The 130694-nt window shown below is 57.2% G+C and overlaps 2 protein-coding genes across 7 annotated transcripts; one reads left to right on the forward strand and one right to left on the reverse strand.

Annotated features, from left to right (window-relative positions):
- Positions 1 to 6851: 6851 nt before the first annotated feature.
- On the forward strand, positions 6852 to 13701 carry SLC22A12 (solute carrier family 22 member 12). The gene is given in 11 exon segments (XM_069565373.1): positions 6852 to 7215; positions 7768 to 7897; positions 8367 to 8521; positions 8599 to 8691; positions 8694 to 8757; positions 10918 to 11041; positions 11212 to 11342; positions 12312 to 12448; positions 12451 to 12504; positions 12991 to 13099; positions 13335 to 13701. Coding segments are annotated over 11 exon segments (1728 nt in total).
- Positions 13702 to 18984: 5283 nt separating this feature from the next.
- On the reverse strand, positions 18985 to 119169 carry NRXN2 (neurexin 2). Of its 6 annotated transcripts, none has more exons than XM_069566146.1 (21): positions 118446 to 119169; positions 106003 to 106020; positions 101070 to 101099; positions 98823 to 98894; positions 94199 to 94500; positions 78863 to 79024; positions 77751 to 78189; positions 72781 to 73167; positions 72420 to 72623; positions 66611 to 66637; positions 64805 to 64924; positions 64090 to 64471; positions 63276 to 63466; positions 61221 to 61394; positions 60757 to 60876; positions 47847 to 48028; positions 43155 to 43326; positions 38988 to 39077; positions 35294 to 35619; positions 32875 to 32953; positions 18985 to 20340 (listed from the first exon to the last, which is right to left on the reverse strand). In XM_069566146.1, exons 1-21 carry the CDS (start codon positions 119167 to 119169, stop codon positions 20036 to 20038), a joined length of 4506 nt encoding a protein of 1501 aa, XP_069422247.1. In that variant the 3' UTR covers positions 18985 to 20035. The 6 variants fall into 6 exon arrangements, with proteins under 6 accessions (XP_069422247.1, XP_069422246.1, XP_069422242.1 ...); XM_069566145.1 differs by having other exon boundaries at positions 18985 to 20922; XM_069566141.1 differs by lacking the exons at positions 60757 to 60876; positions 61221 to 61394; positions 63276 to 63466; ... (10 more) ...; positions 106003 to 106020; positions 118446 to 119169 and adding an exon at positions 55329 to 55679 and having other exon boundaries at positions 18985 to 20922.
- Positions 119170 to 130694: the final 11525 nt, after the last annotated feature.

The raw sequence follows: 130694 nt of genomic DNA on the forward strand, positions 1-130694 counted from the left end.
TTGGGGAGCCTAATCTCACATAGATGAGGAGATTAACAACAGGTTGGTGGATTTAGAAAATGCAGTGCTACTCTTAGAAGAAGTACAAAATCTTAAATTACAAATACATTAAAGTGTGACTGGAACATTACTACTTTCTGTGTAACCCCCCAGGAATAGAACCAATCTGAACACTCCTGGCACTGAGTCCTCTCGAATGGATCAAAGGTATCAGAGGTGGTCTCATTGGAACACTAGCTATGATTTGCTGTTTCACTATAATCTTCTCTTTAGTCCTCAGATGCATGCAAAGAACCCTCCGAGAACTATTGAAGAAAGATGTTGCAAGATCAACATATCTTCTGCTACAAAAAGGGAGCTATGCAGGGGTTAAGAGTCAGCCGCCCGTTGCTCTGGCTAAGCCGCGAGAAAATCACCGTGGGAAAAGAATAAAAGGAAAATATAGCAGTAGAGCATAACGCAGATAAAAGTACATCAGGTTGATCAGTTGGGGTTGTCATGCCCTGCTAAGGAAAAACGTAGTGTGGACCTTGGAACGCTGGGTCAGCGCAAGTTCAAAACGCTGCTGTGCACACACTAAGATGTTTTCCCAAGGCACATGCGGGTCTATGACCTCCAGCCAGGTGATAGCCCTTGTACAAGAAAATAACAGAGATAGTTTAAAGTAATCAATAAAACGGGAGACGTGACCGGGGACACAGGAGGCTGACTTCATCGTAGCCCAGCAGATACTTTCTGCTTGCCAAGAAACTAAATTAAAGTGATGCGGCTCCGAGGAACAGGGGCTCTTGATCCAAGAGGTCTTGAGTCCCCCAGTCCCATCTTTAAAAGTTTCATTCTGTCTCTAGCTTCTTTTTTCCCAAACTGTGCATCGACCGCTTTCCATCCCTACCTGCTGTGCTGGCCGCAGCACTTGGGAAATCCCATGGACAGAGGAGCCTAGTGGGCTACAGTCCATGGGGTCACAAAGAGTCAGACATGACGGAACACACACGGCACACAGTGCAGAGGCCTTGAAACGATATATAAGATACCCAGCTCTGTGAGATCAATGGTAGTGCGACTGAACATCGGAAGAAGCAACGAGGCAGGACCATTTCCTGAACCATAAGCAACTATAAGACAGAGGCTTTGGCTACTGTTAACAGGGCCTAGGGCTTCCCAGGTGGCTCAGTGGTACACAATCCACCTGGCAGTGCAGGAGATACAGGAGACGGGGCTTCGGTCTTGGGTCAGGAAGATCCTCTGGAGAAGAGAATGGCAACCCACTCTAGTGTTCTTGCCTGGAGAATTCCATGGACAGAGGAGCTTGGCGGGTCCACGGGGTTGTAAAGAGTTGGGCATGACTGGGCACGCATGCACCAGCAGGGCCTAATCCAGGAACAGCACACTGAGAGGCCGATCAGCAAAATCCTTGCCTGACCCTGAAATGAGCATTCCTAGCATGGCTGGACAAACTGGACACAGACGCCTCCTAAACCTTCGTTGGAATTAAGATCTAAAGGGAAGGGACTGTAAAATAAAGAATGTTGCCTACCATCCAGTTCTACAGGAATCAAGTCATTAGCCACTGTAGTCTCGGACCTACAATATCCTAAAAAAAAACTGAGATCAGCATGAGGTACTTTATGCCCTGGAAAACTTGCAGAAAAGGCATTCTGATAATTAGCTACTTTCAGGAGAAATTTTTTATGAACTCGAATCCACGTACCTTCTCACATTTAGAAAAGCACTAAAGGGGACCTCCCTCTGGCTAAGATGCCACACTCCCAATGTAAGGGGCCCAGGTTCCATCCCTGATCAAGGACCTGGAGCCCACGGCCGCAATGAAGACCAAAGATCCTGTGTGCCACAACCAGGACCCATTGCAGAAAAAGAAATATTTTCTAAAAGAGCTAAGTTGGGACTGTCCAGTAGTCAGGACTTTGGTTTCCAGTGCAGTGTGGGTTTGATCCCTGGTCAGGGAGCCAAGATTCCACAAGCCTTGGGGCCAAAAACCAAATAATAAAGCAGAAGCTTTTCTGGTGGCTCAGACAGTAAAGAACCCTCCTGCAATGCAGGAGAACTCTCAGCCTCCTAGGTTATAACCCTCAGTTTAATCCTCGAGTAAAAATTTCCATTTCTTGGAATGGCGGTGGCTTGGGACATGGAGGGAGCAGTGGAGGAGGTGAGCAGCGGGCACGGCCTGGGCATGGCTTGAAGGTCAAGACAACAGGCCATCTTGGCAAATGGCATATGCAGTGTGACACGGATGACTCCAAGGTTTTGCCCTGAGCTACAGGCAAAGTGGAGTCTCTGACAGCTGAGACAGGAAAGCCACAGAGAAGTATGTTGAAACGGAACTCAACTTTGGCCTCGGTAAGTGTGAGACGCTGATTAGGTCTGCTAAAAAATGATTAAAGAAAATAACCGAGGCAACACAAAATTTAACACTTTATGGATGGACCGAGAGATGATCACACTAAATGAAGCATTAGACAGAGAAAGACAAATAACGTAGGATATCACTCATACGTGGAATCTAATTTTTTTAAATTATATAAATGAACTTATGTACAATGGATAAGACATAGATTTCAAAAACAGACTTAAGGTGACCTAAGAAGAAATGTGGGAGGGGCCAAGGATAAATTAGAAGCTTGGGGTTAACACACACACTAATACATATAAAATAGAGAGCCAAAAAGGACCTACTACACAGCACAGAGAACTCTGCTCAATATTCTGTAAGGGAAAATAACCTGGCTGAACCACTATGCTGTACCCTGAAACTAACACAACATTGTAAATCAGCTATACTCCAATAATTTTTTTTAAATTGTGGATAAGATGAAAAAAAAAAAAAACCTTCTTAACACCGATCATCTCCATTCAGAGAACTGCAAAATAAGGGAGGGGGAAGGGAAGAAGCCTAATAAGATAAAGAACAAAAAATAGGATGAGAAAAGGAGAATATATTGGATTGGCTGAGAACATATAGTCAGCCTTGTTTGGAATGAGAGGCAGCAGGGCAACAGTACAGAGCCCAGGGTTGGCTTGCTTCTGGGGACCAACGGACTGCATACACGGCGTTTCTGGTCAAGCAGAGCATTTATGGGGACACAAATGTTATCTAAGCTTTCATTTGTCGGCATGGCACCCCAGGCAGGAGTGGCTCCAACTGGGGCCTAGGATATTTCAACAGGTCCCCATGTTTGAAAATGTGAAACTATGAGTCGCTCAGTCATGTCACTCCTTGCGACCCCATGGACTGTAGCCCACCAGGCTCCTCTCTCCATAGAATTCTCCAGGCCAGAATACTGGAGTGGGTTGCCGTTCTCTTTTCCAGGGGATCTCCCTGACCCAGGGATTGAACACAGGTCTCCTGCATTACTGGCAGATTCTTCACCATCTGAGCCACATGGGAAGCCCTACAGTCTAGCATTCCAAGAAGAGGTCTTTGAAGAGGTGAACTGTCCTGATGATAGAGGAGAGAGACAGAGGAGAGGAAAGGACTAGCCCTGTGGCCCCAGGGGGAAGAGTGTGGGGAGAAGAGAAGGAATCAGCCACAGAGACAGAGAAGCGGGGCAAGGGAAGAGGCGCCAGGGGGCAGGCGAACCCTGGGGCCCCGGGGAAAGGGTCGTAGGGAAGGAGGAGGCTCAGGAGCTGCGATGCTCAAAGTACGATGAAGGCCGAAAACGCCACTGAACTTGCTGCAGGGACATCGCTGGAGACCATGGGGTGTCCAGGAAACAAAGGGACCAGATCCATGAAAGAACGGGAAGAGAGAAACGGGAACTGCATGTGTACAAGCCTTTCGTGGAACTGTACCGTGGACAGACGCAGGAAAAGAGATGGGAGGTTGAAAGGGAGGGGGTCTTTCTGAGGTCTGGAGAAAAGGAACATATTCGTACGTTGATGGAAATTGTCCAGTTGGGAGGGAAAGACAGGTGCCAAGGAGGAAGGGCAACAGGTGGGGAGGTGGGCAAGAGGGCTCACAGGGAGGGGCTGGCTGTGGTGAAAGGGCGCTTGGGGCATTTATGGTGGCAGGAGGGAAGGCAGACTGTGGGGGCACTGAGGCAGGTGGGCTGGTGAGAGAATCAGCTTGTTGGCTCCTGATGGCTTCTACTTTCTTTGTGAAGTAAGAAGACATCTATTGAGAGGACAGAGAGAGGGTGGGAGGTTTGAAGAGAGGAGATGATTTATAGTAGCTCCTAGTTCATGTGCTCAAATAGAAAGCGAACGGAAGTAAAACGAGCTCCTGCCAAACCCAACCGAAGAAATACAGAACAAGAAAAGGCATGGATTCCATGGGGAGCAGGAGCAAGCAAACAGATTTAAAGGGAAAACACAGTAAAGAAGAAAAGGCCCTAAAAGGGCAAGCACGATCATAAGCACAGTAAGTGTGGCTAAGCTAGAATCACCAGGTAAAAGGCAGCGGCTCTTCGCTTGGATTTTACAAAAGACGTTAAGCTTCGTTTCCATCCCAAGCTTCTGAGGCAGAACGTGCTGTGCTCAGTTGCTCAGTCCGGGCTGACTCTTTGTAACCCCATGGACTGTAGCCCGTCAGGCTCCTCTGTCCATGGAATTTTCCAGGCAAGAATACTGGAGTGGATTGCCATTTCCTGCTCCAGGGGATCTTCCCGACTCAAGGATCAAACTCACATTGACTGAAATAGCATGTGCAAGTATTTACACCAAAGTGTTATCAGCGGTGATCGTGGCTGGTGACTTCAGGAGTGGCCTTCATTTTCTTATTACCTTTCAATATTTTCCGAATGTTTTGAAAGGTGCCTACATTAATTTTATTATGGGGGGTGGGGGAAGAAGTTATTTTTAAAACCAGTTGGAGCATGTCTTCATGGAACCTTTGCTGTCCAAACCTGGGTTCCAAGAATGCTCTAAAGAAGGGTTTCTGCCCAACGTGAACCAGATGGAAATGAGGCCAGCTGGACAATAACAGAAAGTGCAGGACGGTGTGAAGGTGGGGCTCCACTGCCCACTCTGAGCTCCAGGGGGAGGCAGGAGTAAGCAAGGAGAGCTCCCTGGAGAAGGAGGGTCTTATGGTACATGCAGGATGTGGCCCAGGGTGAGCTAGGAGACAGCATTTCAGGCCAGGGGCACTGTCTGAGCAATGGCAGGAGCCCATTGAGCCAACACAGGGTGCTCGTGGGAGTCGGTTGGTTGGGGCACAGAGGCCAGGGAGTGAAGAGGTTGTGCCTGTGAGCTACGTGAATGAGCAGAGGGGAGAGAGAACAAGACCAAAAGAAGTAGTGGGCGGGGGAGGGGCAGCCTCACACCCAAAGCACATGACAAGCTGGGTCACCACCGCTGCTCCACTGCCCACCACCTACCTGCCAGACGTCACACACGCACCTGAATACACTTGTACATAGATGTGCACACACATCCATGCGCTCGTGTACACACACAGGCACGTGCATCTGTGTACTCACATATACATGCAAGCATGCTAAGGCGCTTCAGTCGTGTCTGACTCTTTGTGACACTGTGGGCCCGCCAGGCTCCTCGGTCCCTGGGATTCTCCAGGCAGGAGTACTGGAGTGGGTTGCAGTGCCCTCCTCCAGGGGATCTTCCCGACCGAGGGATCGAACCCGCATCTCATATCTCCTGCATTGGCAGGCAGGTTCTTTATCACTAACACCACCTTGGAATGTGGCCTCTGGCTTAACCTGGACAACCAACCCCCTTTGCAACCAACGAGGTCTCTCCTGGCTCGGGTCCAGTCTTTCTTGAGTCCCCCACCCAGTGTGCACTGCTCCCCTGCCTCACCTCGGCTGTGGGAGTTTGGCCAGCTCCTGCTGCGCTGCTGAGGGGGAAGCCCCTGGCTTTTAAGCAGGATTCGACAGGAGGGCTTTGTAGTGTGGGGATGGGCAGAAGGGACAGGAACAGGGGCAGGGAGACCTGGGAGGGGACAGCTGCAGAGACACAGAGGTGGGGGAGGAGAAGTTAGCAGGGCTCAGCCACTGGAGGGCTTGACAGGTGGGGTGTGGGAGATGTGAAACCAGACTAGGGATCCAGGAGTGGATTTGGGGAGGGGCAGGCATCTCGAGGTGACACTGAACTTGAGGAACCCACGGGGTGTCTGGAGACACTGAAAGACTCAAGAGAGCAAAGCGGTGGGGAGGAGGGCATTAATGACGGCAGACACGTGGAAGGGAGGGGCTGCGGGCGGGGAGCTGGGCCACGCTGGCTGGGACACATGGGGTTTGGACACCTGCTGGTGACTCGGGCTACACACACACACACACACAGTCCTCACAGAGCACAGATGTTGCTCCAGCCTCACGCCAGCCCCGAGGTTGAGAGGACCCCGGGCAGCACCTCTCCTGGGTCAGCCCTCAGCGCCCCTGGCACAGGCAGGCACGAGGCGGCAGGGGTGCAGAGGGGCAGAGCTGAGGCCGCCCAGCCCACGCAGGGTGGGAGCTGCGGGACCTCTGAATCTGTCCCTCCCTCAGAGCTGTGACTGATTACCCAAGAAGTGACTACGAAGCCCTCTTCGTCACCTGGTCACAGTGCCCCAGCCTGGGTGATTTCAGCCTCCTTTCCCCACTTCCCAACTCAGCTTCTCCCAGAGGCCCAGGGGCAGCTGTGTCTCTGGGGAGGTGCTGGTGGCTTCAGGGTCACAGCTCGTAGACTCAGGTCCCAGCTGGAGCCACCCTGAGTGACGGCGCCCAGAGACCCCCGGGCTGAATATGCATGGCGGGCATCGCTGCCGTGCCCTGGGCAGCCCGGCAGGTGCAGCAGGAGGTGCTGCGGGGGGCGGGGGGCAGGCTGCCCGCATCAGCCCCTCTGCCCTGAGCCAGCCTCTGTGAGGTGGGCACCTCCACTGGCGCCTCCAGGCAGGCTCCATGGCTTTTTCTGAACTCTTGGACCGAGTGGACAGCTGGAGCCAGTTCCAGGTTCTCCAGATGGGGGCCCTGGTGGTCCCCATCACGTGGCTTGGCCCTCAGAACGTACTGGAGAACTTCTCAGCCGCCATGCCCAGCCACCGCTGCTGGGTGCCCCTCCTGGACAACAGCACGGCCCAGGCCAGTGTCCCTGGGGCCCCGGACCCCCAGGCTCTCCTGGCTATCTCCATCCCACTGGGCCCCAACCCTGGGCCCCTCCAGTGTCGCTGCTTCTGCCACCCACAGTGGCAGCTCCTGGACCCCAACACCACGGCCACCAACTGGAGTGAGGCCAACACAGAGCTATGCGTGGACGGCTGGGTCTGTGAGGTAGGGGCCTCCCCTCAGACCGTCCCCAAGTCCTAACACCCTAGAGGCCAAAGTCACAGATCACAGCCGGCTGGATTCAAAATGGCCCAGTCCCGAGGGGCAGCGAGGGGAGTCCCACCACCGTTGGCCTCCGCATTCACAGGCAGCTTCCAGGTCCTTCTTGGGTTGGTGGCAGGAATGAGCTTGCAGGAGTCTCAGGGGCACTCCGCAGAGTCACTGGGTTCCCAGAGGCAGCCTCCAGCAGATGAGGGAGACAGGAGAGGCGGCCCACCCAGCAAGCAGGAAGGGGACTCTATGGAACGGAGGGAAGCGGCCTCTGAAAGCCAGGAGAAGGCGCCAGCGTGGGTGGATGCTGTAGAGGGGCCTGGCGAGGAGGCGGATGAGCCCAGAGAGGGCCTGACCCCGGACCTGGGACAACAGGGAGCCAAGGAGGGGCTTAGGCAAGGGGTGACGACCCCCAAGGTCACCAGGCCGGACACCCAGCCCCAGCTCCCTGGGCTTTTCCATCTAGCCCTGCCGCTGCCCCCTCCCAGCCTCCTGAGTTCAGATCCCCGGCCCCTCCTCTCCCACCAGTGGGACCTGGTGTGTGACATTCAGGCCCTGAAGCCCATGGAGCCGTCCATCTACCTGGCCGGGAACCTGGTGGGAGCAGCTGTGTGTGGCCAAGTATCTGACAGGTGAGGTGCCCCGTCCCCTCGCTGCCCCTGAGCCCCGAGACCCTGGGCCCTGACTGGCCCCGAACTGGCGGGATCTGGGGAGAAAACTCCATCTGATGTGGGTACCTCTCATGAGACCCTCCAGCTGTGCTGCTGAGCAAGCTGAGTCCCTCTCTGGGCCTCAGCTTCACGGACTCCCCTCTGGGGCCATGAAGGGTCATTGTTCTCATCAAACATTCACTGCTAAAGCCTGCTCAGCCGCAGGTTGCTGCTTGGCTGACCAGCTACTGCTTGGCTGCCCCTGCTGACAGGGAGCTCACCCCCTGCCTCAGGGGGCGCGCCCTGTGCTCACAAGCCCTCCCTCCATGGATGCAGAATGTGGGTCTGGACCCAGGAGTCGCTCAGTGGGCAAGCAGAGGGGTCCAGACCCCCATGGCCAGCGCCATGGCACCCCATGGACCCGGCTGCCCTCCCCAGGTGTTTGCCGCAGGTTTGGGCACCGGCGGGTGCTGACCTGGAACCACCTTCAGGTGGCCGTGGCAGGCACGGTGGCTGCCTTTGCCCCCACCTTCTTCATGTACTGCCTCTTCTACTTCCTGCTGGCCTTCGCTGTGGTGGGCACCATGCTGAACACCATCATTCTCCGTAGGTCCCCGACCCTGGCAGGGCAGGGGAGGCTTGTGCGGGCTCCCAGGCCGACCCACTTGGTCTCCACTTGGCAGAGTGGATGTCAGCACAAGCCGGCGTCCTGGTGTTGACTCTGAACTCCCTGGGCTACACCTTCGGCCACGTCCTCCTGGCTGCGGTGGCCTACGGCACGACTGGACGCTGCTGCAGCCGGCTATCTCCATTCCCTACTTCCTCTGCTTTGTGTACTCCTGGTGGGTGCCGACCAGCTCCCTCCCTGCAGGAGACCCACTCTCCACCCTGGGTGCAGAGGCCTGGGATGCAGAAAGCCAGACGGGAGCCACAGGAGCCTGGCACGGGCCCAGCTCCCAACACCCCCACCCCCGACCCAGGGCCTCTCCTTCCCCTGCTCCTCCCAGGCGTCTCCTCCCCCTTCCTTCCCATCACTTCTCAGCCCGTCCCGTCTCCTGTCCTTGCCTGCCTTGGCATGTGCACCTCTGGGCACGTGTTCTGAGCCCCTCCTTTGTGCCAGGCCTGGCAGCACTAGGCCAGGTCGGGGCAGATGGGATGCAAAGCTACCACACACACACACACACACACACACACACACACACCACTCGGAGAAAACATTCACTCCTCGGAGCAGGAGGCAATCACATCTCACGCAGCAGCCCTGAGCAGAGGCACCTGCACCCAGCCGGTGGCCTTCGGGGTTGGCAGACTGGCCCCCATATCACGAGAGTAAAGGGCAGAGGTCAGTGAGGCAGACTCCAGGGCCTGGCGCTGATGCTGGCCCGCGCGGCCAAGCCCCGCTTGCCCTGGCAGACAGGCCCACGCGGGGGCTATGGGCACACGTGCGTTTGTGACTCCACTACTTCCTCACTCCAACAAATGGCCACTGAGCACCATCCCGGGCAGCGCCCTGGCTGTGCCCGGGGAGACAGTGATAAGCAGGAGAGAAATCCCACACATCAGAGCATCACAGACCACTCAGTTTAGGGGGCCCATCTGAGGAGGGGACCCCATGGCCCCTCAGCTACCACCAGCTTCTCTGCTTCTCTTCCAACCAAATTTCTCATCGTGAGATGCGTCTGCACGTGCCACCCCATGCCAATGACCCCGCCGACCTCGCCCGGCCACCTGTCGCTCTGGCCCTGCAGCCCACGAAAGGGCACTACTGTCCTCCCCCGGGACCTCCCCTGTGCCCACGGCTCTCCTTCTCCAAACGCTGCAGGCCCCCACCCCCTCCTCGGCCTGCCTCTCTGCAGCTTCCAGCCACCTGGGTGACGTCCCCATCACTACTGTCTCAGCATCACAAACGTAGCATCTACACCCGCTCCTCCCCGGGGCCTCCCCTACACCTCCTCCTCCCCTACACCTCCTCCTCCCCTGTGGGGCCACCCACAGGTACTGGAGTCAGAGTCGCCCTGACACCTCCCTCTCCTTCACGGCTCCCGCACACCTAGTCTGGCAGGTCACGGGGTCTCGTCAACTCTACACTTGAGTGCACTTGAGTCCCCCTCTCTGGCTCTGCAAACCCCCAAGGACCTCAGGGCCCCACCTGCTGCGGGGGGAGCGTGTCTGGCTGGGGCACCTGTGTCCAGCAGCAGGAGACAGTGTGGGGCAGTGGGCACAGAAAGGGGGCCGAGGTCTGGATGGTGCAGGGGGTCTGGGCTTGATGTTGAGGGGCTGGGAGACAGATTAGTGTTAGGGGTTGGGTCCTGCCACAGGGAGGGGGCGCTGGGAGGTGTGGGGCTGACTGGCACCCAGGAGGTGGTGACTGTTGCCTGGCATGGGCAAATGGGCCAAAAGTGAGGCAAGGGCCGTGGGCTGGCCGCCTGCAGGGGGCGCTGGAGGTGACGGGCGCTGGTGACTAATGGGTGCAGGTTGAGAGGGCCTGAGCCCCACCATGGGTGTGAGGATGTTTGCAGGAAGGGGCTCCAGGGGAGGGGCCAGCTCAGGCAGGAAGGTGTGGCCATGGGGGTGAAAGGCGGGCAGGAGGGCCCTGTGACACTCAGGAGGGCTGGACAGCGGGGGACCCTGGTGGGCCTGCAGGACAGAGGTCCTGGAGCCATCAGGGGCGTGTTCACTGCACACAGGCCCTCCCAGCCCTGGCTCCCAGGTGAGGCTGGGAGAAGGGGCTCGGGGTCAGGAGGGAGGCAGGAAGGAAGGACAGGGACCCCCAACCCCAGCCCAAGAGAGGGAGGAGGCAGAAAGGACCTGGCCCCCACAGCCAGCACCCTTTGCTGCTTGCCACACACCCCCAGCCCCCAAACTTCAGCCACCCTGAGCCTGGGGCAGCCAGTGAGGCCACCCCTTTGGCAGGAGACAGAGGGGCAGAGAGGCTCGTGCAGGCCAGGCCCTGGGGGGCGCAGGCAGAGACCTCCTGCTCTCCTCCCTCTCCCCAGCCCCAGGTGGCTGGCAGAATCGGCATGATGGCTCCTCATTACGGGCAGGCCGGAGCGGGGCCTGTGGGAGCTACAGAAGGTGGCCACCGTCAACGGGAAGAGGGCAGTGGGGGATGCTCTGACCGTCAAGGTGAGGCGAGGCTGGGCCTTCCCCCAGGGCTAGACCCTCAGACCCTCTCCTGTCCCTGAACAGGGTCCCTGGGAGATGGACAGAGGGCCCCAGGCCCCCAGGATGGGGGTCATAGGGAGGAGGGCCAGGCAGTGACCGAATGCTGACAACCCTCCCCACCCTCCCTCCAGGTCTTGCGCTCAGCCATGCAGGAAGAGCTGAGTGTGAGCCAGACTCCTGGAAGCCTGGTAGCTCTGCTCTGCACTCCTGGCCTGGGCCTCCGGACCTGTGTCTTCACCCTGTGCAGATAGACGCCCCTCTAGTGTGCGCTTGACGAGCCCCACCCCACCCGGCCCCAGCCTCCACCTCAGGCCACCAGCAGCCAGGAAGCCTGGAGTCAGGGCTCTGCTGGCATCCACTGGCTCTGCCGACTCTTCTACTGGCCCCACTGGCTGAGAGGGCCTCTAAGACCAGGCCTGAGGCACTGACTCTCTCCATTAGGCTCCCACAGGAAACTGCCCGGGGCCAGGAGGACTCAGGCTGGGACGGGTCAACAGGAGAGATTAGCAAGGAGGATACACAGCAAAGTTGCTTGGAGAACTGCAGAGCCCAACAGGCAGAGGAGGCAGCTGGAGAATTCAGCGGCAGAAAGGCACATCTACCCTGGGGCTTCCCAGGGGGCGCTGGTGGTAAAGAACCCACCTGCCAGTGCAGGAGACGTAAGAGACCCAGGTTCTATCCCTGGGTCGGGAAGATCCCCCAGAGGAGGGCATGGAAACCCACTCCAGTATTCTTGCCTGGCGAATCCCATGGGCAGAGGATCCTGGTGGGCTACAGTCCACAGGATCGCAAGAGTCAGACACGACTGACGAAGCTTAGCATGCACGCGCGCACCTAGTTTGGAAGAACCAGAGAGAAGGGAGAGGGGTTATCAGAGCTCAGGAGCCAGGACCACCTGGCAAAGACTGAACCCACCAGGACCACAGAGAAAGGGGCTGGTCAGTGGAAGCTGGAGCCGTGGAGGGAACGCCGCCACTGCCAACAAGGTGCCCAGAGAACCGGGGAGCAATACTTCAGCTTTGCCCTAGTCCCGCCTCCAGTCTCTCCTCAGTGCCTCCCATTGGCCAAAGCTCAGGAGACGTGACACTGGCAAGGGAACCTGGGAAATGTAGTCCATAGCGACCACCCAACCAATGGGTACAGAGCCTGCAGGGAAGGGTGGAGGCAGGTCGGAGAACAAACCAGCTGCCCCATCCCCAGCCAGAATTCACCTACTTACCCCCACCCTCAGCTTTGCCCTTGGTTTCACCTTCTACGGCCTGATCCTGGACCTGCAGGCCCTAGGCAGCAACATCTTCCTGCTCCAAGCCTTTACTGTGGTCACGGACATCCCAGCCAAGGTCGGCACCCTGCTGCTGCGGGGCCGCCTGTGATTCTGGTGCTGGCGGGCCTCTGCATCCTAGCCAACACGCTGGTGCCCCACGGTGAGCAGGCGGGCCTGGATGCACGTGGCTGCGGCCAGAGGCTCCCGACCTAGGAGAGCTTAAGCCACGAAAAGAGTCCTCTTTTTCCCCCATCAAAAGGGCACTGGACTAGAGTGGGGCCCACTTAGGAAGGAGTCTGCTGGGCCGTCTGGATGAGACGGAGGCGGCCTGCACTGGACAGCATTATGAAAAATTGTGGAGACAGAATAACTGTGATGGATTGCTGGGATTGGGGGTGGGGGTGCTGTTGAGAAGGGCAGAGAAATGGAGGGGGTGGAGGAGGACTCCCAGGGTCTGGATCTGGGAGTCTGGGTGGGAGCAGACTGGGCGGGGGGGCGGGGGGCAGGGAATGTGGTCACTTAGGACACAGTGCATGTGTGGGGTCTGGGGACACCCAGGTGGAGGTGACGAGCAGACATTTGGAAGGTCCTGGGGAGAGCCTGGGACCGCCGCCAACAAGCCTGCCAAACCCATCTCTATCCACAGAGATGGAGGCCCTGTGCTCAGCCCTTGCCGTGTTGGGGCTCAGGGGAGTGGGGGCTGCCTTCACCTGCTTCCCCATCTATACCGCCTAGCTCTTCCCCACTATGCTCAGGTGAGCCCCATGGAGGCGGGACTTCCGGGTTGGGAGGGTGCCATGGGCGTGGCCTCCCCCAGACCAGATGTTCGCACCTCGAACTTCTCTTTCACGTGACCTCGGGGCTGCCCAGGTGCATCCCAGGCCAGCCTGACCCATGGTGCCTCTTGGGGCTGAGAGGGCCAGGCCAGAGTGAGAGGTCAAAGCCGTAGGCAGGCAGTACGACCCCTCACAGGTGAATCTATGCCGGCAGGATGACCGCAGAGGGCCTGTGCCAGATGGCCACCCAAGCAGCAGCCATCCTGGGGCCTCTGGTCCGGCTGCTGTGCGTCTGTGGCGCCTCCCTGCCCCTGCTGGCATGTGGGGTGGTACCCGTGCTGAGCGGCCTGGCTGCGCTGCTGGTGCTGCCGAAGCCCCAGAGCCTGCTGCTGCCCGACACCATCCAAGACCCTCAGAGGCAGTCAGTGGAGGAAGCTCCGGCCATCCCCTCCGCCCTCCCTGGAGCCCCAGAACAGGGCGGGCCTGGCCACCCACCCCCATCGCCAGACAAAGGGAGAAGCAGAGGCCCAGAGAGGGATAGCATTGGCCTGGAGTCACACAGCACCTCTTTGGGAGACTAGAGACCCAGGGCTCCGTCTCCCAGCTGACAGTGTGGACTTGGTCCCCTGCCCTTCATTCCACCATCTGAGACCTGAGTGGCCCACCTACCCCCAGCTCCACCTAGAGAGAGGTCAAGGGGCAGCATTTTGTGAGGTGGAGAGCTGAGGGTGTGGCAGCGGTTCTGGACATTCTCATGGGCCCCAGACTCTACTCCTAAAGGCTCTAGATGTCTATCAGGGAAGTCACTCCCCATCCATCCCCCATCACGTGCCCAAGAGCAGGGCAGCCGTGTCTCCTGAGTCCTCTAGGATAGACATAGATCAGGAGTAACTTGCACCCATGAGACACAAACCCTCCGTGTCTTTCCTGAACAGAGTAGTATGGAAGGCAACACGCTTCCAGGGACGTCCTGTCCTGAAATCCACAGGGTTTTAGGCCTCCTGGGAAGCCTGTGATGGGATGACTTCTCAGCAGAAGGAGAGCAAAGGCCTTCCTTTCCGGAGGACCTGGGGACTGCCCCTCGGGCTGAGCCTGGCCTCACACTGTCTAAGGAGCTGCCTCCAACACAGAAAGGGCAAAAGATTGTGTGACTGGCAAGAGTCTGCCTGGTACACCGTCACCCGCCCCTCCCTCAAGGCTGCAGAGAGGAGCAGGGCCCGCAGTCAACCGCGTGCTTCCTTACTGCTCACTGCCCCTGAGCTTGGAGGCTGACCGCCAGCCCCTCACGGCCTCCCCAGCTTTTCACTGCACCCCAGGGCCTCTGCAAGAGCAACAGTGAAGTCTCCTATCCTCAGCTTCATCAGAAAGATGGCTCCAGCCCCTCCCACACCCTCCCCACTCCAGCCGCCCGGCCATGTCTTCTGTCTACCACCTTCTCTCCCTGACAACAACCTCCACATCCTCCCAGACCCAGGGCCCAATGCAGGGCTTTAGTGAAATTCTCACCATGGCTGTGGCCACACGCCTGTCCCCCAGCCTACCAGCCTGTGAGTTCCCAGAGGGTGGGGTGTCCCCATGTCCCCAGCTCCCCTAGAGCAGAGGGGCGGTGGTTCGAGGGGGATGAGAGTGAATAAAAGAACGAACAACTGCGCCTCTCCGGCTCTGCGATGTGCCCCCAGAGTCTGCCTGGGAGGGGCGGTGGGGACTCCTTGCTGGGGCCGCCCTTTCCCAGGCCAGCTTTCCAGCCCTGAGTGTCAGCCAAGCGGCTGCGTTTTCCAGTCTCTGTTGTGGGCCAGGCACCGACCAGGCTGGACGCCTCAAGGCATCATCTCGTTGCATCTTTTCCTGAAGCCTTTGAGGTAGATGCGGCCCCATTTTACATGGGGGAAAATCAAGGCTCACAGAAACTGACTGCCGTGACACCGAGCTAATGGGGGCAGCGTCAGCAGTTGAGCCCAGGTCCAAAGGTCTCTGGAGCCAGCTCTGGCCACTACCCTCCAGCCTGCACTCAGGCCTCAATCTGGGTGCTCGGTGAAGCTTCTGGAGGGCACAGACACCATCTGAGAACCATCCAGAACCCCTGCACTGGCACCACTTACAGGGAAACCAGGCACAAGTGCTCAGATGGAAAGGGATGGCCCCTGAGCTCTCATGGCCCAGCTCACACACACGTGGGGGCCCAGCAGGTCTCCAGCAGCCGCGCCGTCTGCTGAGCCACCCCCGACTTGTGCTCAGATGCTCTCTGGTCCGCCTGTGTGTCTGCTTCCAGGTGCCTCAGCAAAGCGCCACACACCTCTACACACACACATCAGTGATGTGTACACACGCACACGTGGCACACACGTGAGAAGGCTATTGGGAGATCAGGAAGCAGCTCCCTGGCCCCCAGGGAGATGGGCTCACTCCCTGGCTTGGTCTTCTCTGCCTGGGCCTCTGGGAGGTCATGACCTTTAGCTATTTGCCTCCAGTGAAGACCCCAGGACAAAGGGGAAGGGGCGGGGATCGCATTGGTAAAGATACCCAAAGATAAGGCTGTGCCACCTGCCCTGGACTTTCTATCTTGTCCACCTGCTGCCCAACTGAGCCCCCGCTGACTTACTTCCTCTTGCTTAGCATTCCTAAGGCCCCAGGGTGGCCAGAAGCTTCCAGAAGCTTCCCAGGCCTGGAGGAAGATGACTCCTCCCCTCCCCAAGGGTGTCCTCCAGCTTACCAAGTGCTCAGAGTCATCTGTCTGCCCATATTCAGAATGGCCTTGCTCCTGGTCCTTCCAGGTGGTCTCAGCCTGCCAGGACCCAGGGGGACCCACCTAGTTCCCACATGGCACTCCTCACTTAACTCGTGTGTGCGTGCTCAGCCGCTTCAGTTGTGTCCAACTCTTTACAATCCCATGACCTGTAGTCCGCCAGGCTCCTCTGTCTATGGGATTCTCCAGGCAAGAATACTGGAGTGAGTTGCCATTTCCTCCTCCAGGGGAGCTTCCTGACCCAGGGATCAAACCCGCGTCTCTTACATCTCCTGCATTGGCAGGCAGGGTCTTTACCACTAGCGCCACTTGGGAAGCCTCACTTAGCAGGACCTGGACGCTGGGAGGCCCAGGGCCCTGGCCCTCTGGGGCAATGAGGGAGAAAGTGTCATCTCCATGGCGGAGTGAGTGCCCTGCCAAGGGCAAAGGGGCCTCCCTCAGCAGCAACCACAGGTCTGCAATCACCTGGGCACTGCCCCTCGAGTGGCAGGCCTTCACCTGGGATGCACCCTCTCTCTTGATATCCATCACAGGGAGCTCCTGGCCCAGCAGCTGCTAGGCACCCTGCAGGGCACCCCTGCCAGGCACCGCTTCAGTCACCTTCCTCCACTCCCCCATCATTAGCAGTAGAAGCCTCAGGCAGCGGGGACAGGAAAATGCCTCAAGACCCACTTTGGCAATTCTCCTGCCTCCAGCCAGGCCTGCAGCTCACCCGGGAGGGTGTGTGAGGAGGGGCAGCGCCGGCCACACAGGCTCCACATCCACTGCCAGGAGGAGGGCCTCGTGCCCAAAGAGCCCCCGCGCTAGCTGAGATTGCGTTCCCGCACTCGGGGGCCTGCCTGGCCAGTGCAGGTCTCACAGTCAAAGGTGTCAGCCAGGCTTCACTGCAAGCTTCTTCCCCAACCCCGTCCTTCATTCTCCCCTCCCACCCCCTAGAGTCTCCTGACACATCCCCACAAGTACCAGTGTCCAGGAGCAGGGTACCCAGAGTTTCACCTATCCCCATGCTGTTCAGACTCTCCTAGGGGTCACTGCCAGCCCAGCCAGACACCAGGAGCCCAGGTCAGGCCCAGGCGGTAAGTTCAACATGAGATGCACAGGATGAAGGGGTTAAGACCAAGGGGACTGTCTCTTACAGACAAGCACACTGGGTGGCAGAGGCCAGGAGTCTTTCCTCACTACTGAGTCGTTGGGCGGCAGGGCTCTTAGCTTCCTCACAGAAAGCAAAACACAATCGCACAGCCACACGGCAATGAGTCAGACGGGAGTCCACCTTCCAAGTCCTGCACTGTCCTTCTTTCTGACCCCCTACCCCGATAGACTGTTCGAGGCCACTCTGGAAACTTCTGGAGTAAGGATGTTCCCTTCTTGACACCAAGGAGCTCCTGCCTCCTGTCTTTGTTTCTTTGGCTAGTGGTGATGGGGGCAGGAGAACTCGAGATAAGTCTCCACTCCTTGGACAGGGAGAGCAGCAGCAGAAGACCCTGGGGCGAGGCCATGACCAGCACAGGGGCAAGACATCCTGACAAGCCTGCCCCCGTCAGGCCTTGCGCAGGCTCCCGCAGAGGGTGACAGCTGACCTCAGTGAGGCTGCCCTCCAAGACTGTGAGTGGTAGGAGACAAGCGAGGCCCAACCCTCCCTCCTGGTGACTGGTTCAGGAAAGAGAAGAGAGGTCAAGTCCATGGAAATCCACCCCCTGGAGTGGCTGGGGGAGGACTCGACTCGCTCTCCCACCCCTGTTAGGACTCGGGGTGAAGGGAAGACTCTCAAGGGCCACTGGGGCACACCCCATGAGGGGAAGGGTCCCACCACAAAAACTTCATCCCAGAATGGAGGGATGCGGGGGGAGATGAGGTGGATCTGGATGGGGTTCCCTGGGCATTGAGCCCAAGGACCCTGGGAGGTGTCCAGGCCTAAACAATGACCAATCTTATGAAACTGTTGCAAGAACACGCTAGCCAGGGGTGGAAGTTCAGGAAGCACAATAGGGCAATGAAGGAGGGTGATGAAGGGTGACGATGAGCCAAGAGCTTGAGAAGGCAGAGCCTGGAGCAGCGGGGTGGGGGGCAAGACCCACCAAGCAGAAGGCGAGGAGACCTGAGTGATGGAGTGTGGCTGAGTCCTGTCTCCAAAAGCCTGGTGCTCCGGTGCAGCCCCCTGGGAGATGCAGACTCACCCACACTCCCGAGGATGCACGAGTACAATCGAGGATGTGTGGGCCCTCATGTACAACCTCCACCTTGAGTCTCGGCTCCTTTAGACCAAGAGGATAAACAAATACAGACCCATCTGCGCATGTCTGGGACCTTGGGCCCATTTCATGTCACCATGAAGAAGCAAACAGCTGGTCTGAGGTGTATGGACCCTTCTCCCACCTGCAGCCCCAGGTGCTGCCCACTGTCAGCCAGTGGGGGGCAAGGGCCAAACTCTAGAGATGTAAAAGGGGCAGAGATCCCAGAGTTAGGCGGAACTGGGGGAAAATTTGGACTCAGATACGGACCCACCTTGAGACCTTGGACTAGCAGCTGAAGCTCTTCCCACCCACGAATAACATTACCTCCCCCGGGGGCTGTCAAGGCTGTCCCCCCCACTCCCAAAGCACACGCAGCCACCACCAGAATGCAGGCCCTTTCTAGCCACTAGGGGGCAAAAGGATGCTCCACTTTGGATCTGTCCACCCCGAGTCTGCCTGCCAATGTAGGAGACACAATAGACTCGGGTTGGATCCCTGGCTTGGGAAGATCCCCTGGAGTAGGAAATGGCAACCCACTCCAGTATTCTTGCCTGGAAAATCCCATGGATAGAGGAGCCTGGTGGGCTACAGTCCATGGGGTCGCAGAGTCAGACACGACTAAGCACACACACAGGCACCGAGAGAAGCTAAGGTCCATGGCCAGTGGGGCCAGAGACCAGTCATCGCGCTCGGGCCTGGGGGCTGCCTGGGACGTGAAGGTGAGACAAAGACAAGCCGCCTCAAGGAGCTCAAAGTCATGCTCAACCCAAACCGCTGGGCGCTACTTACCAGCTCTCATGGGCTCATCTGGGCCCAGATCCCAGCCCAGAGCTGGGACCAGGGTCCCAACAGCACCCGACCCGAACAAACTGCACAGGACCTTTGGATTTGGAAAGTTTTTGTTTTCTTTTCCCACACATTTCCGGGGTTGGGGTGTTTTCCAAGACTCAGACACATTTGTTAACAAAGAGAGAAAAAAAAACTGGGGGAGCAGGGAGCCTGTGGGCAGAGAAGTGATCCCAGCAGTCCGCGGGCTATGCCTGGCTCCCCCTCTTCCCTGCTGCCCGCGCCCAACGGGTGCCACAGGCTGCTGCTCGAGATATCTAGATTATTTGTCTTCAATATATATCTGCATTTGCCTTTCCCCTCCCCCCCGCCCCCCACCCTGCTCCTCCAGCAGCTTCCCCATCAATGCACGTCGCCCGGCGGCACACAGCAGAGCAGGCCTTCCCAGGCCCGAGCCCCTTCCCTGGGTGGGGCACCAGGCAGGCCCCTCCTCCTCCTGGTGGGCGGAGCCAGGGCTCTCGAGGCCGCCCAGGCCCCGCCCCGCCCCGCCCCTCTCTGGGCCGCTCCGCCCACCCTCCCGCCCTTCTCCCACCGACTCTGGAAACCCAAAGGGAGGAAAGGAAGGGAGAAACCTGACACACACAAAGGAGAAGTGGGGAAAGAGGGTGGGGACTGAGAGACACAGCAAGCCTGGGGTGGGGACTGAAGGGCTTGGGGAGAGAAGGAAGGCGGGAGGAACAGAGGGAGCAAGAAGAAAAATGGAGGGAAATGAACAGGACGAGTAGCGGACACTGTACAAAACCCCCAGCCTTCCTTCCCGCCCAACCCCACCAAAATAAAACTACCCCCCTTAAAAAAATAAATCAACCCAGGGCTGTAAGCATGTGCCCTGCCCGGCGGGCGCAGAGCTGAGAGGGACAGACAGCCCCAGGACGGACGATAACTCCGCGCCGGACAGCCGGCAGGAGGAAGGGGACGAGCACGGGGTTTTCCTTTCCTTCTTCTTTTCTTTTTTTTTGCGTTTCCTCTTTGTGAGAGAAGTCTGAGGCAGCCAGGGAGTGGGTCCCCAGGGCCCCGGCAGGGAGAGGGCCGCACCCTCCTCCCGGTCTCTCCCGGGAGGGGCAGCTGGCAGTGGGGCGCGGTGCCGGGGGCTCAGACGTAATACTCCTTGTCTTTGTTCTTCTTGGCCTTGCTGGGCGTCTTGGGGGCGGCCGGGGCCTTCTCTTTCACCACCGCCCCGTTGCTCTGGGCCGAGTTACTGATGTAGTTCCGGCTCTGGTCCACCTGGTAGGAGCCCTCGTCGCGGTTGCGGTACTTGTACATGGCATAGAGGAGGATGAGGATGCAGAGCGCCGCGGCCGCCACGATGCCCACCACCATGCCCGTGGTGCTGCTGGACTCCCGGATCACCTCCACCGCGCCCGGCGGGCCCCGCTCCCCAGGCCCGGTGGGGTTGGCTGTGGGCAGATGGGGGAAGCCGGGAGCGGAGGTCACGCCGGGGCGCAGGGGAGGGGGCCTCCGCGGCTCGAAGGACGTGGGGGCCCCAGGCCCCAGGGGTGGGTTTTCCAGCAGGGGCTGCAGCGGGTCTCGGTGGTTCATTTTGCCCGCTGGCAGGTTGGGGGCCGGGGCGGAGGGGGCGAGCAGCACCCCAGGGGCTCCCGTCGCCCCATCTGTCCTGAGGTTGGGCCGGGGAGCGGGCTTGCGCGGGGACAGGAGGGTAGTGCGGTCCGTGACCAGGGGAAAGGTGGTGTAAAAGTCCTCGTCGTCCGTGGGGGGGAGGCTGGAGTCAAAGACCTCCCCGGAGGCAAAGCCCGAGGCCTCGATAGGCTCCTCGCAGTCGCTGTCGTCCTGCTCGGCCTGACAGGGGCCCCCGGCGGGCGGGCGGCGGGCCGCGGGCGGGGGCAGGGTGTCTTGGGTGGCACCCACGCCGGTGAGGAAGGGGTAGAAGGTGGGGGGTGGGGGCACGAAGGGGGATCGAGTGGCCACGGGAGGGGGGTCTAAGGAGTCCTCCGTGATTATGGGCAATATTAACTCTCCTCCTAGAACAAGAGAGAGAAGAGAAAAGACAGGGCATCAGCGAGGGCCGGGGCGCAGGCGGCCGGCACAGAGAGAGAAATAACAGCCTCACACACCCAAATCGGTTCCAATTGGCTTTGGCGGAGACTAGAGCGGGCTGGGCCCTACCGCCAGCCGGCCGGAGCCCTGCGCTTTAAGCGGGCAGCGGCTCGGATGCTCTGGGCACCCCACGCACGGGCTCTGTGGCTCTCTGGGTTTTGGTTTTTTGTTTGTCTTAAGAAACCAAAAGGAACAGAAAGGAAAGGAAATAGAAAAGAAATGGAAAAAAACAAAACAAAAAAACTCTACTGGTTTAAGGTTTTAAAAACAGATACAAGAGCAGCATATAAACAAACCTAACAACGATATCTTTTAGGGTTTTTTCTAGGTTTTTCTCTTTTTTTGCTTTTTTTTTTTTTTGCTTTTGTTTTTAAAAAAGAAGATAGCATACCACGGAATTCAGGCAACTTACATCAACAAATAGGCCGTGTGATTTTAGCATGAAGAAAAAAATTACAAACAGAGCTGTGTAAGCGGGTTCTCCCGGAAAAAATAAGAAAAAACAACTTTTCCGTACAACGTTTCCTGTCTATCTGTTTGATATCTCCCTCCCTCACTCTTCTCTCCCTGAACAACTTGCTTCCTCCAGAGTCCTCTCCTCCCTCACTTGTGCCCTCTCCCCCTCATTAAACACAAAACTGAAATGTGCAGAGTGGAGGCTGTCGTGGAGGAACTGTTACCATAACCCGGTGTTGGCGTGGGGAGGAGGGAGGGAGCAGACAGAAGGGGGGCTTGGGAGGAGGTACATGACAGGCAGCGGTGTAGGAATCACCTCAGAGGTTAGAGGACTTGGGAGGGGATGGTCGTGGGAAGGGGCTTTGAAGGCTAATTGCAAGTTGGCCATGGGGAGAGGAGAAATTGAACATGGGAAGGGATGAGGAGTGGCAGGGGGTCACAGACACACTGGAGGAGGTCCTGTCGGACTTTGGGAGTGGTAGTGAGAAGCCATGTGAAGTTAGGGAGGTGAGGAGAGACAGGGAGTGAGTGAAGGAACTAGGCAGGAACACATGATTCTCGAACTAACCTAAATCCCCAACTTTCTCTTTCTTCACCCTCCACCTCTGACCCCCACTGACTTCCCCCCCTCCCCCTCCCCAGAACCCCCATGGGCCACCAGGACCTGGCCAGGGCTTGACTGCCTCTGGCCTTCTTATTATTGTTAAAACAATAATAAAACAACGGAAAGAAGAAGAAAGCAAAAAAAGAAAAGAAAATACATACACAGCCATCTGGGAAGGATGTACTTGCTAATATAGGGCCCAGGAGAACTACGGGGGAGGGCCTCTGGGGGTGGGAGCCTAGGTCTGATAGCTGGAGTCCCCTGGGTAGAAACTAAAATTCCCATCAGCCCCAAAGAGTGAGAACTACAAATCTCATTTCCCATCAGCCCCTGGGTCAACAGCTACAACACCCATCAGCCCCCTGGACAACCCCTCTCAAACCAAAACACTGCAACCCACTGGTCTGGGGCGGAAGGGAGCTGAGCCCTGGGTCCTAGGGGGCTGGTGGAAGCACTCCCTCCTCTTGGAGAGGCAGCTCTGGGTCTGGTGTGAGTGGTAGCTTTCTCTTCTAGTACTTCCAGCTCAGCTCAAGCCATGCCCCCTATCTGAGTGCTCATCTCTGCAGCATTCGATCTGTACAGATCACACCACAAGCCTCCCACCCCATCTAAGGGAAGCTTCTCAGGACTCCACTGGCAGATCCCTCTGTCCTATGCAGCCCGGCCGGCCATGTGCCACCACCACGTCTTGGCACCTCTTCTCCTCCTCCCCCCACCCAAAGTGCTCTGGTCTCTGCCCTGCTGTTCAAACACCTCTGCTGATCCTCTGGCAGAGCCATCCTTGGTCACAGTAGCCAGCTCAGCCAAGATCTTGCTATTGAACTCAGAGCCTCGCCAAGCTCCTCAGGCTGCTCTCCCCACCAGGATCTAACCTCCCCCGGGCAGGAGCTCACCTGCACCCCAAACTGTGAAGCCTCTGAGCACCTGGCCTTCCACAGGCTCAGCCACCCTGGAAAACTGAGCCAAGAACAGAGAAGCATGCTCTGTGGGGCTGGGACTGCCCAATACCAGCTTATCATGGAGGAGAGTGCTGAGGCCTGGAGTGGGCAGGACTTCCAGGCGTCAGTGTTGGGCTACTTGAATGGACTATCCCGTCTCTTCTGTGGCTCTCGGAGGCCAGGGAAGGGTCATGTCTCACAAGGAGCCCCAGAAGGCCTGACTCGTCCTCCCCATGCCTGCAGGAATCTGCTAGGCTGCTTACCTCTCGGCTTCGATTTTAACCTGGGAGGCCAAGACCTGTTCTATCATGAATTCCTATGTGACTGTGGGTAAGTTTCTTTCATTTTCTGGGCTTCAATTTCCTCATTTATAACATTAGGGTACTGGGCTCCAGGCCCAGAGTGAGGCCAAGGCCTGGCTCCCAACCTAGGGAGGAACATAGTTGGTCCTCCATCCCTACCTGAACCCTACACCCACCAAGATTAGCCCAGCAACCTGGTCCCTGGGTCAGGGGCAAACTCAGCTGTTAGATCTGAGGAGGCTGGTAGCCCATCAAATGGTGACATCTGGGCCCGATTATGACAAGGCTCCCTTCCCTGCATGAACCATGAACACATCTGGGGTACTCACTGCGGGCCCATACCACTTGTCCTCTTTCTGACCTTTTGCCTTCTGTTCAGAGCACCTTCCCCCTGCTGATATCTCACTCATCCTTGAATCCAATCAAGCACCTCCTCTTCCAGGCAGACCTCCAGATGCTCCTCTCTGCCCTGGATGCCTCTGACACCATGTCCCTATTCTGTCCTGAAGGCACAGGTTTGGACTCCCTGCCAGGAAGGCCCAAGGCCCATCTGTCTCTCCTAAGTATCCAGCACTGGGCCTGGCACAGAGCAGGGGCTCGCTGTGTTTCGATCAGGGAAGGGAGGAAATTTCATCAGACATTTGCTCTGAGCCAGGCCAAGCTAGGTATCTGAGCAAAAGGGCTGGGAGCCCCTCTCACAGGCCAGAGCAGCTGGCTTCTGAATATCTTTCCTCCCTAGCCCCCGCAGGCAGCAGGCACTTCTGAGAGTTCAGCCTGGCAGGAGCGGCTCCATGGGCCCAGCTCTCACCCACAGTCTCCTCTACCTTCTGTCTTAGACTGGGCCACCAGTTGTTCTTGAAGACTTTAAGATCAAGGCTTGTCCTAGACAGTCTTCTCCTTGACAAGCTACCTATAGCTGGGGCTCCAGCAGAATGCCAGGCCCACGACATGGGACCAGGAGACCCATGCTGGGGACACATCACAGCCCAGAGGGGGCTGATCAGGCCAATCAGGGCACAGAGCTGGCTGTCTACCCTCTTGCTCACCCCCACCCCTCTAGATGAGGGTATTCAGGGGCCTCAGGCCTTGGATCACAGACAAGTCCTGCCCATCCTGAGTCCCCCACTCCACAACCATTTGCTGTAATTCACTGGTTCTTTAAGTCCTCGGGGCACACAGGCTCCCAGGATCCTCCTGTGAAGCACCCCGCTTCCCTGATCCCTGCCTCCAACACCTCCCAGGCCTGGTCACATTGACCTCTTGCCCCTGCCCTTCAACCCCAGCCACTTCTTGCCTCCATCTCCGGGGTGTGGTCCTGCATCCTCAGCTCCTCTGGGGCTTTCCCCTGAGTCCAAGGCCTTGAGGGCATCTCCAGAGGGTGTCCTGCCCTCACCCACAGCCCCCACACTGCCACATCTGACCCTTGATGCCCTCTTCTCATGGCCCTGAACACAAGCCTCCATCCCCGACACCATGTCCCCCCTGGGTCCCACAACCCCTACCCTCTCCACAAGACAACACACTATTGCAACCCCACACTGCCTTCCTTCTTCAGCACCCACTTAAGCCAGCCTGGGCTCTGTGGTAGTCAAGTCACACTCAAAATACGGTACTGCGTTTTTCTGAGGTCATTCATCAGTCCAGAAAGGGTCAGGCAAGCTTGCCCCAATGAAGAGTTAGTGGGGCCTGGAGAAGGGGAGGAGCCCTCAGAGACTCCTCACTGCAGAAGTCCAGCTGGGGGCTCCCCAGGTCGCCCTTCCCACTGGACATCTGGGGTGTGGACTCAGGAAGACCCATGGTGCCTGGAATTCTGGGTCCAGTTCTACTCCAAGGGTGCACACTGGGATGGGGTGCCCCCTGTCTAGGGTCTAAGGGCCCTAGACAGCCTTTCTCCCCTCCTCCATTTCAGGCAAATGCAGCATTGGGGGAGTATTCACAGGGGCATTTATCATAGATACCACTCACCCTCTGCTCCTCAACTGAATTTCAGTGCATGGCAATCCCCTTACTAAAGGGAATTCCATTCTGGCCAAGGAGATCACAAGCCACTCCCAAGCACCCTCCCCGCCCAGCAAAGCCTGGCTCTGGGGGCTGCTGGCCTGGCAAGCCGGACCCTTTCTGCTTTTAGGGCACAGAAGACCTTTAACTGGAAATCTAGCCAGGAACCCCATTCCCACCCAAGCAAGATCTGCCAACCCCCAAAGAAGCATCTAGAACTGAAGCTGAGAGAGACAAAGCAATCGGCTGACTGAGGCCTCATCCACCAACCCTGGGTGCCCTGTCCAGACTGTGACTGTAAGAAGGCCACTAGTTCAGCATTTGATGGGGATTAGAAAAACGGCAGACCTTCAGTGTGGCCACAGCCCTGCAGGCGTACAGTTTGGCAGATTGTATCTTTGTGCAAAATTGGAAAAAGGCATCCTGTCTTGCTGGTGGACACAGCCCCGCTCCAGGGTCCAGGACACGGCTTGGCAAGCAGAGCATTGGCGAGATTTCAGGCCTTACTCACCTGTTCCAGCAGAGAACAATCTGTGCAACTGTGTGCAGTGGCCTGAAGGGTGCCGCCCCTCCCCACCCGAAATCCCCGCACAGCAAGGGCACACAAGGGCCAAGGTGGAGTCAAGGCCTGAGACGGTGACACGCATCCTGTGTGCACACACGTGCACACACGTGCACCCACCCCTTTGAGGGGTCTGTTTCTGGGCACCTGGGCATGTGTCTCTAAGCATGTGTGTGCATGTGTGTGCAAACATGAACCTTGATGGATCTGGGCACATGAGCCCACATGGCAGCTAGTCTTAGCGGACGTTCGAGCATGTGAGTGAGTCTGGCCTCTGTACCTGGTTTTTGTGTGGTGGTCTGAACTCATGTGTGTCCATGTGAATGCATGAAAGTGTTCCTGAGGAGATGCGAGCCTACCACTGAGGGTCTGAGCACATGCAGTGTGCCTCTGACCACCTCCTTCCCTTGGGCAGTGAGACTACATTTCCCAGCAGCCCTTGCAAGTAGGTGTGGCCATAGGAGGGAGCAGTGGGCAATGCTAGTACTGGCCCATAAACGCTCCAGGGTGCCAGGCTCTGCACTCTTTCTCCTCCTTCCAGTGACCTTGCCAACCTCGTGTTGAAATGGAGGAGCCACAGGTTGGAGGACCCTGGGTTCCCCGAGCACTCCTGCTAGTCACCCAGGTAAGGCTTCCCCTGAGTGAGAAACTTCCCTTGAAGGACCCACTCAGATTCAGGGGTTATCTGCTACAAAAACACACATTACCTTCACTAGTACAGACACAGCCCCAAGTGGGTGTCACATTAACAAAAACCTGTGGCCCTCAGGTAACAATCCAAGGAGATGGATTTGGAGGCTGGAAAGATGCAGGACCACATAACGCAGCCGCAGGACAGCTGGCATCTTGGATTAGGACCCGCCTGTACCTGCTGAGGCTGAGGCACTAAGGGAAAGTGCTCAGAAAGTCAGGATGGCAGGGCCAGCTTTCACCTCCTGCATTTAGTAACGTGTTACAAAAAAGAGACAATGTTAGACAAGAACTGGTGGGTTCTCAACAGAGATGAAGGGACCAGAGAGAGCCCAGAATATGAGGCCTGCAAATGTCAGAAGAGCCGCTGCCCCCCAACCCCAAATCTTGAGAGAGAAGACTGGAGACGGCTTTCAGGGACAGTGGCCCAGTGACACTTTCGCCTGAATAACAGGTGTTCAGCCTGGCTTCTAGGATCAGACTAAGGATGTGGTTCCCCACCAATTGTTCCCAAAGCCCTCAAGATAGTCACCGCTAAATTAAGAGAGAAGACAGAGAAACAAGGAAATAAACAGGCTTGAGAATGATGCCTAGGAGAGAAGTCTGAGTGTGGGTCCGTTGACTGTTTGAGCCTCAGAACCACCTTTGGGCCCCCAAATATGCACAGGAAGTGGACTGTCAAGGCTGTGGGGCCTCCAAGGAGGATACTTTCGCAACACCCACCCAGAGATGGCCATGAAGGATAAAGGACTGGGAGGGACCTGCCAGAGGACAGCACCAGGGCTCCAGACCAAGGAGGCGAAAGTTCCTCCAGACAGCAGAGCAGGTTTCAGGGGGAAACGTCCCCACGACTGAGGGCAGAGCCCCGAGCTGCCTGCTGGCTGGATCTCCCAGTACTAGGAACTACAAGCTGCTGTGCCCTCCATCCTTCCCTTTGGATGCAGGGTTTTATGGTGGTGGTTGTCTCTGGTGTCCTGGGTGTGTGGGCAATGAGATCAATTATCCTTTTAGTTAATGGGTATCCAGACCACATATGGGTACCCAGGAGCTAAGTCTGGACCCTACAGAGAGGGTCCATCTTGCAGACATCCTCCCCTCTCAGAAGACTGTTCTAATCAGGTTGCAGGGAGGGGGGCTTTGGGTGTCTCCCTTGGGGAGGGGTGGATGTGTTCAGTAGGTGGGAGAGAGTGGAATGCATCGTTTGTGACCCAAAGCCCAGACTGTTGCAGATAAATGGCTAGCTGGTCACCAAATCTGTTTTTGCTTCCTCCTGTGAGCACAGCAGGGCCATGCCTCCCAACCTGCCTGGAAGCTAGGCTGTGCCACGGGGACAGTGCTCTGGAGGGCAGCATCAGCAGGGCCCACGTGCCCCTCTCCCTCCCAGGCCTGGCCCATAAACCCTCCCCTTGTGCCCCTCCCCATTCATCCCCTTCACCACAACTAGGGAAGTCACGGTGCAACTTCAAGGTGGACAGAGACTGACTCTGAATTAGCGCTTGGAAAAGAGCTGCTCACCCATCAGGAACAGTGTTTACGTGAACGAGAAGTCAATTTCTATGTGTTAAACCATGGTGTTGAGAGCTTGTTTGTTGTAACAACTAGTGTTATCTTAAGACAGGCTAGAATCTGAACACATCTGTGTCTCTGATTCTGAGCTAGATGTGTGGGTCTGAGCAAATGGGTCAATGCCTGTGGAATTAGGCATGTGTACGCCTCTGAGGCCCCCATGTATGTGTGTTTGCCTCTGAGGCCCCGTGTGTGTGCGCACGCCTCTGAGGCCCCATGTGCGTGTGCACACCTCTGAGGCCCTGTGTACGTGTGCACACCTCTGAGGCCCTGTGTACGTGTGCACGGGAGCAGAGCCTTGGAAGGGCTGCACACATGTGGGCTACGTGCATGAGGCGGCTTCTCTGGGTCTGAACATGGGGGTTTATGCGAGGCTGAGTACACATGTATGTGCGGGCCCCTGTGGTCTGTGTGCTCACATGGTGAACAGGGAGGCAGGCACTGTACTGCATCTGAAGATGTGTGATTGGCCAGAGGGTCCACGGATATGTAGGTGTCCTTCTATGTGTAGCTGCACGTGTATCTCTGAGTGTATGAGTAAGTGTATGAGCAGCTGTGAGCTCCCACGTGGGTCAGTGTTGACCTGACTCTGTGTGTGTGTGCACGTTGTGTGTACACCACTGTGGGACTGAGTACGCGTATGCATGTCTTGAGGGGTCTGAGCACATGTGTGTGTCCGAGCTCAAGGGCCCACAAGTGAGAATGAGCTGAGATGGGCCTTGAGGAGCTCCTCTCCCGGTTGGTGGGGGAGGGGTGCAGGTCTGTGGGGCTGAAGAAACGTGTGTCTGTGCGTGGACCGCTGGGTCTGTGCACACACAGCCTGCCTGAGGATGTGCACACACACACGTTCAGGGGTCTCATATGAGCACACACTCGGTACATGAGGACATGCCTTTGAGGATGTGTGCATCTTAGTGATCATGAACAGATGTGCGACAGGTCTGAGCCCAAGTGTGTGCGTGTGTGGAGCTGTGACACTCGTGCACCTCTGTGAACTGGGGGCAGACGTGCACATCCCTGAATTCACATGCCTGTGTGTGCACACACGCGCCTACACCTCGGAAAGCTTGCTCACGTGGTCTGTGTGCCTGCTCAGAACATGCACACACACATCTGTGAGCATCTGCAAGTCAGAGCTCACACAGAGGATTCTGTGACCTGAGCACATGTGTGAGCGTGTCTGTGACACAGGTGGATTTGTATACGTGTGTGTGCCTCTCTGAGCCGAGGGTGGATGTGGAATTCTGAGAGTCTCAGATTCGCATACGCATGGGCCTTAAGGGTCTGAGCACACGGGCATATGTGTCTCTTGAGCATCTAAAATATGCAAGTGCTTCTGAGCACGTGCATGTGATTCTGAACATCTGGTCTACCCCTCAATAGATACGCACATGCACACCTCGGTGGGGCTGTGAGTGCACTGATGTGCAGCTCTGAGCACCCACGGCTGCCTTGGTGGGTTAAAGACATGCCGCATGGCACCCTCGTGCAGTTGGGCTCATGTGTGAGTGTGAAAGCTGTGAGTCTGAGCAGGCAGACACCTGTGAGCCCGCATCTAGGTGTGGAGCCCTAAGCACACACATGCAGGACTGGGGCTCTGAACACATGTGTGCTTCTGTGAAACTGTGTACATCTGTGGGGGGTGGTCTGTGTGTGCCGGACTTCTGGGGCTCTGCATACAAGCATGCCTTTTTAGATCTAAGCACATGCATGCCTCTTTTAGCCTGGGCACAAATGGCATGTGCCCTTTAGGTCTGAACATATGTGGACCTGTGGAAGTGGACATGAATGAGCTTGCCAGTAGGTCTATAAACGTGTGTGCCAGGATGTGAGCGTGCCTCCGGTCAGACACGTGTGTGCGTGTAGCTGGGTCCCTCTGTGGGTCTGAGCCTGTGCATGCACTTCCGTGTGTCTCAGGGGCAAGATCCCTATGGCCAGGCCTGTAACACAGGGTGTGGCTCAGGCTGGCTAAGACAGTGGGGGTGGTGGGTCACAGTGCCTGCTAGGCAGGACATGGCTTCCTAAAGGCACTCCCACTAGAAAGAATCTGAACACTGCGTCCATCAACACAACGCCCTTCTTTGGCTGGGCGGCACCTTCACTAAAGTAACTGTCAGATGATGGGTTCTCCAAGCTGGGGTGCCTGGAGAGGGAGAGTGGGGTCTGGGCTCTGTGGAGGGGCCCAAGTCAATAAAAGGTGAGGAACACGTCAGGGATGACCTGAGGCTTCACACCTGGAGCCCAGGGAGGAGGATCTGGCAGGTGAGAGAGGTGCAAAGAGCCTGGGGCCAGCCCCTGAGTAGCTGCTGTCTCTAGCCAGGCTGCTTCCATCTCTGACAATGACCTTGGAGACCAAGGAGGCCTGGTGTCTGCTGAAGAAAAAGCCTCTGCACTGGGGGCACAAGAGGGGTTCTGGCCCGAGCCCCTCCCCCTCCAGGTGGGAGGTGTCATGGTCTAGGGACCCTAGAGTCATCTTGGCCCTTGTCTGGCCTCCCATCGAGATAAAAATCCAATTTAAACATTTCAGAGCAGCGTGAATGTGGAGGTGCAAACATGTGCGATGCACATCTCAAGGTGGGTTCCGTGGGTTTTTTCTGGACACTCAGCATGCCCTCTGCCCACCCACCCTCTTATTTTTAAATGCTGGCCCACCAGCCTCTCCCCATCCCCCAGCCTCCACTCCTCCTCCGCCCTCCATAGTCCCCTCACAGACTTGACGCTTTGATGGAAGGAAGGCAACTGGCCTGCCCACTTCAGCTCTGCCTCAATCTCTGGTCCCAACACAGCCTAACAGTGCCTGGCCACCTGCACACACACTCAGCGTCACAGCCAGGCCCCTGACGAGATCCTGGGTGGGGCTGGGAGGCCCGAGCCCTAGTGGACAGTGCATGGCCCCGGGACGGCCCTGTCTGTCGCTGTAGGACGGCCATCTGCAGGGCCCGGGGGAAGCAGAGACTTCTCCACCCACCCCGGCAGTTCACATCCCCAAGTGTGCAAATATATGCGGTGGGGCCAAGCAGTGCCTTTTTCTTGTGACCACACAGCCTTTTCCCCAGAGTCCCATCCCGGGGCTCCTATGGGACCCTGCAGCACAGCCCCTCCTGCAGGCCTGAGCTAGAAGTTCTGTGTCCACCTACAGGAAACCCCTTCAGTGACTAGTCTGGGGAAAAGCGGGGTGCAAGGAGGGTGCTATGTCAAAGGTGCCAGAGTCCCAGAGCCTCCCAAAGCAACAGTGGGTGTGAGGGTGCATCCCTGAGCCAAGATCATCAGGGAGACGGGGGAGCCCCCCAAAGAAGAGCTTCCCATATGGAGGGCATCTGTCCAGAAAGCACTGTTCCGGCTGTGGGTGTGAAGCCCTTTCCAGCCCAGTAAGCAGAGGCTTCCCAAAGTCCCTCAGGGCCCAAGACTGCCAGAACAACCCCCTCACTCTAGCCTACTGAGGGACACAGGGCGGTCAGGCATCAGCCTCTGGACCTGGTGGCCTGCGCCGCAGAAATCCCTCACCCTTGGTCTCTGCCCCAAGGCTCCAGGGTCTTCTAGCTCTGCCTCCACTCCTTCCACTGAATGGCCACATTCAGTCTCCTTCCATGCCCACTGCAGCCCACCCTTAGCTTGAGTGGCTCTCCTGTGGCTGGCAGACCCCCAGGCTATCCCTCAGGCCAGATTCACAGGCTCTGCCAGGTCACACTGCCCACCCCTCAGCTGACCCCTTCACCCCCTCCCCTGACCCTGCAGGCACCTGCCCCAACCTCCAGCTTCCAGTACCAACAGCCCAGCCGTCAAGCATTGCAAAGTAATGGGGAGAAGTCTCTGCAAAACCCAAGCAAGAGATGAGGCCCCTGGGGGCTCATCCAGGCCACCACCAAGGCCCATGTGCTCCCAGGGGAAACGTGGCCACATTCAGTCTCCTTCCATTCCCGCTGCTGGCCTCAGTTCCTCCCAGCTGCCACCCACCTGCGCGCATGCACCCACTGTGCGGCTCCACACCCCATACTTCTCAGCTGGCACCCAAGGCCCACCCCTGCTTTGCCAATCTTGTCTCTCTCTGTGGGGCTGCACCCTTCTCTCCAGCTAGAAGCATAAAGCAGAGGCCTGGAATGCCTCCTCCAGGAAGCCTTCCCTCCCAGCTCTGCTCTCCTCCCAGAGCAGCCCCCCAGGCCCAGTCTCCCTGGGGACCTAATGCCTGGCTGGGGCACCTCCCACCTAACTGCCTCAGCTTGGCCAGGAAGCCCCGGGATCGTCTGGCCACCTCCCTGAGACTGGGAGTGAGGAAGGTGCAGGAGCCAGCAGAGACCTCCTCTTTCAGTGACCAAGAGAACCCTAGATCTCAAGGACTGATGGGAATTGCAGTTCTGAACCCAAGAGCTGATGGGAATTGTAGTTCCTAGGCCTGCATTCCCCATCCCCATACTCCATCCCCCAACACACCATAAGGGCTCATGGGACCTGAAGTTACTCATCTTTCTAGGGTAAATTCTCCCTCTTTCCCTCCTGGCATCCCTTGGCCCTCAATCTTAGGACCCCAAGCTAAGGACCTCACTACCTCTGAGGGCTGAGGCACCAAAAGGCCAAAAACTGCCTAACCAGGGAGTACTCATGGGGCCTGGTGGCAATGGCAGGAAGGGAGAGGAAGCTATCAGGAAAAGTTAAGGCCTGGCAGAGGCCTCTGGGGGGCGCTTGGGCTGGGGGCAGGGACAGTCGCCCCCCTCCCCTCAGCGTCGCAGTGGGCCCGGGGCAGGGGAGGGGGGAAAGGCACTCACCAGTACTGGGCTCACACTCCTCCAGGTCCTCGTCATCGCTCGGGCACTCGGCCGAGGCCACCAGGAGGTCATCTGTGTTCTGGGGGGCAAGAGGAGGGTTGGGGGAAAGAGGAGGATTCCAGGGCGGGTCAGCAGGCCCCACGGCCACCTCCTGAGTTGTGGGACAGGATGGAGGATGGGCCCTGGGCAGAGACACACACCCTGGTCCACACCTCAGCTCTCTCATAGTTTGCTGGGTGACCCAGGTGCCTCCACATCCCCATGCAAAGCAAGACTGAACAGCCCTGCCCTGCAGCAGCTTCCGCGCTCCTGGGGATCAATGAAATAGCACATGTTGTGCCTTTTATTTCTGGGAAGCTGAGGGGACTCAAGCCAGACCTGTGACTACAAGACCAGAGCAAGGGGGTCCAGGGGCAGCAGGGAGGTGAGACATGGGGGCCTCTGGAGGCTAGCATGGGCAGAGCAGGACCTGGGGGGTTTCTCGGTTCCAGCCTCACCACCCCATCATTCTCATCTCTCTTCCAACCCCCTTCCTGGAGCCCGGGAACCAGGCTGCACACAATAATAATTAGGGCTGTGGTCGCCATGACAACAGGAGTCGACTTTGTCAGCATTTTCTCTCCTCCTGATTGCAAAGAAAGAGAATCCCCAAGATGAGTGAGTGTAAGGGGAGGGGGGATACACAGGGGGTGACAGGGAAGAAACCCAAGGAGGGAAACCCAGACTCCAAGCAGGAAGGGAATTAAAGACTTCGGGTGGAGGGAGAAGGCCAGGTCAAAGGCCAAAGATGGGAGGAGTCTGGGCTGGGTAAGGGGCTGCTTCTTCCCCAGCCCCTGATCTCAGGACTCTGCAGCCCTCACCAAAGGGCAAGGTGGGGACTGGAAGACTACTTCTGCTTCTCTGCCAGCCTGCAGGCTCCACCACACAGCTGTGACCCCTAGAGCCCCACCCCTCTCTCCTGCCTAGATGGTCTGCCCATCACCTCACACTGAGACTGGATGCCCTTCTTGCCATCAGGCACTGGGCATAGCCAGTGCCCAACCTTGGGTAGAGCCACGCCTTTTTCCCAGGGCTCCCTGCTCCCTGGGGTAAGGCCTGGCATTCGGGTCCCCTCAATTTTCTTGGCAGAAGGGAAGGGGTTCAGGCTTGACTCTCTTCCCTGGACAAAGCCGTCAACCAGATCCAGGCCCCTCCTGCACAGACTGGCAGGGATGAGGGGAAGGGAGCTAAGAGAGGCCAGCCCTCATTTACAGAATCGGAAGGCAGGCTGGTGGTGGAGGTAGGACCTGCCCCCGTGACTGACCCAGCCCCTCCCTCACCCGGGACGACAGAGGTCCCGCCAGGCCCAGAGGCCCACAGCCATGGGCGATGGGGAACAGGAGTGGCTTGGGCAGGGAGCAGGGTCCCTAAGCAAGATCCAGTGTGCCAGGTGCAAGCCCCCACCCTCAGGCCACAGCAACAGCTAGAAAACTCAGCTGCACCCGGGTTGCCTTAGTGAGTCACATATGCTCAATCAGCTTTGGCCACCAGGAAAGTCAGGCCTCTCCTGTCCCAGCAGAGCCTCATTCTCAGATACAGCCCCCTCGGGTGCTCCCCTGGGTGTAAGAGGCGATAAACTCAAACCGGACCCGGGAGAGTATAGCAGGCGGGGCAGGCCGGGGGAGGGAGGTGGAGCACCAGGGGACTGTCTGCACCTGCCGGGCTCTGACCCACAGGTACAGAGGACATTGAGGCCTGCTACACGGCGGTGCCTACTCAAGGCCACACAGACAGGGCTTGTGACTGGAGCGAGCCGGCAATCCCACTACAAGGACACCGGCAATCAGGAGAGGCTGCTCCAGCCTCCACCAGCCTCTGGAGAAGGGCTGCCACTGCTGGGTGAGCCGCTGACCCCTCCAGCGCTGTCGCCTCTGTGCCCTGCCCAGAGCGGTGCCACCCTGGCTCCCTCTGTCTCCCCCTCGATGCCCACACAACACCGAGATGGCCTTCATTACTAGGCAGGTAGCAGGGGTCATTCCATCCCACAGCCCAATTTGGTCTCTCTGGGGCTTCACCCATCTCCCCAGGTAGAAGCATCAAGCAGAGGCCTGGGATGCCTCCTCCAGGAAGCCTTCCTTCCCAGATCTGCTCTCCCCCATAGCAGCGCCTCTCTCATAGGTGGGGGGTGGTCTTCCCCCGTCTAGCTAGGGTCCCCAACTTCCCCCCCACTCTGGGAATGGTCCCCCTAGAAAGAGTGGTCACCTCTACATCTATGACATCCCTGGTTCCCAGGGTGACAAGTGCTTCAAGAAAGGAGACCTTGCCGGGTCCACCTAGACTGCCGTCCCCTCAGAGCTCCCGGGCGCCGGGGCTGCTAGGCGGACATCAGCCCTTCCCCCGCGCGAACCCGCAGCCCTCGCCCACCCGTGGGGGCCCTCACCTGGGCGGTGCTGTCCCTCAGCGTGGGGGAGCGGCCCCGGCGCGTGGTGGTGGTCGCCATGGTGGTGGTGGTCTCCATGATGGTGGTGGCCATGTCGGCCAGCAGGGTGGTGGCCGTGGTCTCCGCGCTGAGCAGCACGGACGGCCCCTCCCCCACCAGGCGCAGGTGGCCCTCGGTCCGCACGTTGGGGTCGCTCTCGGCGGCCAGCGCCAGCACCTTGAGCCCGTTGTAGTAGAGGCCGGACACCTGGCCCTGGAAGGGGCGGCCCTGATCCCGGCCCCCGATCTTGATGGCAGCCTGGCTGTTGAAGATGGTCAGCTGGCGGCCTGGGAGGTGGGGAGGGGCAGGGGTGACAGACAGAGAGGGGACAGGCAGCAGGGGGAGACCAGAAAGGGAGAGGGAGAGGGGGGTGTCCAAGGCGGGGAAAGGGGTGGAGGTGGAAACCAGCAAGTAGGGGTTGGGTGGGGAGGGAGAAACGAGGAAGGGGCAGACACCAAAGGGAAAGTCCTCATCAGCCACTAGCCCGGTCCAGCCAGCAGGGACCCTGGAGGGGAAGGAGCCCCAGGGCACACACGGGCCAGGAAAGGGGGCCCAGCTCCCCCCTCTCCCCACCATGCTCATGCCTCTGGCCTTCCCATCCCCCCTCCTCTCTTGCTCTGGGGGCATCGCCCCCTTCTTTCCCTTCAGTTGGATCCCCATCTTCCCTCTCTGCTTCCCCCCCAACTTCCCACACCCCGTGTCCAGCCCCAAGCCACGGAGCCCTCGGAAGCAGCAGACAGAGGAGACAGAAAGGCAGAAACGGAGAAGGCGACTGCCAAGCCACGTGGTCAGTGCGTGTCAGGGCAGGGATGGAGGTGAGGCCTGGGTGGACAGTGCATGGGAGGAGGGCCAGCATGCGTGAGCCTAGGCGCAGCCACGTGGACCGCACTCCATCCTCCCAGCCACCACCAGGCCCTTGGACCTCTGGCCAGGCCCCCCTCTCCCCTCCTCCCCTCGAGGCTCAGCCACAGCCTGGGGATCACGCCCTGGAGAGCAGAGTCCTTCCTCCCCGCCAGGGTGTGCAAGCACAGAGATGGAAAATGTTAAAGGGACCTTGCTTCGCTCGCTGACAGCCAAAAAAACCACTCCAGCTCCAACCTCGCTCCTCACTCAGCAGTTACACCTCAGAATTCCCACCTGGGTGGGCTTTGGTTGTTCTGTTTGGTTTTAGTGGATCTGGGGGTCAGTTTAACCCTCTGAGTTTGTTGCTTTGGTTTGGTTTTTAGAAAAGATATTTATTATGTTTAAGTTTAGATTTAACTTTGGTTTTGATGTTGCTTATTTTGTGGGGGGAGGCGGGCAGAGGAAGTACTAGGTTGCCCCCTGCTCCCCTGGACCTTCAGCTGCTGGCGCTGGGGGTTTAAGGCCTGACTTAGCCCTTGTTAGCCTCTGGTTAGTGCCTCGTTAAAGATCTGGTTTAGAGTTAGGTGCCTATAAGCCCTGGCCTGAAACCTGGGCTGAGGACAGTCCAACTTGTGAAACCCACACTATTGCTGGAAACATGGGTTCCCCAGAACACCCAGACCTCTGGGGCCCCCTGCCATCTGTCTGGCCTCTGGCCAATGATCGGCCACGGGTGTGTCTGCTCAGGCCCTCTGCTCAGCCTCTCCTCCTCCTCCAGCCCTCCCTCTGCCCAGCACCTCCCTCAGCCCTGGAGCAGGGCCATCATCAGCCGGAGCCCACAGAAGCTGAGAGCTAGTGAGTGGCAGCTAGAGATGGGACCCAGAGAGGCCTTGAGGATCAGTGTCCAGTTTACACCCACACGTGAGAATTAGGAGAAAAACAAAGGGGAGAAGGTTCACAGTGGTCAAATGAGTTTGGAAAACAAACATTTCATAATTAAACGAGGTTTCTCTCTTGCAGGACTTCTCAGAGCATTTATTTAAATGAATGTTCATATGCCTCTCCAAGAGGAAGAAACGGGATTCCAATTTCTCAAGCTCATCTTACCACATCTCTCTCTTTCTTCTTTTTTTTTTTTAACCACAAATCTCTTTATCGTGAAGCATCTCATGGGACTTATGCTTCACAGGATACATTTTGGAACTGGAAAAATGGATTCACTCAATAAATATTTATTGAGCACCTACCACATGCTAGGTGCTGACGGTAAAGTACTCTCTCTGAGAATGCCCAGCTTTGGTTCTCCAACACTTTCCTGTTCCTCATTTCATCTCATCCTCACAGCGCCCCTTGTGAGGCAGGCTGAGCAGGGATCACTGTCCTTGTCTCCCTGAGGAGGGAGCTGATGCCTGCCATGCTCTGGGAAATACTAGAGAATGTGGCCCAATCCTGCACTTTCTAGAAGAGGAACCAGAGGCCTAAAGAGAAGGTGCAACCCTGTAGGAGCAAAGCAGGACTGGGATTTCAAACCAACGGCAAGAGTTCTTCCTTCAGCCGGACCACCAGTCCCGCCCCCCAGGCCCCTCTCCCTGGCCTGTCCAGCTCTCCCTACCCTTGGGGTCACAAGTTGTCCCAGCCTCAGCCCAAGCTGCTCCCTTGGCCTCTCTGATTCCGGAAGAGGGAGGTGGGTAACGGGGAGGAAGCTACATAGGTGAGCCAACTAGGCCCCTGGGGCCCCACCCACCATGAACTCCTCAAAGGGTTAAAGTTCACCCCGCTGGAGAGAGCAGCCCAGTGCGGCTGGGGGCTGTAGGTTTTAGCGATGTCTGTTACAGTCCCTTTAACTTTTTGTCCTGCTACGGATTTATCACATCTGGTTATCAGCATGTTTAGTCCCCACTGGCCGTGTGGGGGGCTGGAAGTGACATTGGGGGTTTTAGTTGGGGCAGGCCCCAGTGGACATTTAAAAGCACAGTTATCAGCTGGTTAGGTGGAGGTTTAACAGTGCTACTTCCCCCCTAGAGTTTAGCCTTAGAGGTACAGAGCTCGCCCCCTCTCCAAAGGGAATGGGATGGCTTTGCCCTTGGCCCCAATTTCCCTTGGTGACAAGTGGCCTTCTCCCTCCTCCCTCACACCCAGCAGCACCTCTTAGCCAGCTGTTCTGTCTTCCTCGTCAGCTAAGCAGGCACAGAAATCCTCCTGGGATGCCACCTCTCCCCCACCTCCTAGTCTCCCCACAACCTCCACTGCATCTGAGATCTTCTAGACCCAGGTGGGCCCCTTCCAGAGACAGCGGCCTCACAGACGCTCTTCATCTTTCCAGTAGGATCTGAAGCCCCCCCACTCCTCCCTTTTCTCCTCAGATGAGCCCTGCGAGGTCTTCCTACCCCTCCTTGGGATCCTAGGACCACCACCCTCTGCTTCTAAAGCCGTGTGCTGCCCAGCGTGCTGTGGTCCTCAGCTGGCCCTCAACTAAACCTCTGAGCCAACACGGCAGCCCCCTCCCCACCTACACTTCACCCAGCCTTCCTGGAGGGATTCAGCATCTCCTCGATGACCCTAGTCCCATCACAGGTTTAGGAAGAGACCGGGCTCTCCCACGTCTAGAAAAGCCCCACCCCTGCCCCAACCATCCCTCTAGAAGCCACAGACCCTTGACCCCAGAGAGGAAGGGAGCACCCTGGCTGGACAATCGTCCTCTCACTAGGGGGTGGGTGATGGGGAAGGCTCGGATGGGGAAAGAGAGAGCTCTGCACCTTTAAGATAGTGTTTTTAAAGTTAATTAATTAATTAATTAATTCTGGTTAATTACCTTTGTCGAGCAGCCACTCATCAACTACTCGACCAAGCCGGTAGGGGATTCTCTGTCTAGCAATCGCCAGGCGCTCGTTATCAAAGTTTCCTTGGAAAAGTTTAGAAAGACAGTAGGTTTCTCAGGCGGCGAAGTCCAAAGGAGTTAGAAAAGTAATTATGCATTTCTCAGGAGACTCAGAGTAAGCGGCCACATCCCACGGAGAGAGGGCAGGTCCACCCAAGGCGGGAGAAGAAATGCCGGTCCCTCGTCCGCCCTCCGGTCCCCCTCCCTAGGCTCCCAGGCAGAGCCAGCCCCATCCTGGGGGCAGGAGCCACCCGAAGAAAAAGAGGGGACAAGGAAGAAAAGGAAAGGGGAATGGAAGAAGAGGCAGCTGGAAGGTCAAAGGTCAGAGGTTAAACAGGTTTATCTGTCTGCCCACTTCTTCCCCATCCCAGAATGGGGTAGAGGGGTGGGGAGGGGCATTTAGCAGGTTTAAGTTAGGGGTGGAAGGCCTTAGTGACCCAGCTGGTTACTGCGTTTAGAGGGCGGTTTAGAAGTGGGAGGGACGGGTTAAGCGGGGGTTTATGCGGCATTTAGGGGGTGGTCCGGCACACGCATTTAACAGTGAGATTTAAAACTCTTCTCGAAGTCCCCTCGGTTCCCTTTACATTCTGTGATCAACTCCCAGCTTCCCCTCACCTCCCACCCCACACCACACCCCACCCCACCACTGGTTTCCACCTGCACTTCCCCCTTCAAGCCCCCACCGCTCTCACTGAAGACACTTCTGGGCTTCTCATCCTGGTCACAGTGCCGAGTGTGGCCGCTGGATGTCCTCCAACTGCACCGCCCAACCCTTGCATCTCGCCTCCTCTGTCACCCTGGCCCATCCCCGGGCTCCCCGCAGGCACCCACGGCCCTCCTCCGCCTGGTGGCACCTGGCTCTCATCCCCCTCTCTCATTTTCACTCCAAGACCCTCGGACTCCTCTCCGCTCAGGTCCCCTCTCTGTTCCAGCCCTGGGGACCCATCCCAGCCCCAACCTGACCTTCCTCCTCTCAATCCTGACTGCCCATCCACACACAACTGTATTCTCTGCTCACAGGGAGGAAGGAGGATGTGTGTGTGTGTCTGTCTGTCTGTCTGTCTGTGTCTGTGTGTTCTGGGAGCTCTCCCCCAAAGCTGTGGGTGACCCCAAACTGTAGCTGTGGAAATGGAAGTTATTTCCTTTGGGTACCTGGCCACTCTACCCATTGAAACCACTGACACGATCTTCAGTAACATGCACTCTGGGGGTGTTTTCCTTCTCATGTCTCACTGCACAACCGTGCTACCTGCCCAGCGAGACCTGGGCCTGGGCCTGCCTGTGTTCACCTTCCATGAAGCTCCCATGGTGCGTTCACTCCAGCAGGGATGGGGCCTCCCTGGATGCTTACGAGGCAGTGAGACCCTGCCCTCCCGAAGATTCCACAGACTCTGAACCCACAGAGTCGGGTCACTTGTGTTTTACACAAAAATGGATCATCCACTCGTTGAGTCACTCAACAAACATCTCCTGAGTGTCTTCTCTGTTCCTGGTGCTGGGTACTGGAGATGCAAAGACAAAGGTCCAGCCCTTGCCCGGGGGGGCCCCCACCGAGCTGCAGCTGGCAAGGGCTCTGTCAGAGGCAGCACAGCACTGGGGCTGGGGCTGGGAGGGCCCCCAGAAGAGTTTGGAGGAGGAGAGTAGCAGCCAGACGGGAGACAAGCGGGGGAAGGGAGGGAGAGGGAGCGCTCGGGCAGAGGCAGGAGGGCAGGAGGCATCCAGGCACCTACTCCTACCGGCGAGTTGTGTATGTGTGTGTCTGTGTCTGTGTGGTCATGTACTTGTCCGTATGTGTGTCCTAAGGGAGGGAAGATGTATGTCTGCCTCACTGGCACACACAACAATTCTAACAAGAGTGCAACAGCACCTCTGCTGTGCCATGCCATTCTAGCACTTTACTTAGGTCATCTCACAGAACTCTCACAGTATGGCTATGGTGCAGATATTATCCCCAACTTTCAGAGGTCGAAACTGAGAGGCAGAGGCGCTAGATGACTTGTCCAAGGTCACCCAGCTTGTCAGTGGCAGATGCAGGATGAAAAGCCAGGTCCTGCTGGCTCAGGGGCCCTGGGCCACGTGGCTGTGTTTCCCGAGAGTCTGGGCCATGCACACTCTACTCTGGCCTGCTGGTGTTGCTCAGGGGGACGCTCGCTTTCATAGGTGACCTGCCCTTACAGGGCACCAGGCCCTCAGGTTACTCTGCCTGGCAGTCAAGGAGGCACCCAACAGTCTCTCCCACCCCAGCCAGGGATCCCAAGCAGAGGAAGGCGGGTGTGACTCTTCTAATCCTGCATCTGCCCCGCTGGGATCCACGGGAAGGTGCTCTGGCTTGGCATAACGCTTCATGCTCCCCGAGTCCAGCCCTGTCCCACCAGGGAGGGCTGGTGTCTTCACGGCTGCAAGGGTTGCCCTGGTGTGTGCATCTGGGAAAGAGAGAAGTCTGAGGCCCACAGCCCCGCCTGTGGGTGTTGGTGTGTCTGTGGCACTTGGAATGGGAGCGTTTATGTGCCTGAGTAGCCCCACGCATGCCCAGGCCTCGGTGTAAGCTGGCACCCTCTGTATGGCTTTCTCCCCTGTGTCTATCTGACCACATGAATATCTGCCAGTGTCTGTGTGCCTGAGGCTGGCCTGTATGTGTATCAGTCTCTGTGTTTATTAGGGGGCTTTGGGGTTCTGTCTTCAGAGGCTGCCTGAGAGTGTCTGGGTACAAGCCCACGTGTCGGTGAGCCGTAAGCCCACCTGAGCCTTTTTATCCCAGAGTAAGTGGGCCTGTGAGGGTTTGCACACGTGAGCCTCTCGTGTCCTTCCGCCCCCTCGGCCAGCACAGGCGGCTTCTCCGGGCATCACTTTGGCCGAGGAGCGGGGCTGAGCCTGCAGGTGCTCTCTCTGCTCCTCAGTGGCCCCCCCGTGCACGCGACTCTGCAGGGTCACTCAGCCTGCATCTCCGCGTCTCGGGCTGTCTGCGGTTCTCCTGCAGGATCTCCACTTCCCCTCCCTGTCGTCTCCCGCACCAGGACTCTCTTGGCCTCCCTCCCCAGGCTCTGGCCACCTCTCCTCTTGCTGGCTGCATCTGCGAGACAGCGGCTCCAAATATCTCCCTGCATCATGCCGGGTGCTGCCTCCGTTTCTGCTTCTGTCTCGGTGACTATTCCCACACCTCTCCATCGCTCCTCCCTTGCTTCCTCTCACTCTGAGGCTCTTTCTCTGCCTCCCTCAGATTCGCGCAGTCTCTGCCTCCTCATGTCTTCCAGGTCCTCATTCCTGTCCTTGCCCTGTGCTCCTCAGATCTTGGAGGGTCCTCGGCCACCGCAGCTGTCACACTGTTGAATCAGGTCTGTTTGCACCCCTGCGCTTTCCCACCCCCACGACTGTGAGCTCCCTGCAAGCAGGGGCTGTGCCCTGTGTCCTCGGGGCTTAGCACAGGACCTAAGACCAGCAGACTGTTGGTGAAGCCTTGTTGAAGGCACTTGACCTATTTTTCGCTCTTGTTGTCACTTGTCGCTCTCTCCCTTTCACGATGTCCCTTACTCTCTGAGACACTGGGGTTCCTTTTCTCCAGGTCTCCATGGTTACTTCTCTTTATCTAGTTCACCTAATATGAACCTTCGACTTGCTCTCTGTAAAGACCTTGGTTCTTGCCTTGGTTCTATCCTTGGGAACAGCCCTGCTTCCTTGCCAAGATCCGTTCTGGGTTACTTCTGGATCTTCTCTCTTTGGTTTCTGCATCTGCCGCCCCATTTCCACCTGTCCCTCTTTTCTCAGCTCATCCTTCCCTGTTACGTCAGACTCTCCTTACCTCTACCTTCCTTCGCTTCTCTCCTCCCCCACCCCAAATGGGAGCCTGCCCTTGCATCCTTCCTTGCTCAGCTGTTCCAACCCTCTGCGAGCTGACCTCCCACAGTCCCGCCCCTACCCTTCAAATCCGTTTTTTTCCTCTTAGCCCCGCCCCACCTTGGTCCCGCCCCTACAAGCCACACCTTTCCCGCAGCGGGAAGCCTCGCCACTTAGCCCCGCCCCTGGTGCAGGCATTTCTCCTATTGGAGGCAGCCCTGGCCGCCCTGCCCCACCCCTCCCGCCACACCTCTGCGCCCCGCCGCCTACCTGCCGGGTATCGCTCGTTGACCGGCCAGCTGTCCACCTGCAAGGTGGCGTTGCCGCCACTTCGAGTGAAGCGCACCACGTGGTATTTGCCGTCGCTCACGATAGCGTTGGGCTCGTCGATGGTAATGTCGTCCGTGCCCACGTTAAAGATCACCCCGACGGTGCCCTGGTCCTGGGGACAGGGAGGCAGAGATCAGGGGTTGGGAGGAAATGACCATTCACTCCCGCTAGAACTCCTCCTGTGACCACCACCGGTCCACCTCTGCTGCATTTAACAGCTTTACAACACACCTCTCCCAGCCATGTCTTCACTGGACCCTTTCACCTGCCCAAGGAGGTTGGCTTGCCCCCTCCCCCATATGCGAGTGAGGGAGCAACTGAGGTTCAGAGAGGCTGGAGAAGCCACTGTGAGGTGCAGAGCATGGACCTGGAGCACTTCAACTGACCACACTCACCTCTTGCTTTTAGGTTCAGTCAAAATGTTCACAAATGTTTACGGGGCACCTACTCCATGCAAGAGCCACTGGGCCTGCAGGCCCCAAACAGGGATGATCAAGAGCAAGCTAGGACCAGTGGGAACACCAAGGGTAGAGGCTTCCCTAAGGCACGACCAACAGGGGGGTCCACAGAAGCCAGCCCCTCCAAGCTCCAGCCTCCCCTCCCCTCCCCTGAATGCTCAGCACTGGGCAAATCCCTGGGAGCTTTGTCTCCAGGGCATCAGCCCATGTAGGTCAGGCCTGAGTGTGGGGGCAGCCCCTCTACAGTCAAGAGGGCAGAGGTAGGGGGTCTGGACTGCGTGTTTTGGAGGGTGTTGGGTATAAAAAGAGATCCAGGAAACAAACCATGTTGGGGTTATTAAGGAAAGGTGAGATGGGGGTGTGAGGGTAGAGGATGCTGCAGGCAGGTGGGAACAGACAGGAAGAGGAAAGACGGGGACTGAGCCTGAGAAGGGGAGCAGAGAGTCGGTCTGAGCAATTCGCCCAGCCCCGGGCCTCAGAGAGGGCCTCGTGGGAAACCCGTACAGGCTGCCCAGGAGCCAGTCCAGGAAGAGTTCTGCCCATGGTGCCAGAGCCTCACTGAAGCCATCAGTGGTGCCAGGCCCTCTGTGGGTACTGTACACAGGTGCTCTCTTCACCCCCACAGCAACCCTCAGGAATGTACAGCATCCATGTTCCACTGAGGAGGAAACTGAGACCCCGGGAGAGTAAACAATATCCCCAGATTCCATGGCTCATAAGAAAGGAACCCCAGGTTTGAACCCCAGTTGGCCTGACTCCAAAGCCAGTGCCCTCTCCTGCTTTGCCCCACCAGTCTGGGGAGACACAAACTCAGAGTGCTGGAGCTGGGGGTGATCTGAGAGGCTACTGAGACCAACCTTCCTTCAAGACCGAAGACAGCTAAAGAAGCCAGCACAAGGCCCTCTGGGCCCTAAACCTGAGCCCCTATTCCACTCCCCTGCACTTCCTAGCAGTACCCCGAGTTCAGCCTCCTGAGTTCCCACACCCTCCTCCGCACGGGACAGATACTCGCACAGATTCCCTCACAGTCAGGGGGACCCAGATCCTCTGAGAACACGCTACACTCCTGGAGTCTTCCTGACAGACTGTTCCAGTCCAGCCTGGGCATGAGGAACCATTCAGTGGCCACCTCCTGCATCCAACAGGGTCAACAGGCTTGGCGGCACTGAAAGAGGGGTCAGGTGGCTCAGACGAGGTAGGCATGGAGTCTGCAGGGAGAGTTGGGGAGCAGGGTGTCACCTGTGGTCCACTTGAAGAAGGCCCTATCCCTTCCTCACTGTGGGTCCATTTCTCCCCTCCTAGAACCTGGGAAAGCCACACACACACACACACACACACACAGCCATACACACAGGCAGCACCTCTTCAAAGATGCAGCAAAGCAGGGAAACTGAGGCTGGGCTTGCCTAACAAAGAGTACTAGCAAGCTGCACCCACCCACCACCTGCAGACTGATGACATCCAAGGAGAAGGGGTGATGGTCGGCTCCTCACACGAGGGGAACAGACCTCAGTACTACTGTGAGCAATGCAACAGCGCCAGCCCCTTGGGTGCCTCTGAGGGTTTGTCCCCACGAGGCTCAGCTGGGTGGTGACGGCAGTCAACAAGCGGAAGTGGTCTGAGAGCCGGGCAGAGGCCGTCCAGGGCGGCTGGAAGGCAGGACACCCCCGTTTCCTAGGAGGCAGCCAAGCTCAGAGCCATGCACTCCGGGGGGGGGGGGGAGAGGCAGTTCCCAGAGCTGCTCCCGACGTGAAGTCAGTTGTCACTTCTGTTAAAGTCATTAATTCCTAATTCCCCAATTACCTCATTAGGCGGCGGCGGGAAGAACGAGGCCGCTCCTACAGCAAATAATTATGGGAGTCAAAATTAATTTGGCAAAGTGGAGCGACGCTTTATTAGAAACGTCAAATTGCTTTTCTCTTATTTTGCCGCCGCCTCCCCACTCTCTGAGAGCTGCTAATGACGCGGCGGTGGGAGCTGATGTGTCACCGGGGGAGGAGGGGGTTTGGGGGCCGCCCCAGGGGGCTTGAGCCCATCGAGTGCTCCACTCAGCCCTCATGCGGCTCCCACACTTCCTCCAGGGCCCCCCACCCTTTCCAGGCTCCCCATCCCAGGGCCAGCCCGCCCCGCCCTGCCCCACCCTCTACAGCACCAGGCCTGTAACCCAGCAGAAGCCGGGTGTGCTTCACCACAGCACCCTGAGAAGGCGGTGGGTAACTGCTGAGAGGGGGAAAAGGAGACTCCTCCCCACTCCCTGTCCCCCTGCCCCTTCTCCTCAGCACTGGGGGGACCCTGTCCCCTAAACCCACAGGCACAGAGACAGAAGTCGTCAATGAGGCAGACACAGACCACCTGTAGATCAACTCATCTGGGGGGACACTCACGGCGATCGGGCTACTACCAGACATGGTGCTTCCTAGGGGCTGGGCAATGTCCTAAGAGCTTTATGTGCCTCATCTTGAACCTCCCCAGCAGCTCCCTGACAGCGCCCATGCCACTACGCAGAGGAGGACACTGAGGCACGGGAGATGAGGGGACCCCTAAAGACAAGGCAAGGATGTGGTGGAGCGGGGACTCGAACCCAAACATCTGCTCCGAATGGCACACAGCCTCTCACGACTATGTGATGAGAGGGCGACTGCCCTCACTCACAGCGAAGGATCCAGAAGCACAGTCACGCCTGCCACGCAGGGTCAGGAGACTGAACCAGCAGCAAACACCACGTGGTCAAGAAGTACAAATATAGAGTGACACGCCCAGTCAGAGGCCACGAGACTGTCCCCCACGGCCCCCCAAGCACTCCTGGCATGATCAACACGCACCAGCCCCACGCTGTCACACTCAGTCATCGCACCATCGCACTGCCTCTCACGCGGGCGGAGACACCTGCTCACGGAGCTTCCCGCCTTCTCTGCCACACCTCCCTCTGCACCCCTTTCCTGCTCGCTTCGCTGCCTGGCCTCCCCCGCCCGGTGCCCATCAGCTGCCACTTCTCCTTTGGCTCCACTCTGCCCACAGGCCATCTCTCCTCAGGCCTCATTCCTTCACTCCTTCCAGTCAGTGTCGGGGGAGGGTATGCATCCCAGGGAGCCTAGAAAGCTGTCCTGTAAGGAAGGGCCAGAGCCCAGAGAAGCCTCTCCCGTTGCCCTCTCGCTCCCCTGAAGCTCAGGGTCCCCCATGCGGATCCCTCCAGCACAAAGAGCCTGGCCAGCCTGTTCAGCCCTCCCAGCTCAGGGTACCAGCCAGGGTGAGCGCATGGGGTGCGGGCAGGGAAGGGAGGTGGCTGTAAGGGGCTGCACAGGTGGAAATGGAGGCAGGTCAGAGGCCCAGGGGTGAAGACAGGGGAGAGGCAGTGGAGAGAGGCTTAGAGCAGAAGCAGAGCAGAGCCACCTAGAGCTTTTAGGGAAGGGTGTTGGGCAGGACCAGAGATGGAGAGGAAAGGGGGCAGCTTCAAGACTAGGGTTAGGATGCAAACCATGAGGAGAGGCAGCCTGAGGGAGGCAGTGGGAGGGAGCAGAGGGCAAGGAGGGGAGCTGCACGGAGGAAAGCAGAAAAGCGGGGCGAGGTCAGGGTGGAGATGTAGGGTTGGGCCAAGAGGTCAGGGAGGAATGTGCAGGGCTGTGGCCAGAAAGGCTGTAGCTATGGCCATGAGGCCAGGCAAGGTGGCTGCTGCGAGGGCAAAGGTCATGGGAACAATATTCAAGGGCAGGGCAGAGGCGGGACGGGATCAAAAGGCAAGGTAAAGAAGCAAGGGTGGGCCGTCCCCGGGTGGGGAGGCCAAAGGAGGAGCAAGACAAAGCACTGGACGCAGTGGGTGGCTGAGTTGGTGTCAGAGTGAGTGGGCAGCAGACCAGGGCAGTCATGAGGAGAAGGCGTCCCCGAAGGCTGCGGGAGAATGACCTGGAAGCCCGGAGGGGGGGCCTGACTACATTCAGGAAGGTCAGAGACACGGATGGTCTCAGAGCTCGGAGCTGGGGAGCCTCAGTGAATAACCGGTAGGAGCGGGGGTCCCAGGAGCAGAACTGCCAGAAGGAAACTCCAAGGGTCAGGGAACAGAGATTCTGGGGGCTCCACAGAAGGGAAAGATTTAAGGTGCTGGTCCCATGGCAGGAGGGACCGAGTGGACCTGGGGCAGGAAGGCTGGGGGGTCGGGGGTGGTGGCCCCGCTTCTTACGATGTGCAGCTGCAGGTAGTCCCCGAGGCCCGAGGCGCTGTCGACCCGCACCAGCACGGCGCTCCGCTGGTGCGTGCTGAAGCCCACGGCCAGTCGGTCCATCCTCGTGCTCGGCCGGTCATTGGGGGGCCAAGTGTAGGTGATGAGCGCTCCCCCCTTCCCAAAGATGTACGTGGTTCCGGCTGCAGAGAGAAGGAAAGGGAGAGGAGATAAGACATCAAGAGGGCGCGGTCAGCAGGTCCTTGGAGCTATGGCAAGCACCCTGATACAATGGGTTTAGGGTACAGGGCTTCAGGTGTGAGACCCACAGCGGCCACCAGGCCCTGCCATCCTAGGGAACAGTTGGTGGGCGGGTGCCCGGCTGGGAGCCTGTGCACGCGCACAGACAGATGTAGCTGCCTCATCAAGAATTCCAGTTTTAATTACAGCAAAACAGAGAGGTAATAGAGAGACTGACACAGAGAGAGAGGGCCTGGGGAGATGCTGCGAGGGGACAGAGATGATCACCAGGGGCAGGCAGGACCCAGAGGGCCCGGCCCAGGTGACAAGTGTGAGGTGTGTGCTTCTGCAGGCTGAGCTGAGCAGCCACCAAGGCAAAGGAGCCCCAGGCGATGGCGGGAGAAGCAGGGGCTGTGCTCAGCTCTGACTCATAGCCTGCAGGCTGGCGCCCCTCCAACACCTGCCCCCCACCCCCTCCCAAGCCCCTGCAAAGCCTGGTCCCAGTGTGCCTGGGCTCCCTGCTTCCACTCCCAACTAGGGGGCTGCCTGGGTGCCAAAACAAGGGGTCCTGGAGCCCTGCCCAGAAAAGAAGAGACGGACAAGGGGGTGGGGGGAGGGAGAGATTGACAGCCAGAGAAGGAAGGAGGCAGAGAGACAGATGGACAGAGAGGGACAGAAAGGGGTGTAGGTGAGAGAAAGCAGGAGGGTGGGAGCCAGAGATGGTGAAGGGAACCCTCTCCCACCCCTCCCCCACCCCACCCTCTCTCCCCCTCTGTCTCCTCTTTGCCATCCTGCCGGGGGCGGGGTGTGAGGTCCCTAACGATCTCAGCCCCAAAATAAACCCCATTAGTCGCCCGGCTCCCTCCTGCGGCTGCCTGGGCTCCCTGGAGGTGGGGGTGGGGGGGTGGGGGCAGACTGCTGGCCGTGGTGGGGGTGGGGGACTGGTCACCCAGCTGCTGGGAAGGGAGCTCTGTCTGGGAGGCCTAGAAGACTAGTGCTCTGGGGCCTTCAGAGAAGGGAAGACAACAATCTTGCATTCTTTAGAACATAAATGCAGCAGATGAGATTCATAAAATGCTTAATTAAATAATTAGCCACTAACGACTCCTCTCAAAACACTTCTTGGGGGAGAGGGGTTCAGGGGAGGACTTACCCAGAGAGAAAAGAGAGACAGATGGGCCTGAGGGGAAAAGCCTGGAGTAGACTGGGAGAAAAGTGTGGCTGTGGGGTGGGAGAGCCCTGGATGGGCTAGAAAGTCCCAGGTCAGGGAGGGTCTGGGGTATTTCCGAAGCAAACCTGCTCCGCCAAAATGGCAGCTGAGTGAGTAACACTAAGGCCACCCCTCTCACACACCTTGGGGTCTCTCACCTCAGGGACTAGGAGCCCTGTTTGGGCAATATGGGACCAGGGGTTTCTATCCTAGGAAGCTCCTAGGCCTTCAAAAGGAGAGGGGACCCGAGTGCCTTGGAGGGAGGCACCTTCTACAGGCCCAGGAGGAGCCAAGAAGACAAGGGAAGGCTGTGTGTGGTCTGGGGCCCAGAGAGGCAGTGAGGCCAGCAGGGGGCCAGTGGGGGGGTGCAGGGCGGCGGGGGTGCAGGAGCTGTCATCCCAGCTCTCCATCTCCCGCAGGCAGGACCAGAGGAGAAGATGACTCCCAGGGGGCAAGGCGGGGGTAAGGAACCACCAGAGTGTCAGTTAACTGAAGTCTGCCACACCAAAGTTGCGGGAAAGCCCCCCCAGCAGACAGAGGGAGCTGGGCCCTGCCCCTCCCGACTCAGGTATCCTTCCCCTCTGAGGGCCTCCCTGGTGAGATCTGAAATCTCAAGATGGGGCCCCAAGATCAGGGCAGAGAATCCGATCAGGGCATGAGCCACACCCCCGCCTTCTGGCAGTCACTGCCTGGACAAGACAGGGCAGGGCGTGAGGACTATGAGCAGGGTAGGCCTCAGCCGGCAACCTTCTCTCCACTCCCAACACTGCAGCACTCTAGAAAATCGGCTGTTTCCATGGTAACCGTAATACCGAGGGTCCTCCCTTCCTCCTCTGCTCACTCACAAGCCGCACGTCCAAATTTGGGGGGTGAAGAGGGCCAGGGGAGCTGAGATGCTGACCCTCCTGCACGCACACCACTCCCTGCCTCCTGGCCTAGGGCCTCTTCACCCCTGGTTCCAGAGCCTCCCAGTCAGATGCAGAAATGGCTTACTGGGTCTCTTGGTCCCTCCACCAACAAAGGAAACTCCATCTACCTGGAGCCTCCCAAACCCCTCAGGTCTCCGGAAAATGAGACCCTTTCTCCTCACTTTCCCATCCCAGGAACCCAAACAGCACATCACCCTGAGCCCGGAGAGGAGGTGAGAAGCGAGCCGCCCTCCACCTCCATGCCCCATAGAGCAGCGAGGCAGGAGGGATCAGAGGCCGGGCGGGTGCCCGCAGCCCCGGGCCCGGTGGCCGACGCGTCCCCAGTGACGCACCCACAGACCCCACACCCACACACAGGCCACGCCGCAGCCAGCTGCACACAAAGACCCAGTGTGGAGAGGCAGACCCCGACAGGAGACAGCCGGGAAACATGGCGGAGAGCGCACAAAGACTGGCAGGCGGCGAGGGCAGCGGCTGGCACCGCGCAGGACGGGACGGGCGCACGCCTCCCTGCCCCCGAGGCCGCGGCGCACGGGCCGCCCGCCGCCCCCCGCCAACCCCAGTCCCCAGCCCGCGCCCCCGCTCGGCCGGGCCTCCCCCGGATTCACTACCCCGCGGCTCTCCCACTGCCGCCAGTTTATTATGCGGGGCGGGACTGTAAAAGCCTAAGGGCATTTATTACACGGTGTGGGATCAGATGGAGAGACACTTCTTGGGCCGAAGAGGTGAAGGATGAATGCTTTATTGGGCGGGGACGGCAGTGATTACCCTGGGGAGGCATTTCTCTCCCAGGACCCCTGACTCCCGCCCTCCGGGCAGCGGGCTGGGCTTGGGGCGGACGCGGGCGGGGGGGGCGGGGCTCCGCCCGGTCCCTCCCCTTCCCTCCTCGCTGCGCTCCGGAGGCGCCACCCGCCTCTCGCCCCGCCAGCCGTCCTCGGCCCGGCCACCCGACACCCCGGGTCGCGGGGGAAGGCACATTGGAGCCCAGGACACCGAACCACAGCTAGAATCTCTGACGGGTTCCCGAAAGGGCTCCGGAGAAGAAGGGGGCCTAAGCCAAGGCCCATTATGTTGCCCTCAGGTGATCCAGACCCACTGTTCTTGACCTCCCCAGGAAAATGCTACTGAGCTACACGACAGATAACATTGTGGGTAGATAACATTGTGGGGTGGCAGGGTGGGGAACACCCCTGAAGCCCAAGGCAAGACTGCCTCTGGCCAGACACAAAATGCACAGGCCTAAGTGGCCACCACCCAAAGGCCCAGGCCTGGAACCTTCTGCCCACACCCAACATGGTCCCCTCTGTGCCTCCTGGACCCAGAAATTCACTGGTCCAGCAAAACACTAAATGATCAAGAATCTTCTGTACAATTCCCACACACCTGCATTCTAGAGGGAGAAAAAAACAACCAACCATTAATAATGGTTAGCTAACCCAGACCCAAACAAAATAATCATCCCATGTGAGAAGCCACCTATGCAGTGCTGCCCCTGCGGATAAAACCACATGTGCAGACCCTCTGCCACACGTAGAAGCCATGGCAGAAAGCTTCTGGTAGCTCTAGAATCACGAGAGGATAAAACATCCTCCACAATCCAGAAAGGTTGCAGTCCTGCGTGCCCACAGCCCCCACACACTAGCTCTTTGTAGACAGACCCTCACTACCCCCCAGGCGGGGTACCTCCCCAGATCCAGAGCCCTGGGCTCAGCTCTCTCTAGATCCCAGAACAATATCTCCTCAATTCGTAAGCTCATTCCTTGCCCTAAAACATTCAGTGCAATCAGACATCCAAGTGAACACACCCATAACAAGAATCAAAATAAATGCCAGGTCCCTTTATAAGCTAGAGTGATGAATACAGAGCCCCTGGAGGCTCCTGACTCAGAAACGAACTGGGATTGACCCCTCTATCCCTGGCCTCAGAGGGTACAGGAAATGAAGGTCAGGGGTGGCGAGGCTCGTCAAGGGCTCTGAAAGCAGAATCAGGGTCAAGAATCAGAAGTGTCTCCCCTGCCCCGGGCCATTTTCAGGACCCAGGTGTTCTGGTCCTCCCAAGCCCAGGCAGACAACCAGGTGCAGGCGTGTCTGGCAGGTCGGTAAGGGGTATTATATAACAGGAGGGGTTGGGGGTGGGAAGGGAAAGGGAGGAAAGAGTGAAGGGAAGGAGGGAAGGAAGCAAGGAGAAAGGCAAGAAGAGCCCATGAGAAGGGAAGTGGAGATGCAGGTGCAGAAAGAGCAGCTCCTCACCCTGGGGAAGCCCAGCAAGGAAAGGTGTCCTCTGGCCTGGATGGGTCTCCCAAGCTGGCTCTGCCTCTTGCCAAGCCTGGGTTCCAGCAGAAGCCGGCCCCCGGACCTCGCCCCACAGTGGAGGTGTGCAGAGGTGGGGTTCGGCCATGGCCGCTGGCCTCTTCCTCCTCTTCTCTCTATCCTTGGGCCCTCCTCCTTCCTCTCACTTGCCTGACCCTTCATGGGCTCCTCCACTCAGTCTTCCCATCCCCTCCCCTCACTGCCCTGCAGTGCCCTCCAGCTCCTCTGCTTCCAGGGGGCCCTGGGCAGCCTGTGGCCCTCTTGGGGCTGTTTCTCTCCTCCACACAAGGGGGTGGCTGCCTCTGAGGCATCCCAATGCCAGCATTCCATAGAATCCCACCCCCGACATCCCCCAAGTTCTTTCCTCCATTGTCTCTCCCTTCCCTCCCCAGCTCTTTGCACCCTGACACCAGCTCCTTAACTGAACCTTCTTCTGGCACTTCAGTTCCAATCTGCTCAGCTCCCCTGGGCCAGCCCCCCTCCATCCCCTGCCTCTTTGACCTCCTCTCCTCTTCACCCCACAGAGATCTTCCCTGATGGCCTTTCTTCTCTCACCCTTTGCTGCCTCTCCTCATTGCTCAGAAAGACCATGTCCTATCTGGGTCTCTCTGGGGACTGAGCCTCAGTGGACCTGGAGGGGACAATAAAGAGGATGGAGAAAGGAAAGGAGGGCCAGATTGCTCATGGTGAGAACAGGGGAGTTAAAATCAGGAGCAGGGGTGGGGGGGTGGGCAGTGAGTGCAGAAGGAGAAGAGCCTGGAGAGCATGGCGTGGAGATGACCCCAGCTGGGACAGAGGTTAGCCAGGAACACTCGGCTGGGCAAGAAGAAGAAAGGAATGAGAAAGGATGTTGGACGAGGCTGCTCCTGGGAACTGGATGAAGAGAAAGCAGAGGCGTGAAAAAGATAAAGATAACCTAAGGAAAAACGAGAAGGGGGAGAGAAAAGAGGTGGAAAGCTTGAAAGTGGTACGGGGGAACAAAGATTGGGAAGCAAGAAAGGACAGGTGAAGAACAGTGATGAGGAGGCAGCGATGCGTGCAGAAATGGGGACCATGAGGGCACAGACGGGAAGTGAAGATACGGGCATGAAAGATGAGGAAGGGACAAAAAGGGAGTCAAAAAATGAGAGGGGATGGATGGGCAGAAATGGAAGTGACGGACATACAGAAATTAGAGACAACAAGGAACAGAGTGGGAACTGGCAAAGGCACAGGGACAGAAGCATGGAGCTGTCAGAGTGCCAGGACGGAAGGCAACAGAGGCAGAGAGGGGAAGCGACGGGAAGACAGAGGAGGTGATGGGAGCACAGGAACGAGGAGCACAGAACGTCGAGTGTTGGAGGGCTGAGGTGGGGACCAAAGAGGGAAGGTGATGAAGTGTATGGATGGGAAGCAATGGCGGTACGGAGGTGGGAGGTGGGAGCTGTACCACATGGGAGGTGAGAGAGGTATAGAAATGGAGGTGATGGTGGTACCCTGTGGGAACTGATGGCAAGGTACAGAGATGGGAGGTAATGTGGAGAACAGAGAAGGAAGTGGACTAAAATGGGAAGTGATGGGATCTCTGGGACAGCAGGTAACAGGAGCTTTCAGATGAAATGTGAAGGAGAGACTGAGATGGGAAATGATGGGACCTGACATGGAGATGAAATAAAATGTGAAGAGGGAGAGACCCAGGAGGCCTGGGATTGGAAGTCATGGGGACGCAGTAATGGGAAGTGAGGGGGGCACAGAGAATACGGAAGACAGAGATAGAAGGCAGCAGCTGCAGAGATGGGAAGAGGGGCTTGCAGTGAATCTTAGGGGTCTAAGGCAAGAAGTGATGAAGGGACTGGGCTGGGAGGTTAAAAAAAAAAAGGCAGAAACTAGAAGAGCTAGAGGTCAGAAACGAAAGGTGATGGGGTCTGAGAGGGAAGGAGAAATCAGTGCTGACACAGAAGGTTATGGCAGGGGGAAGACACTGAGCTAAGAGGTGACAGTGTAAAGTGGGAGAGGACTGACTGGAGAGGTGGTGGGAAGACTGGGGTGGGGGACAGAAATTCAAACAGTGGGGTTGGGAGATGCTGAGGGTCAGAGGTGGAGCTACGGCAGAGATGAAGAGATGTGGAGAGGAAAAACCAGAGATGAAGGGATGAGGCTGGGAAAGGATGGGACAGTGGAGCAAGCTGATTGCTTGGGAGGCGGTGGAAGGACAGGAATGGGGGAAAGACAGGACGGGGGCTGCAGGCGCAGAGGTGAAATCGCCAGATACAAGGGGGTGAAAGAGGCAGTGATGGGACACTTCTGAGGAGAGGTGATAGATGGGACAGAGGCGAGAGGTTGGTGGGGGACCCATGAGGAGATAATGGGCACGGAGACGCTGGGCCAGGAAGGTGACAGTGGCCAAGGAGGAGGGAAGCCAGATGGAGGAATGATAAGGGGCAGGGATGGAGGAGGTGAAGAGGAAGAGAAACGGGGAAGGGAGAGCAGGGCAGAGCGGATGAACGGCCAGATAGAGAGGGTGCAAAGGGTCTACACAGAAGGGTGATAAGGCCCCGGAGACAGGGATTCCGAGGTGAAGGTGAGGCAAGCAATGAAAGTGAAGAGAGATGAGGGTGATAAACGGACGGGGTGAGGGGATGCTGCTGGAGAGGAGAGGGTGGGGCTGAGGTGTTGGTGGAGCCCAAGATGGGAGGTGAGGGGGCGCGGGCCCGCAGAGCGGAGGGGCCGGGCCTCGGCGCGCACCGGCTGGGGTGCGGCCCGCGGGGGCCAGGGCCGCGCGCAAGGGAGGCCCCGGGGGCCGGCCGGCCGGCTGGTATCGGCAGCGCCACTTACCGTGCCCGCCGCGCGTGAGGAAGGGCATGCGGTTGATGGCGATGGGCACGGTGCCGTGCTTGCTGTGGAAGTGGTGGACGTGGTGGGTGGTGCTGAGGCTGGAGGAGACCCGGGCCCCCTCGGCCGCCCCCAACAGCAGCAGCAGCAGCAGCAGCAGTAGCGGCAGCAGAGGTGGCGGCGGCGGCAGCGGCAGGGGCCCGGCCAGGGAGGGGGGGCGGCGCGGGCACCCCCCCAGCCCGCTCCCCCCGGGGGGCATTTCGGCCCGGGGGCGGCCCCCTCACAGCCCCATGGCCGGGGGCGGGGACGCGGGACCGAGTAGCCCCGCGAAGCCCCCCTCCGGCTCCGAGCCCCGGGAGGGGGGTAGGGGGGTGAAGAGAAGGAAAATCAGAGCCCAAGCCTCGGTCCCGAGCCAATGAAATCAAGTGGATCCCGCCGGGGAATCCGGGGTCCGCGGAGCGGCAACGCCAAGGTCCAGGACGCCTGGGTCCATCGCGAGGAGCTAAGGGTCCCCCCGCATCCCGGCGGGGTCGGAGCGGCGCAGAGGGCCGTCAGAAACCCGGGGGAGCGCCCGGGGGAGGGGGCATGGTGCCGGGTGGAGAGATAGGGGAGGCGCGGGGGCCAAGCAGGGAGGGGAGAGCGGGGAAATCCTGCGGAAAAACCGAGCCGGGGAGGGGGTACTGGAGGAGAGAAGCAGGAGACCGATGGAGACTAGGGCCCGCCGCGCCGCGGCTGCCGCTGCCGCCCGACAGAGGCCGGGGGGAAAGGAGGGAGCGGCCGGGGTGGGGGGGCGGGAGAAGGGGGAAGGAAAGCAAATCCGGGTGAGGGGGAATGAGGGGAGAGGAGGGGAGAGGAGAGGAGAGGAGGGGAGCGGGGCTGAGCGGAGGGAAGGCGCGAGCCTGCGAGATTCCGGCGGAGAGATGGAGGCAGCGGAGTGTTGCTGCAGAGGCTGAGAGGGCTGGAAGCGAGAGGGAGGGAGAGAGGAGGGGTGGAGAGGGGACGGGAGGGGGAGCGCGGGCGGAGGAGGGGGCAGGGCGGAGGGACCCGAGCGGCTCCCGATCTGCGGGCGGCGCTGGGCAGCTCCGCCGCGCGGCACCTGGCTAGCCCGCTCGGCGCTCGCCTCTCCTCTGCGCGCGCCCCACCCCTCCCCCACGCCCGGGTGCGCGCACCCCTCCCGCCCCCTCCGGAGAAGGGGCCCTGCTGAATAATTGAACAGAACTGAGGCTAGCCGGAGAGGCCGCTCTCTTCCACCTCCTCCCACCACCCCCCACCCCCGGCCCGGACGAACCCCAATAGTGCTCGCTGGCCCAGTGCGCAGAGATGTGGCTACCACCACCTCTGCACGCACCCCTCGAAACACACGTGCACGCCAGGATGTGGACGGGCTCGGGGATGGAGACACCCACGTGCCCATACAGGCACCAGTGCGCGTGCACGCACACAGGCTCAGACACAGACATTGCATACATGTGCTCACAGACACCCGGCACATGAACTCACACTCAGCCGAGTGTGTACACACGCTCACACACATGCGTGTTTGGTCACAGGCAATGAACGAACAGCCAGCATACACACGGACACCCCCCTCCAGGTCACCCTCCAAGAACAGGGTCACCCATATGCAAACAAACAATGTACCCAGAGCCTCAAAGGCGCTCAAGAGTTAAGGCACCACACACACAGTCCCTCCACCTCCTCGGAAGGGTGCTTCCCTCCCCACGCAACCCTCCTGGACACCTCCTATCCTTCCAGTCCACTTCCTCTGCCCCTTCCCCCATATGCCAACCTCCCCTTCTTGGATGGGGAGGGGGCGATTCGGGAATACCTATCCACCAAGTGTTCCACTTGGGACAAAACCCTTTCTAGGCCACTTATGCCCTGCTGAGGAAGCCATTTCTCCTTCTAGGGGGCCCCTCCACTGAGACCTGCCCCTCAGACTTTGGGGCACTTCTGGGAAGTAAGAGCAAGGAGGCTTTCATCCCTCTGTCTGGATGCCACCTCTGCACTGACATCAACCTGAGTTCTGCTTGGACAAGGTCTTGCTGGGGGCGGCGGTGGGGGCGTGGGGAGGCAGAGCATAGATAAGGAGGAAGAGAGGGAGGGAGGGAGGGATGGACCTGGAAAGAGGTAGACAAGGAGAGGTGGCGAAGAAAGGGCAAAAGGAAGGGGCTGCGAAAGGGGAGGAGGGGCAGGGCAGGGGTGGCTCCTGCTTATTATCCAGCATTCGTTTTGGAACAAAACCTGTCACCAGGAGCCCCAAAAGAGCTGCGCTCGGCTCCTGGATGCAGTCAGGACCCGAGACAGCTCCTCTGCCCCAGCTGCCACCTTTCCCAACTTATTAGATGCCAATGCCCCATTTGGTCCCCAGCCTTTCAGAGAGAAGAAAAGGGTCCTTAGAGGCACCCAGAAAGAAGTGTCCAGGTGGTGTGTGGCCCCATGAGGGAGGAGAGTTTGCAAGCTGGGGAGCACGGCTTCCTGTCCTCTCTTCCTGTGCCCGCTCTTGGCCCTGGCTCTGGGATAGAGACCGACAGAGCTCTGAGCAGGCAGAAAATGTATGGTCCCGGAGGGAGGGAGGGAGGAGCCGGCGGCGAGAGGAGAGGAAGGGAAACCGCCCAGAGGCCAATCAATACTAGTGAGTGGGAAGTGGAGAGAGCCGGAGGGGGTGACACTGGTGAGCGAGGTGGGGAGAGGGTAAAAAAGAAGGGAGAGACAGGTGTGCAGGAGATCAATAGAGGCTGCGGAGACCAGCAGAGCGGCTAGGGAGATGAGAAACAGACAGGAGCAGAGATGGGGAAGAACCCACTGCCTGGGAGAGCCTGGGGACAGGCTCTGGGAGGTGGAGCTGGAGCTGCCCAGGGAAGCGCTGTCCAGACCTCAGCCCTGGGGCTTCAGGCCCTGCCAGGAAGCAGGCCTCCGTCCAGCTTCCTTCCTCTCTCATTTCATATTCTCTTTTTTATTTTCTCTCTGCTTTCCTCTCTCTCACCCTGACAATGACTTCTCTCCCTCTGATCTCCTGCCTTCCCAGGGCAGACTCCTGAGCCTCACAATGGTGCCTTCACCCCCAGGGGGAATCCCCATGTTCCAGACGGAGAAACTGAGGCCACACATAGGGAAAGGCTGTCCTGAAGGTCGGACTCCTCCTCATCCCAGTCTCTTCATCACCAGACAGCTCCACACCCCAGGCTCAACCCTCTGAGGATGCCTGGGCCATCCCCATCCCCTCCATCTCTTCAGGCACAAGGGCCCTTGATGCCCAGGGTGCCTCCAGGGCCATCACACTTGGGGTGAAGCAGACGTGCATCTGGGCCAGGTTCCTACTTGACCTTGTGTATCAGTGGAGCCCCAAGAAGACCCGTCATAGAGACAGCATGAGCATCAAACAGCCACGCCTGGAGAATCAGGAGGAGGCACACCTTCAAGGGAAAGGGGGCTGAGATCTCAAAGGCACCCCCAGGGCCAGTGTCCAGAGGCTCCCAGATTGCACCCACCTTGTCTTTACCTCCAAGGCTCTGCTCGGGCTCTGTCACCAGACACACAGACCAGTCTCGGGGACAGTCACACTTCCCAAGAGGCCCCTGTTCCCCAGCCCCAATTCTCCCCGCATCCCACCTGCCTGGAACCCAGGGAAGTTGTTCCAGTCTCTCTTCCCACCCCTGCTGAAAGATGGCTTGACTCCCTAAACCCACATCCATCTCTCCGCTCCCCCCAAAAGGCTCCATCATGTGGGAGTCCAGTAGTGAAGATGGGCAGCACTCTTCTCCATCCTGACCCCCTGCGGCCATGGCAAGAAATGCCCACCATCTGTGGGCCCCACATCCACCTCCACCACCACCACCCCAGGACTAAACCTTAAGAACACCTAGGTTCCAGCCGCACCCTGCCCCCAACGCCCTGTGATTAAGGACAAGGATGTTCCTGTTACTGGAGCCTCAGTGTCCTCAGCAACTAAATCAGATGGCTGGTCTCCATCCTACTATCTTCTCTGAGGACAAATTAAAAGGACTTTGTAAGCCGTGAAACACGAAACAGTCAGTAGGGATAGTTACTATTAAACAGCAAAGTTACCACCATCCCCAGATCGCCTGTGCAAAGCAGGAATGAGCTGGAGAGGAAGAGGCCCAGCCCCAGCCCCGTCCTTATTCCCCGATAGCCAGGACTGGAGCGGCCCTGAGCTGGCCGGCGTCTGCGGGCTTTGGCAGGTACAGCGAGTGGCAGGCTGGACAGGAAGAATCGTGTAGGATCGGACAGGATGTGGAGGTACCCAGGGATGGGCCCGCCTCAGAACACCAGGAAAGCACTCATGGAGATGGAGAGGGCATTCTTACAAAGAAGGAAAAATCAAGAGCACAATCCCAGAAACCAGTTGGTTATGCACCCCTTAAGAAACTCAGGACTCTGCCCGATGACTAAGGCTCCACAGTGTGGCATGGAGGCAAAGGCACTGACCCCTGTTCTCAGCCCAGATCTGCTATTCACTCTGGAAATCCACCGATTCCTCCGGGCCTCAGTGTCCATGTTTGCAAAGTGAAGAAGCCATTTATAGTGTGTGTGCGTGTGTCTTTTTTCAGGCAGCTGGCACGTCGTGTCCCTGGTCTTTCAGCCCAGCCACCCCCAAGGAAGACCATTCAAGTGACACCTAAAGAGGCCACATGCTGCCCAGCACGCCCCTCAAGCAGGAAGTTGTCTCTCCCTCATGCCTGCCCCACGGCCCTCCCTCATCCAAGTGCTAACCAGCTGCCGGCCACCAACCACGAGGGACTGGAAACCGCTGCTGAAGCCCACCCTCTAGGAAGGGGCCTCAAACACTATGCAAGTTGGCAGCAGATGCCCAGCCAGGGAGGAGAAGAACCAGGCGAGGACACGAGGGAGTGTCCTTGTGGGTCCAAGGGACACCCTGCAGGGAAACTGGTCAGTACACGGTGGCTGGCCTCCAGGGGAGCCAGCCGTCTGGAGGCCTGGCCTCCTGGGAGTCTCCTGAGCCTGTCTCCTGGGGGTGTAGGCCTATTCTGGGCAGGAAGTAATAGGTTTACACTGCACATTTCAAGGACACCAGGGGCAAGGGGGTACAGGTCAGCAACTGCCCCACCGGCCCTGTGCGACAGAGCTACGACACATGAGACCATGGCCAGCATCAGGACAGTGACAGAGGTTGACATATCTTTGGCGAGGGGTGAGGGGAGCAGTGTCCCACCAGCTCAGAAGGAAGAGGAGAGGCTGTCTAGCAACCATCACCCCCAACACGCAGGCGTCAGGAGTCCTGCAAAGGCCCAAGAGGGGATTCCAGGAGGAGACAGCAGCCAGTAGCTCCCCTCCGTCTCGCTCATGACAAGAAGGGACAGGAAGGAAGCAAGCAGCATGGCTCTGAGAGACCCTCCCTCCTCCCGGGGCCTCCCCCCAGCACCCGCAGCCCTCCCAGTCCTGCACTCACGGTCATTGCAGATGGGGCCTCCGTAGGAGGTCATGGTGCAGTCGCAGGTGAAGCCGTCCCACTGCTGCAAGCAGACGCCCTGGTTGGCACAAGACTCTTCGGTGCAGGTGGTGCTGGGGCCTGGAAGAGGCAGGAAGAGGGAACACCCCCCGCTCAGCCAAGCCCCCTCCCACCCCAGGAGTTACGGAAGCTTCGGGACCGGGCCAGAAGCCCTCCCTCAGTTCTGCTGGGCAGGTAGGGCCAAGAACTCATGGGGGTGGGAGTAGGGGAGCTCAGTGACAGCTGGTCTTGGCCTGGAACTGTGATAAGGGTTCAGGGCGGGAGGCAGCAGGGAGGGCAAGTGACCTCTGACTCTCCCCATACTCTGTCCCAGAGCAGCGGCAGCAGGCTCCATCGAGACCACCCGGCCCCCCAGTCTGCCTGCACCCCGCAGGGTCACATCTAACTCCTGCACCCACACTCACCGTCACAGCCCCTCTCCACCTGCCCGATGCGGTGCAGGGCGTCAGCGATGAGGTCAGGGAGGCGCCCGTTGAGGTCCACCGAGGCCAGGCAGCCCTGAAAGCCATCCCGAGAGGCCACTAGCTTGGGCAGGTTGTTGAACATGTTCTTGCTCAGACCACCAATGTACAGCTCCCCTGTAAAGGGAGTGGGGTCAGAGCTCGGATCCGGTCCCCAGATACCCAGGTCCCTCCCAGGACATCAGCCTCCAGTGTCAGGTCCCGCAGCCCCACACGGTCTCATCCGGACTCCAGCTTCCTCTCTGAGAGGCAGATGCCCACCCCCACCCTTCCTTCTTCTTTCTCCACTTCGCCATCTGTCTGCTCCCCTCCCAGGGACACCCAGATGCCCGGGGAGGGAAGAGGGAAGCAGCTGGAGGAACCTGCTCCGTGCTCTCTCCCACACATCTGATGCCAGTTCCGGCCCGTAATCAGGGCCTTTCATAGCTGTGCAGCCCGGTCCCTTCCACCCTCGCTCCCTCCCTTCCGAAGTCTCCCATCCCCAGAACTCCTCCAGGCCTCTGCCAGCCTCTCCCAACTCTGGGTTCTCTGCTGGGGGTTCTAAGCCCGGCACCTTCCAACAGCTAGGGTTTAGACTGGGGATTCTGGGTGACACCGGCAAGAAGTCCTCCTCAGGGACACTGGTCCTCCACATCACTGCCTGGCCGAAGGGACCTCAACTCCCTGGAAGTCCTGGCTGGCCCGTGGCAGAGCTCTAGCAAGACATGACGGGTCAACCCTGCTGCCCCTGCTGGGAACTCTGTGCAAACCAAGACCAGGCCAGACCACCCGTGGGTTTGCTGCCACTGCGAATTACTTGAGACACATCGCCCCCTTCTGGCAGCAGGGAGAACTGGCAACACTATGCCATCCGTTCTAGGGGCTTCCTCCATGGCTCAGAGGTAAAGAATCTGCCTGCCACACAGGAGACCCACAAGATGCAGGTTCGATCCCTGGATGGGGAAGATCCCCTGGAGGAGGAAATGGCAACCCATTCCAGTATTCTTGTCTGGAAAACCCCATGGACAGAGGAGCCTGGAGGGCTACAGTCCAAAGGGTCGCCAAGAGTTGTACCCAACTGAATGTCTGAGCACCGGCGCAGGATCTGACCAAGCTTCTGGTTCCAACTCCATGGCCCGCCCACTCTGTGACCTCAGGCAATCACATAGCTTCTTGGAGCTTCCATTGCTGCCTCCTCAAGAGGAGGGTGGATTCCAGAGTCTCTAGGAACCCTCCCCACGCTCGGACAGTCTGAGTCACAGTGACACCAGGGATCCCTAAGGGAAACTGGGGGCTGCTCTGGGCATGTGAGGGTGGCTCGCATTGCCCCAGTGGGCTCTGGAGAAGCCACAGGCCTCATCCTCATTCCTGTTGTTCCACCTCCCTGGATCTCTAAACTCCCCCTCCTCTTCTCTCCTCTCTGACGCACCACTGTTCTAGGGGTAGGCAGTGATGGCCCCACTAACTACTAAAGAAGCCCTGGGGAATGGAGGGCCCTCATATGATGCTGAGCCCACCAGGGAGGCCTAGGTCCAAACCAGTGCCCAGACTACTCCCGCCAGTGCCCAAGGAACACGACCAGGGCAGCACGAAGGGGCCTGGAGACTGTTCCTCCTTCCTCCCCTCATCACAGCCCCACTCCCAGCCCAGCAGGGACACTGCTCTCCCTCCGGCCCCCAACACGGCAGACTTCTCAGCCCTGGAGGGCCAAGAGGTCTTCAGAAGGCCTGACTGCCTTCTCCTAGCTCTAGGGTGAGGCCACCAAACTCCCCATGAGATACACCCTGCAGGCAGGCTTTCAGTGTTGAGAGGGCAGCCTCACAGGGGAGCTGAGCAGAACTTTGACAGGAAGTGTCAGGCTAGACACACTGGAAAATGGGGAAGAGCGAGGGAAACTGTGGGCAGGGCCGGGACAGAGTCACGCAAGGGGAAGAGCATCCCAGGCCGGAGGCGGTCTTGCTGGGGCCAAGGGGGCGTCTGGGCTAGGGCCAGGCCTCCTCCAGAGGCCCCAGGCCCCACCTTTGAGATCGAGGTTTCGGGCGCCATTGGAGTGCTGCGTGACAGTGCGGGAGTCAATCTTGAGCGTGTGCACGTTGCCCGGGTCCCTGGACACCACCACGTTGTGCCACTGGTTGTCATTGACTGGTTTGTCTGAGTTCCCCTTCATCAAGGACGGGCCATTCCCCAGGTCAAACACGTAGTGGATGTACCTGCCCCACAGTAGGGAGGAGACACTGGGTCAAGGTGGGGGCTGGGAAGGCGGGTAAGGAGGAGCTACAGCTGCGGGGTGGGGGTGGGGCTGGAAGCTGCAGGAGGGAGGGGTGGAGAGGGAGACCTCATAGTGGAAGAACCCAGACCAACAGAGGACTCAGGTGTGAGGGCCCATCGTGGGGGGTGTGGGGAGAGAGGCTGCTGAGGACCTGGCTCCTGGGACAGGCTCCGAAGAGAAGCTCGTGGAGGGACAGCTTTGTGGGGGCAGTAGGGTCCTCTGGGCAGGGACAAAGCTGCTCTAGGGTGGGGGCCTCTTAGGCCAGGAGGTCACAGGGACCCAGCCCTGCCTTCTGTCTGTAGTAGGGCCAGATGGCCAGGGCCAGGACAGTGAATGGAACAGATATGACTGAGAAACCCCTGGCAAGGAAGTAATTGGGGGGTGACCAGGGTGGAAGAGAGGGTGCTGCTTCTCCATCTTGGCTGGTGGCGGGGGGACCTGAATCTTGACCTGTGGTCTGTGGGGACTGGACATCTCAGCCAGTGGCTGAGGGAGCTGCCTCTTGGTCATGGCGGGGACAGGGGAACCACGTCCTTGACAGCGGTGCAGAGCCCAGCACCTCACCCCTTGACCAGCTCGATGACGATGAAGTCATTGCCATTGCCTGAGTTGAACAGGAGGAGCCCGTCAGGGGCTGTGGTCTTGAACTGGAAGAAGAGGTGCATGGAGGCATAAGCTTGGAGCGTAGCGAGCGCCAGGTAGCTGCTGCGACTCTTGAAGGTGACAGGATCGGCCACAATGGCACGCAGGCCAAAGCGAGCATTGAGCTCACAGTAGGTGATGTCCCCATCCTTGCACTGGTCCATGTATGGCTGGCCGTTGAACACCAGCCCGCTCAGGTGCCCGATGAAGTTGGAGGGCACCACGGAGATGAAGCGCCGCTCCGTCATGATGCCCGTCTCAATGTTGTGGAACTCCAGCCGCGTGTGGGCCCCTGCCATCTGTCCTGCTCAGCACAGGAGACAGAGATGGGGTCATGGCTTTGGGGCCCAGACTGTAGGATCACTTCTGAGGCTGGGTCTTGGGTCCCCAGAAGCCTCCCCTCCACTCAAGGGCCACATGGGAAGGACATCAGCAAAGCCCCCACAGGCGCTGGCAGCACACCCAGCTCCTGGGTCTGGGGGAGCTGTGGGACTCTGGGCCAACAGGCTGGCAGGGCAATGCTGCCTCTGGGGAGTCGAAATGGCCCCTGGGGTCCCGGAGCCCATGACATGCCACCCCTAAGGGAGAAATGGCACCCAGGCAGGGGTCACCAAGAATAGGGCTGCAGACTACTTACCCTCCACGGTCACGTTGTCCACTGACAGCTGCAGGCTCTTGCCCCGTCGCACCACCCTCACTGTGTGCCACTCATTGTCATTGAGCTTGTGCCCCGCAAAGAGCGTCTCAGGGCCTTTACCTGTGGCACCGAGGGGGGAGTCAGCCTGGCACCTCCTCCTGCCCTCATGTGGCTGCTTCAAGTACCACTCTGGGCACACAGCCTCACCCCTGTACACACCCACACATGCAGGTACACCACACACACACACACACACACACACACAGAGCCTTTGCACACACCCAGTCATAAATACAGACACACTCAGTATCACCACACTTGGTACAACTTCCCATTGGAAAAGAACAGAGTGAGTGAATAGTGGGTGCCTTCGGAGTTGTGCCCTAAGGCCCTGCACCTGGACACTCACACCGACAACCAGCATACTCAGCCCGCCTCGCCTCACGACCTTCCGTGTCAGTGTGTGTAGCCAGCAGCTGAATCCCCAGCCTATAGACATAGGCCTCAAACTTTCATGAGTCTCACCACGCACCCAAATGTGCATGCGCACCCACAGCCTCACGGCTGTCCATGAACACTACACACACACACACACACACACACACACACAGCTCCCCCATCTAGAGCAGCAGTCCTCAACATTTGGGCACCAGGGACCAGCTTCGTGGAAGACAATTTCTCCCCGGACCAGGACGGGTGGAGGATGAGTTGGGGATGATTCAAGTGCACTACATTAATTGCGCACTTCATTTCTAATCTAAGGCCACCATGGATCTGACAGGAGGCACCGGCCCATGGCACAGAGGTTGGGGATCCCTGATCTGGAGGGACCCAGTGTGACTTTTCTGCACATGCCTGGTTAATGCCACACAGGGACATACACATCACATACACAGCACGGCCAGCGTGGCCAGAGCGCGCAATGTCTTTTTTAGGAATCACGGCCATGTATTCAAGACCTGGATGAACCGCTTCCAAGACTAAAAACGTTTAGCTTTAGAACGGTGCTGCAGGCCATTTGCGGCACCCCTCAAGATTCCTCCTGGGCCCCCCATCCCAGTGCTCTCACCAGCGGGGCAGGGCTCACCACGCATGCGCACACCTGTCCAAATACACACAGAGCCGAACCAAGTACCCTCTTTCTGCCTGTGGCTGCCGCGTCCCTGGGCTCTCTTTCGTGACCTCAGGGCACACCAGGCAGAAACACACTCAGAGATGAGGGTTGAATCCAGGCACACTGGGAGCTCAGAAATGTCCACACCCGCTCTCACCCCTGCTGAGAGCCTCACTGTCACCTCCGAGAGCGCCCCCGTTTGGCAAAATCTCACCCCCGACCCCCGCACCCCAAACAAGGGCTGTGGAGGGCTGAACTTCCGAGCTCACCGCCCACTCACCTCCAGCCCTCGGCTTCTCTCCCGCGTGCCTCGACCTCCCCCTTGTGGCCGCCTCGGGATACAGCGGGATAGGCCAGCCCTCTTCGGCTCCTTCCTGCCCTCCTGCAGTAGGTGCCATCCCAAGCCTTTGCCCTACCCTCCAGAGCGTTTGAGGAGACGAAGTTTCTGGCCCTTCCTATCCTAGTCTCAGTGAGCACACGGACCCCCGACCTCCACCGACTCCCCCTGCTTTAGCTTCGTTTGGCTCGTTCTGCCCTCCACAAGCACACCCCACACACGCACCCACTGCCCAAGTCCCGCACAAGCAGGCTATGACACCGTCTCCTCCCCTCCCCCTGCACCCCTCCCCAACCCCAATGTCCAGAATCCCAGGCCCCCAGGGGCTCTGCAGAAGAAGAGGGAAGCCACTTACTGGGTGCGCAGCCGACGCGCAGGCAGTCTGGGGGGGCCATGGGGCGGGCAGGGAGGGGAGACAAAAAGGCAGAACAAGTTTTTTTTTTTTTTTACATCCTTCACAGGGAGGGGTGTCTGCAGGCAGGGGTTTTCCCCAGGGCCACTTTCCGGGGACCACGCGTGCTCAGGTGCCTTCTCCCCTTCCTCAGTCGGCCCCCTCCCCCTCCTTCCCCCAAACGGGAGGCAGGGCAACCGGGTGATGGGAAGAAGGCTGACATCTCCCTTCTTGGAGAAGCCCGGGCCTCTCACGTCTGAGGGAGATGGGCACCTTGGGAATCCCAGTCGCACAGGGGATCACTGGGGGGCTGAGGGCTTGACCAACCCCACATCTCCCCATCTCTGAGAGGGAGACAGGCGAGGAGGGCCAGAGCCCCTGCTCCCCTGCTCTGGGACAACTCCCCGCTCAGAGCCCAGGCTGTCACACATCATCTCCGTGTCCCCTGGGCTCTGAGCTAAATGGAGGGGTCTGCCCCAGGGCCCCCTTCCCGCAGCCATACACTTCCCAAAGCCCCAAGGGGCTAGCACCACCCCTACAGGAACCTTCTTGCTACCCTTCCTAACCTGGAGGGTACCAGGCTGTCCCTGGGAACCAGGGTGCTCTTCACCCTGAACAGGAACTAGCATTATTCCCTTTTTCTAGGCAAGGGCCAGAGGTTCACACATGAGGACACTGAGGCCCCGTATGACTTCTGAGGTCTTCAGGGACAAGCAGGCACCCTCGGCAAAGCCTCCTGCCCCTCCCCAGCCCCAGCACTGTTGGCCTCCAAGTCCAGCCTGAAGGCCCCAGGTACTCAGAAAGCACACTTGTCTACACCGACCTGCAGCCCGGAGCCCTGGGGCCTCTGGCCATGCCCCTGGTGGGAGCATTACCCACAAGACGTGAGTCCACCAGCCTCACGAGGACACAGAGCACTAGAGTCCTGTGACGGGGTCTCTGGACGCCTGTCCTGCTCCATCAGACCCAGACAGTAGAGGGCAGAAGCAGGCAGAAATGCTGCATCCTACCCCACCAAGTGACTGTGGGCAATTCTCTTCTCTCCCAGCCCCACCTTCCCTCCCTGTGAGCTGAGGGGCTTGAACAAACCACCCTGACCAAGAAACAAGAACGAAGTGTCCAATGGGCCAGCCCTACCTCTCAGGGAGGGGCACTTTCCAGGCCTCTCTTAGCAGCAGTGTATCCTGCCATCCTCTGTCTCCCCTGGAATGGGCTCTGCCCACAACCCCAAGGCCCAGGAGGCAAAGTGGGGTGGGGTCATCTGGCATCCCCCTAAGCCCCTGAAGGTTCCTGCAGTGGAGGTAGCTTCCCCCGTGGCTCGGGGGCATGGGCTCCGCGGGCAGTACGGCTGAGCCCCACACGCGTCGTCAACCGCAGCAGAAGAGTGGGCGGAGCAGCCGGGACCTGAAGCCACAGCCGGGCACCAAGGGAGGGACAGAAGGAGGTCGAGGGGCAGATCTGGGGCAAGTCACAGGGAGAGAAGGAGGTGGAGAGGGTACAGAGAGAAAAGAGGAAGAAAGGGGGAGCTGGACAGAGGGGGGAGGGGAGGATGTCCGGGTGAGGGCAGGGTGCCAGGCCTGGACTCAGGTCACGGGGGCTCTCTCAGGGCCAGCAGAGTCTTCACCAATGAAGGGTCCAAAAAAGAAAAAAGGGAGCTGGAAGGGCAGGCCGATCCCCTTTCGGAGAAAAGGCCTAGGGAGGAGCATAGTTCTGCCCCTCCCAAGCATGGGGGCTCCAGGAAGGGGGTTCCGTCTGTCCAGAGAAGAGGTGTTAGCTCCAGGCCCACCCTTGAAGTGGCCCCGCCCCCAGGAGCGCCTCTCCAGTGGGATTGGAGGGGAGCAAACTCCCCTTGAAGTTGAACACCCAGGAGGCAGCCAGCACTGTCCCAGAGGAAAGGCAGCAACTGCGGGTAAGCGGGAGAGACCGCCCTCTGGTGGCCGCACCTCCCAGAGCACAGCTCAGGGAGGTTTAACTGCGACCCTGATAACTAGAAACCTGCGCCTCATGTTCAGCAAGCGGACCGAAGTGACTGGTGTGCACAGACCCGCCAAGGCCCTGGTTGGGCCTAAAGACCAGGATGATGGTATGAATGTGTGATAAGACAGGTGGGAAAAAGTCATCTGTATGGAAAGGAACTCCGGAAAAGAAGCCAGGCTCCGCTTTCTGCATCCCACCTGCTCCCCCATCCACACCCTGGGGATTGGAGGTGGGGGAGAGGGGGCCGGAGCTCCTTGCAAGGAGCCTCAGGAGCCCATTGGCTGGAATCTTGGAGGCGACACTGCAGAGTGGCGGAGTGCACTGGGCGCAGCCGTCTGCCCAGCTGCTCAGCCTTAAAAGAGCTCAAGAGCCTCTTAAAAGAGCCCCATGGGAACAAACTACCACCCTGTGGGAACAAGGCACCGCCCCATGGTCTCAGAGATTAAAGGGCTTTGGAATGTAATGTGCATTAAGCCTGGCTTAAATCACGAGCGACAGCCAGACTTGCTGTGTACAGCTTGAGACAGCAGAACTAAGTTCACAAGTGGGGATTTCAGAAGAGGATGTTACTACCAGGGAAGAATGACCCAGTGATGAGAATGGCCATCTCAGAGGTGCGGTGCTCTTGACACAGAGTCATCTGAGGTGGAGAGCCTCCTGTTGGCAGGGGGATGCACGACGGATGCACACACGGGGGTGGGCTGAAGGAGGTGACTTCTAAGGGCCCCACCAGCTTGGAGATTCTTCAGTTACAATTCACCCTTCGTGTCAGCCTCACTGGCAACTGGGACGGCTGATAGGCACATAGTGGAGAAAGGCAACCCCAGGGGGGTGACAAGAGGCAGGCCATGCCCCAGGTAGAAGGAACCCAGGAACCCAGATCACACTGGAATGGGTGACGAATCAGGGACTCCGGGAACACAGACCAACCACTCTGTTCAGGGCCCGTAGGCAGCAGAGCTCCAGGAACTGGCTCAGGGTCGGCGGACACGGTGGAGGCCAAGGCAGGAGGCGTGATCCGCTGCTGGGGCTCTCTGCCTGGACAGGGGCAGCAGCCCCAGGCCCTCCTGGCCCTCTCCAGCCCAGCAAACACCCAGGCACCTGAGACTGGCTCCAAGCACCTTCTCGCACCACGTGGTCACCAGCTCCACTCTCTTCCGGACCGAGTCTGCGTAAATCCAGTGAGCACCTGACGAGCTGCCTGCGGGAGCCTGGCTTCCCTGCCAATGAGATGAGACTACGCGGCCACAGACCAAGCCTGCCAGGCCCTCAGGGTAGCAAGCAGGCTGGGGATCGGGATGGGGCTCCTGAGGTGGGGCCAGACGGAGGTCAAGGGATGTGGAGGCGAGTCCCAGGCCTGGCTCTAAGCTTCAGTCCCTATCCCAGTATGACTTCCCTTCCCTTGGCTGAGTCAGTCTCTATGTGTGTGCCTTGCATCATATAATGTTGTTATTTCCACGCTTCTACTTAAGCCTCAAAGTAACACAGAAAGGAGGTAGAGTGAGGATTCTTATCCCCATTTTACAAAGAAACAGAGGCTTAGAAAGGGGGATATGACTTACCCAGCAGTCTAGGAGACCAGGACTAGAACCCAGATCTTCTGGTCCCCAGCCCAGTATTCTTCCTATCATAGCCGGAGGCTTGGTGGCAGGGTGGGGACCCCTTGTGTGTCTGTGTGGTTCACACAACAGCCACACACCTCCCTGTATGCACATCACTTGGTATTTGTGGACAGATGTGACTGTACCAAGCATTTGGTCACAGCGCGTCATGAGCTGCTAGAGACAGCATCTCTGTGGATGGGTGGGAGGACTGTCCTGCAAGCCACCTTGTCCCTTAACTTCTAAGAACGTATGTGGCACAGATCGAAAAGCATGTCCATGAGGAGGAGTGAGGGCCTGAGGGTGAAATGTCCCCAGGGCCCACCGGAGTGCCCTGGCCAAGGCTGCTGTCTCCTGTCTCATCTCAAGGGATCCATGGTTCTTCGCAGGGAAACTAAGACAGTCCAAGTGGAGGAAGAAGCATCTGCCTTCCCTGCAAATGGAAGCCTCAGATGTCCCCTGCAGTGTCCCCACCAAGTACAGAGCCACATGTTCACCACACAGGGGACACACATGTTCCAGGGCAAAGGGTACCTGACCCTGGATACACAGACCTGGGTACACAGACCCTGGGTACACAGACCTGAGCAGTCTGAGAAGCACAGGGCCACTCACGGTGTCCTGGGCTGGTGTCTTCCTCCTATGACCCTCTCAGGGGTGCCAAGGGACTCTGTACAGGCCCGTGGGACGCTGGCAAAGGGTGTCTCCCATCCTGCTTTCCCCTGCCACCCACCACCCACTCTGTAGGCTGTGATTGTGGTTAGAAACAGAGCTTCAGGGAACCCTAAAGTTCCGCACCTCCAAGGCCCCCTGCCTCACTCTTTGTCCTAGGAGCACAAAGGCCAGGTGGCCCAAAGGGGAAAGGACACAGTGTAAATTTGTTAGCAAGGGAATGGGTTCCCAAAAGGCCACAGTCTGTCCCCCAAACGCCCTGGAGACCAATGTTAGGATGAGACTCCAGGTGAATATTTTAAGCTCAGAGCTCTGTGTTCTCCTCAGCTGAGGATTGTAATCTGCTCAGAGGAGCCTAACTTCTCCTCCAGATTCAGGACACAACAAGCCACCCCAGAGGCCTGAATCTTCCCACGTGATAGGCTCTTGGGTGTTCCACCTCCATATGCCCAAAGGCTAGTCTGAAAAGGACAAATGTGACCCAGCCTGGGCAGCTTAGGACCTCTAGCTGCCAAGGTTGCCCTGACTGACAGCTCCATGACCCTGGGACCTCGCCTTGGGGTCACCCCAGGTTCAGAACACTCTGGCACTAAGACGTGGCCCATAAGTGACAGCCGAACGAGTGGCCTTGCTGTTCCCCTTTTGACCCTGCTGAAGCCACAGAGAGTCCGACAGGCCTCGTCGTACTGCCCACATGGATGCTCCAGGAACTGCCAGGTGAAGTGGAGCCATGCCTGCTCTGGGTGGGGCAGAGGCATCAAGCCATCAGGTGACAAGGGTCTTGATACTCCTCCACCTCCCAGCTCTGTCAGAAACCAAGAGGAAGCACTGAACCTCAGCAAATGGCCTGGGTTTGAGTCCGGGCTCCTTGCTGACCGTCACTAGCTTTGTGATGCTGGTAGGTCAGTATATGGCATTCCCAGTCTATAAAATCCGGGCAGCTATGGGGACTCACGTGAAAGCGGACACGGGGAAGATGACATGTCCCGATGGGTACCCTTGTCCACCCACATGCACACACGCTTGCACACGCACACACACAGACATGGCTCTTTAAATTCAGAGCAGACGAGAGCGGCTGTGTGGGGGGCTGGGTCCTTCTGTCTCGATCTGCTGAGGCAGGGAGCCGGGCTGAACACCAGTAGGCGTCTGCAAGCGCTTCGCGAATGAATGAACCAAGGTATGAGCAAGCGGATGAGCTGACAGCGAGGCATGAACTACCTCCTTACGTGTGTGCACCGAACAGACGACTCCAAGCCCCAGGAGTGCCCTGGGAGGGTGACTATCACACGCCAGACACAGTCGGGTCCCCTCCCCACGGTTTTGCCGAGCGCGAGGCATCTACCTACACTATGCGTCCTCTCTGGGAGGAAGTTCTTGCGGGGGGCCGGGGCTCAGACCCGGGCTGGCACCTCCCACCGCCCATCTCTCGCTGGCGCAACCACCAAGCTTCTCCAGACAGAGGGGGTGTGGGTAAGAGGCAGGGTCGGGGAAGGGGCCCGGGGCACGGACAGAGCAGTTACCGAGGTTGACAGTGAGCTTCATCTGCCCCCCATCCAGCTCCAAGCGCAGAGTGTCCGCGGACTCCCTGGAGGTGGTGGCCATCATGAGCCCATAAGCCCGCTGGGACATGAAGCGCAGGGACACGTCCTCCGCCTCTGTGTGCATGGCGTTCGGCAGCATGATCTTCATGTACATAGAACCGTCATAGCTCAGGACCGTAGCCTCTGCCCCAGGAATTGGGGGAGGGGGAAGGGGGGGACAGGCAGGGGCCAGAGAAGGGAGAGAAGACCAAGCCAATCAATACAGGGCTGGCAGGCCCAGGGATGGTCCTCGATGGGGCACAGGGATGGACAGGGGCACAGGCGTGCAGACCAGCCTCACCTCTCTCACAGACCCGCCCCAGGAAGCCGGTCCCGATGCAGTCACAGACGAAGCGGTTCCAGCCCTCCCGGCAGGCGCCCCCGTTGCGGCAGGGAGCGGAGGCACACTGCTTCAGCGTCTCCCGAGAGCAGAAGGGGGCCACGCCCACAGCCCCTTGCGCCTCGGCCAGGCCCCGGAGGTCTCGGCTCCGCCCGTCTATGAAGAGGTCCCGCACGCAGCCCACGTAGCCAGCCCGCAGCGCTGCGGTCCACACCTCCGGTGGCAGGGGCAGGTCCACCCGCCCGCCTTCAGGGAGACCGCCCAGGTACAGCTCGCTCTCCAGGTCCAGGATCTCGCTCTCTCCGGTGGCCAAGAACGGCGTACTGCGGCTGTTCACCGAGATGGAGCCTGCGGATCGGATGGAGGGAAAGTGTGGGCCTCAGTGGAGAAGGCAGGACCAAGAGACGTCCCAGGAGAAAAAAGGATGCTCTGCCCTCACACCCCGATAGCCCTGGGCTGCAAACATTGCTTAACGAAGCCCCCAAGTTCAGAAACCCGTGTGAGCCACCGAAGCCCAGCTGCAGTGTGCGATGGGCCTCAGTCTAGACGCCTTCTTCCCACCTGAGCAAGTCCTCAGAGGATGTACCAGAAGTGGACATGCCCCCAGAGGGCTGGATCATTGACATGTCCTCCCCCCAGCCAGCCCCTCAGACCAGGAGTCAGAGGCAGAGACCCCCAAGGAGGCTGAAAGACTTGAATCCAGAGTTTCCCCCACTAACATTTATTGGGCTTTTATGACTGTATGCCAGGCACTTGGGCTTCCCAGGTGGTGCTAGTGGTAAAGAACCCGCCTACCAATGCAGGAGTCACAGGTTTGATACCAGGATCAGGAAGATCTCCTAGAGGAAGGCATGGCAACCCACTCCAGTATTCTTGCCTGGAGAATCCCCATGGATAGAGGACTCTGGGCTACAGGTCGCAAAGAGTCAGACACAACTGAAGCGACTCTGCATGCATAGCATACCAGGCACTTGGACACGTGCGTGCTAAGTCGCTTCAGTCGTGTCCGACTCCTGAGACCCTACGGTAGCATTTCACATATATCATTTAAATCTCACGGTAATCCTGAGGAATTGATCCTTTACAATCCCACTTGGAAATGGCAGATGAGGATTAGAGAGACTAGGAAAGCTGCCTAAAGTGCCACCACAGTTAAGGACCAGAGCCGAAGTACCACCCAAGTGGCAGGATTCCAGAGCCTGCGTCCCCTACCCCTGGACCAGGAGCCCCTGTGTGGTTGGTAGAGCAGACGGGCAGGCCGATCAGCTCCTGGAGCCTCTGAGACAGAAGGGCAGCCGGGAAAGGGAAGCCAGGCACGGAGCTCCTGGGCTGTAAGAGTTCTTTGGAAGAAGGAGCTGGTTATCTTAGAAAAAAAGATTTGGGATCAGGTAGGAGAAGGCAATGGCACCCCACTCCAGTACTCTTGCCTGGAAAATCCCATGGATGGAAGAGCCTGGTAGGCTGCAGTCCATGGGGTCGCTAAGAGTCAGATACGACTGAGCAACTTCACTTTCACTTTTCACTTTCCTGCACTGGAGAAGGAAATGGCAGCCCACTCCAATGTTCTTGCCTGGAGAATCCCAGGGACGGGGGAGCCTGATGGGCTGCTATCTATGGGGTCACACAACTGAAGCGACTTAGCAGCAGCAGCAGCAGCAGCAGGAGCTTCAAAGCCTTTCCTAAGATCTTAAGAAGCCAAAACGTATAAATTAGAAGCTTTATTCTGTTTGTAATTTTTATTCTAACGTTCTCCTTCCTTTCTCTTTTCTCCAGTTTTGAAGAATTCTTTAAAAATTAAAGTAAAAAGGCCACCTATCTCAATAGGGTTAAAGAGAGGTAAGGATGGTTTGACCATGCGAGCCCAAATAGGCAGAGATTGGGGGTGGGGGCACCAAGCATGGGTCTGCAGGAACAGGAGCAGGGCCTCCTCGACACACTGACTCCTCACTCGGAGCTCATTCTCCTCGGCGCAAACCCTCCCCTGCACCAGAGGCCCGCCCCTTGTGTCCCATTTTAACACTGGGGTCCCTGGCTTGTCCTCTCTGACAAGGCATCAGATCCCCACTCCCCCTCCCAGCCCCCCAAACATGGTCCCCAATCACCTACACTTCTGTCTGCAGCAAGATCCCCAAATGCTTGCTCCACCCACCCACTATGGGGTCTCCTGGACAAGGACACCACTGGAGTGGACTCCACGAATGAACAGAAGGTGAAAGAAGGCAGGCCATGGTGGGGAAAGAGTATATGGTGGCGAGTCAGCAGGAGGAAGCCACAGTGAGCCACATCTCCTTTATCCATTCCGCCACTGATGGACGTCTAGGTTGCTTCCACATCCTGGTTATTGTATTAATAAACAGTGCTGCAGTGAAGATTAGGGAACGTGTATCTTTTGGAAAATATGGTTTCCTCCAGGTATATGCCCAGTAGTGGACACCAAGCGAGGGGAGGGGGAGGGATGAATTGGGCGACCAGGGTTGACATATACACACTACTCTGTATAAAATAGCCAACTAATGAGAGCATGCTGCATAGCACAGGGAAGCTCTACTCCGTGCTCTGTGGTGACCTAAATGAGAAGGAAACCCAAACAAGAGGGGAGGTATGCATGCATGCGGCTGATTGACATTGCTGTGCAGAAGAAACAAACACAATGCCCTGCAGCAACTAAACTTCAACAAAAATGTTTAGAGAGGAAACCAAAGTGAACACACATCTTGTTTCAAGGCCATTCTAACACATGGAAAGGGAGCAACGATCCAAGTGTTCAATGGCAGATGGATGGACAACAAAAGGTGGTCTACTCACACAACGGCATATTATTCAGCCATGAAAAATGAAGCCTGACACGCGCAGCTAACACATGCTACAATGTGGATGAAACTAGAGGACACTATGCTAAATGACATACGCCAGACATAAAAGGACAAATATTGTGTGATCCAGGCGTGGGAGGTCCCTAGAGTAGGCAATCCATAGGAAGTAGGGTGGTGGTTTACAGAGCCTGGGAGTTAGTATTTATGGGGACAGATTTTCAGTTTGGAAAGATGAAAACGTTCTCTATATTGATGGTGGTGCTGGCTGCACAACAGTGCATGCCTTTAACACCACTGAACTGTGCACTTATGTATGATTAAAATGGTAAATTTTATGTTGTATATAAATTAACACAAGAAAATTTTAAAACATGGAAAGGTCAAAGAGAGTTTTGTTGGAGAGACAGCCCCAAGTCTGTGCTGGGCCATGAGAAATGGCCAAAGTGACTCACGGGCCAGCCAGGCCTGGTGTATGGGGTCTGGCGATCGAGTGAGCCTAAGGAAACCACTGCCTGAAGACAGAGCAAAGCGGAGGACCCTGGGGTTCTCTACAAGGCCTGAGCAGATTTCCAACCTAGAGAGTCACAGACCCCCTGCGTAGAAACCCTGGGAGGCAATTTGTGTTCTATGAAGACTCCCTGGTACCATCATGACACGACACCAGGGGATGAACCCATTTACCGCAAAGCCTGGGGAAGGCGCCATTTCTCTGAGAAGCAGCAGCAGGCCCATGAGAGGCTGACACCTCCAGGAGCCGTGGCAGCCCCCTTCCTCCCTGCGTGTGTGGGGACAGTCATTCTACCCCGAGATGAAGGCCCAGCAGAGTGACAGCCGGGGGAGCGTGAAGATTTAGCTGACGTTGATAAGGGCTTAAATTGGATAACATGTCAGTTCTCATTTGTATCAGTTCTTTCTCTCCTGTCCAACAAGATGGAGAAGAGTAAAGAAGAGAATTAGAAAGAAAACAAGAAGAGGATGGGAAAGGAAGGCTGAAAGGAAGAGTGGAGGAGGGGTGGCTAGAAGCAGCAGAAGATTCAAGAACAGCACCTGCCTGGCCCCAGCACCCTCCACCCTGCTGCATTATTGTGTAAGACCCCTCACCAGGCAGAGTGTGGTGTTTACTGGGCCTCCTCACCGGAACATGTGCTCCAAGACAGCCAAGGCTCTCGCTCACCGCTGCCTCATTACAGCACCCTGGACAGCACCTGGCGTCCATAGCCACTCACTATTTGAGTGAGTTAATAAAGAAAGGTGAAAGGATCTCGCTAGAAGGGAGGCAAGGTTGGGAAGGTTTTTGTTGTTGTTGTTTACGGAAAATGGGATAACCACTGTGTTAGGCACTGAGTGAATGCTTTTATAGATTTTTCCTTGATTTCCCCTCTTGATGAACCCAGGTTAATGATCCCTTTTATCAAAAAGGAAACTGAAGCTGCAAGGCATTGAGTGCTGGCCTGACGTCACACATGCAGGAAGTGGGAGTGTGAGGTGTGCACCCACCCACACCTGATCTGACTGGTCTGACTGACTCCTGGCCTGATGTGTCCCTGTGACCCTTCTAATCCCAGCGCCATCCAGGGGACACATCACCATCATTGGCCACACAGCTCTCACTACCTGTGTCTTGTGTATAAACCCAGTGCTTTGGGAGCATTTGATGGACAGAACCTCAGCCGTCAGAGACTGCTGGAATGGGATGACCCTGCTCCTGTCACGGGGGAGGGCCCTCCCGGCCCCAAAGTTTCCCAGGAAGAGGCTCTTCCTCATTCTTTCCACCAAGGCACCATGGCAACAAGGACAAGGGAAGGGGCTGGGAGGGCAAGGGGAAGGGGAGGGGAGAACAGCAGATTGGACTGTCAGCGTGGGTGGAGAGGGGTGAAGTGTAGGGAAAGTCTCTCAGTCATGTCTGACTCTTTGAAACCCCATGGACTATATAATCCATGGAAATCTCCAGGCCATAATACTGGAGTGGGTAGCCTATTCCTTCTCCAGCAGATCTTCCTGACCCAGGAATCGAACCGGAGTCTCCTGCATTGCAGGCAGATTCTTTACCAACTGAGCTATCAGGGAAGCCCAGAGACGGGCGGCCAGGAGAAAGGGGAAGATCCAGAGGCCTCTGACCTTTGCGCCCGTCTCTCTGGAAGTCCACATGGCACCACTCGCCATCGTTGACCTTGCGGCTGGACGCCCGCAGCTTGATGCCCCCTGAGCCCATGTCCAGCAGAAGATAGAGGTAGCCATCCAACAGCTCCATGGCAAAGTAGTCGGCCCGCTGGGCAGTGCTGGGGCTGCCGGGCCCCACCCCGGCCCGCCGGCCCTGGCTGAAGAGCAGTAGCCCGTTGGGCTCCGTGGTGCGGAAGTCAAGGGAGATGGAGCCGGTGCGCTTGGCGCTCCAGCGGGGCAGTGCCACAAAGGCCTCGGGGCTCTCAAAGGTCACGGGGTCCAGGGCAGCCACATCCTCACAGCGGAATGACAGGTCCCCCTGCAGCTTCATCTTGGGGTCTCCTTCCTTCGCCAGGCGGGACAGTTCCAGCTTGAAATCATTGTTCTTATAGACCACCTGCAGAGGGCCGTAGGGGGGGTGGGTGGGTCCCAGGATGAAGAACAGGAAGCAGTTTAGGACCTGGCCTACCTGACAGCTCGGGGCCCTGCCACCCAGGTCTGCGGCCCCTGCTCAGCACCCCAGACTGCTGTTCGAGAACTGCACACTCAGAGGCTGTGGGCAGCACTTCCCTTGCGGCACTTATCTCTCTGTCCTGTCTCCCTGCCCAGCACGAGCACGGCAGCCCTTGGCGCTGCTGAACTGCAGCTCATAATAACTGGAACCACCAGGAACACTTGGTTGACACTGACATTCTCATCTACCCCTCACAGCTGCCTCAAAGCAGTAGGCACCAAATACCCGTTTTACAGATGAGAAAAGTAAGAGTCAGACAGGTCAAGGGACCCAGCCAAGGTCACAGAGCTGGTGAGTGGGCCTGAAACACTGGTCTTTAGTTTTCATGCCCACCACCCTCTATTCTATACACAGCTGCCTTGAGGGTCCTCTGAGAAGAATGGGGCCTCCAGCCCTCAAGGAAGCAAGAGAGAAGCCTCTTGCCAGGGCCAGTGGGCCTCAGGTTTTGAAGAGAGGCGGTCTCCTGCCACAGAGTGGAAGGTACAGAGACCCCGGGCAGCTGGCTGGCCAGGCCGGGGTTTCCAGGGTGCCCCCCGCCTCTCCTGGCCCTACTCACGTCCTTGAGGCAGCCCATGAAGTTGTTGCTGACAGGCGAGCCCGGCAGGTCGGCCGTGTTGGGGCTGCCCCCGATGTAGAAGAAGTCGTCAGAGCCCAGCATAGTGTAATCCTCCTGCGTGTAGCCTGTGGTGGTCAGGATCCCGTCCACCGAGATGGTCACCTGCCCAGCCCAGGGAGGGAGGGGGAGAGACAAGGAGACAACTGGCATCAACTCCCTGGGAAGAGCCACGGGCAGGGCAAGGGAGGGGCCGGGGGGCAGTGGGGAGAGGGACTCTCCATTTTTATGTCTGCTTGTCTCGGAGGAGGAACAGTGGGGGTGGGGAGGGCGAGAAAGGAGGCAGCACAAGATCTGATGGTTTCAGGGGGGGCTGAGGCCGGCCCCGCGGCCCTCGGCAGACGGAGGCCTGAAGGGCTGTTCACTGTGCACAGCAGCAGGAAGCGGCTCCCGGAAGTGGCGCCGGATGGACAGATGGATGGGAGTGGGGGGCCCCCGGGATACAAACGGCACCGTTCTCCTCTTGAAGGGTCTCTGGACGCACATGTGATTTCAGAGCATCTCTCATTAAAGAGGCAGAGAGCACCAGTTCTGGCGTCCTGGTGGCTTCAACACCCCTGCAGCTCTCCCTCCAGGGCATGGTGGAGTCCTTTCAGTCTTAGCCCACGGGAAGGCTGGACAATAGCCAGGGCGTGAGGAACAGGAACCCAGGTACTTCTGGGGAGCCTTGGCACTTCTCAGGAGACACACAGCGCCTTTGAGGGCTGATTCCCATCACTACCTCCTAACTGGTCCCAACCCCCTTGCTGGGTCTGTCTTGCTATCCAGGTCCCTCTGTTTTGGGGTCACTCTCTTGTCCCCCAAGGAGGGGGCAGCCGCTGGCCTATTCATCACCCTGCCTGATTCATTCACCACCACAATTACTCTATGGAGTCAAGGCCAGGCTAGGGAACAGAGGGAGACAGGCTGACCTTCTGTTACCTTGTCCCTGGGCTGAAAACTCAGGAAACAAAACAAGACAGGTAGGGATAAGGGCATACCTGGTGTTCCAAGAAGGTGAAAAGGGCTCAGTAGTGGCCTGGGGAAGGCAAAAGTGACCTTAGTGCGGGGACAGTGAGGAGTGCAGGGAACTTCATGAGTCCCTGCTCCGTGGGCAAATGTCACCCAAGCCCCGAAAAGTCTAGCCAGAGGAGCACCCACACCCAACCAGGTTGTGGCACAGAGTGAAGGGCAGGGGGACCCCAGGCCCCCACTCTCAGAAGGCGGTAGATTAGGACAGTCAGGCTCCTGCAGGGGTGCTCAGGAAGCCAGCTCACAGTGAACTCAACACCATGCTTCTGCAGGCTACAGCTCCTCCTGCTTCCCATTCCCCAAATGTGCCTCAGCACCCACTTTCTGGGCAAAGTCTGGAGACTGGGGCCTTCCAATCACAGCCCACAGTGTCCTTCCCACACCAGTCCATACGCACATGCCACCAGCCATCTTCCAGTGACAAGTCTCCAGGATTCCACTGTTGCAGGGATGGGGATTGGGTGTTAGGAACACCTGAGGGACATGAGTGAACAGGGCCAAGGGGCCCATCCCTCACAGGACCCTCAAGTCCCCCTCATGCTGGGCTGGAGCCTCACAGTGTGTGGGGGTGGGGCTGAAGCAGCCCCCTCCTGGGAACCATCAAACCTTGTGCTGGGGGGACTGGGTTCAAGGACAGAGGTGAGGGCGTGTCTTTGTAGAAGTGGGCACTTTGAAGATTTTGAGTCTTGTTTTGAGGTGAGGGTTGGTCATTATTGTTTATTGCTTCTTCCCTCCATCCCACCCGAGGCTAGGAAGTGGAGATCTGGGTGGAAAGGGAAAGGGTCAAAGTATTAGTCACAAAAACATGCAGACGAGATTACAACGGGCAGGAGGGGCTGGAGAAAGGGCAGGAGGGGGCTGTGATGCAGGGCTGGGAGTAAGACAGGGAGAGGTGGCGGAGGAAAGGGGCCTCCAGCCCGCCCTCCACTCCCAGGGCCGCACTGAGAGACCAGGAATCGGGCCACTAGTAGTTCCTGAGTCTACGTCTAGAAACCCAACTGAGAGTCAGCTCCTGAAGGCCGGGCCCCTGGCCTGATGTGTCCCTATGACCCTACTAATCCCAGTACAGTCCAGGGGACACATAGCCACCATTCAGGTGGCCATCAAGTGGCCTGACGACCAGGGCCACACGGCTCTCACTGCCTGTGCACCACGTGTGAGCCTGGTGCCTGGGGAGAGAACGTGGACAGAACCACAGTCCTCTGAGGCTGCTGCCTTCAGCCTAGAGTTAGAAGGACATGCCTTGGGGGCCCTCCCTGACACCCCTCCCGACCGGGTGCAAATCCGACCTTGTCCACCTTGCTTTATACGAAATCTCTGCCACGCGGTGCTCCCTATGGGAAAAGGGCTGCCTTAACCCCTGTGTATCTGTCCTGGTGTTTTTGAGCCTCCCTGGCCCAGGGGGTGGGGAGAGGGCAGTAGGAGGCTGGGTAACATAGGAGGTGCATGGAGGAAGGGGGGGTGAGGTAAGAAGAGAGAGAAAGGGGGAGATGGGCACCAGGGAGAAAGGAAGCCGAGGATCGGAGGGGATGGAGGAAGGTCTCTGGGGAAGGGAAGGAGGTAGATGAGTGAGATTAGTAAAACCCGACTGTTTCCTCAGACAAATCAAAGTCCAGACACAAAAATGGCAGGTTCGTTAGTAAAAGCAGGAAACAGGGGGATAATTCCCCCAGTCCCCCTCCACCCCAGGGGTTCATGATGCCCCTGCCCCCCAACCCCCCACACAGCTTCTGGAAGGGGTGGGGCCGGCAGGGGAAGAGGGCAGAGGGGGCACATGCAACACAGAACAGCCATGGCAGCTCGGACGCGTGCGGGTTAGAGGGCCTGGGTGGGGGTCCCGGCCCAGCAGGACAAGCGAGAGAAAGGCAGCCGGGGTGGGGGAAGGCGTGCAGGGCCGGGGGGTGTAGGGAGGAGCCCAGATGGAGGCAAAAGAGCTGCAGGGGTGCAGAAGGAGAAGCTTCCTTCCAACAGAGGAGGGGAGAGGAGCCGCCACTACGACAGACATGTACAGGTGAGAAAGAAAGGGAAGGGATGTTAGACTCAGACCTTCCTCCCCAGAGGGCAACCAGACACTCACTCCCACCACCCATTCGCCACTGATCACTGACCCCAGGCACACCTGCTCACACACATCTTACTGAAGGCAGTGGGAGGGAGACCCCGACAACCTCATTTCCAAGCAGCATACTCTGTCATCAGGACCACGGCTAGCACCCCAAGACACAGCAGAGACTGCACACAACCCACATTAACCCACACAACACACAGACTGGGCCCTGAGTGGGGCTGAGTAGAACATGACGAATGAGCCACAGCTCTGCCCCGGAAGAGCCATGACCAGTCAAGGAAGAGGGGAAGGAGTCCCATGCCCAGCCTCTGCTCCACGCCCCAGGGACGGGGAGGGTGGCCGGAGATGGCTGCAAGGGGCAGCCTAGGACCTTGATGGGTTCTCAGCCCTTCCTGCTGGCCGCACCTCCCTTCTGCTCTGCTCTGCTCTGCTGGTCTCCCCGCTTAGGCAAGCTGTTGGCATGAGACCAGGTCCTGGCCACAAGTGTCCTGCCTCAGGCACTCCATGCCCATCTCGGCCCCAGAGGAAAGGCTGGAAAGAGGGGAATGGCCCTCTGACATCACCCAGAGCCTGTCCCAGCTCCCTGCTATGATTATAGGGTCACCGACCTTCCTGGGAGGAGGATTATTAAGGGGAGAATAAGACCGAGGGCAGACTTTTTTTAACTTGGAAGCAGGTTAGATGGGCTCTGGGGAGTCATAACATCCCTTGACATTGTATGCAAACCACTTCAGTGGGTTTTTTCCTCCAGTGAGAGTCCACTGCTGTCAGCAAACTCTCACAAGGCTCCTGATCCAAAGATGAGTAAAGCCAATTCGTCTAGGAAGACAGTCCTGGCCTGCCCTTAGGACTGCAGAGGGTGGGAACAGAGCATGAGGAGAGGAGGACAGCCAAAGGGGGGTGTGCAGCCGCACAGTCAATCCTGATGACTGCACTCGGTGGTGCTGGAACATACACTTCAGGTCAGAAATCCTGAGTTCTTATTTGGTCTTTACCATCTTCCAGAACAATCCTCATTTCACCTCCCGGACTCTCATCTGTAAAAGGGGTTTAACAACTTCCATGACTCCTGCCTCTCCCAGGCTTACTGTGAGGATCAAATGAGATCAACAAAGTGAAAGCACTGACCTCTTCCACGACTTGTTACATTGCCCCAGGCCCTCTCAGGCCTCATTTTCCCCCACACGTTAACCGGGAATAATCTCTGCCTGCTGCATGCACATTTGTCCATTTTAAATGATATTCAAAAAGTGAGAGCTGCTTAGAAGAAGCAAAGTCTCCAGTGTCAGGGGCAGAGAACACTCCCTTCAGCCTGACCACACCTAACCCAAACCTCTCCATTGGTTGGCTTTTTTGACCTAGATCCACTCTCTCCCCCAAGGAGAAATGCTCAAGTAACAAAGAGAGTCCATACGAAGGAGTTAGTAAAAATAAATGCAAAACCAACCAGAGCCCGGCTGAGGAATGCCTAGGAAATCAGAGCAGGTTGAACGCTGTCTCTTTGGGTGCCAGGTTCTCTGACTCTTCTCCTGGCTCAAAGAGCTGATCCCTGGGACAGATGTCTGAGGATTTACGAGGTGACTCAGGACACCAAGAGGCACCAGCTCTGGCTGTCAAGCATGGACACTCACACTAGGAGGTGTGGGCTTCAGAGACTTAGAATTTCACAGGGACTTCCCCCGCCAGGACTGAAATCAGACAAGGCTGTTTGCCTTTTGACCAGCTTAACCAAGTCATCCCATCTTTCCTCCTCCTCCTCAGGCCCAGTTCCTGGGGCATTCTGGGGTTTCATGTAGTTATTTTAGGACTGAATCCCAAGAAAGGATGGTAATAGGATCTCCAGTGGGGCCAGAGATGCTATATTCCCCAGGGTTTGCTATAGGAAAGGAATCGCTTCTGTGCAAAATATCTCTGCCCTGGAAACACAGACGTAATCAGTCAACATTTTATAAAGCTTAATAAAATTATAATTCCCTTTACAGAGTACAGACACTTTCACTTCCGCTGCCCTTCTTGACCCTCACACTGACTCCCTGAAAGGCAAGCAAGGAATGTCAGCCATTTGGCAGATGAGAAACAGCTTTAGCCCCAGTTCACAGTTTTTAACTGAACTGAGAATGGAAGGAAGGGGAAGTCTTCTGGGCCCTAATTCTCAGATAGTATGAGGTTGCCTCTATCTTGCCTCCCTTCTGTCCTCAAAGTCACAGGTTGGCTGTCCAGTGAAGCTCTGTAAAGAAAGAGTTCCGGGGACTTCCCTGGTGGTCTAGTGGTTAAGACTCCACACTTCCACTAGAGGGGGCACAGGTTTGATTCCTGGTCAGGGAACTAAGTAAGATCTTGAATGCTGCACATAGTGTAGCCAAAATATTAATTAATAATAAAGAAAGAATTTCAAACACCCAGTTCAGGCACTCAGTAGCCTGGTCTGAGAGATAAGCAATGGCAAACTTCTAAAAGCAGCAGTTGAAGAAAAGGGCCTGTGGAAGAGCAGTCCTGGGACCACCACACAGCTCCATCTGAACACCAGGATGACAGAATGGCCAAATGAGGCCTCAGATTGGAGAGGGCTGGGATGGCCGTGGCCTGGGCACTATCTCGGGGACAGGACAAAGGACAGGCCCACCACAGGTCTGTGGGTGCAGGGAAGCACAGAGCTGCCAGAGTATCAGGACAGGCCAGACGTGTTCTCAGGGCTACATCCTCCTGGGAAAGATGCGGAACCTCTCAGACAGGGAGCCCTAGCTCCCAAGCTGCTTCCTCTCCAGCCAGGCAGCTCTGTGGGCCTGGGAGGCTGGGCAGGCCAGGCAGCTGCCCCAAGCAGCATGGGCCCTGTGGGAGCAGACACGTCCATCTGCAGGGTCCCTAGCCTGGCGCTCAATCACTCTGCATTATTAATAGACGATGACTAACCGCCTGCTGCTGCCGCAGAGCCAGGACGCAGGAGGGAATCCCAGGGGAGGGAGGGCACACACTCACGGGCGAGGCGAGGAGCAAACGGCCAGCCTCAGCTCCTTCCCTGCTCCCACTCGTCCCAGCCCCACAACCCACCTCCTAAGAGCCCTCACAGGCTCAAAAACACACAGTCACACAGCTCCAGCTCATACCAGCATTTACACTTGTAGAATCATCAGCAGAGTCTCAAATATACAGTACAGACTCCCACCAACACCCCCTAAATGTCACACCAACATTTACACACAGTCGCACCCACACACCAACACACACCAGCTGCATTTACACAGACACCCACACCAACGCTCACCAGGCCTGAGCCCAACCCAAACAGAGGAGCTCAGCAACAAGTCCCCAACTTCACCCCGCTGGGCCTCCTCCTCTCACCCCCTCAACAGGGAAGGGAACCAACCCCGGTCAGAGGCCATGCGGGACAAGCAGCGGGGGGGCAGAGAGGGGACAGGAGATGGAGGGGAAGAAAGACAGTGTGAGACACAGTGTTAGTCAGAGCAGCAGAGCAGTGGGGAAACTGGACACTGTCCCTGGTGGGGGAAAAGACCATTCATGCCATGCAAGATGTGGGGGAGCCAGAACCAAGACCCCTCGAGCTGGGAAGTGAGGCAGGAGATGCTGTCCCTTCTTGGGCAACCAGCCTGGGGCAGCCCCTAAATTGGTGTGAATGGTGATGTGAAGGAGCTCTGCATCCCCCAAGGCCCCCTCCCAACCTGTGACCTGCAGAGCCCATGGCCCCCAGAAGCCTCACCCCCAGCCCCCTCTCCCAGCTCGAGGGGCCCGTCCAGGAGCTGACAGTGAGCAGAGCGTAGCATGTCATGAGATGGTGTTTTCCATGGATTTTCAGGAGACCAAGAAAGAAACTAAATCAGAAAAAAGAAACAAGGGGTGGGACAGGGGAGAAAAGGTACAAAAGAAAGCAAGAGAAATAAGCAGCCTGGCATCGGGGCTGGTCTAACCAGAGCCGATGAACATGGGGTCTACCCCAGGTCTCTCTGGCCAGGAATCTGAATTCAGAAATTAGGGGAGGAGGTTAGGGCAGGGACAGGCCAAATTCCTTTATTTCCATTTGTCTTTTGGATTTGCGTTTGGACCAAAAAAGGCAAGAAAAGGGAGAGAGGAAAACTCAAAGAGAGAGAAGCAAAATCTAGAGATTGTCCAGGACGCAGAAAACAACTGGAAGAGCAAAACAACCAAAACCAAATGGGGAAAGGAAACGAAAGAGGGAGAATCGAACAGTTAAAAAAACCCACGGCAAACCAAACGGTAAGACAATTAGAGTGATATCTACCAGATAATGCAGTTTGTTTACCATAGCGTGTCCAATGCCTGCGTGCTTCACCGGAGATATGGGGGAGGGGTGGGAGGGGTCAAAAAAAAAAACAACAACAAAGACAACAACAAAAGAACAGAACGAAAGAAAAGAAAAAGAAAATGACCAACTGTGAAACTCAAGGAAGGAGGAAAAATATATATCCATATATATTTGGTTGTCTGTTCAGACCCTCCCACCTTAAGTTCAGCTGAAGTGTTTTGTTTAAAGAAAATTAAATTATAATGGGAGGGAGAAATAAAACACACACAGAAATTAAAGCCCTTCTCCCGATCCCACCCATCCCACCCCTGGAGCCCTCTCCCCCCACCCATGCCCTCCTAGAAGAGCCGGCTGCAGAGAAGGGGAACAGTTAAAGACCTTGGTTAGTAGAGAAGGAAACGACAAAAGAACTAGACCGGGAAAGCAAAGACTTAAAGATGGTGACATTCCGCGGATGAAACAGGAAGGTTAGTTCGGTTTTTCACTCACACCTTGCCCCACCTGTCCCTGCCCATCCCTTGGTACCCCCAGGGTTATAAGCGTGTTAGTAACACACACAGAGTTGGCAACGGGGTTTTCCAACAGAGGGTGAGAGAGGGAAGGCAGGGGGTTAAGAAGCAGACCCAATTATGCAGTATTAGTAAGTCCTATGGGCTAAAATGTTAGGGAGTTGAGGGGAAGGCAGGAAGGGGAATAGGGGTGTAAGAAAGGCATGGGCTATTGACTCAGGTAACGAACGCAGGGGTTTGTTGGCTAACTGGTTGACCAGATGGCTTTCCAGAGAACTGGCTAAAGAGCAAGTTGGTGCTGACCAACTGGCTGACCAGTGACCATGTCAAGTTAATGGGTTAGCTGGTTGGTGATGGGCCAATTGGCTGTCAGACTGGGAGAATGGTCAAGGCCCCCAGAGAATCCCAGGACTGGCTTGAATGAGAGGTAGTTTCACTTGGAGCAAAAGGGAAGGGGTTCCCAAGGAGTATAGGAGGGAATATGGGTGTCTGCTTTTCCTGGGGATGGAAGATAGCAAATAGACCCAGGGAGTCATGGTACAGGGAAGGGCAGCTCTTTATATTTTTTCCTGTTTCTCTTCCTTCAGAAAGGAAGAGAGAGCAAGTCACCACCAGAACAGGGAAAAGGAAATTTTGCCCTCCATGGGCTGGCACAGGGCTCACCCTCACATCATACCTCATCCCAAACCCTCCTCCCCTCACCCACTCTCCCACCCAGAGCTCCTAAATTAATCCTAATTTGACTTTTCAGAGCCCACACTGCCCCCAAATTTCCCTTGGTTCTTCAATCATCCCACCCTATTTTCTTATGCCCCTTTGGGGAGCTGTTTCTCCCAGAATGAAGTACCCCCGCCCCCACCACCGCCTCCACCATCACTCGTGCAAGTCTGTGCAATCAGTCAGGCTTTCCCAGCAGCCCACCCTCCTTCCCCACAGCCACGGACCCCCAAGCCTCCACTCCCCACAGCCAGCACCAGAAATCCACTCCCCCCACACACCACAACATAAGAAGGAACACAAAGACCCACCTCCCTCTAAAATCCCTCATTCTTCTCTAAACTAGAAGCCAATTTCTTTTACCCAAGACTCTAGAAGCCCCACTCCCATGCAGCTCTACGTTCATTTCCTCTCCTCATGGTCAAAGACAGCAGCAAGAACCACCTTCAAAATTTCCCTTTGAGGAGAAGATGTCAGCAGGGCTGAGGCAGCTTCACCCTATGCGACAGAGGTGTTGAGACACTACTGCTTGATGTCCATCAAATGCTAAACTGCAAGCCCAAGAGTGTGACTGTGAGAAGGAAAGGTCTTCTGGGGACAGACCCACTAGTTAGAGAGCTGTTATAACCAGTGGGCACAGGACTAACTCAGGAAGACAATTAATAAGGGCCTTGTATAGTTAAAAATAACAGAATTCAATATTTAGCAGCTAGGAGTGCTGAATGGCCAATATTAATTATTAGTGATGCAGAAGCAGCTTACCTAGCAGGAAGACAAGAGTCTAATTGCAGGTACAGACTGGACCCTGGGATAACACGTGGTACAAAGACTGGTCCTATCAGCCAGTAGGACTGTTGGGAAATGAACAGGCCAACTACTCAGGGCAAGGAAACACTAGCTTCATGACAGCTACACCCAAGGCACCAAAACAGGTGCAAGTTCGCTGACAGCACTGCACCAGCCAAACAGGACAGGGGAGAAAGAAGCCCTGCAGGTAGAAGTCCAGCTACCGCTCTTCAGAAGTTAGAACTGGCTGTAGAAACTAAAACAAGGAAACCCCATTTTCAACCTTCGTGGAAAACTTCACTTTTAACAAGTAGAAGAGTGAACTAAGAAACAAGACTGAGAGGGAAGAGCTGTGCGTCCAAAGCCCGGGCCTCCCACTGATGTGTCAAGAGATCCAGGCTCCCTCTGACAAACAGCGACACTGCAGTGGCTGAGACAGGCGGCTGGGACAGTGCAGACCCAGGACGCAGTGGCCATGCCCGAGCGGGCAATGTGGCCAGACACTAAGTGGAGGCTCCACCAGAAGCCAGCTTGCGCCCATGATGCGGCAGCCCACACCTTCCCAGATGCTGGGATCTGGAGAGCTGGGGCTTCAGACTAACCACTGGGCAAGGAAGGCTTTGCCCCAGCCACAGAAACAGCTGGAGGGCCCCTGGGGGACAGGAGCACATGGAGGACCATGAATGATGAGGGAGGAAGACATCAATCACAGAGGGAAGAGGTCAGTGACAACAGCAAGTGTAACTTACCACGACCAAGGGCTTTGGACAAAACCTTGCCCCGTCTCGACCTTGAAGTCTCGATGTAGCTCTAGCCCCTCAAGAAAGTCAAGAAGGGGTTAATACACACAAATCACAACAATCTGGACGAAGGCAGTCTCTATGGAGCAAGAGAAACTCAGGACAAAGGAAAGAGGACTTGGATAAGATGGGCCCACTTTTTCAAGAGACAGCAGAACATTTAGATGGTTCAAGACATGGGGACGTCCGAGAATGGCAGGACCACAAGGCAAGTGACAGGCCCTTTAGCACTGCACACCAAGGTCGGCAGCCAGGCCCTCCCAGGAGGCAGAGGAATGGAGTCAGACAGACTCTCACCCTCCCACTCCCACAGGAGAGCCTTGGGCCAGCTCTTGAACTTGCTTTTCCCTCATTGGTGAATGCAAGTATCTCCCACTTCACAGGATTGTTAGAAAAGTTAGGTGAGATACAAAAAAGAAACGAGACCCTTGAACTTGGGGGCCCCATGAACGAGAGATATGAGGGTGCAATCTGAACAGTGCTGTAAGAAAGGGACAGGTCCTGATGAAACTCCAAAGAGAGGGCGGGAGCGTAAAGGAAGGAGTTTTTCCCAGAAGACAACAGTAGTTCCGGGCTCATGTGAAATAATTAGATCTGCTAATCTGTCCAAAACCTCACCAACTGGCTTCAAGGCAGAACCCAAAGGAACCAGCAAAACCACTAGAAAAACAAATAAAAACACTCAGTTTCTGGTATTAAGCCCTCAAGGGGAACTTCCCTGGTGGCCCAGTGGTTAAGAATCTGCCTTCCAGTACAGGGGACACAGGTTGGATCACTGGCCGGGGAACTGGGATCCCACCTGCGAGCAACTAAGCCCGCGCGGCAACTACTGGGACCACAAGCCACAACTAGAGAGTCCATGCGCCGCGACTAAGGCACAACGCAGACCAAAAAAAGCACTCAAGGAGCTCGCCACCTAGAAACAGAGAAGAGACGAGCACAAATTGACCACACAGATAGAGCATGGTGACAGGACCAGAACACAGCAAAAAGGGAGACTGACTGGGCAGGGGCAGCGATGGCGGTGGGGGTGGCTCAAGAAAGCCTTACAGAGGTGGTGAGACGCACTGGAAAACCCCACAACTAACGGTAAAGGCGGCAGCGAGCCCACGATGCTCACATGGTGGGCGTCACCTCGGTCACTCCTCAAAGGCCCCTCTCACCTCACACTGTTTATATAACTTGCCTCAAGTCACTCAGTGACTTGAACCCAGTCAGTCCAACTCAAACCTCAGCTCTAGGGTTTCACCCAGTGGAAAGGAGGGTGAATGGTGGTGTCTTCAGGGAGCACTACGGAAACGAAGCAGGCAACTCAGGAAGCCGGTGTAGACAGGGCATGCCCAGCAGTACAGTTAGGCCCTGAGGCAGGGTGTGTGACAGGCTGAGAGACCCAGAGGCCAAGCCATAAGGCGGGCGAGGGAGTCCCAAGTGCCTGCCGGACACCATCCTTGAAGGACTCCCTCCTTGGGGTCCAGAGGGCCTCCATAAGAGGCGCAGCCTCATAGGAGCTGGGTGGGAGGAAGCTCCACATGATACGCCAAGGGCCAGCTTGTCTCCAGAGCTGGTGCTGGTTAGCTGGTCAGAGAGGAAATGGATTGGCACTTGGCATGTGTGGTGGGGAAGACACACAGGTGTGGAGGAGAGTGTGCCCAAGATTAAAAATAGGCCTCAGGGATGGACCTGGTGATCCAGTGGATAACACGCCACGCTTCCAATGCAAGGGGCCCAGGTTTGACCCTTAGTTGGGGAACTAGATCCCACATGCTGCAGCTAAGCCCGAGCACCACGGACTCTAGAACTTGCTCTACACAGCTAGAGAAGCTGGCAAAGACCCAGCGTAACCAAAAAAAAGAGGCCTCAGGGAATCCTCAGATGGAATCATTCTTGCCAAGATCACCCAGGAGACACCACTGGGCAGAGAGTCCTCAAGCCTGGATTCAGGGGGAAAGCAGAGCAAAAGAAAGGTGTGGTCTCAGCCAGGCTCCCTCTGGCCCTGAATGCACTGTTCCAAAAGGTTCTGGATGATTCCAGGGGTCACTATCTGGTTCAGGGGAGGTAGGGAGAAATTCTGCCTCCTTCCAGTCTTAGGAGCTGGCCTCATGACCAACACCCAAAGCTGATGAACCGAGAGGAGGAAGGGAGACCCCCTCCATGTAAGTTCTGGGCCAGGCTCTCCCCGGGTGGTGGTCCCCCCATCGTTCTAATCACTTGGGGAAAACTATGTGAACTCCAGTGCCCTCCCAGAGGCTGGGGCAGATGTCATTTCTCACATCACCCCTGTCCTTGCTCCTGGCCACTCCTGACCCTACATTACCCCTCAAATCACAAAAGGATCTTTCCAATCCCAGAATGCCACGAGGCCCTTGTCTGCACCATTTCTTCTCCTCAGCACTACCAACACTTGGGGCCAGATCGTTCTTTGCTGTGAGGCTGTCCTGTGCATTGGGAGATGTTTAGCAGTATCTTGGCCTCTACCCAGTAAATGCCAGTAGCACCCTCCCCAAGCTCTGACACCCAAAATGCTTCCAGACATTTCCAGAATCTCTTGGGGGCACCCCTCCCTCAGTTGAGAACCAGACACTCAAAAGGCCTGAGGAGGATGGACTTGGCAATGAATCCAGAGCACAGCCATCTCCCCGATGGTCACAATGACACAAAAAGGGCTGTAGCTCACACTTAAGGATGTGAACTTGAGTCAAATACAGCTCTCCAGAAACCCTTTCTAAAAAGACCTCTCAATCAAAGTCTTGAAGCAGATAGCCCCTGAGCCCCGAAGGCTTGTGTTTGGGTCAATATGACCTGACTCTGCTCTAACTGTCTGGTAGAGCCAGCCAGAGGAAGTGGTCTGCATCCGTCACCAGCTCAGACCCAAAACTCTGTGAGTGCCGGAGGAGGCTACTGTGAGTCACTGCCCATCCTGAAGCTGCGAGGCCAGGCCTCACCACTTCTAGGTGGCTTTCCCACCTTCCCTGGTCACAACCTCTCGCACTTGCCTGTGTCTCTCGAGTTCCTAGAACATTTGAGATTCTTGCCACTTAGCTGATGCTTGTGTGGATTGGCTCTGATCACTTTTAGCAGACTCATCCTGTCTCCTCAAGAGCCAAAGGGCTGGGAGGGTGGGACCGTGTCTTTTTCCCCTCAGTACCCTGTGTAGGACTTCCCACGTGGTGCAGTGCTAAAGAACCCGCCTGCCAGTGCAGGGGACACAGGAGACTGGGGTTCAATCCCTGGGTCAGGAAGATCTCCTGGAGAAGGAAATGGCAACCCACTCCAGTATTCTTGCCTGGAAAACCCCATGGGCAGAAGAGTCAGGTGGGCTGCAGTCCAGGGGGCCACAGCAGAGTCAGACGTGACTGCACGACTGAGCACACATCCTGTGTAGATGGACAATGCATTGGCCAGAGGACACACGGGTAAGGACCCTGGGCTTGCAGTGTGTTGCCAAAGGCAGTCCCAGGTGACAGCACCTGTCCTGGGCAGGGAACAGCAGCAAGAAGGCAACTCTGCCTAGCCCTGCAGTGAACAGGGCAGCCCTCCAGCCGGCTCAGGCGACGATGCGGCTCTTCCGAGCTTGGGGAGCACTGAGGACAGGTGCCTGGGTGGGAGCCCGACTACAGCAGGGAGCAGCGGCTTGGAAAGAGCAGGTGGATTAGTCATGGTGTCCTGACAGCAAGAGGAAGTCACCGTTGAGGGGGATGCCCCATTAGATCGTGACTCAGGGGGTTGAAGAGGAGCAAGTAAGAACAATGTGAGGTCTGAAGGCCCCTGCCCCCCAGGAGCCTTCGGCGGGAGGAAGGAGAGGAGGAGAAGGAAGTTGCCAGTGATGGTGAAGAGGAGAGACAACAGAAGTTCATGCACCAAGAAGTTCAGCCAGAACCAGGAAATAAGAGAAGGCACCAAGTGAGAGAAGAGCTCCAAACCAGCCCAGACGGTGCCTCCCAGGGCTCAGGGGTTCCACGGTCCTGGCTGCACTTAGCCTGCTGGAATGGAGCTGGGAAAGCATCCCTGCCACCAGCCACGAGAGAAAGCGGTGGACCCAGAGAAAGGGACCAGCAGGAGCCTGGCACCCAGGCCCCAGGCCCCAACTGAGCAGGGCAAGGAGTCCGGAGGTGGAGACGGAAGCCACCAAGGATGCACAGCAGCCTCATCTGCTTTCAAAAAAGGCTCTGGTTTGGAGCGCACTTGAGGCAGGAACTTCTCAGGGCTGGAAACAAGCTGTGGGGGCTGCTGTCGAGCAGGAGCCTGGCCAGAGAGAGTCCTTCGCCTGCTGCAGCCTCCCTGCACCTTGTGAGAGGCAAGAGCTACTGAGGACAGTCGATGCCCAGAAGCATCGGCACTCCTCCAGGGTGGGGGGTGTCTGGGGACGCTAAGAAGAGCTCTGTCCTGACTTTAGGGGCCGCCTCAAGAGTCTCCTGAGCTCCTGCAAGGGCAGGCCTAGAAGCCACGGCAAGACAATCAAGAGCCCCTGGGAGAGCCTGCACCCCTTTGGAGGAACAGGACGGGACAGGAGAGAATTGGGGTGCTGCCAGAGGAGAGGCAGGACCAAGCACCTCTCCACCTGGTTCCCTGCTCACATCTGCTGCCCCGACCCTGCTCTGAGACCAGCCCCAAAGGCCCTGCCTAAGGGCAGGCCACATCCCACCCCATGTGTCCTAGACTTTCTGCCTTAACTGGACACCTGCCCCTCCAGGGTCTGGCCAGTGTCTCCCCATCCCAGAGCACCCCCCATGGCCCATCATTCAGGTTCTGTCTCACCCCTCCATGTCCTGAATTGCCCTGCTGCCAGTTCCCCTGATTTTTCAACCCCAGCCCTTGAAACCTCAGCACCAAGTCACCAGCATCAATCCTAGCCCAGCCCTTCCTCTTCCCCCAGGCTCTGGCCCTGGACATCTCCGCAGCCTCCTCCCTAGCGTGGATCCTGGTCCTTGCAGCCTGCCCACAGCAGCCACACTCCTGGCCCCTACCAGCCCACCCAAAGCCTAAACATTCTTCAGAACCACACCCTGCCACTGGGCCTGATGCCTGGCCCCGCATCCCGGTGGCCTCGCTCCCCACTCCCATTCTGCCTCAGACGCCGCTGGCCCCTGGCCTTCTTCCTGCTCCCCCTACCTGGCGCAGGTTTCGAGTGACCCGGACATCGTGCCAGGCGTTGTCGTTGAACTTGCCGTTGACGGGTTCCACCAGGGCTTCAAAGGCTCCCGAGCCCAGGTTGATGACGAGCCAGACTGCCCCGGATTTGAGGGACAGGTTGACGTAGTCGGCCGACTTGCCCGTGTGCAGCATCAGCCCATTGCGCTGCAGGGTGCGGAAGGCCAGCGTAATCTCGTCCGTGCTGCTCTGGATCGGGTTGTGTGACAGGTCGTAGCAGAAGAACTCATTGCCCTTGAAGGTCGCCACAAACTCTTCCTTGCCTGGATGCCGCCGTAGGGAAACGGAAGAGGGCTGAGCGGCGTGGGCACTCCAGACCTCCCTCTTCCCCTCCAGCCACCGGGCGTAGGTCCAGGGCACCCAGAGCCTCTCGATCCCAATTGCAAGCTGTAGGCTCTCTCCCCTCCCCTGCCTCCTCCCACTGACCCCCTCCTCTCTGGACCCCGACGTCTTTGCTGTCAGAAGCAGCTTCCTCCACACCTAGCTCCAAGGCAGGAGGCTGCTAAGTGGCTCTCACACTGACAGCTGACAATTAAGCTGCCACAGGGCCAGGCGAAGCAGACAGAAGCGGGCAGTCTCACCGTCTCCTCCCCAACCAGCCCTCCCCCAGCCACTCCCCTTAACAGAAAGATGCGGAAGAGAAACAAGAGGCTGCACCTGAAGTCTTCCTAGAGTGTCCCCCTATGGCGGGGCACCAAGGGTCTCCTGAGTGCAGCCCACTTCCCCCTCCTGCCTCTTTTCTGGTGATGGCCATTCTCACTGCCTGGGAACAGTCTCAAGCCTGACCACCTGGGATGGGACTCGTAGGCCTGCTTCATAGCACTGAGCAAATGGAGAGAATGGGGTGGGGGGCAAGGGGAAGACACATGGGAGGGTGATGTGGGTGACAGATGTGCCAGGGAGCAGGGGGCGGGGCTTACACAGGAGGCCACCGCGATCGCTGTCACCATCCCCTCCAACTTCCTAGTCCAACCTGAGAGGACAGTGCTGACAGGTCCTAGGTTGAGCGCCTCCGAGGGTGGCCAGAGGGCAGGTGTAGGACCCCTATGTTCCAGGAGATGACTGGAGGCAAGATACACAGGCAGGCCTGGCTCGTGTGTGTGTGTGTGTGTGTGTGTGTGTGTACACCCAGCATAGGGCTCCTTTCACTGGCACTCTAAACAGAAGTGAAAACAATTGGAAGGGCCTTAGGGGCATTTAGCTTTCTACAAATGGATGACAACGGCTTAGTGGCGGGAAGGTGGGGTCCTAACCCTACACCTTCACAAGCCAGAGCCCACATCCGTCAAGGGAAGAAAACGGGCCCTGGAGTCCAGGGAGCACAGAGGACCTGGACTCTGACAGGACTCTCCCAGCTGGGCCCACCCATCTCGCAGGTGAGGCTGGGAGTGAACGAGACAGCCGGCTGAGGGCCTTCGTGAAGGGTGGAGTTTCTCAGCACAGGCCCCCAGGCCCAGGAAGAGGCAGGGCATTCGGCCCTCAGAAGCCACCTGCCCACAATGTGCCAAGCCCCACCATCAGCATGGCGTGTGGAAGCCGGGGCTCTCTGGTGCGCCTCCTGCAGATGCCCCTCCCCTGCACAACAGCTCTGCTCTCCCTCCGGGCAGGCTGCCCGCAGACTCAGTCCTCACTGCCTCCGGATGCCAAGGCACCAGCTGCTGCCCCAGAGCCTGGCACAGCACTCGCTGCAGCTGGCGAGGCCCGGTTTCCTGAGGCTGTGGGGCAGCAATGGCTGGTGGGGCACGGGCCACATGGGGACAGCTGGAAGCCCCACTCTGCCCACCTGAGGGCTCCAGCAGAGAGGGCCAGAAAACAAAGAGGAGTCAAGGAGAGACAAGGAGGGAAAAGTAGGGAAGAATGGTGATGTGGAGGCAGGCCATGTGGAGAAGGAGAAAGATGGACCATGGGGGACAGAAGGGGTCTGGAGACAGCACAGAGTTGGGAATGAGCAAGAGATGATGGGGAAGCAATCTGGATAAAGACAAGCACTAACCGGGAGGGGACAGGTAAGGGTGATGGAAGAGGGCCAGCAAGGAAAGGGGGACAGAGACCTCTAGGGAAAGGAAGCCAAGGCCTTGCTGTTTCCATAGCAACCAGGCCTGCTGCCCAGGCACTGGCAGAGCCGGGGGGGCTCAAGGACCAGAAAAGGGAACGTGTTTGACCTTGAGTTTGCTCCATGTCCTAGTCTCTCCCGAAAGCCCGGCCTCCCCTCCCACTCCCTCACCTTCACGGCAAAGAAAATATTAAAAGGAGAGTCAAACAGAAAGAAAGGAAAGAATAAGGCAACCACGTGGAAAAGTGATTGGAAGAGAACAAAAGAGCCCTGTGAAAAGGAGAGAGGCGGGCCTAGAGCCGGACCCCGGCTGCCAAGGCAAAGTGGAGAGACGAGGCCATTCCTCGACTCTTCCAGGCTCCGCTCCCATCTCCTGGGAGAGGAGCCAGAGTAAACGTGTCCTCCATTGCCTGCCGCCGCCAGAGACCCAGCAGGCCAGGGATGGGAAGAGGCTTGGAGGAGCCAGAGGGAACCTGGAAGAACTGGAGGAGAGCGACGGAGAAGAGATGAGTAAATGTGAACCAGAAAACCCAAGAACAGTGGGAAGGACAGACAGAGACCGCCCTGGGGTGGGGAGGAAGCAGAAGGAACTCTTGGGATTGGTGGGGATGGGGGGGCCGTCTGTCAGGTAAGGATGTGGGGGTTGCCAGGCCCACTGAACTCCCAAGAGTGTGAAGCAGATCTGAAAGGAGCGGGACATGGAACAGCAGGGGGCGCTCGCTCCCATCCCGCCGCCGTGTAGACGCCCCAGAACTACAACTCCCAGCATCACTTGAACATTACCACTCCTAACCGTCCCTGGCACAGGCAAGGGGTCTCTGCTGACACTCGTTTGTCTCCCAGGGTCGGGGAAGTGGAGCCCTACCAGTGTCCCCAGTCAAGCTGGATGTAGCTGGAGACCAGCTGTTATGGTCCTGAACCTTTAAAGGCCGTGAGGGGCAGAGCAGCCGCCTCCTTTTCAGGCCCTGCTCAAAGCCCTCCTCTGGGAAGGTCTCCAGCCCCCTTAGCCCCTCCCTGCTCTCAAGCACTACAGCTGTCTGTTCTGCTCATTTGGCACTTACTGCCTAGTAACATCTTGTACTGCTCCCTTGAGAGGAAGTATGATGTGAAAAAGAAGACCTGGGCACTAATGCTGGCTCTTGCACCAGCTTTGTGACCTTGGCCAAGAGGCAGCATCTCTAAGGCCCAGCTTCCTCCTCAGGACAAAGAAGCTGATCAGCTGCCTACCTCCCAGGTTGCTGTGGGCATCTAGAAAGAGACTGGATGGGGTGAGGCTTCCTAAACTGTAAACCATTCCACAAATAAACGACTTGTGTTACTGGGATGTAACGTTCTGTGTGTATATGCACTGCCTCTCTCTCTCTCCATCAATGAATAAATTAACTCCTCTGCACAAAGTCTACACTTTGCCTATACTTTGCATGTACCAACACTGTATTGTAGTTATTTGTTAGAACGTCAATGAGCCCCTTGAGGACAGAGCCCATTCACCCATTTAAAATAAATCTGCTGAGTACACGCCTACATATGTGCCAGGAGCTGTGGAAAACACTGGGGGTATATGAACGAAAATACCCAATCACTGTCCTCAGGGAGCTTGGTTGAGAGGGGGAGGCAACCAGGTAAAGTGACAGTTACGATGCCGTGTGGCGAGTGATATAATGAATGTGAAGACAAAGGGAACGCCGAGCAGAGTCTGGGGTTTGCCGAGGGAACTTGGGGGAGACTTCCACCGCGGGTGGCCTAGCTGTTTTTCGAGAGTCAGCTGAAAGAGATACCAAACGGCTGGGGAAGAGGGCAGAGATGGCAGAAATCGAGGCCAACAGAACAGCACATCCTAAAGAACAGGACTTGATGGCCCTAGGGCTTGGCACCCACTGGAGCTCGTTGAGGGGTTGCTTCCCTGCCCTGCAAACTTCTTAGGAAGAGATTCTCTTAAGAGATAGCCTTAGTGCAGGAAAAATAGGGAGCTTGAAACCTACAGCCCTGAGACAGGATAAAGGGCCCCAGGCTGGCCTCAGGGGCATTGGTGAGGTCAGTCTCCTCATCTGTAAACCAAGGGCCACAAGCCCTTCCACCGGCGGGGGGTGGGGGGTGGGGGGGGGTGAAGGCTCACTAAAGTGACGCCTGTGTTACATACCTATTAAAAATGCCAGTGTCTTCACCAGAATCCCCCTGGGCTGACACCAAGCATGCCTTCAGAATGTGACGGTTAAACGGGGTGTCGAACCTGCTGCCCAGCCACTCTCCCAGGGAAACAGGTACTCTCAAGGCATCCCTGTTCTTTGGCCTAAACAACTGCCACAAGAAGACATCTGTGTTCTAGAAATAGGTCATCAGGACAACAGGGCTTTGGGAAAGAGATGGAGCTCTGTGACCCTTCACACCAGGGCAGGTACTACGAGTGCGGGGTAGACCTCAGAGCCAGGAGAAGGCTCGAGGCCTCTGTTGACTCTGCTGCCCTCCAGGAAGTGAAGTTGGCCTGCGGGGGTGGTAAGGGCTGGGCTCTCTGGGGACCGTGGGGTCACTGACCTTTTGACGACTGGTGCACATCGCCGGCTCCTCCTCTCCCGGCCCCCCCCTCGGAGAACAGTAAGGACCCTACTGGAGAAGCAGAATTGGGGAGTCAGGCACAGGGGGCTAGCCAGGCAGTCCCACCCCAGCCTTGAGGTGATAGAGGGCCTTTTCCAGGGCAGAGCACCTGCCTGGAGGTACAGTGGGGGTGGGAGTGTGCTCTGGATACTCATTTGCTTCAGGGCCTCTGGAGAAGGAGCTGGTTGACAAACCAAGAACACCAGCCCCACAAACCCCATCAGACTCAGCCATGGATTCCACCCCTTGCCCAGGGCTGGGGAGATTAGGATGGAAGAGCAGAGGCCTCATTGCTGGTTGAGGAGCCCCTTCTGCCCGACCGCCTGCCAATGGGACAGCCCTCTGGTCCTGGGGGCCCTGAACGTTCACGGCCACTCTCGACCCCGACCTGCTGGGCCAGGTTCCTGCTCTTCCGCTCATGCAATAGCTTGACACAGCAACCCCTCTTCTAAAACGGCCCCCGTTCCCACACCAAACCCCTCTTCTGTTCTCTGCCATATTCAAGGCAAGCCTGCTTCTCCGTCTACAGCTGTTCATTTACTGCAGTGTGTGCTCTCAAGGTTGCCTTCGTCCACTTCTTGGCCAGTCAGACTGAGGGGCTTTCCAGGGGCGGGGTCACGCTCCCTTGGCTCCTGGTCCTTGCATGGTGCCCGCAGCAGGGCCGTGCACACCAGCAGGTCCTGCCAGGCCGAGCTCACCGTGGGAGCAGGAAGGCCTTTCTCAGGGAGGACATCTCGCTCCCCGCTGCCCAGTCCCCTGACCCTGGGCCTCCTCTCCAAAGTCCCCACAAGCACATGTCACCACATCTGGGCCCCAGGCTGCCTTGAGCTCTCTGCCCACCCCGACCAGTGACTCCCAGGCACCACAGCTACCACCAGCCCCTAGGAGATGGTTCTTGAGGGGAACTCAAGGATGGAGTTTAAAAGTCCCTGTCTGGGCCCTGACTCCAACCCCAACCCCCAGAACTAAAGCTAGAATAATGCCTGAGCTGCGGCCTTTCGGGGGTGGCGTGGGGATGGGGGTGGGGGCTTTAGGGAATCCTTCAGGCCTTCATCTATGACAATGGTAAGCCATAGCTGGCATCTCCAGAACCAGGCACTGAGAGGCAAGAAGGATGGGAATCAACCCGCCAGGCCCTGACTACCCACTCGGGACTTCCTCCCTTCACACATTTCTTGCCATAATTTCACATCCCTGCACGAATTCCAGGTCTCTACCGCCCCAGGCCTAAATCCATCACATTCCAGATCTCAGTCTCTCCCCACAGCCCAGCCTGCATCCTGTAGGCCTCTCCTGCTTACAGGCTAAGACCATCACCCCATCTCTCTGGAAGGTGAGCCCCGACAGAGAACCACCCTGGGCAGGGGAGCAGTGCCTGAGGGTCTGGGAGGGAGTCAGTGACAGGAAGGTCAGAGCTGGGGGATCGTGGTCAGGACTCCTGGGCTCTGTCTCCAGGTTTGCTGAACACCAGGGCTTTTAAAGACAGTAAGGACTTGGTCGAAGGGAGGCTAAAAATAGCTGAGCAGTCCCAACGGTACCACCAATTAAAGGCTGTGTAATCACTAGCAAGTCACTTCATCTCTCTGGGCTTAAATGCCCTCATCTGTCAAACAGGGTCAGGAGACATCCTCAAGTCACCGGCGAGGGTGTATGGGCCAGGGTGGGGTGGCACGGGGGGGCTGTGGAAAGGAGGTATCCCACAGCAGCAGGGTGAGGGGAATGAGGCTGCCTAAAATCCTCTTCCTCCAGCCCATGCTTTTCTCTTTGTATTTGGGTTCACAGAAGAGAAAGAATGATCAGAATGAGTGGAAGGAAATAAAACACCACCATGAGAAAGAAAAAAAAAAAAAGCAAGATACACTATCAGGAAAACGCAAAAAAGGTGACTGGAGACAACGGCAGGAGTTCAAACATCTCTTGATGTCAGAAACCAAGGTGGGATGAGGGCGGATGGAGTGAGTCGGGGGAGTTAGGGGAGGGGAGAGTACACACCGGGACCAGCCCCCCGCCCCCCTGCCCCAGCACCCAATAAAATAAAGATATGGCAGAGGAAGAGGGTAGGAAGGCAGGAAGGAGGCGGGGCAGGTGGGGGAGGGGGAGGGGAGAGGGGGAGGGGCGGGGCCAGAAAAATCCAGGCGCAGGTTGGGGGCCATCCAATCCAAACCAAACCAGAGCTTCAAACCATACCTTCGCTGTTTAACGTCAGGTGAGCCGGACCTTGGAAAGGGGAAGGAGAGAAAGAAAGAGAGGAGAAAAAAAAAAAGAAGAAAAAAAGAAAGAAAAGGGGAAAGAAACAAAGAAAACACGAGTCATCAAAATCAGCCAGAGAGAGGGGAGAAAAAAGCTTTTGCTGCCACAATTTAAAAACCCTTTTAACTTGTGACAGACATCGGGGGAAAGCCCCCAGCCCAGAGCTGAGGGGAGGGGCCCCGATGCCGAAATAGAAGGTGGAGGGCACGAGATGGGGAGAGAGAGAGAGAGAAGGGGGCGCCGGAAAGGGGGACTGGGTACAGGCAGAACCAGAGGAAGGAGGGGGCAGGGAATTACTGCAGGGGAGAGGAGAGTTTGGTTTCTTTTTTTTTCTTCTTGCCGAAAAAAAAAAGGAAAAGGAGGAGAAGCATGAGGCTGGGAGGGCTGCTTTTTCCTTTTTCTTTTTTTCTTTTTTTTTTCTTCCGGGAGGCGGAGAGAAAAAAAAAACAGTCAACGAGAAAAACGATTCGGATGAAGGAGAAAATAAAACACGACACAAAAATCAAAGCCACCTGGAGAGAGAGAGAGTGTCCTGTTAGCATGGGATTGAGCTAGCAAGCGGGATCTCCACCCTCCACCCCATCCCACGAGCCTGGCAGAGACAGAAGGACTGGGGCACGAGGAGCCTGGGCCAGGACAGCCTCTCCCACCAAAGGAGGCTGTGGAAAAGCCTCTATCCAGGCCCCATCGCCCAAGCTGCACCCCCCACAGCCTTGGAACGGGTAGCAGGGACCTTGCACACCCGGGTTCTGCGAGAAAATGGGGGCTCAGGAGGACAAAGAGCAGCAGCAGTTAGGAGGAAGCAGAATCTAGGGGCATCCTGGGTCAAGGAGGGGGTCTTGGGACGTCTCTGGTGGTCCAGTGGCTGAAACGCCACACTTCTGCTGCAGGGGGCCCCAGGGAGTCCGGAAACTAAAATTTTGGGGGGCGTGGCCAAAAAATTAAATAAAGAAAGAATGGGGGTCTGGGACCTTCCATGGGGAGGCCTGGGAGGCTAGGCCAGCACCCTCTGACAGCAAAGACAAAAGAGGTCAGCCAGGACCCCCAGGAGGGAGCTCCCTGAGAGGCCAACACACCTCACTCAAAACTATTTTATGAAAAAAAACAAAACCTATTCTACGGATCCTCTTACTCCAGCCAGGTCCCCTCCGAGCTGCCCCAAGAGCTGAATTTTAGAAATGGGAAACACCAGCCCTACATCCAAGATTGAGAGCAAGATTAGTTGGGATTTTTTTCAGAATTGCCTTGGTCCCTTGAGAGAGCCTTGTCAGCTCTGATTTGGGGGCCCCCTTGGCCTTGGGGGGAGAGACTCTGATCCACTCGACCAGTACCCAAGTCCCTGAAAGTCACCAGTCAAGAAAAACTCCCCTTCAGAGAGGCTAGCAGCACCAGGCCCACAGCTGAGCTGAGAGCCCGGGGCTCCCCTAGGCAACCAGTCAGTCCCACCAACCTCCGCCCTCACCTCCCCACCCCTGCGCCCGTGGGGTCTGGCCAAGCGAGTGAGGAAGGAAGGGCCTTGCAGCACCGCATCACCCTTGGAAACCACCCCAGGGGCTGTGATCATGAGATGTGGGCCCTGGAGGCAGAAAGGCAGGATCAGGACAGAAGATAGGGGAAAGTGCCCCAGCTGTCTCTGAGGCAAGGCTGAGGGTCAGGATGCCTGGGTTCCAGAAAGAAAGACAGCAAAAAGGCCAGAAGGGCATGGTGGAGGGCCAAGGGCCTGGGCCCTGAGCAAGATGGGCGAATGGTTCCTGCTGCCCCCTTCTAGTCTCTCCCCACCTCTGGGTCCGAGGCCAGCTGGGGGAGGGGAGCACAGCTGCTGAGGGCTGCCTCTGGACAGAAGAGCTCTTGGGGAGACACAGGTTTCAACCACAAAACTGGAGGGAACCCAAGTATTTGGACGAGTCTCATTCCCTGCTCCGAATGCCCCCACCAACTGTTTCCTCCAAAATTACCATCTTCTTCCAAACCCCCTACTTGCAGGACCTAGACCTGGGGCCCTAGCCCCTCATCCAGGTCTTCCAGGCCCAAGAGCCGAGTGCCCTGTGAACCCCGCTTCTGTCCCCACAGGCCCGCACCAGCACCACTGCTGGGGGCAGCGGCTTCTCCGCCTTGCAGACCCTTGCACTGCCCGGCTCCCCGCCAGCCTCATTAGCATGCGGCACTCTCCTCTGTCACCACGGCAACCAGCTGCTCGGTTCCCTCAGGCATGACAGCACCAGCCATCTTGGGGAAGGGGAGGCCGGTTCCCTGCCCCGTCGTCTACCCATCAACCCGCAGCTCAGGCCAGCCTGGCCCGAGGGCGCCCTCCCTAAAGCCTGCCTCGCCACCGGCCTGAATTCTCTGCTCTCCCCAGGCCGTGGCCCTCCTCCTTACACCCCTCCCTGCTTCCACCTGTGGCATCAGCCCTCCGCCAGCCCCTGAAGAAGAGCCGGCAGCGACGGATGGCATTACTAAGGGTCCTTTCCTAGGGCACTTTGTCTGGCTGCTTCTGGGTCTCCTCTCCCTGCTACAAAAGGCTAGAGGGAAAGGAGCCAGGGTTACCAGGATCCTCAAAAGGAGATACTTGACAAGAGCCTGGGGAGCACGATGGCTGGCTTCCTGGGAGAAAGCTAGGCCTGAGCCACAGTGTCCAAGGACTGGAAAAGGGGGCGAAGGCACGGAGGTCTCAGAAATCTGAAGGGGGACCCGCAGAGTCCAGAGCATAGTGCCACCGAGGAGTCCCCCAGTCCACCCCCATGAAACCACCACCTGGCAGACCTGCTGCCCCACTGTCAGCCGTACCCCCTCACTCTCCTACCAAAACCCCAGGGAGGACCAGCATTGAAAGAAGAAAGAGGGCTATGGGGGACAAGACTGGAAGACACAAGCAGCCACGCCACAGAGACACACAGATGAATCACATCCCTGTGTATGTATATACACACATACATACACACACACACAGCCATAGACACACACGGCTGTCCAACCACTGACAGGCAAGGCCTCATCCAGACCAGCAGGCCACCATGGTGTCCCCAAGAGATGGCTCAGGGGGCTCAGTCCCCACTGTCCCCGCAACCCAGCTCCTCTCTTGGCCCTCTAGTCTACTTGTTTGGAGAACTGTTCCCTGTTTTCTCCCCTTCAGCTCCAGGCCACTGCGCCTCCCCCACCAGCCCTCCGGCTTCTTCTCATGGTCTGGCTGTTCCCCAGCAGGCTTCTCCCCTCTCTGCCCCTCCCTGCGCTGCCTGCTTCCTCTTCCCGCCTCTACTTGCCACCCCCCCGCCCCTCTGGTCTGTCTGCCCCCTCCCCACAGGCTTTCTCCTCCACCCTTTCCCCCTCTTCCTCTTGCATCTCTCCCTTTGTTCCGGAGGAGACATGACATCAAGAGCAAGTAAAAGTCACATCAGCACTAAATCTTATCTCCAGCCCTCAGAAGGCTGCGTCCACGCAGACGCGCATACTCTCTCTCTTACACACACACACACACACACACACACACACGCACACACGTAAACACTGACACACGGAGAGACAGACCCAGACAGGACAGATGCAGACACAGATGCAGACGCTTCTACAGAGGCTCCCGAGACGTGGGCCACAAAAGGCAGGACGCTGGAGAGGCACACAGCTCCGCACACACTCAGACGCATACACAACTGTACGTGTACAGACGTGCACTCAGATACAACAGAGCCGCATGAACATGTGTGCACGCAGGCTCACACACACACACGCACGCGCACGTGGGTGCCTGCCTACAGGATCAGGGCACCTGAGGACACTCCAGGAGAAGGGACAGCGGGGAGAGAGACGAGCCAAACGTGGACACCACAAGGGAAAGGGGGTTCCAGCCCCACACTCAGCCAAGCCCCCTTGCCTTTCTGCCCCAGACTCCTGCATCCAGGGCACAGTGGGCTGCCCACATGCTTCCCAGTCCCGCTGCTCCAGGAAGAAAGTATGAGACAGGTTTGGTGACCAGGACCCTCTCTCCCTCCCAGCCCCCTGCCTGCCCTCCTGTGGGGGCCACGCGAGCTCCACTGCAGCCCTGCCTTCAAGCCTGGACCATCCAACCCAGTTTTTTCTCCCTGATCTGGTCCACCTCGAAGAAGGAAAAGAAACATGGAAAAGCACAGTGAGAGGAGAAGGTTCAGAGAATGACAGGAACCCAGAGGGAGCCCCGGGAAGGACAGAAACAGAGAAAGAAGTCCAGGAACAGAGCCCTGGAGAAAAAGAGGCAGAGACAAAAACCAGAGAGAGAAAAGGCAAATGAAGCAGAAGACAGGGAAAGAATGGACAGAGGGACCCTGAAGCGAGGCACGCTCGGCGCCCTTTCCTGGGCCTGGGCTGAAGGAAGAAGCAGACCACCCTACCTACTCATGCCAGCCCAGGGGACAGGGGACTGCAAGTGTGTCAAAGAGGAGAAACGGCCACCCAGCGCACACACCCTGACCCAGGGACCCGACCCGCTAGCCCTGGCCTGCACTCTTCAGACCCCGGAGCGAATTCTACCCGAGCCCCCAGGCCCTGGCAGGATGGTCCTTCTACGCTTCCTCCCCTGGGCTGCGCAAAAACATATCTTCTCAGTCATTTCTGGACACTTGTGAATCTTCAGCCCCACCCCTCCAGCTCCGCTCCCAGTCTGGTCTCCTCCCAGGGAGGAAGACAGGCCGGCGGGCGGAAGGGCTGAGGACAGGCACTGGAAGGACTGGCCCTGCGGGGCCGTTCTCCCCAGCAGACCAGAAAGAGGGGACAGGTTGAGGGGTGGGCCAAGGCAGCCAAGAGGACACCGTTCCCTGGGCCCCCCACATGGGCAGGGGAGGGGGCCGCCAAGACCCCCAGCAAGTGATCCACCACCTCCCAGCGACCGAGAGGCATCACTCACCTTCCATGGGGTGCTCCTCTATAGCCCAGCGAGGTTCAGGAAGGGGGAGGCAAAGAGAGAGAGAAAAAGAGGGCCGTTAACGCGGGTACCAAGGACAGGCTCCACGCGGAGTGATGGGAGGTGGGTTTAAGGTCTTCTAGCCCGCCCAGGCCTGGACACAAGTCACCCAACCTGGAAGGCCCCTGGGGGATGAGAGACCAAGCTGTTCCCTGAGTCGGCACCTCACACATAGGGTCACAGAGCCCAAGGGGACCTGAGCCTAAGTCACACTTCAGGAAACTGAAGCCCAGGACAGAGATGCAACCGTTCAAGGTCACGTGGAGAATCAGAGGCCAGGCCAGGAGCGGCAGTCAGGCGCCCAGCCTCCCCCAGCACGCTCCTCCCTGCACGCCACCGCATCTCAGAGACAGATGGGGACACGCTCACGCAGGGCTCACCCTCACTGACACACTGACACACATAGGCACTTCGTGATGCAGAGACCTGTATAATCTCTCACACAACTCACACCTGAGACCTTTGCACACTCAGACCCAACCGTGCTTCCCATCACCACCCTTGGGGTTGGGGGTTAGTACACAGCTTCTGTCGCAAACTGCTGCATGACTCCCATCCCAGTCACTCAGCCTCTCTGAGCCTCCAGTGCCTCTCCAGGGTGGAGATGGGTGGACTAGGGCCCCTCTGAGGCCCCTTCTGGCTCTGGTTCTACGATTCTGGGATAAATGACTTTTCAACAGCTGGCTGAGACAAAATGCCCCCAGGCTGGATGGGCTACTTCAGTGGTAGAAGGGGTCAAATTTGGGGGAGCCAGACTGAACCTACCCTTCTGTCATGTCACAGCCTTTGGGCAGTCAGCCCTCACCGCTTAGGGGCCTGCCTGAGCCTGTCCCTCGGGCTCACCATGTAGGTCAAGAGGGAAGGAAGGAACAGAGGGAACCGAGAGGCGATTCCTTCAACTAAGCTCAAGAAGGCTGGGCCTACACACACGCACACATGTGTAAGTGGACCCCAGGATACACACATGCACAGGCAAACAGCTGTTCAGGACACACTCATGCCCGCATGCACACACTTTGTGTTATTGTCTCATCCGCTCTCAGGGTTAGGTGAACTCCAGAAGCACACACTGTCATTTGTCACATCTTATACCCGCCCCCACAGTACACACAGGCTCCATGCAGAATCAATACCCGCGCTGCGATCTAATACATAATATGAGCTGCACACCACCCCCCACTCCCTCCAGGGGCTGGAGACCCACCCATCTCCACCCCCTGTGAGGAACACAGCTCCCTTTTTTGTCTATGATCTATCATCCCGCATTTTCAAACCCACACACACAAGCCTGTACGTGTCTACATGTGTTACACACACACTTCTCTACAACCCAGGGCTTCTTTTACCTGGCAGCCGCATCCCCCAATAGCCATGTATACAATGACTTGCTTAAATAAACTGAATCACAGGACTTTTATGGTGGGGAGGGGAGCTGGCTAGGAAGGGGCCCCCAGGAAAACCCTCAGGCTCTCGTGAGCAGCCCTGTGTCTGGGATCACTTCGGCCCCCGTGTGCTGGGGCCTTGGCCAGTCAGCACACTCATCTCTTTAGCTCCTGCACAAACAAGCAGGCTCGGGGTTTCTGGATAATCCAACATGGCGGGGATTGCAAACCCTATTCCCACCTGACACAAAGGTAGGTCATGCTACACTCAGGAAGGTCGAACGACCAAGTATAGCTTGCTGCCTGCACGAGTCCCCTGTCTCCTGGCTTCCTAGCGAGGCACCTGGGGACTCGTTGGCCTCTTCTTCCTGGCTGCACTTTGCTTTCTGCTGATTCACCTGTGCCCCTCACCTGCCATCATGGGCCCCTCCAGGCTCAGCCCCGTGCCCTCCACTCCTCTCTCTTCTCCCGCCCTCCTCCGTGAGAGCTCACTTTTATGGCGGAGGGACCCCCAAACCTGTATTTGTAGCCCTGGCCTTTTCCCTGCAGGCCAGTTCTGCACCCACGGCAGTGCGCTCAGCAATCACTCAATTCCTGACACCCAGCCCCTGCTCAAGCCACACTCGACATCTCCACCCTCTGCAACTAAGTGCCCATTTTCCTGCCTTCAGCAAAGGCACTGCTTTCAACAAATGCTTCTTTTTTTTAATTTTATTTTTCAGCTGCACTGAGTGGCATGTGAGATCCTAGTTCCCAGACCAGGGATTGAACCCATGTCCCCTGCACTGGAAGCCAGGGTCTTAATCACTGGACTGCCAGGGAAGTACCTCAACCAACACTTCTTATGGAGTATATGCCCCACACGCTGCCACACTCCAGAGATGCCATGAGTCAGTCACACATTGTGTGCCATCACACACCAGCTTCCGGGCAACCCTCACAAGCTTGGTATGTTATCTCCCTCCTTTGCACAGAAAAGGACACTTGCCCAGGAGCACAAAATCACCTCTGCCTCTGCCCACTGCACTCCTTGGTCATCAGAGCCCCCACACTCACCCCTAACCCAGGTTCCTGCCTTAGTCTCCTGCCAGTTGGTCCCCCCACCCAAACCCCGCCTGGCTCTCTTGGTACATGTACCAGACACACCTTACTAAGTACCATTGTGATCAATACATAGGCACACACACGCACGTGGGAAGAACTTCTCAGTGGCTCAGGTACAAACCTCTTCTGTGTCCTGACCTGCCTACAGAGAAGCGTGACCCGAGTGGCTCACAGGCTGAGTGTCCTCCTGTCCACAATGGCCCCCTCCTCCTGCTGGCCTTCCCTGATCAGATCAGGCACCCAGAAAGCAGCCTTGATCTTTTTTTTTTTTTCCATATACCAATCACCAGGTCCTATCAATTCCAGCTTCTAAAACTCTAAAAGCTCAGCTTGACTCCCTGAAACTCTTTCCATCCCTCGATCACCATCAGCACAGCCCAAGGCCAGACCCTCCTCAGACCCTCTTCTCAGAACACTCTTAAAGGATCTCCTCCTACGGCAGTCTTTTTACCCTGTAATTCACAGTCCAAGCACCACCAAAGTGGTCCAACCAAGTCATGACTCTGCTTAGGACTCTTCAAGGCTTCCCAGGACCTACAAAATCAAGTCCAATCTTTTTTTATTTTTATTTTTAGCTGCACTGGGTCTTCGTTGCTGCGCCCAGACTTTCTCCAGTCGTGGCAGGGGCTACTCTTCATCACAGGAAGGGCTACTCTGTCGCAGTGAGCAGGCTTCTCACTGCAGTGGTTTCTCTTGTTGTGGGGCACGGGCTTCAGGCGCTCAGGCTCAGTAGTCATGGCAGATGGTCTTAGCTGCTCCACGGCATGTGGGATCTTCCCGGACCATGAATTGAATCTGCACCCCCTGCATTGCAAGACGGATTCTTAACCTCTGGACCACCAGGGAAGTCCAAGTCCAGTCTTTTTTTGTTTTTCTTTGGGTTGTTTTTTGGGGGTTGTGCCGGATCTCAGTTGCAGCACGAAAGAATTTTGTTGCAGTGTGCAGAATCTTTGTGGCAGCATGCAGGATCTTAAGTTGCATCACACAAGCTCTTAGTTGTGGCATGCGGGATCTAGTTCCCTGACCAGGGATCAAACACCAGCTACCCACGTTGGGAGGGCAGAGTCTTAGCTACTGGACCACCGTGGAAGTCCCAGTCCAATTTTCTTGAGAAAGTCCATTTGAGGTTTTACCACGCCTCCCTCCAACCTCCCCTCCTTGCAACAATCCAGGCTCCAGTCACTCCACGTTTCCCTAATATGCCATGTGGCTATACATACTATTCCCTCGGCTGCCTGAGAAGTCGACTCCTGCTTCCAGACTAGGTCAGTCTATGTAGGTCTGTGCTCTGAGCTGATCTCCTAGCCATCCATCCTGCTTTTGTGCCAGTTCTCAAGATGTACCTTGGGTTGTTATTTCACTTCGGATCTCTATCGCGATTGTGTTTCCATGTCTGCTTCCTGGCTGGACTGTGAGATCCCCAAGAGCAAGGACAATGTCTCATTCATCTCTGTGTATCCAGCTGCTCACACAGTTCCTGGCTCAGAAAAAGGCAGGCCTGTGTTTGTTGAATGAATAAAAAGTTAAAAGTGAACACTCCTCACTTACCCAGCACTTTGGGTGAGCCTGACTCTTTCTGTCCACCATTTCCCTACTGTTAATACTTCATCAATAGATACTATTACTCCCTCAGAGAGATGGGGAGACCAAGGCTCAGAAAATGGAAGAAATTTTCCCAAGGCCACACTGCTGGGTAGAGGGGCAGAATCAAAATCTGAACCAAATTTGTCTGGCTTTAAAAGTTCTGATGGGCTGCATTCTGGGCCTGCAAGTCAAGATTTCTAGAAGCTGGTTTTAATCCGCAATTCCGATCTTATTTCCCATAAAGCACAACCAGGGACTTCCCTGGTGGCCCAGCCAGCAGCTAAGATGCGGCACTTCCAATGCCTGGATTCCATTCCTAGTCAGGGAACTAGATCCCGCATGCTGCAACTAAGACCCAGCACAGCCAAATAAATAGGTAGTTTAAAAATAATAACAAACCACCACCATCTTGGCCTGATACACTCAACTCACATCCTCTAGACTCTGCACTTAGGCCGTTTTCCTAGCGATAAAGCCCTAGCCTTTCCTTTACCTCCACAAATCTCACTCAGCCATCCTTCAAGATCTAGCCAAGTTCTACCTCCTCTTTGAAGCCTTCTCTTAGACCACGAGGGTTAATAATCATAGTAGCATTTATTGATCACTTAGAATAGTGCCTGGCACATCGTAAAGTGAAAGTGTTAATCGATCAGTCATGTTCACGTCTTTGCGACTCCACGGACTGTAGCCCGCCAGGCTCCTCTGTCGATGGAATTTTCCAGGCATTCAAGAATACCAGAGTGGGTAGCCATTCCCTTCTCCAGGGGATCTTCCAGGGTCAGGAACTGAACCCCAGTCTCCTGCATTACAGGCAAATTTTTTACCATCTGAGCCACCAGGGAAGACCTAAGGGTTTCCATTTGTTGTTGTTCAGACGCTAAGTTGTGTCTGACTCTGCGACCCCAGGGACTGCAGCATGTCAAGCTTCCCTGTCCTTCCCCATCTCCTGGAGTTTGCTCAAACTCATGTCCATTGAGTCAGTGACATCATATTTCCATGTATTCACTTATTTAGTCCTCACAACAACACATGACCTCCATTTCACAGAGTAGAACATTGAAAAACAATGCGATTCAGCAACTTGTCCAGGTTCACACAGCCAGCAGTTTGCAAACCCGAGATTAAGCCCAGCAGCCCATGCTCTTAACCATTCCACCCTAGGAGGCTCTCCTTGGGAACACCTACCTCATCTCTGGGATCTTACAGCAGTCGCTCACCAGCCAGCTCTCTCAGCTGTCCATCGCTTTCTGCCTGGAGCTGTCTCCAACAGCAGAAGCTGTCAGGACCACAGGTATTAGATGCTAGAGCTGACAGAGTGATTCCACATATGTGACCTCATTTACTCAACTTTCATACACGCAGGTCTTGACTGCCTCCCCAGAGGGCATAAATGGTATTGTCTTGGCTAACATGAATTCAGGATTCCGGCAGATTCATTATCAAGGACAGTGATGAAGACCAGAACCAAAGAAAAGAAACAGTGCTGAGCAGCCACAACTGACATGATAACAGTTATACATTAAAAACTGTTATTTTCTCATAGGGGAGCCTCTCACACCCAACCCAGAATCCGCTCTCTGTTAGTGACACACAATTCTAACATGCTGGGAATGCTGATTTCCAAATTCACAGAGAGCGGGGGTGGGGGTGGAGGGTTGCCACCTGACAAATCCTCCAAAGGGCGGAGGTGGAAAAACTAGAAAAAGCAAACATAAGAACACAAAAGTACAGCAGTCTGGCATCATTTCAGGCAGGGACATACCTCAACAAAGGAAGCACTGAGTGACAGTCCGGGGCAATACCTGAGGGGAATCACGACAGCCTGAGTCTTCCGGAAAAGGCTAAATCACCTTCCAAATGTGCTTAGGCAGGCAGGGAGGTGTGCAACATATTTTTTAAAGATTTCCATCTGAAATGTTGTAAATGGTGGTGAGTTGTGTATTTTAATGGGATAATGCCCCCCTTTTCAGGAGGAGTTCCTCCCTGAGGGCTCCGGAAGGCTGAGAGTTTACCGATCGATTTCCACTGCCCTCTCTCAGTGGTAGAACAGCCGGCCGACAAAGATGGGAACACACTCATCACACACTGGCTGCAAGAAGAAGCTGTATCCCAAGGAATCCAGGGTGGTTACTGGTTTCGGATGAAACACCGTCCCAAAGCACCTCCAATACACCAAGCGCAGGCCATCCACGACACAGCTGACTGACCGCATCTCCTTTTCAAAGGCAGCGTGGAGAAGGTGGGAGCCCCCAAAGTCAGTTCAGGTTCAGATCCCAGCTCTTAATCTCACGGGGCGGTCATGCCTTCAACACACACAGCAGACGCCCACTAGCTGTGAGGCCCTGCTCTCTCCTCCCTTGACTGTGATCTGATTCCCATTCTGTTCTAACTGCTCCCTCCCAGTGTCTGCGGCTGCTGCTTTCCCTCCTCCTCCTAAATGAGCCCCCTGACGTCTCTTCACCTCCTCCTTGGCCACTTCATCTGACCCTAAAGTTTCCAATACACTCTCCACACACGCGGCTCCCAGGTCTCCACTTGCAGCCCCACCTTCAACTCAAAACTCTGGTCTCACATTTCCGACTGCCAGGACACCTCTGTCTAGGAACAGCAAGACAGGGCTGTGATCTGTGGCTCAAACCTGCTCCCTCTCCCAACTTTCCCCTCCCCTGTCACCCCCACCACCATCCTTCTAACCAAGCAAACCTGAAACCTCACCACCTCTGCCTGTCCATGTGGGAAAGGCAGAGTGCCACGCTTCAGTCGCCGCCACGGCTCTCAGCTGCACTGCTGCTGCCGCCACAGCTGCCACCACCCTTCCTCGCCGCTCTCAAGACAGCCGAGGTTCAGGGCATCAGTGTCTCTTCCCTGAACTTTCTCCCACTGATTCCTCCACCGCATGACTCTGCCCTCCATACTGCATTTTACCCTTCACTCCCAGCTTCCAAAACACCATTCTTATTCACACACCTCCTCAAAAGTATTTTGTGGCTCCATTTACCAATACTCTACACACAGCATCCAATACACATTAGTTGAATGATTTAAGTCAAAACCTGGGGAATTTCCTGGTGGTTCAGTGGTTAGGACTCAGTGCTTTCACTGCTCGGGGGGCCTGGGTTTGACTCCTGGTCAGAGACCTAAGATCCTGCAAGCTGTGAGGTGGGGGAAAACAGACAAACAAAAAACAATCCCAAGACCTGGCCTCGAGCTGCTTCTCCCACTTTAGATCTCAGTCTTCCCTTCACTCCTTGGTGCCCCTGTAAGGCCATGATGTGCGCTCCCCCTTCTACACCGTTGTTCTTACTAGCTCCTTTGCTTGGCGGGGCCTCCTTGCAGCCAAGGAGGTCAGTAAACCAAGTTTACTGATCAACATTCAAGACCAGTCTTAAATAGTATGTCTTTTATTACTAATCCCCCATCTTGGCTTCCCAGGTGGTGCAAATGGTAAAGAATCCGACTGCCAATGTAGGAGACCCAAGAGATGTGGGTTCTGCCTCTGGGTCAGGAAGATTCCCTGGAGAAGGAAATGAAAACCCACTCCAGTATTTCTTGCCTGGAAAGCTCCATGGACAGAGAAGCCTGGTGGGCTATACCACATGGGGTTGCAAAGAGTCATACTGAGCACGTATGCACACACAATTTGTAAACTCTCCCCTTCTTCAAAATCCCAAGAGTACTCTGTTTATAATAATACTATAATTTATACCACTAGGCTTCCCTGGTGGCTCAGTTGGTAAACAATCTGCCTGCAATGCAGGAGATCCAGGTTCAATCCCTGGGTTGAGAAGATCCCTGGAGAAGGAAATGGCAACCTACTCCAGTACTCTTGCCTGGAGAATCCCATGGACAGAGGGGCCGGGCAGGCTACAGTCCATGGAATCATGAAAAGTCGGACAAAACTGTGTGACTTTCACTTCATTTTACACCACTTGTTTAATTCCCACAAGAAACTTGTGAGATAACCATGCTTGTTCCCATTCTGCAGGTCAGGAAAAACCAGTCTGAAGGTTAGGTATTCATGTGACTCACAGGCCTAGTGAATAGAGAGGTCAGATTTAAACCCAGATCTGACCCTCAGGAGACAGAGCTTCACTGTCACTAAGCTACACTGCCTCACTGCATCTTGCTGCATATAGCATGCTGTTTGCTTGCTGTTATTTCTCGACACTTTCTATGTGCTGGGCACTATTCTAAGCATTTTATATGAATTAGCTTATTTAATTCCCATAACAACTCTTTAAGGTAGGCAGTATTGCTGTCCCATTTTACAGACAAGGAAACCGGGCAGAGACAGCTTAAGTCCAAGGTCACTGCCCAGACAGCCCGACTACAGAATCTGTGCTCTTAACCACACACTGCCTGCTTTTCATCTGCTTCCTCAGTTAAGCAGGCAACTCCCAGAGCAGTGTCTTCTCCACGTCTGACTCACCTACAGCCCCCAACACAAAGTTTGTCACAAAGGAGGCCTTGACAATAACCTGCTGAATTAAACTGCCAACAAACCTACCAAATACACATGAGACCCATGCATCTATCTTCCTGTTAACACACGCATCACCGCTGGTTTCATTTCTCTCTCAAGTGAGGTACACACCACACCCCTGACACTCCATCGTATGCCTCTGTGCCCCCACTCCACTCAAGGTATTCCACACATACTGGCATACTCTTCTTCCTTGATCACTTTTCAGCTCTTTCTCCCCACACATGAATGACATGAGGAGGAATTCCCATGAAAATCAATGCAAAATCCCAGTCTACTTGATCCCTACTTTGGCAGACAGTCAGCAGGAATACACACACTCAGTGACTCATACTTAGCCCTGTCTTCAATCACCTGTGGCCAGAACCTGAGAAAAGAAGCAGATTTCCTAGCATGGAAGTTCTCAGTCAATGGGCAGGCCCAGACCCAGGAAGGCAGGAGAGGTGGGAGTGGGGAGTGTCCAAAGGATCCACCAACTAGCTGAAGGCAGATTGGTATGTCTTACATATAAAGCTAAAACTATTTTTCCTAATGTATATCTGATTAACCACAATGGCAAATATAACATCAAAGCCATGTAAAAGCTTTCCTGAATTCATAGTAGCTTTGAGTCATCTATTTCCACAATAAACAGATATTAAAATAACTACTGTTTGGAAGGGGTACTGTGAATGACTGACTTTTAAAAATGTCTTCAATCTCGGAAAAAGTTGGGGATCACTCAAAGCAGATAAGAATGACGTAATTGTAATTTCCAGAGAGGCTTGAAGACTCTGGCCCTGATCAGGAGCCAGACCTGTTCCCCTTAAAATCTTCCAACCCCAAACCCAATACCCAAGGGGAAGCAGCTCATTCCTTTCCTCCTTGGCTGGATAAGAATGTACTAGAAGAAGTGTAACGAGCACAGGATATTACAAAACCTACCAAGGAAATAAGGAACAAATGTAAAGGGAGGGAATGAGGTCATGGGTGGGAGGAGAAGCAGTGGAGCTGTCACTGAGTCTGTCATCGCTAGCTGTAAGCAGAGTTTATCAGCGTTGGCAACCACCATGCCCACAACACATAGCTGAAAACATACACATACATAGTTCCACATACACATACAGCCCTCCCCATGCCTTTATTCTATCAAATACTTGTTAACATCTATTTAGTCATTGAAGAGATGCTTACCAAACACCCACTAAGTGCCAAATACCATTCTAGGTGCAGGGAATTCAGAGATGAACATCTCTACCTTTTTATCTCAGACAAAGCACAACTCCCTCAATGGGTATCTCACAAACACACACACACACACACACACACACACAAAATGGGTTAGATACACAGCTGCCTCTCCCAGCTCCAACAGAGCTGACACAAACATTTAACTGATCAACAATATATATACACACATGATACAACCACCGCATCACACACAGGTACCCAAACACATCTCAGACACACAACCCCACAACACACATTCCAAAGCACACATCTTATATGGCTCACTGGGAGCCTCTGGCTGATGAATCCTTTCAGGGAATGAATACAAGGACTCTGGCTGCATTTTTCATACACCCAGGCCAATTCTGCCACAGTGAGATCATGGACCAGTGGCTTCTCTGTAGCTCAAATTACCCTTCCATCTAGTCAGAAGGGTGTGGTTCAGGGACTTCCCTGGCAGTAGAGTGGCTAAGACTCTGAGCGTCCACTGCAGCAGGCTCAGGTTCAATCCCTGGTTGGGGAATGAAGATCCCACACACTGCTGCATGGTGCAGCCAAAAAAAATAATCTCTAAAAAATAATTTTTTAAAAAGTAGCATAGTTCATGCTATTTTCTTAAGAAGGCTTGTAGGGGAGAGATCATAGGGACCAGAGAATCAAGTTACAGGTCATGAAAGATTCCTCATAAAGTCCAGTGTCTTACTGAGGTCTCCCGTGAAAACACATGCACATGGATAACTACACACGCAGCCACGCCCTTACACTCACATACTACTCACTCTACTAGGCATGGGAATTTATTTGCCAACAGACCATTCGCACATGATACACCACCAGACTCCCGCACTCTGCATGCAAGCAAACACACACAGACACACAATTTCACAGTTTAGGGAGCACCTGCACTCCTTGGAGAAAAGGCGAGAAGGTGCCAGATTGACTTAATACACACAGTTCCTGAAGATACATCCCACCACTTTGTACAAATAATTCCCAAGAGCCACTGAAAACCTCCCTTATGTATTCCTCTACCACAACTGCAGATACACAGTCAAAGTACTGGGCGAAGTACAGGACTTCACTTGCAAACGTGGCTGCTCCTGCCCCCGGGGCCTGGCCAAGAGGACACTATCCCCAAAGCAGTCCCAGGGCCACACTAGTCTGTGGGCACACATACTCCTCAAAGACCCTACGTCTTGAGGGTAGACACACCCACAACTGCTAAGCAGCCCGCAGCTTCTAGGGGTTACTGAAGGACAGGACTGCACACCTCTGCTTCAAACGGCTGCCACACACCAGGGAGGAAGGAGGTGCCTATGCCCAGGCTCGAAACTGATGGGCAACCTCTCCCCCACTCCCCAGCCAGACCAAAGTACAACAGGGGCCTCAAAGTCCCTCCCTCACCCACTCCCCTAAACCTCACATCACCCCAGGCCTGGCTCAGCCATCCTCGACCTTGTCCCCCCACCTTGCTCATCAAGGCCTCTTGCATCCCGGGTATTGGTAGAACCACCCCTTCAAGTCCTGATTTCATACCCAGGTCCAGAGTCCTCACCAGTCCTCTCCAGCCCCCCAATCTCCCTTCCAAACTCCAAGCTTGCGAGGGCTCCGCTGTTCAAAACCAGCCTCCGCTTGCAGTCTCCCACCCGGAAGAGACGACCAGCCGTTTTTCCCCCCTCATCAAAACCGGTGACTCTAGTCGCCAACCCTGAGAGGCCTCAGCCACCTCTCCCTCGAGCTTCATTCACTCTGGAAACACTCGCTTCCCGCCCTCCTGGCGCGTGCAGTCACAACCTCACAATCACCACCCACCCTCGCACGCGCCGTGGGCTCTTCTCCCGGCGCCCAGCGGTCTCCCGTCCCGGCCCTAAGGCGCGGGTCCAGTCGGGGCCTCTCAGGCAGGGCTTCCCGCCCGCGCCCCCCCGCGCGCGGACCCTCAAGCTGTGGCCCCGCCCACTCGGGCCAACCACGCCCCCGCCTCCTAGGCCCCGCCCGCCCCGGCCCTCCCCACAGCCCTCGAAGGCCCCGGCTCCCTCACTCTCTCACAGCCCTACCCACCGCCAAGAGGTTACAAGCCCCACACAGCCTTCAGGGCTCTCTCACAGGGCCGCCCCCCAATTCCCGTCCCTGCCCGCAAGGCCCCGCCCACACAGAGCTCTTCCACCGGCCCTCGCGGTCGCCTCACAGTCGATCACCCACCCGACCCACACGCCCTCAAGGGCCTGCCCTTCATCTTCTGGCTAGTTGGCTCTCACTACACAGTCCTACCCACAGGTCGCCACGGAACCCTCCCTGGGGATCGGGAGAGGCGCCCCGGATGGGCTCACGAGGCCGCGCCCACAGAGGCCACGCCCACAGAGGCCACGCCCACATCAGACCTGCCAGCAGGTCACGCCCACCTGGGGCACCCCGCCGCCTGTCCTGCTCCCTGGCTGACCACGTGCGCCCTCTCCTTGAGACAGGGGTCCTGGCACGCCTCTCACAACTCGCGTGCTGGTACACACACCCGCCCTTGTGCAGGAGCCCGCGGACCGCAGGTGCCCCCCACAGGCCTGGATCCCGGGCAACCCTCCCGCCCCTCACTCCCGCGTCCAGGCGCCCAGCGGCGGCTCCCCCGGGCTCACCTTCGCTGCAGAACTTGCCGCCGAAGCCCGTGTGGCTGCAGTCGCAGCCCACCTCGCCGGGGGCCAGCACGGTGCAGAGGCCGCCGTTGGCACAGGGGTTGCGCGCGGGGGCGCACAGGGGGTCCGCGGCGGCGCCGCGCAGACCCTGGCTGCCCAGCAGCGCGGGGGGCCGCTCGCCCAGCTTCAGGTTGGCCAGGAGGCCGCGGAAGGGCGGCTCGTACTTGACGGTGCTGAGCGTGAGCGCCGAGAGTCGCACGTCGGGGGGTATGCCTCCCACGAACAGGTCGCTGGCCACCTGCATCTCGCGCCGCTTCGAGCGCACCTCGGCGGCGCGGGCCTCGCCGTCCACCGCCAGGGCGGTGCGGCGCGCGTCGCGGGTCAGCAGCACCATGTGCCAGCGGTCGTCTGACACCGGCGTGTCCAGCTGCAGCGTGGCGGGCTCGGCGCACGAGAGCGTGAAGCGCAACCGCAGGCGCCCGTCCACCAGCAGTAGCTCCAGGAAGTCGCAGTCGCCGCCGTCGTCCAGGTACAGCAGCAGCGCCCGCGTGGCGTTGGTGCGCAGGCTGAAGCTGAGCTCGCCGCTGCTCGCCGCGCCGGCCCAGCGCGCGTAGCGCGCCCACTGCCCGGGGCCGCCGCCGAACTCCAGGCCGCCCGCACCTGCCGCGAGCGTCAGCAGCAGCAGCAGCGGCAGCGATGGCGGCCGCCACCGGTTCCCGGGCGCCATGCCTCCGGCGGCCCCGGCCCCGCCCGGCCCCCGGCCCCGCTCAGGCTTCAGAGCCGCGGGTGCATGGGGCAGGGAGGGGGCCGGGCGACCCCCGCGCCGAGCGGGGCTCCCTCGCCGGCTCACAGTGCCATGGACCCGGCCGCAGGACGAGGTGTGCAGAGGCCCAGATGCCGGCTTCCCCCGGGCGGCGGCAGAGGCGCCCCTCCCCCGTTGCGGACTCCGACGGAAGATGGGGGAGGGAGGCCTGCGGGGAAACGGAGAGGAAAGGGTTACTGAAGAGCTCGGAGGAGGGGAGGCGTCCTTGGTGTCTAGCTCCCCTTTCACACTAGCAAGAGACCAACTGTTTCCCTTTAGAACTGGAGGAGCTACCTTGACCTGAAGAGGGTCTCGCCACCAGCATGGGAACACTCGGGACCCAGCACTTGGGGGTGGGGTAGGGGGAGAAGGAACGGAGATAACACCCTCTAGGGGCATCATCAAGGGTTTAAGATGCAGACAGGTAGGGAGGTAACACCTTAGAGTCCAGGAGGAGCCCCTTCCACATGCCCTCACCCTCGCCTCTTATCAGGACCAGGGCCAGCTCCTGTGGATGAGGCCTAGAGACTCCTCCAGCTGCTGACCACAGCCCCTTCCTCTTTGAGCTACCCAACCTCTGTGTATGGTCCCACCACCTGCCATGGGCTCTCTCTCATCAGTTCCTGATGCTGGATAATGAAGTTGCTAAATAATTCATTGGGATTAATTAAATGCCAATTCGTCGATGGTATCCCTGGGTAACCTGGCTGGGAAGGAGGCAAGGGACAGAAGCCAGCCAGGACCCAGACTTCCAGGCCCCAAGCCCTCTCCTTCCATACAAGGACTCAGGCACCTGATTCTGTGTCTACAATTCCCCCAAAACCACAATCACCCCCTTTCTGGGCCCCAACACCCTGCTCACCAGCCCGGGTCCTTCCTGAACCTAAATGTCTGTCACCCTCAAGCTCCAGCTCCCAGGCTTCAGCCTGGGACATAGGCTGATACTTGGGCCTTCATTTCACCCCTGGGTTCCAGGCTCCTACCCATCCAGGGCTGGGGGAGCCACCAGGAGGCAGACAGCCTCATTTGCATAAAATTGCCTTTCTGAAATGATTACCCTTGTAACTGGCTGTCAGAGAGCAATTTATACCCCACAACGGGGAGGGGAATTTGCATCTCGTTAAACTCCGAGTCGTAATTATTTATATCCAACAACCCTCCTGAATATTGCATTGATTTTATTTTGGGGAGGGAGGAAGGGAAAGAGGTGGGGTGAAGCCTGAGAAAGAAACATAGAAGGGCCAGAGTTTAGGAAGAGGCAGGGAAAGATTGAAGGGGAGGGGGGAGAGGAAGCAAAGAAATCACATGAAAGAGAAGAATAATGGATGAGAGAGAAGGCCTGATGGGGAGAAAAAAAGAGTGAGAAGAGAAAATTAAATTCCAAATTCCGACAGCATTTATCAATGCCCTGGATGCTGAGCAGTTTTACAAATGTCATTTTACTTAATCAGTCTGGGAGGTCCCATTATTCCCATTAACCACTGGGGAATCCCACATATTAAAGTCTGGGGACTTGCCCAAGGTCGCACAGCAAGTCAGTGGGGAACTGGGACTTAGATCCATGTGTCTCTGACTCCAGCATGACAAAGGGCAGGGCAGCCACAGGTGTAGTTCAGAGAGGTGTGAGCCAAAAGAAGAGAAGAAGGATCCTTGGAGAGAGAGAAGGTTGGATGGATGTGCTTCCTCCCTCCATGGGAGGAAGCTAGGAGTATGAAGGGAGAGAGAAAGCTAAGGCCCCCCTAAAAAGCCAGGTGAAGGGTGAGCAGAGAGTTGGGGGACAGGATGGTTGGGATGATATGTATGCAGAAAGAAGATGAGGCAGAGATGGCCTCAAGTGGCTGGCAGTAGAGTTTGAGGAGCCACCTCCAAGAGACCCTCAAATCCAGCTCTCAGATCCTTCCATCTGGCTCCTTCTGACTCCCTCCTCCCCAACCCTACAGACTCCAAGAGGGTCTCAAGAGTCCTGCCCCAGCCCACCTCCAAGGGCTGCCCCTTCCCAGGCAAGAAGGGAGGCAGTCCAGGCAGGCAACACCCTCTCTCTCCAAACACTGTCGCTAGTTATATATAGCTTTGCCACTGCCTCTCCTCATTGGGTAATAGAGATAATTAACATGCGCGGGCTAATTAGCCAATCAAATTAAATGCAGCACCTGCTCCCAGCCTGATTGACGCCCTTACCCCCCCCAACACACACACACACACACATACACCCTCACCCCAGCCCAGGGCAGGGGAAAGGGACCCTCAGGCTTGGGGAAGGGAAAGACCAAACCCCCTTTTCTTCAGAAGGAGCAGCCAGAGACCCCTCAGCAGAGGCGCAGCTCCAAACTCCAGAGAGTGGCATCCTCACGCCCTCCCCAACCTCCCCCACCCAGGGTCTCAGTCCTGCCTGGCCTCTCTCCCAGCCCCCACCCCCACTTCCGGACACTATTTTGGGGAAGGAATTAATTAGCTATCGATTTCTGCTGGCAGAAGGAATAGGATTTCGTGCTGCTGTCCAATCTGCCTCGGCTGCGGGGATAAGGGAGGGGATTCGTTCCCCGGCCCCGCCCCCCAACCCAGTGCCTGTCTGCTCACATCCCCCACGCTCTGCAGAGCGGCAGAGGGGTCCCTGCTGACAGAGGCTAAGGACAGGGTCTCCCTATTTCAGGAAGTTAGCGGAGGACAGGAAGTGAAGGATGGCGGAGGAGGCCTCCAGAGGCTGGAAGGCAGCCGCCTGGGTCCTAAAAATCAGAGGAATGTTACCTGTTTGGGGGATGGAAGCGGCAGTGGCCGGAGAAGGCAATGGCAACCCACTCCAGTACTCTTGCCCGGAAAATCCCATGGGCAGAGGAGCCTGGTAGGCTGCAGTCCATGGGGTCGATAAAGAGTCGGACACGACTGAGTGACTTCACTTTCACTTTTCACTTTCTTGCATTGGAGAAGAAAATGGCAGCCCACTCCAGTGTTCTTGCCTGGAGAATCCCAGGGACGGGGGAGCCTGGTGGGCTGCCGCCTGTGGGGTCACACAGTCGGACACGACTGAAGCGACTTAGCAGCAGCAGCAGCAGCAGCAGCAGGGGTGGTGGCAAAGTGGGTAAGAGTCCAGGGGATGACTCTAAAGGTCTTTGTGTGCCCAGATGTGGAGGGAGAGTGTGGCAATGGAGCGGGTGCTGTGGGCAGGCAGGTGCCTGGCAGCAGCTGTGGGGGCAGATCCCGGGCTTCTGCGGTGCCCCAGGGAGGAGCTGGGGCAGGGGCTGGGCCTGCGGCCCCTCAAGGCTCATTACTCATTCTTCCCACAGCCCGCAGCTCTGCAGCACCGGCCAGCCTGGCTCAGTGCCGGGGCACAGGGGCTGCAGGGCTGGCCGGGAGGAAGCCCCCACCCTCCCTGTGTCCTCTCTCCAGAGAACACTGGGGCAGCTTCAGGCTTGCAAGGCAAAGATAACCCCAAGAGAAGCATGAGCTAAGCGGACACCTGAGTCCTTCCACCCCACCCCACCCTAGAGTACCTGATGCTCTTCACCACCCCTGTCCCCTCCCTTCAGCCTCCTCCAGTCCAGGACCAAGCTTCTGCCTCCAACCCACCCTTCCTCCCCGACACAGGGGCTTCCTGCTAACCTAGGATACCCCATCCTTCTTCAACTCCTGGCATGCAGCTCTCCTCCCTATGGGCCAGGGCCAGGGCCTTGCGCACCTACATCAAGTAAACAATCCCTGGAGTTGAGCCCAGCCCCTCCCCCACACTCATACCTTGCAGTGGAAGCCCCCCCCCCCGCCCCGGCACCCTCAGTGTCCAGGCTCTGCTCCCCAAGATCGATGCTTCTCCAGTGCCCACTGCCAGAGCGGAGACACTGGCCGGAGCAGCCTTGGGATATCCTGCCTGCCGAGTGACATCAGTGTATCGTACACCACTAGCCACTGCTGGCCCAGGGCCACTGCTCCTCCAGGGAACAGACCTCTCCCCTGCCATCTGGGATTCTGCCCCCCAGTCAGCTCCCTAGCACCCCCTACCCACGGATGGACTCTGCAACCTTGAGTCAGTGGTGATGGGAGCTAGACGGGGTGGGGGTGGGTTGACTCAGCGACTCTCAGGACCTCAGCCCACTCTCAGCCCCACAGAATCCTGTCCCACGGATTCTTTCTGGGCCCTGACAGCCTCCTCCTCATCTTCCCATGACCAGACCAGTGCCAGCATAGCATCTGGGCTGTGACTCTGAGGCTTTCCACTGTGCATCAAGTGCCAGGCTGGACCACCATAGCATTGTCTTATATATCCTCCCGTGCTAGGAGGTAGTTTGTTTACCCCAGGCTTATAAACAGGGACCCTGAGCTTCAAATGATGGATTCATTTCCCCAAGCTCAAGAGCAGATGAGGGGGTCAGCTGGCTCCAACACCTGTGGCCTTTCTTCTACCCTGCACCGGCCACAGGCCACAGGGCGGTGTCAGGCTCAGAGAGCTCACCCTTCTCTGACCTGACCTTCGCTGGGGCCCTGCCCTCTTCAGACAACCCAGACTCTGAGTCTGCCCCAGGGGGGGCCAAAAGACACAGACCGCAGAGCTCGTAGAGTTCATCCTTCAAGTCCCAGAGAGAAGCAACCATAGCCTGAGGGCCATGAAGAAGAGCAAGACTAAAATCAAGGTTGCTGGACTTCCATTCTAGACGCTTCCCATGTACCCATATTCCACTCCTGGGCTTTCCAGTCTGACCAAAGTCCTCCACCCCCACACCACCAGCACCAACTGAACGAACGGATGTGAATTTCAGGGTTAGATTGTACCCACTCCAGCAGAGCCCCTGTCTAGAGGTCTTCTCCCGGCATCCACTCAGCCCCTTCTCTGATGTCTACACCACCCACACACACACACACACACACACACACACACACACACACAACACACACACACACACACCTCCAGCCATGGGAATGCCAGCCTCTCTCTGGCTCTCCTCTCCTCAAGCCAGCTCTCTCGCGCGCCAGCTGGGAGTGTGACAGCAGGGGCCTCCCCCAGGCATCAGGGAGGAAGAGCTGGGTTTGCACACATTCTGGTGGCCCCAGAAGGCAGCCTGTGGACAGGTGGGAGAGTGTGTGTTATGGGGAGGGAATTTTTGGCTCAAGCGAAAGAGAAACTTGCCGGCAATCTAGAGCAGCCAACAGTGGAGTAGGCTGCCTCCGGTCAGGGGGAGGGGTGAGTTCCCCATCTGTGGAGGTGTGTGAGCTGAGGAAGGGTGACTAAGGCTCAGAGATGTTCAGCAGGGGGCTCCTGAATCACAGGGGAGGGGGCATCAGACAGCTCGAGCTCTGAGGGCCCTTTCAGTGGCAGAAGGTGTATTTTGAAGGGTCCTCTCTCCTCCCTAAAACCTCAGGCAGGATCAGTAAGCAAAGAATAAGTCCTACCCCCTCTTCCTGCTCCCTCCTTCCAGCTCTGATGACCTAGAAGTGACAAGGGAAGACCTCCGGCAAGTCCATGCTCAGACACATCTCGGCAGGGGGCAAAAGCAAAACCGAGAAAGTGCAGGGATCAGAGGCGCTGACTCAGGAGCCTGGGTTCATGCCGGCTCTACTCCCTTCCAGCTGTGCAACCTCGGACAAGTTGCTTAGCTTCTCGGGGCCTCAGTTGCCTTATGTGTAAAATAGAGATTTTAGTAGTGTTTTCAAAAGTGAATTGATATATGTAAAGCACTTGAAACAGTGCCTAGTAGAGACTAACGTGGAGAAGTATGTGTTGTATTAATAATCACTTTAAAACCCCATCTCAGCGTTTTACAGTGTGCAAAACTCCATGTGTTTCTTGTTTCCTTCGAGTCTCACCGTAGCGGGATGAGAGAAGCAAGCAAGGCAGACCTTATAACTGCCCCCCTTTTGCAAATGGGGAAACTGACACTCAGAGAAGAGAAGGGCCTCTGAGTGGCCATCTCTATGGGACAGGATTCTGCGGGCGAAGAGAGGGTGGAGATCCTGAGTGCAGTTGAGTCACCCCCACCCCCACCTCCCAGCTCCCATCCCCACTGGCTCAAGGCTGCAGTCCACCTGTGGGTAGTGAGTGCTGGGGCGCTGACCAAAGGCAGACTCCGCAAGGTCACACAGCTTGTCAGGGCAGAGCTGGGACTAGGATTTTGCCCCCTGGGCCCTTCCCCACACTTCCGGGCACTTCTTCCTACCTAGGAAGGTGGGAAAGAGGTGAATGGGTCTGGAGATTAGCAGAGGTCCCAGAGCAGCACGGCTGGGAGTGGGTGGGTGTGTGCGAGGGTCCCCCTGAGCAGGTGTTCATGTACACGGAGAGAAGCCTACAAGGGCCTGGGCACCAGAGTGGCAGCTCACGATGTGCATGACGAGGCAGTTGCCAGGTGTGTGGGTCTGAGGAGATGGGTGGGCTGGGGACTGAGGTGCAAATGAATGACTCGATGCACTGGGGGCCAGAACGAGGGAATTTGAGGTAGGCAGTGAAAGGCGTGAGCTCACCCCCATGCCCACCCCATGCTGTGCACAGCTGAGGGATGATGCCCCGGGTGGGTACATCCCAGCAATTCAGAGGGGACAGATGGCTTCCAGGGGTGGCCTTGTGAGTAAGCAGGAGGTGCCTGGGAACGTTCCTAACAGTGCCCATGACAGGCGTATGTGCGCACGTGGAAGCTCGTGATGAACATGGAAGTAGCTGCCATTTACTGGGGGCAAGACAAACACATCAGACAAAGTTCACAGAGTGCTTAACACAGAGCCAGGCTCATGGCAGGGACAGTGTGCCTACTCCAAAACCTGGGCGATACCACGGGTTCAATTCCAGGCCACCACAATAAAGCGAATATTGCAATAAAGGAAGTCACACAAATTTTCTGTTTCCCAGTCACACTGTACGGTAGCCTCTGATCCTGTAGTCCCATGTGTGACAGCATCGTGTCTAAAAAAGCAATGTACATACCTTCATTTTAAAATACTTTATTGCTAAAATACACTAACCATCATCTGACAATGAAGGGTTGGCACAAACCTTCACTTTGTAAAAAACAGAATTATCTGTGAAGTGCAATAAAACAAAGAATGCCTGTGAATACAGCCATTGTTATTATTATTGTCATCATGATCATCCGGCCTACTCCTTGAAAGAACCCCAGGAGGTAGGTGGGGACCCCCCATTTTACAGATGAGGAAACTGAGGCTCATGGAGGGGCAGAGCTGAGTCCAGGCAGCCTCTCTCTGACTCTACCCCACCGTGGCGGCAACAGAGAGGGCTCTGGAAGGAGCGAGGATGGGCTAGGTGCTGTGCACGCGCCAGACTGTTTGCTGAATGAGCCTCTGAGGGCTGCAGCCCTGCGGGTGTGGACAGGCCCAGGCCAGGGGCCGCCCGGGCGGAGGAGCGGCCGGGCAGGTGGAGCGGGCTCTGTCAGGTGCGGTGTCCCTGTGGGGGCTGAGAACGAATGGACAGTTTGGCACTATGCTGGGGTAGGGCCCCCACGCGTGAGGATTAGTGCTAGGGGCGGGGAACCCAGAAATGGGAAGGTTCTGAGGAAGACAGGTGTGGCTGAGCACCTGGTCAGACCTAAAGGGGCTGTGGTCATGCGCATGAAAGCCTGGGGCAAAGTGCTTAGGACACAGAAGAGAACGCGGTGCTTAATGATGGGGGGGGGGCGGGCTCTGTGAGGAGAGGGTGTGTCTCAGGGAGTGAGGGTCTGTTGGAAGAGTACAGGTGCGCCTGTACGAATCTGAGGTGGTGCCTGGTTGGACAGAGCGGGGGCTGTGTGCATCTGAGGGAGAGAGCTGACAGCGGGGCGCTGAGGCTCTGGGGGCACGTGGGGGCCCTGAGGGTGTCACGGCAGAGCAGGGCACCCGGGGGAGGTCTCTGAGGCAGGCAGCGAGGTGGCTGCTGCTCTGGGCGGGGAGTGTAGGCGGTGTGCTGCTGGGAGGTGTATTGTATACGCAGGTGTATGTGCCTGTGTAGGTGTGTGTCTGGGTGGGTGTCACCGAGCATACGGATCCGTGTCAAGCTGTCTGTGTCACTGGCAAGGGCAGGCAGGAGAGGGTAGCTGGATAGAGACTGGAGGCCTGGAGGGGACAGAGATCCCCGCCATCCCCTCTCGAACCCAGCCCCCTCCTCTCAGGAACTCAGAGTGTGGACTCAGCCCAGGTTGAGAAGCCAGCAGAGGCCTGGGCTCCTGGAGAGAAATCCCCAGCCATGCTGTGACCGCCCGCCTGGCCTCTGCCTGCCGGTCAGTCCTGCCCTCCCCTGTGGATCTGAGGCCACGATGGATCTGAGAACACCTCCTCTAGCAGGAATGAAGGAACCTCCCCAGCCAGACCCTTCTCCCCCAGCCCCTAGAAAGATCCAGCCCAGCCTCAGATTCCAGCATTCCTGGAGGCAGGAGGAGCTAGGGACCTGAGTGGCCAAAGCCCCACGAAACAGACAGCCTTACGGTGAACAGATCAGCCGACCTCCCTCCTCTCTCCTCCTCTCTCCTCCTTCTCTCTTCCTACTTCTCTGGCAGAAGATAGAGAATCTACCTTGGGGCAGGAGTCTACCCTGCCCCAAAAGGAACACCTAGACACTGGCAACGTGGCCAAGAGGGAGGGGCAGAAATGAATGACCCCACCCCCCAGCACAGAAAAAGCCAGAAGTGTTTGGAAGCCTCGAGGCAGTCAAGAGGACTGACTGGAGACCTGAGACCCACACCCTAAGACGGATTTCATCACTCCCAGTCTGGACAGCTTCCCCCTTCACCTCCAGGCACCAAGGAAGAGTCCCCTCCCAGCCCTTGCTGGTTCAACGAGGCACTGAATTCCTTCACCTAGGACTCAGGTGGGGCTGGAGGGTAGAGACGACAACAGCCCCCCAAAGCCAGTTTTGCCTCCAAGGGCCCATCAAGGCTTCAAGGGCTCACACCCCAGCCCAAAGAACCCAGAGCAGAGAGATGGCTCCTTGACTGGGGAGGAGGCTGGGACGAGAGGAATGGTCCCCTCCTCTTTGGGGGTGGGGAGCAAGCCCAGGGCCCTGCAGCTTCCTCTCCCTGCAGCACTCTCTGCCCATAACCCTGTCGCCGCCCCCAGCGCCTTCCCACCCTGGCACAGCCCCCTCCTACTGCTTTCCCAGGCTCCCCCTCTCATCATCCCCAACCTTCCCCCGCAAGCTTCCGCTTCTATCCCTCAGGCCCCCCATCTTTCCCGGCTCTCCACCAGCACATACCCATCTCTGCCTGGAGCACCTTGGCCCCTTCCCCTCTGGTCCCTCCCAATAACCTCCTCTCCCCTTGGCTCCCATCCCCCAGGAAAGCCTGGTCCTCCGTGGTGCCCCCGAGTATGGAGCTCTTGGCCTGGCCCTGTGCTCCCTGCCTTTCCACTTCTCTCCTTTCCCCTCCCCAGCCCCCTCTCCACCCCCCAAGCCCAGTTCCTCGCTGATGTCTCTCCTGCAGACCCTTCAGAGCACAACAGCTCCCCATTCCCTCTGGAGAAGCACTGCTTCCAGCCCTTGGGGCTAGCAGAGACTGGGGACCCCCGCTTCAGAGCCTCCCTCACAAGCCCTCCGGATGCACCTCCTTCTCGCCTCATTCCTTCTTCAGTGACCATCCCTCCCACCCCGCTCCATTCACCCCAGCTTGGGGCCAGTGCCCCTTCCACAGGGAGCCTCCTATCCCCAACCTCCCCCCCCCAGCCGCTTAGCCGCCTCGCTGTCACCCAGCCAGCCCTCTCAGCGCGGCAGCGCCCCCGCCCCCCAATCCATCCTTCCTGCCTCCCCCGCCCCTCCAATCGTTCCCCTCCCCCGATCGGCTCCCGCCCCCCGCCCGTCTCCGCCGCAGCCCCCCCTCACCCCGTACCTGGTTCTGGGGGCGCCAGGAGGAGGTTGGGGATCAGAACCCCGGGGCCGCCCCGTCTCCGGCGGTTGGCAGAACCAGGGCCAGCAGCGTCGGCAGCCTCGCGCCTCTCTCGCTCCCCGCCACGTCCCCGCCCGCCTGCTGGTCCACCCGCCCAGCCGCGGTGCCGCTCAGAGGAGGATGCTCCGCGAGTCAGGGCGGCTGCTCCCGCCGCCGCATCCCTGCAACACCGACTGACGGCAGCATCAGCACCAGTGCCCGCCCCCCGGGCGCGCGCATTGGATCACGCCGCGCTAACGGACGAGCGGCGCAGCCAATGCGAAGGCGCAGAGGCCGCCGGTGCCCGCCGCTGCTCCACAGGCCCACCTCCTTCCCCGGCGAGGAACCCAGGCGTTCCAGTCTCAGGGTATCCGAGTTCTTTCCCGCTTCTCGAGGTCCTTAGCCCTGGCGCCTGGGCCCCGAAACCGAGCAGACATCCGAAACCAGCCCCAATGACTTTTCCGGAAACCCAGTCGCCCTAGCCTCTTGCCCTGGGGTCCCGCACCCCCCGGCCGGCTGGACCGCGTGGCAGCTCCCTGGGCTTGGGCGAGTCGAAGGGGAAGCCGTGGGCCCAGACTTCGGGCACCGAGGGAGCAGGACCTGCGCGGGGCCCGGGCCGCAGCGCCCTCTGCTGGCCACGCCTAATGTCGGGCCCGGGTTGCCCGGAGCCTAAGGAAACGAGACCCCGCCCGCGCCTGTAAGGTGCCTTTCCCAGCCCTTGCCTGGCTTCTGCCTCTTACTGCCCAAGGGCTCCCCTGGCTGCCCCTAGAAGTGAGGAGGGAAGGTTTTTCCTGGGAAAAGGACAGAGGCGCGGTGGGGGAGGGAAAGGCAGAGATGGGGGCGGGGTAGATCTAGGGGCTTAGAGTTTCACAGCCCTGCCTCATGGGAATCCCAGAGTTTGAAGCCTGATTCCCAGTCCTGCCTAGAGCTCTGGACTAGCAGCAGGTTGAGGGGCAGGGCTGTGGATGCACACAGCCTGGAGCACTGAAGGGAAGCTGGCAGGAGCTCCCTTCAACCAGAACTCTGAACCAGAAGTTTCAGAGTGAATGTGGTGCTGGAGTGAAGGTTTTCCCCGTGAGGGCGTCAGCATCACTGCACGGCTATGAATGTGGAAGAAGGGGCCCCTCATTCACTCAGCCAGCCCAAGGTGGGCCCTGGCACCAACCTGTGTACCACAAAGTCGGACGCTGGGTTTCTGAATGAGGCAGAGTGTGTGTGTGCGTGTGTGTGTGTGTGTGAGTGTGTGCGTGTGTGTGACCATTCTGCCAGCTCACTCCATGACCCTGATTTCTGTTGCAGGGTCTGTGATCTGCACAGCCAGTGGTAGGTGGCACTTCCTTAGCCAGAGGCTACACGCAAGAACACTCACATTCGACCACTATTGCAAGCACGAGCACTCGGAGGCATGCTCATGGCCATCCACACCTATCCATGTGTGTATAGGCATTCCCAAAGGAACACACAGGGACACCTACAGAAATGCCTCCCCCACCATGGTACAACACCCACAGGAAACACAAGCTTGCTCAAGAACATACACAAACTTGTGCACACAGGGGCCTGGGGCAAGTGCATGCCTAGGGGAACAGGTGTACACAGAGGACCTTCCCGCGAGGTCGTCCTGGCGCCTGA

This window comes from Ovis canadensis, chromosome 21 (genome assembly GCF_042477335.2).
Source record: "Ovis canadensis isolate MfBH-ARS-UI-01 breed Bighorn chromosome 21, ARS-UI_OviCan_v2, whole genome shotgun sequence".
NCBI classification, from domain to species: Eukaryota; Metazoa; Chordata; class Mammalia; order Artiodactyla; family Bovidae; genus Ovis; species Ovis canadensis.

Bases quoted from the DNA above. Each gene is read 5' to 3' on its own strand.
- NRXN2 (XM_069566145.1), bottom strand. From the start codon at position 119,169: ATGGCGCCCGGGAACCGGTGGCGGCCGCCATCGCTGCCGCTGCTGCTG. The intron at 79,025-94,198 runs GTAGGGGGAGCA...TGGGCTGGGCAG, and splicing joins TCACTCGAAACCTGCGCCAG to GTGACCATCTCGGTGGACGG. The intron at 43,327-47,846 runs GTAAGAAGCGGG...CCCTGTCCCCAG, and splicing joins ACTACCTGCAGCTGCACATC to GACCAGGGCACCGTCGGGGT.